Source organism: Theobroma cacao, chromosome 8 (genome assembly GCF_000208745.1).
Source record: "Theobroma cacao cultivar B97-61/B2 chromosome 8, Criollo_cocoa_genome_V2, whole genome shotgun sequence".
In the NCBI taxonomy this organism is placed as follows: Eukaryota; Viridiplantae; Streptophyta; class Magnoliopsida; order Malvales; family Malvaceae; genus Theobroma; species Theobroma cacao.
This window is the reverse complement of record NC_030857.1, coordinates 4,263,295-4,388,191: the sequence shown is the minus strand read 5'-3', so window position 1 is coordinate 4,388,191 and position 124,897 is coordinate 4,263,295. Positions and strand designations below refer to the sequence as shown.

Sequence of the window (124,897 nt, the reverse complement as noted above, 5' to 3'; positions counted from 1 at the left end):
CCCCCTTTTTTTTTTTTTTTTTCTTTCTTTCTTTCTTTTTGCTCATTCTTTAAATTTTTATTTCCATATCTTTTGGCTTTCTTTTAGTATGAGTTCTATATAATGTCTCTGGCAACCCTACCTTTTGATGGGATGCTTTGGGAATGCTTTTTCTTGTGTCTTTGAAAAGGCTGATAACAATGTGGAGTGAGAGGGGAAAGGGGGAGCTTTGCTTATTTTGATTTGATGCATCTGTGTTGCATGTTGGCCTATCATGAAGAAAAGGGTACCCTACTTATATTGTAAAGGTTGTATGTGATTGGATTTGTTTGAATGTTTGGTGATGCCTTTTAAGACGGACCCCCTGCTCTTTACTTATTGTCAAGTGTTTGCCTGCCTATGTTGAGATTCGAGGGTCATGGAACCCTATACATTGTTTATGGAATCAAGGCCAATTTCTATTTTGATTACAATCTGATGGAACCTCTCTTTTTTTTTTTTGTTCCCTTTTTTGCTTGCACTGAGCTACAGTTTCTCCATGTCATATTCCAGTTTCATTGCTGATAATGTAGGGATATATATTAAGGCTTATCCATTGATGTTACCTCTATGACCAATGACTCAAACCAATAATTCGATTGTTGATCGATATGTTTTAGATAACTGTGAAGCCACGGTTGCTATATGTTTTAGCTTGGAATAGCCCTTCAGTATTTTCCTGGCTTCCCTTTGTGCACATCTGTCTAAACCTGAAAAGATCTTTTCTCCTTGACTATTTTTGGGTAAAATTTCTAACGATAAAAGTTGCAACAGCACTGTTTGAACTTTGAAACCAATCCAGGGTAGCCCAATTCTGCTTCATTGTTTTCTTTAGACAGTAAATAAGAACAGAAAACAAAAAAGAGTCCTTTTCCTAGTCGGATGATTTGACCAAAACCAGAGATCTGGGGAGATTAGGCTGGCGCTTCTGCATATGGTGGACTGTGGGTGAACCTGTGAACGATTTGTTTTTTCCTCAGCAACCAATGGCTTTTGGGGTTCAAAACTGACAAACAAGTACTTGGTACTTTTCTCTGATCTAACATCAAATCGCAATGAGTTCAAAAATTTTAGTCATTTTGGCTTATATACAGAGTTTCACTCGTCCTGTCATCCACAATCTCCAGTCTTATCATGCATCAACATTATACAGTTTTGTTGAACCAAAGGGTATTTGAATACGCCAAAAATACATGAAACAAAGCATGTGCAATTGTGCTTTTGGGTATCTGGCATATTTTCCAGTGTTGATTTGCTAGTAAATTTCGCAATGCTAATGAATTGGAATACGGTGCTTGGAGTTAAGAGTGTACCGTGTACATATAACCCCACAGCATTATTCCTACAACTGTTCTTTTAAGCTGGCTAAAGAAACTATGCATGCCTTGATGTAATGATATCTAGCTTTATTCAAGAAGGGTTAATCTATATCCCAATTTTTCCAGCACCTCTGGCTATCACCTAAATATGTTAAGTTCTTCTTTTATTTAATTTTTTACCGGTAGAGAACCATTTTTTGTTTAATTTACCTTGTTCTCCTCCCCACTTCCTTCAGCATTAGCATTTCCCATAATCAAATTGCTTTAGGCGGCTAATATTGCCTGCTTTGGAGCACCTTTCCCCTAAATTGAGTCATTCTTTTATGGTATAAGAAAGCAACACTTGCACAAGCATCCTGTTTACCTAAAATATTGTCATCAGCAAAGAGAGGTTAAGATCCTCAAATTGATAATTATCAATCACCAAATCTATGATTTTTTAAAATTGGATTGTGGAATGGTGAAGAGAGTAAAGAAATCATTGTCACGCTTAAAGTAGAAATGTAAATAGATTGCAAGAGAGAGTAAAGGAATTTTGGCATGTATTTCTTTGAAAAAATTGGTCTGCCAATACAAACGATTAAGGACCCTTTATACAGAAGGAAGTCCTTACATGGAATGGTTTCAGATCCTCTAAAAGCCTCTTGGATCTCAAATCTCTCTAGGAACTCTCTGAAATTATTGAACATGATATTTACAATTGGGAGTTTTCAGCACCCCTAAGGTCTAGAAGATTCCAATCCTCTCCTGCACATTGACGACCCTTAACCTAGAAGCTTCTAGAGACTACTGTTGTCTAGCTGCCTGGGGACAACTTTGTTTTACTTTCAAGTTCATTAGAGTTTAACAATCAATAATACACGTAAAAGCTACTTCACTTACTGGCTTCACCTGCAACAATTTAAGCCATTCCTAGATTCATCAGCTAAAGAACAGGCGCAAGTGTTACGAACCCCACACTTCTGAGCTGCCAGAAAAGGTGAAAAACAAATTCTAAATGATGCCAATCAATGTCTTTTGGAACCTTGGCATGTCTCTTGCCTGCATAAGCAAATTGTTACTCTTGTAAATATGGTGAAATTTGGTACAGTTGGAACGAGTTTTTGGCATGAGTTACGCCTTCAGAAAACTTTAAAAGCACAACAAGGTAATGCGTCATAAATCAAATTAGAATGTCCGTACAAATCTCTTCAATTCCAAGTAATGCTTTAGTGAAAGAATATGTAAGAGCGTGCTTACAAAAGGTTGACATGTCTTGCAGCAGTATAAGCGACCTCCCTAAAAAAAATTTGCTGGCCTTTCGACTTTACTGTGCAATAAAATTTTCATCATCCAATGATGCTACTGCTGTGTGACCAAGTGATTAAACAAAACAAGGGGCAAAAACAAAGTACAAGATGACAATTTGGACAAACATGTCAAAAAAAAAAAATCAAGTATCTAGATTGCCCTGATCTCAGTTTGAGCCTACAGGAATCAACTTTAAAGCGGCAGCAATTGGCATCCCAAGGAATCCAAGGAAGACACTGGCAAACCACTGCTGCAAAGTGAGAGGGCAAGTGCTTGCAAAGGTACCAAGGAACTCTACAATTACAATTTGGAAGATGATGGTGCAACTTAGCACAGCAACAAAAACATGGTTCTTCAGTATGCCTCTAAGAACATTTATCTTCTCCATATCTCTGGAGCTAATTTCATTGAAAACCTGAAGAAGAAGACAGCATCCATTGGTGTAAATCAGGCAACTGAAGCAGATATAAAATTAGACAAGTAGAGAAAGCTAAATTAAGGAGAACTAGCTCAGTCAAATCTATGGATAATTTTATTTCAGAACAATGTCACTCACATTCAATTAAGTGGCTTGAATTCCATAAATATTGAAAGTTCTAACAAATTTAAAGTGAATCAAAGTCACTCATGTACATTATCCATCATCACCGATTTGACTTGAGCTTCTATTATTTAGTTAGTAATGTACTCGATCATGTGTATTTCAAAGGTATATCAAATAAAGCAGAGAGCCCTGGAACACATTCTTCTCTACATGAGCACTAGTGAATCTAGAAAGGACCGTCCAATTAGATGAAAGTATCTTAAAATATTTGAAGAGTACTGATACAGTCAAATATGGCAATGATTTTGACATTACCTGACAAAAGACAAATGAGTTGAAAATAAGTGTGTTCAATATCAACTCAGAGTCTGGGCCGTCAAGATGAAAAGCTGCCTTTCCTCTTGTCTGAAGATACCATATAATCACAAACTGATATATGGACTGCCCTAAAATATTCCTCCACATTACATTACTGATGAAGTTTCCCTTCCTACCAACTGGTAATCTCTTCATCAAGTCATTGTTAGGAGGCTCTGTAGCTAATGCAAGTGCCCCTAACGTATCCATGATCATGTTAACCCATAGAAGTTGAACAGCAGTGAGCGGAGCATTTCCTGAGAAATGATAAATCATATCAAATCTCAAAACAATAGAGGGAAAGGCATTATTGCCAAATTCATGCAAAAGAAGTGATAAATCCATATCAAAGTGACAACAGCAGGGTCTCTTACCTGTTAAACAGGCTGAAGAAAAGTTGACAATTAGGGCAACCACATTGACTGTCAGCTGAAACTGAACAAATTTTTGGATATTTATATAAACTGAACGCCCCCATTTAGCCACAGTCACAATTGTGGAAAAGTTATCATCCAGGATTATGACATCAGCACTTTCTTTGGCCACCTGTGGATTGTAAATACACTTTTAAGCATATGAAATGCCTTTTTAAGTGGCTAAGAAGATTTCAGAACAGTGGCAAAAAACACAAAACTACAATAAGAGGGGAAATAGTGGATGGGCTGTGCAACAGTACGCAACAATATATATATATATATATGTATATACGTATGTATGTGTATATATATATGTATGTATATATATATATATACATATATGTGTATATGTATGTATGTATATCTAATTTTGCCACTAGTAAGATATATTTGGAAGTTAAAAACTTTTCTGAAAGAAAACTGAAGGAACAGCATTTAGGATATACCTCAGTCCCAGCAATGCCCATTGCAAGCCCAATATCAGCTTCATGAAGTGCTGGAGCATCATTTGTACCATCTCCAGTCACAGCAACTACTTCTCCAAATGTGGTTCGTAGGTGTTTCACAAGAGTGTGTTTATCCATAGGTGAAGATCGAGCCATTACCTGCAAAGTTTTGAAATAGTTGTGCAAAAGTTCTCTCTTATTATGAGGAGCATCTAAAAGGCAAACTCATATAAGAGTAATAAAGTCAGTTATTACTGTCCGAGACTTCTAATGGTGCACCAAAATATGTGATAAGAGATTGACCTTACTGCCACAAAACAATCCCACTTTTGATTGTTTCATCAAGCACTACCATATCATCTTACAATTAACCTTAAATAAACAAAGATTATAAGATTATTTTCCCCAAAAATGTAGTATTTTAAGATCTAAACATAATTAATTAATTTGAAACCCAGGGTTAAGAATTCATATTAGGGTTTACACAAAAAGTAGTCATAGGTACTGACTACTGAGTATGCATGACAACCTAATGAATGGACTTTCTCAAGAGCTGCACAGTAGCAGATGCAATTTTTGATCTCTTTGAGGATGAAATGTAAACTAAATTCAACTAATATCCAGTGGCTATGAAGAAACAGCTTCATCAAGATTTGTTGTGTTGTCCAAAAATAGTGTAAGGAAATAAAGGAATGCACCTGCATTTTTGGAATTAGTTCATGCAACTCCTCCTCAGATTTCTCCCTGAATTCTGGGCCTTCAATTGCTATACCATTGTCAGTCAAAATTCCAATTTCCCTTGCAATAGCCTTAGCAGTGTTTATATTGTCTCCTGTGACCATCCGCACAGTAATACCAGCTGACCTGCATATGGCCACAGACTCCTTAACACCAGGGCGTACTGGATCTTTAATGCCAACAATGCCTATGCAAGTGTACCCTTTAAGGGGAAGAGCACTGTCAACAGAAAATTCAGTTCCAATATCCATGTAAGCAAGGCATAAAGTTCGAAGTGCTTCACTGGCAAATAGTTCAATTATATTCTTTAGATGATTGGTGGATCGTTCATCCAGGGGAACAACATCACCATTTGAGTCTATTACTTTGTCACATGCAGCTAAGATTATTTCAGAAGCACCTTTAGAGTGCACTCGGAAACCTCCTTCAGGAAGCTCTATAACTACACCCATTCTCTTCTTTGCAGAGTTGAAAGGCTCGACTTTCACAATTGTCGATGCTTGTCGTTCAGCTTGGAAATCTCCACCAAGCAATAATGCAAATTCTAAAAGAGCAGTTTCTGTTGGTGTCCCCAGTATCTCAATTTTGTTTTCTTTGCTATTAACAACTTCTCCCCCAGTGTTATTGAATATTGACTGAAGTAGAATTTTCACAGCAGATTCAGGAACTGCAGATCTAAAATTATAACTCTTATTGGAGCTGCTCACTTCCTTGATTTCTTCACAAATGCATGTTTTCACAACAGTCATGTGGTTACTAGTTAGTGTGCCTGTTTTATCACTGCATATATTTGTAGAAGATCCCATTGTCTCACAAGCAGCCAGATGGCGGACAAGTGCCTTGTCTTTCATCATCTTCTTCATGGCAAAAGCAAGGCTTAATGTCACAGCCAAAGGTAGTCCCTCAGGAACAGCAACCACAACAATTGTAACAGCAATAGCAAAAAATTCCAACATTTCCATAGCGTCATCTCCAGACCAAATCCAATGTGTACCTTCCTGTATCTTACGGCTAAACAATCCTTGAACCAGAACAGCAAATGTCACAATAGCAAAATACAAACCTATTTTCCCAATAATTGTTGCAACTCCATTCAGTTTAACCTGCAATGGGGTCTCATCATCTCCACCTTCACTAAGAGTAGCCATCAGTTTACCCCATTGGGTCCTCATCCCAACAGTAGTTATAAGCATCTTGCATGATCCATCCTGCACTTTGGTTCCAGAGAGGAGAAAAGGATTTGCTGCATTCACATTAACCGGTTCGCACTCCCCAGTCAAACAAGATTCATTTATCAAAACTGAAAACCCCGAAATGAAGAGTCCGTCAGCTGGGACCTGATCACCAATGGCAAGATGAACAAGATCACCAGGAAGCAGATCAAATATTGATACTTTCTGCCTCAGGCCATCTCTGGTAACCTGAACCATAATTTTTTTCTTCTCCTTGTCTAAATCTCTGAACTGCAAAGATTGTTTATAATCACTTGTGGCAGTAACAAACACAACAAGAAGAATACTCAAAACGATTCCAAGACCATCATAGGCACCCTTTGGCCATCCTTCCACCGTAATGCCGACAGCCAGAGAGACAAAGGCACATATAGCAAGTATCATGAGGGTTGTATCTTGAAGGGCTTCCCACACAAAAACCCAGAAACCTCGAGCAGGGGTTTCAGTAAATTTATTAATTCCATAAATGCGTTTCCTTTCATTTATAATATGCTCAGAAGTATGAATACCATTAATGATAGATGTAGAGAGCATGGCTGCAATATTCTCAACCCCACCATGAATTTTCAACTTCTTCACATCACGGCCTTCAACAATAGATCCCAACTCATCAGCACAAATCTGGAAACCTGCTGCTTTAACGTCTTCAGGTGCATCATAGTCACTAGACAAGTTTAAACCTGTTGGCAAATTAGGGGAATCAACACATAAAGGCAACACTGAGCAGATCCTCAAACCTTGACATGTAGCAGACTAAGAGATTCTTACCATGGATAAACTGAAGAGCAGCTTGTGAAACCAAAACTGCAACCCTAAATTTCTCCTATAACATAAAAGGCGAAAAATAAAAAAGAAAGAACATCAAAATCAGAATATGAAGAGAAATTGTTTTTTTAAGTCCAATAAAGTCCTGTTCTCTTTATGGTTTATAGCAATTGTAGTTCAAGTAGATCTTGTATTTCAAGAAGACAGTTCATTGTCATAAATTTTTATTTTTCAAGGTGAAAGAAATGATTCTGCATCAAAATTTTGCACAAAACGGGCACAGGCTTAAATACTATCAGAACACAACCTTCCAATTATACTTTAAAGTAACAAATTTAGTAATGACTTAAGACCATAGAACAAATTATCTAGCTTTCACCTACCAGGGCACTAATTTTCGCAAAAAACTTGAGATTCAGGTTAATAGACCTCAAATTCTGGCTGAAAATCACAATGCCAATGATTTACAAAGCCATACTTCAAATAGTGCATACATCCAAAGTAGCAAGCTTTCAACAAGACTTTGAGTATTGGAATGTCCACTAGGCAGCTATAGATCAGTTGATCTAAACCTAATTAGATTTAAATTCTACATCTCTGGCAACATGAGCAATCCAGGGGAACAAAGTGAGAGATTTGATCTATATTAATAATTAATTTAATCTTATGGGGAAAGATTAAAAGATATAATATCAAACCAGATGTTTATGGCTTCTTTAGATAGGAAAAGTAAAGGACTGAATAGATCAGAAAAGGAAATCTCGTTCTAACGCTTGGTCCAAAAATAATTTAAATTTGTTTAGTTAAGCAAAGCTCAGTTTCATTTAATTCTACTAAGCTTCCTCAGGAAGCAACCAAAACAAACTATAAGCATATTTCCAAAAATAATTTTTTTTTAAAAAAGGAAAGGCTCAATAAAAGATAGAAGAAAACCTGATTGGAGCGACGAATGGCTTCGGCTTCGAATCGTTTGGAGAGATTAGCCGTAAAACGAAACCTTCGCTTACGATTCTTCACGATCCAACAGAGTTTCCTCCATCTTTGCAAAGCTTCTTCCGACGAGTTCTTCGGCTTCACGTCTCCAAAGTTCTCGTTCAAGTAACTCTCCATTTTTTGCTTTCTTGTTTTACTTCTTCTCTTCCAAAAATAGCTTAATCAACAAACGCTAGCTTGTTTTTATTACTTCCTCATCAAAGGAAAGTGCCGAGATTGAAAGAGAAGCTCAGGCAGCATAAAAAATTTATATTCTTCCACCAAATCGGAAGATATATTTGGATTCCTTTAGTATTTGTTCTTCCCTCAACGGCCCTTCAAAAAAGCAATAAGAGAACAAAAGGACCGGAGTTGACAATAATGTTACTTCCAAATGCTTTTCTTTTTGTCTTGGTCTTATTACTCTTCCAAATAGATTTTTATTTTTTCTTCCGTACGCAGAAGTGTAGAGACAGTTTTTGACTGTTAGAACGGGTAAACGAAGGTTAAAAGACTGGTGAATTTGTTGCTATGTTATCGGTTTTACTTGGTTACCGCGTGGAGCGGTAAATAAATTGGTGGGGATTCTGCCCGGGGAATTAATAAACATGGGAATTGATTTCGTGGGAAAACGTGATTCCGCGCTAGGACGCGTTGGGTTTGGTAGCCAATCAGGTGAACAGATTGTCCCTTAATTTTGTTGGGCCCCCACTCCTTAATTTCCTTTCCTCAAAAGATGAAATATATGCGAGGAAAATGTGAAGAAACAGGAGATAAAAGGAACGAGAGAGAGGGAACAAAGAAGAAAGATTAAAGGAAAATGCTAAGAAGAAAATAGAGTAGAGGAAAGTATTTGGTGTACCTACTACCTTTTCTTACACATAAAATTGAATGTTGTTGTAAGTGAGAGAAAATTACCAGAAACCAAAACTAGCTACTAGTAGTATTTAATTGTTACAAAAAGGACTATCTTATTTGTAACTTCAACCATTTCTTTCCTACCACTACGATAAAAAGCCCATAAGTTTTGAGCGGGGATCAATTGGGTTGGTTTATTTACTTGGAAATTTATTATGTAGACTTTCATCGTTTTTATTATTACGATAAAAAATCAAAACGAAAATTTGATTATAACTTTTTTAAAATTGTAAAATTTTAATTCATAACAATCGTTTTAACGATGTGAAATGAGTAAATTTGATTTCAGTTTAGATTTTATAATTATAAGTAAATTATGTCAAAATGTTATAATAATTTTGATAAAACTAAGATCGTTAGAGCCAAACTCTCTTAAAATGGAGGGTTATGAAGACTTGAGATTTGAGAAGTATTAAATAATTTAAGACCGAGTGGGTTAAAAAACGGGGGATGAATGGGAGTTGCAATGAAATAAAAGGTTTCTTTTTTAAGTAATGGGACAACATAAGGGTCAATAGAAAATTATAAGATCACATGCAACTAGAAAAGAGGAGGCTAAAAAAGAGTTGTATTGTTAGAAGCAAAGTCCATCATTGTCAGATGTATTAGTTATTTTCAACTAGTAGATTGATTCGATTTACGTAATTTAACTAAATGTATTCATGCATTTAATAGGTCAACCTGCGAAATATAATTTCTTTTGACACTAAAATTTGGACCTTACGTTTCTTCTTTTACTTCTTTACCTTGTAAACTTGGAAAGGACCAGAAGAAACAATTAATAATGGAGTATCGAAATGTGCAGCAAGGAATTGACCAATGAGGATGGAGGACCATTATTTGCTGATTATTGGTGTCCACTCATGAATCACCCAAGTGTTTAGTGGGTAACATGTTATGCCAGGGTTCTTCAGCCTGGAGGATGAGCCGCTGGCTTCGCCTTGCATATTTTCCCATAACCACAATTGCCAAGCTTGAATATGGGCTGCATTTTGATGTTCATCCTTATCTGTGGACCAATGGGTCTGTACTAGTTTCTCCCATGTGGCAACTTTCTGAGTGACTGGGTTAGTTTAGCCTACAGATTGTAATCCATGGTTGTTGTAGCATGATCTCACCCACAGGGACAGGGAAAAGGTTATTACCTGTAAAAACATGTAGATGCAACACTGTCCCTGATAAATAATGAATTGTTGTGGAATGTGAATCTTGTGGTTAGCAATCGAATGCAGGGACAGTAGAAAGTTGTTGATACATGGAATTGGCCGAGGGACAGAAAGCTTAATTACGATTAAGGTCTCGGGTATCTGCATAATGAGGAGGAAGATGAGTCAAGAAATAACTCATTCTTTACTTGCAGACACATTAAAGCTATTTAGGGAACAATTCGATCAACAGGCTTCACAGACAAAAAAAAAAAAGAACTTAAAAAGAAAGATTTGGCAGCAGAACTTGCTTGAGGCTCCTAAGAGGAAAATCTTTGGCATCAATACTTGGTGTACTTTGGTTTGGTTTGGTTTGGTTTGTTTATCACACTTGGGGAGGAAAGAAATAGTTTAACTTCCACTAGTAAATCACTCTCAGATGCTACAGTTTTTTTTTTATCAATCTAAAGATTCAACAGTCTGTCAAATGTCCTTGCTAAGCCACCTAATAGGAGCTTATATAGAAAGTTGGAGCAGTATAGTTATGCATTTTGGTTCATTAAAGTGTCTGTTGTATTCTACTTTCTATCTTTTGTGGTTATGCTCGTTAGGCAGTACTGGTTTTATGCTAATGGGCAATTGGGCTTAAATGATCAGACAAGTCTTCTAATTTGGTTGTAGAGTTGGGAGAAAACAGCCCATATCATACAACTGCGGGCCCATATCATACAACTGCGGGCCCTATCCAGGTTCGGTTTTGTTTCCAGTCAGCCCCTGGCCGAAAGTTATCAAATGCCTGACTATTTATATAACTGAGAAAAGCTACCAATGCATTGTTTCTTCCCTTGTTCTGTGACTTGTGTCATTTTATATAACTTTTTTCTTCCATAGTAGCAGTACTAGTAATTAGAAAGAAATCAACCGACCCAGAAAAGGACAGGCAAAGAAAGCTAATGCATAAAAAAAATGAATATTAAAAGACAAAAGTGGTTTTTTAAAGGACAAAGTCGTAGGAGAATCAAATAGGACCATGTTTTATGGTGTTGGTGCTAGTGTGCTGGAGTCAGAGCAGAGCAAAGAAAGAAAGAAACGAGAATCAGATAGAAAATTTCAACGACCACTTTGACAGGCATAGAAACAAGATGAGAAGTAGTTGTTGATACTTTTTAGCATCATGTATCGGATAGAACAGTAACAGAAGAGAAAGTAGACTGCCAGACCTATAATGGAAACCCCACCAAAATCCTCAGAATCTCAGAACAAAAGAACTATATATGTATGTGGAGTTGAGCCCATGGACGACGCGTGCAACCGCAGTCCAATCACCCATCCCTCCTCGTGTCCCCTTATCCTTTCTTTTTTACTTAGTATGTTTTTTTGAAAATCCTTAGTCTGCACTCATAAAAAGATAGGAAATGTAATCATTTCCTATCATAAGAAGAGCATCAAAAGAAGAATTGCAAAGCAGAAAATCCCTCCCTTGTTCCTCAACCTTTCTATCATCATAAAACCCTTCTCATGAATATGAACAAAAACAACCAAGAGCCCAAAACCAGAATTTATGCATTTTTACATAGCTCCAACTGGCTGTTAGCAAGTTTTTCCTTATATTAATACCCCATATCAAAACAAAATCTAACTTAGCCACAAGAATTGCAACTAATATGCACACACCCCGCCACCCCACCTTCACCTGAAAAGTGAACAAATCTAAAAGTTAAGCACCTGTTATGAAAGAAAAATGAAATTGATAAAGATAATAATATGTCCCAACTGCCAGGGGAAAAAAAGGCTTATAAGCTAAAGCCATGATAAAGGCCACATGATGGCAAGAAAAATGTCTTGATCGAAAGAATTCCAAGCTTATAGGAAACTCTAGCTAGTTTCCCAAGGATGATTTAAAAGAAGGGGGAGGGGGCATGAACTGTAATCATTACAGAAATCATCAGAATCAAGTTTCTAATAATTTCGAGGAAAATTCTAGTGGTTTTACATTAATTATGTATGGTGGAAAGCACCAAAGATTTTGAAGGAAGTAGGACATGAAATCAACCCACCTTATCCAACTAGGTACACATATCAAATCTAATTACGAGTCAGCGCATCATCTGGGAGCCACAGGCGTGGCATCTACACGCATGCCAGAAAAGTGAAAACTCAGACTACATTCACATATCTTTAATCTCCATCTTTTTCTAATTATAAGCAGTAAATATGATCCATCATTGGTAATGGTAACAGGACTAAAGAGAGACAGACTTGGTTGATTAAAAAGAAAAGAAGGTTAAAAGAAAGTGAATGATTATGTCGAAAGTTTGTTCTTTAACAATAATCTAGTCGGCAATGATAAAAGAAAATGAAACCCAAGTATCCAACTCTCTCTTTCTTCCACAGATGGGAATCCAATAATTATATATAAGGCTAATTATAATTTTTTTTAACAATAATTAGAGTAGTAATACAAAATATGGGTTAACTGATCTCTTCAGTACATAAATAGAGCATGTACACCAATATGGGATGAAAGTTTAAAGGACAAAAACACTGGTTCTGATTCTCTAAGAGGTTGGATTACACTGTGTTCCTTTTTGTTATGTGGCTTAGCTATTAGACCAAAGTACATTTGATGTACACCTTTTAACTCTCTGTTTTTCCCATTAAGCATAATCTAAAGAGGAGAAGAATATATGGGTTATGCAAGTATTAGATTTAGATGAGGTTGACATTTCAACTTGAGTCTACATTCTGTGCAGAATCTGCCAATACCAGTAGTGATTAGACATAACATAAAATTAGTTAATTTCAAAGTCCAATTTCTTTCTGTTAAATTATCCTGTTTCTGTTAACTTATCCTGTCCACAGAGCCCTAGTTTACTAGGACCAGAACTTGTGTTTTGTTTGACTTTTAAGGTTTCATGGAAAATGCTTACCTAAATCTGAATGAATGTTATTTGCCCATCTGTCATTCAAAAAGAAAGTTGAAGCTATTCCATTCTCTCTCATCTATCCCATTCTTTACCTAGACAAGGTCGAATATGGGTAGATGTGAGACTACAAAGTTAAAGAAAAGAAGAATATAAAGTTTAGATAAGATAAGCCCTGTGACTCATCAAACCAATTAAAGACTCCAAGCAAACTTGCCTCCACAAGGTTGTACGAAACGAAACCATACCCAAACCACGTATATTCTCTATCTCTCTATCTTAGTGTCATTTTTCACGATATGCCAGCGTTGGGCCGCAGGGGGGGGCGCCCCAGATCCCCATAACTTATCTGCTAACTCATCTGCAAACTTTAAATCTCGTGTCCTCACATGCCCTTTAATTGTTTGATGGAAATTTCGGAGCCTACTAGCTCAGCTTCGCCTGCCTAAGGTGACAAGCAAATTAGCTGAGTTCACCCTGTTTGATGCTAAACTTGTCTGCTCATCTGCTCATGGATGTCATTTCCTGGTCCCAATCCTTAAGTTCTGTCATTAAATTTCCACCAAACAATAGGGAAAAACAAGAAAGTGTAAACGGAGAGCAATGCTTAGTCCAGTCAATTACAATCTACGGCTTCGGACAAATTGAAATATCATATTATTTTTATATATCACATTACATTTGCATGCTTATATCACTCATATCATAAACCATGGCAAACCGTGTAAAAGCAAAAACTGGCAAGAATTCACTGTATTGGAGATTAATTATGTCCTCGAGTCTTTCTGGTCCTTATTTTAAGATAATACCATTAACGAACTAGTATGCCAATAAAAATAAATGAGGAAGATGTATACAGAAGTGACAAGTGAGATGTGGGAGTGTATGTATAATTGTTCATTGAATTATCGATCTAGACGATGGTCGTGTGCGCCACGTGGGTAGAAAACTTGCTACATATTGATGATATTCTTATAGCAATCGAGTGCTTCAGTGCTTGTAATGATGCCCTCTTTTTCTCGCTTTTCGTGGAAGCACCACCAGTGGGGAAGACCCTGAAGTATGGTAATTGGCTAGCGATTTGTCTTTGTAAAGATGAAGTTAGTGATTACAGCAAGCTTGTGGTACTATTGCAGTTAATTTGGCAAAAGTAGTAGTACAATTGTGGAAAGAGAGAAGAAAAAGCAGCTTCTTATGCTTGCGAAGGCCAATCTTTGTCAAAGAGGATTAAATTTTCTAAAAAGATGCACAGAAAAATGTAGGGTGGTCAATTCAGTGGCCAATGGGTTGGATGCGGCAACAAGAAAAAAATGGACCATATGCACCATATCTTTTAGGTGAAGGCTACCCCCATTGAATCAGATTCCAGCGTGACCCTACAGGGCCTCTGCTCATTTACCATGTGTAACATTCATACCCAACACAATCTCAGCAATTTCCATGACACAATCTAATCAGTGGTAAGAATAATATTTCTGTTTTGATTCTAACATTGCTTTCCCTTGCATTGCATGGAGCCACTGCTTGTTTGTTGTGCATGTTGTCTTTCTCTCTTCTGGCTTCAATTGTCATTTCTTATCATCACCGATAACGTCAGCAAGCAAATGCAGGATGCAGCCATTAGCTTCATAACAATAACAAAACAAAACACAGCAGACTAGAGGTGAAAGAAACATACATGCAGCATATCTACACCTCCTGCTTCAATTCTCATCTTTTATCATCCCCAATAACGTCAGCATGCAACTGCAGGCTGCAGCCACTTGCACCATAATAATCACAAAACATAACTGATTAATAGCGAGAAATATAGCAGATCTAAACTGGAAAAAAAGTACTCATTAACCTTGCTGAAGATAAATAGACAAATTATACTTAACATTGTTATTTTGGTCAGGGCTGCCATCCTACTATTCCTGCCATTGCCATTTGGCCTATGTACTGAAGATAAAGGGAGTCAAGTTTAAGTCTTTCTATGAAATTGTTATCATTGGTCATTGCTACCCTTCTACGGCAAAATCCAATTTTCTCAGGACCACTGGAATAATAGATCCCAGATAACCCTGCTTCTAGAAATTAATCTACTGATTCTTTTTTCCTTATCTTCTACAGAGAATAAGGGACTGAGTTTGACATGCACCATCTCTATCAGGCATGTCACTTCTATAGTTTTAATCCGGAGGCCTGAAAACAGCTAGACATTAAAAACTTTCTAGAAAATACTTTATTATTGGTTGAATTTATAGGCATGTGGGAGATAATGTTGCATGCCTTTTTTTGGTAAAAAAGGAAAAACGATATTTGCTCGCAAAACAATTCTTGGTTTAGCTCTAACTCCCACCACTGACAATGTGCTGTTATACAGGATGTAGACCAATTTTAAAAAATGGGACACGAGAAAAGCCAAATAGGGCGGCAAAACCCTGTGCCGATAAGGTATGGCAGAATCCTGCTATAATTGGTCCAAAAATTGTGTCCCACGGCCCAAGCTCAACAAGTTTTTGGTGCTCCAGTTCAAAGTTTGGAATGAAGTGAGTGGTCCTGCTGGTACGGGTGCACAAGGGAACTAACACGCGACAGTTAGATAAAACTTAAAAGTGGAAGTTTGAATGCAGATTCACGTTTTTAATTTCACTTGAGGTTGTTGCCTATTGCATCATCATTCACGAATTTCAACTATTTTTCTCCCCCAAATGATTCATACCAACCGTTAAAAATAAACTCCCTTGATTGAGGGGAACCTTTTGGTCTTCGAAATCTCCTTTCAAGGCTATGCATCCAGTCACTTATCCTACAACAAGAAATATCGGCAAAAGTCTAGAGATCAAAACATGACGGGAGACAAGGAGAACAAAAAATTGACAGAAGCAAGTGAGAGGTGCCGCTAGTCTAACAGCTATCCATAGCATTAGCATACAAGTCAATGGCTGTCCAGAGAGAACTCGCAGTCCTACAGTTTTGACCTCCTTCACACAACATAATATTGGAGTTAGATTGCATGCCCCAAATTCACCTAGATAAAACCATCACTATCAAAGTCAATAACTTGCCACAATCAATACCGTTTTAGTAAGTAAAGAACGAAAGATCCTTCTTCAAACCAATATAAATATCAGTCCAAATCTGCAATAGACTGGTAGCAACTAACCTACCCCAACCAAACACATTTCTAGTAAGTATTATTTTTAAGCACTTCCCTTCTCTCCAAGTATTCTCCAGAACAAGCCCTTATGGGAAACTTCCTTTTAGAAGCTTTGAATGTCCGAATAGATGGTTCCGGCGAGAAATTTCTGGTGCTTGCTCACGGGTTTGGCACGGACCAATCAGCCTGGCAACGCATTGTCCCGCTTTTCACACCTTATTATCGTGTAATTCTATACGACCTCGTCTGTGCTGGAAGTGTCAACCCTGATTACTTCGATTTTAGAAGGTACACAACTCTTGATGCCTACGTTGATGACTTGCTTAACATTCTTGATGCTCTTGGCGTTGATCGTTGCGCTTACGTTGGTCACTCTGTCTCCGCTATGATTGGTACCTTAGCTTCCATTCGCCGCCCTGAACTCTTCAGCAAACTCATCCTTATCGGCGCTTCTCCCAGGTAAAAGAACAGAAGAAGAAGAAGAAGAAGAGGAATTATTTTTTGTGCATAAGTTTGCTTTAATGATGAAATAAAGTTAAATTGAAAATGAAATTTGTGGGTTCCAGGTTTCTTAATGACAACGATTACCATGGAGGGTTCGAGCAAGGTGAAATTGAGAAGGTTTTTTCTGCAATGGAAGCGAATTATGAAGCCTGGGTCAACGGGTTCGCCCCACTGGCCGTGGGGGCTGATGTGCCAACAGCGGTTCGAGAATTCAGCCGAACCCTTTTTAACATGAGGCCGGACATATCACTATTCGTTTGCAGGACCGTATTCAACAGTGATCTGAGAGGGGTACTTGGCCTGGTCAGAGTACCATGTTGCGTGGTTCAGACAGCCAGGGACGTCTCGGTTCCAGCTTCGGTCGCGGAATATTTAAGGACTCATCTAGGGGGACGAACCACGATCGAGATTCTGAAGACGGAAGGCCATTTGCCTCATTTGAGCGCACCAGCGTTGCTGGCTCAAGTGCTCAGGCGAGCCCTTGCACGGTGAGTTTTGCTAGGGGTGGGGTCCAGGGAAAGATGTGTAATAAGCAAGGGGATGTCGACACCTGTCGAATAACTTGTGGACAATAGGGTCCTTGGACTCATGAGGATAATATTATGATGATCTTTTTTTTTTCGAAAAGGGATAAAATACCCACGTGATTGTCACGTGAGGACGTGAAGTTTTTGGCTTTCTCTTCTTCGTTTGCTTGTGTGTTTTTCGACTTGATTAGTATTTTGTGTTGCAATTTGACGTAGCCTTTCTTTTTCTTTATTCCGACGAGTGAAGAAGAAATGAAAATGTTCACAGCGTTGATAGCACTTTCTGGGCACCTCCAATTTTGCAAGTCTTTATTAGTTTTTGTAGAAGAAATATTGTGGCATGTAGGAGTGGGAGAGTACCTTCGGCCTTTGGTTTGGCGTCTGGTTGCTAGCCTGCTAGCTAGGATCTAAACCTGAACATGACCCATCAATATGATGGCCTTCTCCGGAGATTCTGTGTCCCCAGCAATGTTCTTTAAGAATTCCAAGCCGTCCTTTACGTTTACGCTTTCCAGTTGTCATTTCACTTGCTTTAGCGATTTGTGCTAAGATTTTGCCATTCTTCAGTACTTACTATAACACCCAGCTGGCACGTACAGGAAAAATATGTGCAATGCTGGGCTATAACACTCAATTTTCCATCTCGATATTTATTTACTGCAACAACTTGAACTTGATATTTTAATGCTTAGGATGACAAAAGAGAATCTAAAAGTGATTTGAACAATAATGAAATCATAAAATTAAAGCAATTATATTACAGGGATGCTTTTATATATGTTCCTTCCTGCTTTGGAACAAAAAGATACAGCAAAATAAAGTATAAAGAGGAGGGAGAGAGATTAGGGAAGAAAACAAGAGGATATATAGAGTCATAGAGAATACAAAAGGACAATTATCTTCTCTTGCTTCAACAAGCTTTAATGATTGCTTCTTCGCCTCTTATCCATACAAAAATTGTGCAAGTTTTCGTATCAAAGAGAAGCAGAATCAGAATATCAGAATATCAAAGCGTCAAGTTAAAGATCAAGCTTAATTTTTGGAATAACTACTGTTATAGGTTCTCTTCAGCCACTGCTAAAAGCCATAAAGAAGAGAATAGAGATTCTCTTGATTTTTTTTTTTGGTAGTACAAAGAAGAATATTACTGTTCGAACTTATGATTTTCCAGTTTTCAGCCAAGTCTCCATCCCACTCAACCCTATAAATCCAAGGTTGAATGATCACATCCTGAACTTCGTACTGCATCTTCTAATGGGTTTATAAGCAAAAGTTATTTGGAATTTTGCTTTATTATTACTTTGTATTAGAAAAGCTACGGAAAACAGAAACAAGAGACGCAGGGAAACGTCCAAGAGTTTTCCTTGGCTACGAATTTGTGCATGTACGGATGTACCGACAGTTGGAAAAAACATACTTAGAGGGCTAAACGTCAATACGCAACAACCACTCGCAAATAATTCAATCCAATTAGTAATCAGCCAGTCATTCATTCACATTTTCAACGAGTAGAGCTTAACCATGGAATTTGTTGAACATAAAAGTATTCTACATCCATTAGCCTGAAACTTAAAGGTGTCTCTTTGAGTCTTCAAATCGGTATGGAACTTTCCAACTTATTTACCTCACTATAATCCAAGTTTACAGCAACTGCTGACAGTGAAGTTCATTCATCACCTTGCACTCATGCACCGCCATGTATGAGGCGGATGAATGCTAGCTACGTATCTCCTTCGTCAAGGGATGGATGGAGTATGTCCGTTACCCTCAGCAAAGTCAGCAGCATGTGGAGAAAGATGCCTGACAGTATTAATTGCCTATACAACCAGTTTCTCTCCATTTACCAGGCTCTCTACAGTTTGGTCAAAAAGAGTTATTTTAAAAAGCCTGATTTTCTCACAGCCGACCGATGGGAGTCTCTTCAATGTCCCCGTCTGTCCATTTATGTACCCACATTTTTCTTTTGAATACATGAATTTTAGAATATTGCTCGTTCAAAAAAAGAAAGAAGAAAAAGAAAAACCAACAAACAGCCAGGGATGTCAGAACAGACAAATATATAGACAATATGTAAAACTAGGAACAAGTATGTAATGTTGTAACATAAAAAGCCAGGAAGAATGCATGGTTTTTAAGCATACACACGACAGGTCTTTTGCAGTACAGAGGCAAGAAAGCTAGTTGTGAGGAGTAATACTACATCCACAAAAAATTGAAAGATCTCAATTAAAAACTGATCCAGAATTAGGCTGGGAATTTGGAACATAGCCCTTCATGTTACTTCTCTTCTGTTTTTTTGGCACTGAAAAAGGGCCAAGGGGTTATGAAATCTCAGCCTTGCATAGGTTTGCCTGTTTGGGCGCTCTGGAGGCTGGGGCCAGGGTCCTGAAATTTAAAATCTTGGGTTTTGTGTAAATGATGTAAATATGTCCTGGCCTCATGGGCTGTGGAAGTGGCACCAAAATATCCAGCACGGCCGTAGAACTGCAATACTTCGCTCAAAGTAATTTGTCCTATGCTTCTGAGTTCTTTTTTTTTTTTTTTTGAAAAGCCTATGTTTCTGAGTCCTGTGATCAGATTTTTTTTTTCCATGGGGGGGAGTCAATTTTCCATCAAATCTGTATTGAATCGGTTCAAGTCGAAAGAAAGAGAAATGATTTCAACATGAGATTTTTTTTAGTCATAATTTTAAAATAAGTCTTCCACAATAAGAAAAAAATTTTATTTTTTTATTTGAAACAATTAAATCATCAAACTATTATGTTGTATCATTTCAATTTAATTCAACTAAAAAATGTTAATATTCTTTATTAGTTCTTCTAAAATGAGATCCTAATGGCATTGATAATGAGACAATTAAATACGGATAAAATTTAATGCCGTTGCAATTATTATTAGACAATGAAATAAAATAATTATTTTATACTTTTTATAAATTTAATTAATTAAACTTAAAAAAAAAAACCTAAAACAAAAAACCCACTAGATTCTTGGGGAAAAAATGAGAAAAATCACATTGTCACTCCCCTCATTCTTCAATCTCCTTTCCCTTATTAGACTGTCACCGTTGCTAGCGACTCCTGGGCTTTATACCGTCAGATATTTGGTTCCATCACCATCCCCCTTGCTCCCATCCGTGACCCTCCCCCCTGTTATTTCTCCATCACTTCTTTCCCTTCCCACTACGATTCCCCAACTACCATGCTTTGTAACTTAATAGATTATTTCAAATATCAAAGTGCATCCTTTTATCTAAATCTTATCACTCAGAAAATAATTACTTCAAGACATGTTTTGTTTGATAATTTTGTATTGAAAAGTGAATTGTCATGAATGAACTTCACGACACATTGCCATGTGCTGAGTAAAGCATTTAGTCTTTAATTAGGCAAAAGACTTTTCCCAACCTTAATGGCTAGCCAGTACACTCATCACTTCCTCTTTCTACTCTAATCAATACTAACACCAATTTGTCTGCAACATCTTCTGGCTAGCGCATAGATACTTACTGTGCCTATCCCAATTTGTGTAACAAAATCCTGTACCAACTCCCCTCTCCATCACATACTCTAACTGTAGCTCCACAAGTGGTCGATTCGTGTACGAGCAATCTTTCACTCCCTCCTCCGGCTCAAGTATCCTCCTCATCTCAAACTTTAAATTCGAAATCGTCCTATATTTAATCTGTTCCATGAGAACACACCAAATGGTAACCAAATCAGATATTAATATTTTTAAACCTAAATAGATTAACATGGTTAGTAAACATCCCTGACCCTTGACTATTGAACCTATCTACATTACTAATGCAATTAAAGATCTTCGGTAGAAATAAGCAATGTTGACACTTAAGAACTTGGTATTATTATTTGATGAGATTAGGGTGAGTGTTTTTGTTATTTGAATTTAGTATTATTGTGTGTTTTTGCTATTTTGTTTATATTAAAAAATGTAAAAAAATTCATATGTCTTGAATTTTAAGTTTTGAAAAAATTAATTTGGATCAAAAAGAAAAGATGGGATTTCGATGAATGAATATAGATAATCATGTTGGAGGGTTTTGGGTTTTGAAATTTTTAAATGAATAGTATTTTTCATGCAATTGAGCTTAAATGACACTAAATAGCAATTTGATGGCTTGATTATATGAATTTAAATGACACAAAATAATAGACTGATGGCTCGGTTGTCATAAATAAAAAAGTAAGCATTTAAACGATAATTTTAATATAGTTCAAGAATGTATATAAGACGTAATTACAAATTAATTTATGTTTAGCTATGTTACATTCTGATGGTTGGTTGATTGAAGATTATTGAAATTCAAGATGGCAATTATCAAAAAGCAAGGCATAAATAAATGCTATCTAGACTTTTCAAATGATGGACCCAACACAAACTGTCATTCATTCTCTCGGGTTATACCAAGTGGAGTAGTTTTTGCTCTACCAAAGCAAACAGGATTTTCATCACAGGAACATGCTTTGTCTAATCACAATTTTTCAACTAACATATTTGATTATTTTATTTAAAAATTCGTGATTAAAAACTTTCTTAAGTGACATATAAGGATTCGAGTGATGGCAAGTGGCCCCCTAACCAGATGTACCTATAATTCAGATTAATTAGAAAGGTCCAAGTGCAGAGTCTCGTACCCGACTAATAATTGAGTAGGGTGTGATTGAGCGAACAACACATCTTAACTTGGCCTTGGTCCCTTGGACCCCCAAATAAATGCATCTTACCATATTCATGCTTTTTCCGAAAAGAAAAGAAAGATAGTTATGTTCTTTTAAGGCCACATGGAAAATCTTCCAAACTAAATTGAACCGATAAGCAGCAATCAAGTGGAGCATGTTCAATCATTCTTCGGGACTGAGTCATTAAAGAACTCCGAGGTCGTAAGATGAGGTTCGATGGCTAGAGTAGTCAGATCGAAGAAACTCTTTGGTTTCGATTTTTTTTTTCTTTGCTGGCTCTTCAGCCAAATTGAATTTGCTTAATTATAGCAAGAGATGGCTTACTTTAAACAATCAAAATTGGTTTAAAGGTTACAGCTGTAACCTTTTAATGGAGAATTTGGATTTTGAGATGAAGTATCCCTTCTCTCTTTTCCCTTTTGAATTATGTACCCAAAAAATAATGGTAATTTGGCAACTAATTCTGTAAGTCACGGCATTCATCCAGGTCCAGGGCCATGTTAATCTGCAGCAATGTTATGGTCATAGGCTTGTCCTAATAGCAGGCAGGCACCGGTTCATGCGAGAATTTTGGATGGTTAGAGCTATGTGTGCACGAAGTACACAGAAAAAAAAACAGAACGTGTAATGGCAATCGAAGTGTACGGATAAAAGCTTCAATTCAGTAAGTAGTTTTAAAGTTATAAGTCTTATTCACTTTTTTTTTTTCTAATCGGGGGAGGGATGATTTAAAGTTATGAGTTTTATTTATTTTTTTTATAATTGAAGAAAGAGATTTAAATTTTATTTTTTAAGTAAAAAATAATGTATCAATCAATTAATTAAATGTTTGGGTGCAAAGTCTTATTCATTTTGAAAGATTTTATTTTCATAAAATACGAAATATTATGTCATGATATAAAAATATTTATATATTTCGAATTTTATATAATAAAAAAATCAGTTAGAAGTGCTGAGAATGTTAACACTGTGCATTACAATTTACGAGTCCGATATCACAAAAATTCTGTAACTGGGTTGGTCTAGTTTGACGGTTTTGTTCGGTTGCTAATGATTTTGCCTCGAAACCAAGATAGCGTGCCAAAGCGTAGCAACATGCAAGGATTGAAGATGTTGCATGAGCAAAGCTTTGTCAGTTGCCAACATTTGAGGAGGCCTTTGACCTTGCTTGGCGCTGATTGGGATTGCATTCATGGGCCATGCGTCACTCAGACCGACCTGGTCTATTCTCTCTCCCAGGTATTTGATTCAACGGACTAACCACCCACTACTAGAAAGAGTCCAGGCTGTTTTGAGTATAATGTTATTGGGGGAAAAAGAAGATCAGTGAGAAATTACCTTAAATTTGCAAGACTCTGCTCACTCCCCATCTGCTAATTTTCAAACCAGCAATTAGATTTCTCAAGAGAGATGATTAAATCTAAACAAACTTATCCTTAAAGTCACCTTCCAACTTCCTCCATCTCTTTCTCTCCACAACAGTTATGATGTCAACATCAATAGAAAGAAAAGTTTGAGTCTTTCGTGGAAAAAACGAAGATTGCTAAATTTAGTGGGTGCATTTCATTTTATATTTCCATTGATTAAGTATGGGGTGAGGGAAAAAAGAAACAACAATTCATTCCAAACAATTCCAAATAATTCTAAAGAGAAAGTGAAGGAGGGACCAGCCAGATATTCGATCTCGTCTTATCATGATCTTTTTAAATAGCCCCCCACCAGACAACAATTGGACTACTGAGCAAAAAACAGTAGTAGAAGATTTCATAAACCAAACAGTCATTAGGCCGTCCAAAACTGGGACCAAGGGATGGAACCTACCGGTTGTGGTGAAATTCTGACAGGTGGCAGATGATAAGATATTTCGAAGAAGATGAACGGCAATGATGAACGTGGGTACCTCTTTCTTTCGTCCTGATGCACGGGTTCCTCGTGGACTTTTTTAAAAAACTAAACAATATAAAATAATTAAAGTATTCATTAACCAAAGAAAGGCCAACCAAAGGTAACACTAAAACAAAGCAGCGATACTTCCATACCACATTCGTTTATTTCACTTTAATCATTTCTTAAACGCATCATCAAAAAGAAGATACAAAAGAACCAAGGCAAAGTATATATGATAACATACTAAGCTGCAGTTGAACTGTCAAGAAACAATATATATATATTATATCTTTTTTTCTTTATAAAATAAGCCAAAAGGGCAAACCAAAACCCGAAAATCAAGTAGCTCAAGCTCTCACATCACTTAATCACAAGAACGATTTTACATAAGATATTTACATTTCCTATTTTTTTTGTTTTTTCATTTCTCTCTTCTTTTTTAAAATCTATTGGAGTGTTTCTCTTTTTTTTTTTGAATTTTTTTATTACAATCGCCATGTTGTAGGGACAGTTTTACACTGACACATTTGAGGGCCTGGCAGCGGCGTTGCCGGATCTTGGTTGCCGTAGAAGCTCTATCAGTGTCTCTGCCTGTCCAAATAATGACAAACAAAACGACAAATAAATCACTCCTCCCATTAGACAAAATAATACAAAACAGAGAAATTTCCATCAAACAAATGCTAAAGCAACCAACTGAAGTTGAATAGACGGGAAAAAAAAAACTTAGGAAAAGACAGTTTTAGCCTAATTCAGTGTCCAATGACAGTGCGTTGCGCGTTCCAAGACGGAGTCATTTTGTTGGCTAATTGGCTTCTTTTCTGTTTTTCAATAACCAAAGTAGAAGGGAGGGATTTTTGACTGACGTGGCAAAACTATGTACACTTCTACTGTTCTTGCACTAAAACCGCCATAAAAACTGGCGACATTTTTCAAAATGGACATGCCACGTCAGCCAACGATGACTCACTGACCGGATTTTACTCTCTCGGCGAAACTTGATACTAGTAACAACTTACCTTTTGCTTGGCGCGATTGGTGCCTGACTGCGACAAAGCCACTAGGGGAGGAATCGCTCCTTCGCGGGCCACCATAGTACGGTATACCAGACTGTCCTCGCAAATCTGTAATAAGATCGCTACGGCTATTTCCTTTTGCCTTTGTGATCCAACTTCAATGATTTCCACTAAAACGGGAATCCCTCCTTCTTCAACTAATGCCGTTCTGGCTTCCGGTACTGATACCAACACGCTCAAAACGAACGCTGACTTGTCAACCATGTTTGACGCGAAATCAGCCATTAATTCCACCAGTGGTTTCATGATCCCCGCTTCAACGGCCTTGATCTTGTTATCTCTAACCGTACATAACGAATACAAAGCCGTTGATGCGTCCTTTTTCCCGCGAAATCCTCCGTTTTCGAGAAGATTAACTAATAGTGGAATTGCTCCTGAACGTCCGATGGCGACCTTGTTTTCTTCTATCTGAGAAAGCCGAAGCAAAGCACAAGCCGCGTTTTCTTTAGTCGTTGAAGTTCCCGTTCTCAAAGCTCTAACGAGTGGCTTAATAGCTCCCGATGAAGCTATAAGTTCTTTGTTCTCATCGCACAACGAGAGATTCAAAATCGCCGTCACGCCGTTTTCCTGAAGATAAGGATCAGATGACGAGATTAACGAAATCAACGGCTTAATCGCGCCCGCTTTAGCGATGTTGATTCGATTCTCCGGCTTGTTCTTAGCCAAAAGTCTAAGCTCCAAAGCCGCTTGCTTTTGCTCGTCAATCGAACAGGACTCGAGATCCGATACCAGTTGCCGTATCAACTCATCGGAATTCTCCGAATTAGCACATGCGAGTAATAACCGCCGACTCTGAGACGACGCCGTTGGAAACTCCCCGGATCTGTCGCTGTTACAATCACTGAAAGCTGAAGAATTATCATTGATACTCAAATCATTAAAGCTCCTCCCCATATACGTGTAATTCACTGCATTCTCAGTATCCATAGCTAAATCAAAACGCTGTCACTGCATCAAAATCCCACCGGTGATTGATCCAAGATCACGATTTAGGACGTGTTTTGAAATCGGGTTTACCGGATCCGCAAGTGAGCTTACTCGGGTTGTTTGAGGAGGGCTCAAAAATAGAGAGAGAGAGGAGGATAGGGGAGAATATAACCGGAGAGACCAAGCAAGCTACACCTGGACCCTTGCAGCGGGTTTTGGGATGACACGTGCGCGATTTTGACCGTACCAAAATCCTAAGTCTGGTTGAGCACGTGCGAATGGTCTCCCTCTTTAAGCGCGTGCATGGAAGGTTGGCTATTCGATAAAGGGTTTTTATCGAAGACGAAGTCTCTCGCCTTTTTCCCTCTCTTTCTCTTTCATCAACGAAAACCCCGATTTTGAAAGTTTAACTGATGGAGATAACATGGACAATGGAGCAAGATTTCAGTACTGTAACAAAGGTACGTTTCGGTACTCTCGTTTCTTCAAATAATGCCACGTTAGCCACCTAATCCCCTATTCCCTTTACTTTCTTTTTTCCTCTCTTGGGGCCCCGCACCAGTGCCGACCTGGTTTCACATGTTCTGATCAATCATAAGGTATCAGTACAGATCAGGCCACGCCCTGCTCCTTTTAATCACGAAAATCAGACTGATGGTGTTGTTGGTTATAATTCCTTTCTTTTCTTTTTGTCGGTAGATTAAATTTAATTTCTTTCCAAAACACCACTAATACTATGATTTTCGAGGAATAAAATATTTGGAGTTTCAATAGTTTTTATTTTTAAATTTCAAAACATTTACTTTTTCCTTTCATTTTTAACAAGACAAGACAATTTAAACTTCGAGGCGATAACTGTGTCTATGTTACTCTCGGGGAAAACAGAATTTATTCGAAAATTTTAATGATTATCACTGGCAATATCAGAGGAGAATCAGAATTATTGATGCTTTATGTGGTTTTTGCCTTTTTGGTCAACTGCTACCACTTAACTGTAAGTGTTTCTCATACTAGAAATAGTAATTATTATTATATCGTTGATAATTTCTTCTATGATTTTGCAAAGAGAAGCACCACATGCATTTGCATCATTAATTATGCTTTCAACTTCCAAATGGGAAGAAAATTTATACAACTTGCATGGTAAGCGACCCTGGCTTGGTGGTTTTAAATTTTTGGGTCCATGTTTACGGCCCAAGCTTAGGCTACGTCACCGTTCTAGTGAAAATGATTAGAAGCCGCGGGTTGAGATCAATTCCCTTTTTTTTTCCTTCATATCATCATGTATGTACATCATGAATTCAATGTTCAGTTCTGTATCTTCTATAAAAAAATGAGGGAAAAACAATTTTGAGTGGAATGATGTGACAATTTATGCAGATTATAATAAGGTAACAACATTCGGATTGTTGACTTGGAAATCCAATAGTGAATTGGTGATGGTGGCTGCTATCTGACCAAGTATAAAGAAAAAACTAATTTGGCTGCTAAGGACAAATCAATCAAAATTATCTTCTTTTTTATTATATAGATGACTTTAAAAGGTTGGAATATATTTTGAAGTGTCAAACCTTTACTTATTAGATTGGAATTTACAATATATTCTTTATTTTTTAGTAAAATAAGATTGATATTGTCAAAAGCAAGAATTTTCTACCTCTATCATTTAGATGATTAAATTCTCACGTGATATACCAAGTTGCAAGTTTAGTTCGAGTTCATGGTTTGTAGACTAATATTATTGCAGAATAAAGGAGTGCGTTGCGTTCATTCTAAGCCTCAGCTTACGTTTTTTTTTTTTTTTTTTCAAAATTTCAAATTGAATAGTTTTTTGTTTAATGATTAAGAAAAGCAGGCAACTCTCTTCTAGTGACCCATGGAGTTAAACAAGTAGTTAGTTCATACTATAGAATTAGTAATGGACACTTGGACAAAACCAAGGACTCACGTCCCTATCACTAGAAATTCTGAATTCATTCCTATAGGTGGGTTAGGGAAACTTAAAATATATATAGAGAGAAACTCTCAGGGGTTGTTTGCTGCATTCCTATTAGTGGGTTATGGAAGGTAGCTTTTCACCTTTCTATTTGGAGCAGGATTATTCTATTTGGTTCGTTGGAGCCATTGATGGGAACAAATATTTGAGGTGATACATATAATCCACTCATTCAACAAAGGTAAAATGTTAGTACATTCTTTTGCTTATATTCTAAACTTGACAGGTACTATTGACATCAGACAGCATTAGAGTAACATGGAACCTAATCCTAGTGCGTAAATATCTGGTTTTAAGATTTTAAATATCTGCAACTTAATTGGTCCATAGTCCTTTGATAGTTAAAGGCTTAAAAGCATTACCTGCCGTGTAAACTAATCAAATTTATTGCAATCAAGTGCATAATCTGAAAGCTCAATTGGCTGTTAATTAATTACGGCTTGCCCCACATTTCAAACCGATCAAGTCCTTCAATAAACAAATATTTCAGTCAACACTGCTGATTCTTTCTTTGAATAATTGGTTGGGTACGAACCAATCATGAAAGTGAAAGAAAATGCCTATAGTCTTTGCTAGACAGTCTCAGACAGTCTTGTGCTATCCTCAGTCTTTAAATTTTTTTATGGGAATTGATTACTTGAATCAGTCTTCGCATTGTAAAAAAACCTAAAGAAGGGGGAAAAGGGTGCATGTATTGAGCACAAAAAGGAAAGTTGGACAGCATTGACCTATTTCCAATTTGCTTATTTCTCCCAACAACTTGGTGGTCGCATAGCTATATCTAGAGATCTCACCACTAATCTTGGAGGCTGCTTGGCCATATCGAAGAGAACATCAGAAGAACGTAAGAAAACTACTCGACAAACTAGACTTAAATGTTGTGATAGCGCTTTTGCAATTAAATGATGTGGAATTGAACAGGGAAAAGTAATAAGCTACTCGGCAACGCGGTTTGCATAATATTCTTCCTAGTTTAGTCACCAATGGGATTTTGGTCTAAGGTGGAATACTTCAAAATTAACCATAAAAGTCTGCCTCCCCACAAAATGGCAACTCGTTTGCATGAAAATTCTTGGAGTAAGACTTTTCTTCGTATTCCTTTCAACAACATTCTGGAGTCGACTGCAACATGGGTCAATCATAGCTTTTGCTTTTGCTTGTGCTTGTGAGTGATGAAATTTCTTTAACTGCCAAATTCCGGCAAAAAATTTATGCAGCCCTTAGATGGTAAGAGCTTTTATCTATTGAAAAAACAGTGTCCAAATGATCAATTTTTTTTCTTTTTTAATTTATGCAAATCCTTCATACCTATTGAGTATAAACTATAAATGAAACTTACACCAGTAGCAGAAAAAAAAAAACCACAAGACAAAGAAAAGAAGCAAATACAGGTGACAAAATCAAATTCACCTTTGTAAAACATGCTTAATTATAGATTAAATTTACTCGAACTGACAGCAGATATCTAAAATTATAAATGACGCTAAATTATACTCATTTTTCTCATTTATATATAAGGTGTCTTTGCATAAGGGTTACACAAAATGAGGGACAATGAAAAAACATATATATTTGTGGTATCTTGAGGTGAAAAATAAATCATAATCATCTTCTAGTGTTAAAATAAAAGTTGTATTAACAAAAAAAAATCAATATTCGTAAGTGGTATGAAGATTTTTAATTATGAATTAGTGTTTTGATAGCTCTTAGTACCTAAATAAAACTTGTTTTTACTTGACAAAAAATGTGGAGTTATTACTACATTAACGCTTTGATGCTATGACACTTCCCCAATATTTCTTATGTTGAAAAATCACCCAATCGTTTTAAATTAATATCAAAAAATTGTTTAGCCCAATTTGTTTTGGATCCATTGAATTTGCATAATTGTTAACCTAACTAGGCTGATAGCCCAACAGTCAATACCATTACTTAATCTCATTTGTTGTGGGCTACTTATATGGGCCGGTAGCTCAATCCTCCTTAAACTTGAGAGTTTTAACTTTTCCAAACGGCAACGTTTTTGTAGTGACCGAATTTCGTTTTGCGGGTTACCCGTTGGATTGATGATCTACCATGCAGCAAAATTTTCGGAGCGATGTCGTTTTTATCCCCTGTCCCTAAAATCCGAACGCCTTAATCCGTCCTTGCATTGCAAGAAATTTCGTTATTTTATATTTTTAAACATTTATTTTAAAATTCATTTCAACGACCTAAAACCCCAAAACCAAAATAGGGTTTATGTTACCCCACTGCCAAACTTCAAGCAAGTGTAAAACCTCTGTCTCCATCTTCCCCAAACCCCCCATCGTTGCTCTCGCTTCGAAGTTCAAACATGAGCAAAGGACCAGGACTCTTCTCTGATTTCGGCAAACAGGCCAAAGGTAAATTCACCTTTCTTCTCACCCTATACCGATTTGGGTAGCTTTTTAAACAATCACGGTTTATGTATCCATTTCGATTCTTCCTTTTGCCAGATTTACTCAACAAAGACTATACCTCCGACCAGAAATTCACCATTTCTAGCACCAGCTACACTGGAGTGGTACCGATAATGATCTCTTTCTTCTTTTATCTGCTTCTTTTTTTTTTTTTTAAATTGTAGCTGTAATTAATGCGGTTATATGCTTTTGATAGATCTGGTTGTCTCATTTTCTATGATGGTTATTGTGCTTTTAAAATTTATTTTGATTGACTGTATTTTGTTTATATTCTGATTGTTTTACTCAATTTGTTTTTTGTTTTGTGGATTTGAAGTCTTGGATTTGTTGCATTGTTGTGTCATTTTGTTTGTTGAATGTATTAGAGCACATAAGACTGGCTACAGGGTAACTAGTTTTTCAATTTGTGGTTGCTCAGTGGCTTCATTATATTAATTTGGCGTTGTGTTTTACATTACTATTTTTCTGGTTTTAAAAGGACTAAACTAAGTTAATATTAGAACCCCTACTCTGTTTTTTGCACCTTCTTACATGATTTTTTAGGATAGAATTTTGGTGTGTGTTGGGGGTGTGGGGCAAGAAATAATGAAGTGTTGTCCTAGAATTTGAAGAACATTTTGTCATGATTCTAACTAGTTGTCTGAATAAATTTTTCTCATTGACTTGATTGAGTACATAGAACAAAGAGGGCTGGAGGTCACTTGATATTACTTGTCTTGACCTTTTGCCAGAAAGGACTTTTTTAGGTAATTCTCACTAATATGGAATTGAGGCTTTGTTACTTAAAGCTGAGTTGTATCTTTGACTCGGAAAAATTAGTTTGATTTACTGTTGCTTTGAAATTGTTATTTCCTTCTCTTTGTGTTATACACTTTCCAGTTATCTTTTTGTGTCAGAGATCAAGAATTTTCTTCTCTCTGTAGTTAGTTTTTTTCACTGCCTGGTTGGTTCTGCCCTGCAGGCTAGCCAAATAGGTCTATCTTACTCCATGCCTTGAGTAATTGAGCTTGTTTTGGATTTACTGGTTTTCAAGTTCTATCTTCTACTTCTTCGGGTGCTTTGTCATTCTGTATTGTAGCAAACATTTATGTGATCTCTTTATCTTCAGGCGGTTGCATCAAATCTCGTGAATAAGGGAGGTCTCTCCTCTGGGGATGTTGCTGCGCAATACAAGCACAAGAATGCTGTAGTTGATGTCAAGCTTGACACAGAGTCAAATGTTGTTGCGAACCCTATTTTCATTTTGGAAATCTGAATTCAGTTTAACTTCTTGCTAATATTCGTTTATGTGTTGAGCAGATCTTGACAACCTTCACTGTCACAGATTTACTTCCATCTGCAAAAACTGTGGCTTCATTTAAACTGCCTGATTTTAACTCTGGAAAGGTACTGACTTACTTATCTTGTAAGCTTGAATAATAAATGTAGCCATAAAGATTTTTGACACTATAATCTTTCTTTTGCAGTTAGAGGTTCAGTATTTCCATGAACATGCAGCTCTGACTACAGCTGTTGGGCTGAAGAAATCCCCAGCTGTTGATTTTTCTTCAACCATTGGTACTCCCAGCATTGCTTTTGGTGCAGAGGCAAGCTACATCACATCTCCTGGTGAATTTACAAAGTATACGGCTGGAGTAAACATTATAAAGCCAGATTCCAATGCTTCAGTAATCCTGTAAGCTTTACAGCTTTCATTAGCTGTTTATTTAGTCACATCTTGACAGCAATTTACTTCCATTGCATAGTCAAGTAGAATAAAAGATTGAATATAGCAGTTAATGAAATTGATGCTATATACTTTTTTTTTAAAAAAATGAGATTGATGCTATATGAAAACCTTTATTTTATAAATATCAAACGAATTAAAGATATTATGTTGTGCATTGCAGCAAAACATCAAAACAAAACCAAATAATGGCAATTGGCTTTCCTGTTTTCCTACTATAAGGCATTCTATTTAGATGGCTGCCAGAAATGCCGTAATCAGTGGTTGTCCTTTCCTTTTCTTGCAGGGCTGACAAAGGAGACTCCCTAAGGGTGTCATATTTGCATCATCTAAATCAGCTGAATGGTGGAGCTGTGGTAGGTGAAATGGTGAGAAAGTTCTCCACTAATGAAAACACATTAACTGTGGGATGTTCGTATAATGTTGATCCACACACAGTGGTGAAGGCAAAGCTCAACAACCATGGCAATCTTGGTGCTCTTGTGCAGCATGAGCTCAGACCAAAGTCCTTCCTTACGATATCTGGGGCCTTTGACACAAAGGCCTTGGAGAAGACTCCCAAGTTTGGTTTGGCTCTCTCTCTAAAGCCTTGAACAGGTATATTGACTTCATGATAGAAATGAAGGATGTGGCTGATTTTCTTTCTTGTCACTTTCACATGGGCATTTTGATATTGATTGATACCTTTAAGAAAGTGTTCACTTTTGTTGATTGTTCAAAGTCTTTGATTATTACTCTTTTAATAAATTTTTACTCAAAATTTAGTGGCTATGCCTCTTGTTTAGAATATCTTTCAATGTGGCATATGATTTAATTATTTTTCCTTTCTGATTGAGTATCTAGTGAGATCCACGCCTGAGCCCTGCAAATTTTGTATAGGGGCTGTAATATCTGAAACCTAGTTTTGGAGATGAATCTGTAAGCCTTGCTTGTGAGTGCGGAGGTGAGGGTCTGATCTACTAATATAAAGTTAGGTACATTAGTTTGATATAGATATTTTGGTCTGTTCCACTATTTGTTCTAATAAATATTGGTCCAATTTTAGCATCTTATCTTATCAATGTATTTGAAGAGTCATCCATGATCTAACCCCTAATTGGTTGCAAGTAGCATAACTCAAGGATTGATACCTCTGGACTGATAAATGATAATCCATGAAACAACTGACCAAGTGGTCCAAAGCCCAAAGGCAAAGCAGAAATTGCGCTTGAATTTTTATTGTATTTCTTTTTTGGTTGACAATAATTACTACTGGTTTCTGTTTGGTAAGCTAATCTCCAACTTGCATTCTAACTTAAAGCGTGAAAGATGGATCTCTTCATTGTTCAGTAAATAGTGGAACTTGGATTTATTTAATGTTTCATGCACTTGAGTGGCTAGTCAATTCTTGCGTTTGTTATAACATGGATAACGACAGAATCTTTTGTAAGTTTCTTTTTGCAAATTAATGACACTGATTTTATTTAGGTAATATCTCGTTGATATTATTATTATTATTGTTTGTCAAAAAATTAAAATAAATAATAAAAAATATCAACTAAACGAAACTTTAGGTTTTTATGACGGTTCTACCCAGTCTCGCGTCGTGGGATTGCTTGCTACCTAAAATTCAAGTGGAATGAGGCTGCTCAAGAAATCATAGACTTACATGCTTCAGCTTTGAAGTTTAGGGCTCTAGAAATCTCAACATTCGACTGTTTTAAGGCAGAAGTTTCCGTAGAATCAAACTGGTAGGCTTTATTAGGAAATGCAATTTCTATTTGAAATCTCAGATGGAAAAAATCCGACTCCCAATATACAAAAGCAAGGGGAAAGGCATGGTTGTCCTATGTGTAAGCGGCCGTTTATCCTTGTCTTTCCTCATGCCAAGAATCTTCTTTTGAATCTGAATCGGGTTTCCATAGTCCATTCTTACACAATAAATTTCAAAGTATTATTGGTGTTTTATTGACTTGTATTTTTTCCCCACTTGTGTTTATCTTGTCATTTTTGCATGTTCACGAGGTCAAATAAATTAACAATTGACCTTAAGCATCTACTGGCTACTCATTAGAATATAGAGGGGGAAAAAAAGGGCCACAATCAGTGGTTCCAACGCCTGCTCTGCGTTCTGAAGGGTCTTTGTCTCCATTTGCCATTTTCCTTGGCAGAATGAGAAAAAAAAAAAAAAACAGAACAAATATTAAAGGGTTTCAACGCAATAATATAACTCATATGGTTACGTAGCATCTACAGGAGAAATGGCAACGAGTGCTCGAAGGGGGACGATAGATCCAATAATATGTATTATTATACCACATAGTTTTCTCCGAAAATGCAATAACTCAATCTCGCTGCTCAAAGCCTCAAACACAAACATAACGCACGACGCTAACTAGGTTTGACAAACAGAACAAGAGAAACATCAATTGAAATAGTAGATAGGGGAAAAATACGCAACTTTTTGGTTTTTGGGATTCAATGAGAGCAAGAAAAACAGACACTGAGACATGATAACAAGTAACTCAAGCCAAAGTATATAACTCTGGAACAAAAGAGAACCACCTGAAGCCACAGCTCCACTTGTCTGGCACTGAAGGACACTTGGGTATCCAATGCCAAGTCCTCCTTGAAACCTTGAAATACAAAATCTCCGGCCATGTGTGGCAGCAAACGCAGATCATACCCTGATGCCAAAAGCAATAAACATGCTCGTAGTTGTGGTAACAGACAGACATAAATTTCCTACACATCAATTCTGGCAATCTCTCCACTTCCTCCCAGTTCCCTTCATTACCCAATTCCCACAATCTCATGCTCCTTGAAATTCCATTCCTTCCAATTCCTCCGACCAAATACAACTTCCCTTCATCAGTATCACTCACCAGCCTCACAAATGTAAGCTCCCCTGGCATTTCAGTGTTGAGTCTCTCCCAGTTTCCATTTTCCAAATCAAAGCACACTACAGAAAACGGTTCTGGGGTAGTAAAATACAAAGACCCATTGAAGGGTGCGCCTTCCTGATGGAAATTGTCGATGAGGATCGTTTGGAAACCCTCATATTTTCTCCAAGCATGAACCTTTGAGTCATACACAAAAGCGCAACTGGAAGAGAATTTAGAGCAAAGCATAAATATTTTATATCCATCTGGCGTGGAAACCAAGGTGAGCAGCTCAAAAGCAAAAGGGAAGAAAGGGAATTGAATAACTCTGGATGATTTGGCCAATAGATTGCAAACAAGGAAAGAACATGAATTTGGGAGAGAGAAGCAGAACAGTCCATTAGATGTTGAAAGAAGATTGAACTGAGCCGCGCAAGGCGGCAAGAAAGAGAAGGAAAGTGCTAAGTTGCGCCAAGTCCCAAGGATAGTGTCATAGAGAGGAAAATGACTATAGCACTGGGGATGAGAAAGCAACAGAAAAGATGAGAAAGCAGAACCAGAGGAGTGTTTGGAAATAAAAGAAGGAGAGAACACAAGAGACTTGAAATGCTTACAAGTTGACCTCAAATTCAAGAACGTTTTAAGAGGCAAAAAGAAGAGTATGTGCTCGAGAAGTTCCGGTGGTAGCTTGCTCCAGATTCCAGGATCCATCTCTGTTGAGCTTGTTGGAGACTTCAAGCTGTTTGCAATCATGGGTTGTTCTCCAATCTTCAGAGGAGACTTTAAGCTGCTTGGTGTCGTGTGGTGGTCTTTAAGCTGAAACTTGTGTTAATTAAGATTAAGAAGAAAGTGAAGGAAAAAAAGAAAGAAAAGAAAAGTGTTTAGTAAAGGTCTTCTACCGCTGCCCTAACTATTCAACCCAATCTTCAATCGAAAATATGTGATAAAATAGAAAGAGAAAGACTAGAAGATATAAGCAGTAATAGCAGTGAGTCTCCATTGACTTGTCGATGGCTGTGTTAACACGCTGGAATACGGAAAGATAATGTTTAAAAAATTGACTAATGATATTAGTTTGCGTTTGGGTTGTAATCATTAATCGCCTGTCAGCCCAGGTTGTATTTATTATATTTAAGCAAGTGGTGGAGATGGGGGGCCTGGAGATACTACTTGGTACTCGCCTTTCTTAATTTTAGGACCGGCTCTGCTTCTGTTTTTGTCAACTGTTATGGTGTTCCATATCTAAAAGAAATTTTCTAACCCAAAAAATGGGGGAAAAAAAAAGATCTAAAGAAGTTTTCAATGCTTTCATTCATGTGGGGTATGCTTAACACTGCTACCACTAAGTTAAGGATCAAACAAGAGAAAATATAAGGGAGAATTTAAGACAGAAAATTTGGGAAATAGGCTTTTTTTTAGTTAATAAGTCTACATGCTGCTGGTCGACTTCACTCTTTTCCTCTAGAAAAAGAAAGGAAAGAAGAACACTTATTCATGCTTGTGTTTTCCTTATGATTCGTGCCAATTTACCTTTTTGATATGTTTTGACTCCTAATGATCTACCTACATTCCTGCAATTCTGATATCTACAAAGGAAATAGAAAACACCCGGTAAGAAAATAGGAAAAAGAGGTTGTGATATCCATGAGCCGCTCCAATTTATGCATACCTTTGCAACTGCTGCTCAGATGCTTTCTTAAGTGCAGGTGCATCATTGACACCATCACCAGTTATGGCAACCCAATAAAAATTAGTATTTTTACAAATTATTGGAAGAATAACAGCATTGGGAAAACTTAATAGAGGGGAAATTTAGTATAACAAGCAAATCAAATAACTTCAAATACACACAGAAAACACATGTGAAATATAAGAACAATTAAACTTAAGAAAGCATCCTGCAAGAACCCAGTTTATCCACCAGCAGCCATATTTTTAAGATAGATCTCTTTAAAATTAAAGATGAAGCCAAAACAGTTTAAGATGTTAGTTCCCATTCTCTTGTTCCCTAGCTCTCCATATATATAAGTTCTCTTATACGAGTTTAAATACTTCATCAGACACAAACCCTCCTGACACTACACGTGGAACCAATAAGTGATGGGATGAATGGTAGCTGTTCTTGTAGTTCCACTCTCTCTAAGAATAAAATTTTACTTTAAATTTTGTTGATGCATGGCTGACTTTGCTGCAGCCACGGCAGAAAAGCTACAGCCATCGCAAGCCAATTTACTTGGTTCAAGAGTTCCTTTAGTCTTCTGCAGATTACTTGTTTCATGAAAGCCCCACCCTATGTCGGCAGTATTGTTTCTTATCTTGTTAAAGCTTAATTTTGTTGACTTTCCTGCATTGAATTGAGGTATATTTGCTGCATTTGGAATCAAGTTTGTTTGTTTATGCCTGTTGAAGTCACCATTCAGCTCAGGCCTTACTCCCCTGCTGTGTGTGCTTCTGCTTTTCTTGTCTTTTGGTATATGACCATACTTTTCATAAAAATGTTGCATCATATAGTGATATGCTTAGGTTTCACAATTGCTTGCAAGATTGATGCAGCCTGGTCGGCCTAATTTCCGGCTTAGTTGTTTGCTTCTGCAGTCTAGGATTGTATAACTTAGAATTAAGGTTTTCTGACATCTTTCGATCGTTGTATTAAGTCCCCATATATCGTTATGTCAGATTGTATTTCTTTAATGTCTGGATAGGTAAGATATTTTGTCAAGCATGTGAATTATTGGTGGCAATGCACCAGAGATGGTGAGAGTATGTGAAGACTTTGTGCACTGCCTGCCTACTGAAGCTTGTATCAGTTTCTGTTTTTACTTCAGTTTCATTTGCTCTTGTTTTTCCTGCAAACTTTGGCATTGTTAATTAAGCTGATTACACTTGCAAAAAGGTTTGTTTTTAGATTGCAAATAGCTTGTTCGGTTTTGTATTTCATTGCAGCCCTGTCTGAGCCTTCTGTTGCAGTACATTGAGCTGCCTTGAGCCATTTGGATTGTAACAACAAGTCCAACAAAGTCAGACTTTCTTATCATCAATGTTAAACTGCAAACTAGTAGTGTTTTGGTCCATGAACGAACAGCTTTGGAGGATTTGAATATGGATAGAGTTTCAATCTTCGTTTCTCTTTCCCCTCAAATTTCTTGATAAAGTTGTTATTCACATTCCAACATAGAAGAGAGATCCATATATTGATGATAGAATGAAGTATTGGTACTGTAAAACTATTGCATTATAAGGTTTTGAATTTGCTCTCCAGGATACTCTACAAACATCAAATGCTAAGACAATACAGTAAACAACTACATAACCATTTGACTTGTTCTGCCAATATCCTCAAGGTTCCCATGGCAGCTAATTTGGTGAATAGATAATAGCAATGTCAATAGCGATAATAGAAAAAAAATCTAATGATATTGCAAATTTATGACCAGGATACTTTGTTTTAGAAACCTATTATTTTTGTTAAAACACAGAATAAAAAAAAATTAAAAATAATGAAATGATTTCAAAATATGTATCAATGTTGTTTTATTTACCCTTATTAATAGTGTACAAAAACGTCACATGCAATGAACCCCGAGATACAATGAAATTCAATAATATAGTATAGAAGAAATCAAGAGGATATTGACAAAGGAAGGAGAAATTATTGATATAAATGTTTGTTTCCAACACACATGTAGAGACATTTTTGTTGATAATTAAAAATAAATTAAAAACAAATATAATATATTATTTAATTGCCATGTGCTTTTATAATAAATTATTAATTTAATTAATTTTCAAAATCAACCAAAGCTTAGAAAGCTTAATTATGGCCCAATTTGCACTTTAACCCAATTTAATCCAATTATTAAAGAGTTATTCTCCTCAAGAAATCTTTCTTCTTCTTTTTTTTCCAATACTGTTAAAAATATTCAACAACTTCATTCTAATTTTGTTGAATGTTTCCTTACAAAATAAAAATAATTCTAATTAATCTTTTGCTAAAAGTGGACAAACTACTACCCTTACACTAATGTCAGAATTCTTTAAACATATTTGCTTCAGACATGTTCACAAACCAACAACTATAAATAAATATAACACCATTTATATATTTAATATTCGTTTGAAAATATCAAAACAATTTTTACTTTTCTTTTACTCTTTTTTCTTAGATTTAAGATATCTTTTAAAAAAAATTTGTGATTTCAAATTATTAAAAAATAAAAACTATTAATATATATATATATAAAGAGAGAGAGAGCTACAATGTAAATAGGGCATAGTAATTGAAGCCTTGTCATCTAATAATTCCAAGAAGGATTAAGAATAGATGCCGTACACTTCACAATATAAGAACCGATCCATCTTCTTCACTATCTTTCTTCATTAGGTCAGCCATGATTCCCTTTGAAGCTGAATTTTGTCCTGAAGCTGTAGTAAGGTGGTACCATGAAGGATCAACTCCAGGTATGAAGAGCTCACGTCAACTTTCCTTGAAAGCTAAGAAACATCTTTCTGCCATGGGATGGAGCTTTTGGTACGCACCCAAGAATGGAAGACATGAACTGCGTTACAAATCACCTAATGGAAAAGTTTACTATTCGCTTAAAACAGCTTGTAAGAGTTGTATAAATGGAGATGGAAGAAAAGAAGAGATTAGGGTTAGGGTTAGGGCTACGGCTCAAGACTTGGAACCCAAGAAACCAAGAAAAAGGAAGAGCTTGAGCCAGGAATATCAACTATCAGGAGAACTTGTTCAACCCAACCCACCAAAAAGAGGCAAGAAACTGAAAAAACAGGAGAAATCTAGAGAAAATCAAACTAATCCTCGTGTGCAACGATCAAGTAAAAGAGTGAGAGAGGGTCCACTTCCTCATTCGTCTCATCACCAACCTAGAACCATTCTCTCTTGGTTGATAGATAACAACGGGGTTTCGCCACTGGCAAAAGTGTATTACCGCAACAAGGCAGGGGATCCATTGATGAAAGGGCGGATAACTCGTGACGGGATCCAATGTGACTGTTGTTTCAGGGTTTTTGGTCTCACCGCCTTTGAGGCACATGCTGGTAGTAACAACCATAGGCCAGCTGCTAATATAATGTTGGACGATGGCAGTGGCAGGTCTCTTTCTAATTGTCAAAGGCAAGTTCGTGATTCAATGATCAAGGGTTCCAAAGCACAGAGCCCTCAAACTGTGAAGGGCAATTCATATGAACATGAGAACGATGGCCTTTGCTCTGTTTGTTGCTATGGAGGTGAATTGATTTGCTGCGATCGATGCCCTTCTGCATTCCATGTCAATTGCCTTGGCCTGAAGGAAGTTCCAGATGGCGACTGGTTTTGTCCATCCTGCTGTTGTGGAATTTGTGGCATTGGACATTTGAGTGATGATAGTTTTCTTACTTGTCAACAATGTGAGCGTAAATTTCATGTTGGCTGCCCAAGGAAGAAGCAATCAAGTGACTTGAAGAATGATCAAACGGGGAAAAATCAGTTTTGTAGCCATAGCTGTGGACAAGTATTTTCTGGCCTTCAAAAGCTTACAGGAAAACCAATTCCAGTCGGCAACAATCTGACGTGGACATTATTGAAGTCTGTGGGGTGCTTTGATAGTGATACTGATCACGCTCTTGGCGTCGAGGCTTCTGCAGAGAATCACAGTAAGTTGAGTGTTGCACTTGACGTGATGCATGAGTGTTTTGAGCCTAGTAAAGATGTTTACACCGGGAGAGATCTCGTTGAAGATGTGATTTTCAGCAGAGGATCAAAGCTGAAACGAGTGAATTTCAAAGGATTCTATACGGTGATTCTGGAGGAAAATGATGAATTGGTTACTGTGGCTACTGTGAGGGTATATGGGGACAGGGTGGCGGAGATGCCCCTCGTTGCTACCAGGTTCAGTCACCGTCGCCGTGGTATGTGTCGAGTCTTGGTGGACGAACTTGAAAAGAATCTGATGAAATTTGGGGTGGAAAAGCTGGTTTTACCTGCAGTGCCCGCTATGGTAGACACATGGACTAAGAACTTTGGGTTTTCCCAGATGACAGATGAGGAGAGATCAAAGCTTTTGCAGTATACTTTCCTAGATTTTCAGGGTACCATAATGTGCCAAAAACTTTTAAAGACATTGAAGGATTTGTGATAGACTGATTTAATTATTTTCCTGTATTCTGTGCTTTCATATGGTACCAGTATCGTTCCATGTACCTATAAGCTACATATATAAAATATTGATGTAGTTGTTGTCGTTAATGCTACTGGAAAACAATGAATCCGTAAAAGCAGTACCTTGGGAGGTTAAGCCTTCATCAAGTCAGAGTCCTTTTTGAAGTTGGCTATGCTGCCATATCAGATTGTTTTTGTGCTGAGTTGGATTTGTTTCTGTGTGTTGCTTGCTGTGTTAGCTCTTACCAGCACATGATCACTTATCTGCAGTGTTTTAGCTTTCCAGACATTTGATGAATGTTAATACTTGGTAGAAGACTCTTTTGCATCTGTTTGAGGAGTAGTGCTGTCTGCAGGAGTGGTTCATGCTTTTGTGGTCAGCCTAGCTTGGTTTTCTGGTTCATTTCATATCTCTGCAGCATTGGTAGTTCATTGCCTTGTTTTGACTTTTCTGCTATTTTTGACTTTTAGCCTAAAGTCTCATACTTTGTTAAGTTCAATGTAATTCTTTATGCTTAATTAGCAAAGATATATGTTAACAATGTGAATTATTGGAGACAATGCACCAGAGACAGTGGGAGCAGTTGAAGACTTTTGTTAACTGCCTTGGCTATATAAACTTGTAACAGATTGAAAACAATAGCAATATGTCAAGAAGACTATGGAACCAAACTGTAACTAGCATTCCGCCACAATGGCGGCAAAATTATCACCAGCGAAAACCATATCTGAAGCACTAAAAGGATAAAGATGGTGAGAATGAAGCAAAAATTAAATTAAAGGACAACTCTTTTTTTTTTCTCAGCCAATAAAGTGAATTTCATTAATAACTGCTCTAAGCAGTGAGAAGGCAATATGACCTGCCAAAGGAGTACAATACAGAGGCACCCAACAAACCAGCGTACAAAATTCATCAATACCAGATTCACCAGTACAAACACAAAAAGCTGGTATGGGCACGTAATCGCATTTAATAGGCTAACTCGAAGGGCAACTCTTCTAGTAACATCTAAGAGAAGAGGTACCAGATTTCATAAGAATCAGTACATGGTGGCTTTGAACGATCATGTCGTCGAGGGATGAGGATTTATGTTGAGTTGTGGGACATTGAGGAGAAGTGGGAGTCCTGATGATGATTGTTGGTTTCTTTGCACAACAGGGGGCTACGGTGGGTACAAAATGCTATGATGGTCGTCTAAGGGTTCAAAAGCTGAACGGGTGGCTGTTGAAACCCCGTGAGGTTGGTTTGAGACTTTCCTCTGGGCCTGAGCAGTGAAGGCTGGGTTTTGTCTTCTGGTTCTGATGTGCAGTTTGCTTGTTCTATGAATCTGACAGAAAGACACTTGAGGCTCACTGGGATATATTTGGTTAACCAGGGAGCTTCTGTTTGTGAATTCTAGGATCATGGTTCTGTTTTTTCACCAGTTTAGTGGGTACTCTGTCAGTTTTTGTTTTGTTTCTTTGGCTATACACAGCTCACTGCCTGCTAGGGCCTGTCCTACATGATCTGGCTGTTCTTCTACCTAAATGAGGTAGTTTTTGTACTCGTTCTTCAAGCAATGAAATCACTTTGAAAGGCTTTCAAAAAAAAAAAAGTTTAACAGCATTGGGAAAACTTAATAGAGGGGAAAGAATAATACGCAAATCAAAAAACTTCACATACACACACAGAAAGCACATATGTGAAATATAAGAACAATTAAACTTAAGAAAGCATCCTGCAAGAACCCTGTTTATCCACCAGCAGCCATATTCTTAAGATAGATCTCTTTACAACTAAAGGTAAAGCCAAAACAGTTTAAGATGTCAGTGCCCTAGCTCATCATATATATAAGTTTTGTTATACCAATTTAAATTACTTCATCAGACAAATCCTCCTGATACTACATGTGGAACCAATAATTGATGAGATGAATGATAGTTGTTCTTGTAGTTCCACTCTCTCTAAGTATGAAATTTTACTTTAAATTTTGTTGATGCATGGCTGACTTGCTGCTGACACAGCAAAACAGCTACAGCCATCGCAAGCTAATTTACTTGGTTCAAGAGTTCCTTTAGTCTTCTGCAGATTACTTGTTTCATGAAAGCCCCACTCTATGTCGGCAGTATTGTTTCTTATCTTGTTAAAGCTTAATTTTGTTGACTTTCCTGCATCGAATTGAGGTATATTTGCTGCATTTGGAATCAAGTTTGTTTGTTTATGCCTGTTGAAGTCACCATTCAACTCAGGCCTTACTCCCCTGCTGTGTGAGCTTTTGCTTTTCTTGTCTTTTGGTATATGACCATACTTTGCAGCAAATGTTGCATCAGATAGTGATATGATTAGGTGCACATTGCTTGCAAGATTGGTGCAGTCTGGTCAGCCTAATTTCCGGCTTAGTTGTTTGCCTCTGCAGTCTAGGATTGTATAACTTAGAATTAAGGTTTTCTGATATTTTTTGATCGTTGTATCAAGGCCCCATACAATGTAATGTCAGCTTGTATAGCTTTAATGCCTGGATAGCTAAGATATTTGTCAAGCATGTGAATTATTGATGGCAATGCACCAGAGATGGTGAGAGTATGTGAAGACTTTGTGCACTGCCTGTCAATTGAAGCTTGTATCAGTTCTGATTTTACTTCAGCTTCATTTGCTCTTGTTTTTCCTGCAAACTTTGGCATTGTTAATTAAGCTGATCACACTTGCAAAAAGCTTTGTTTTTAGATTGCGAATAGCTTGTTCGGTTTTGTATTTCATTGCAGCCCTGTCTGAGCCTTCTGTCGCAGCACATTGAGCTGCCCTGAGCCATTTGGATTGTAACTGCAAACTAGTGGTGTTTTGGTCCATGAACGAACAGCTTTTGAGGATTTGAATATGGAGAGAGTTTCAATCTTCGTTTCTCTTTCCCCTCAAATTTCTTGATAAAGTTGTTATTTACATTCCAACATAGAAGAGAGATCCACATATTGATGATTGAATGAAGTATTGGTAATGTAAAACTTAAAGTGATGTGGTCATACAATTGCATTATAAGGTTTTGAATTTGCTCTCCACGATACTATACAAAGATCAATATTCCTGACTGATGCTAAGACAATACTGTCAACAACTACATAACCATTTGACTTCTCTCAATACCCTCAAGGTTCTCATGGCAGCTAATATGGTGAATAAAAGAACAGCAATGTCGATAGCGATAGAAAATAATGTGAATGATATTGCAAATTTATGACCAGGATACTTTAATTTAGAAACCGACTACTCCTGTTAGAACAAGATTAGAAAAAACAAACAACAATAAAATGGTTTCAAGACATATATAATGCCGTTTTACTGGGTTTATACTAATAGTGTGTAAAAAGGTTACAAACGATAAATTTTGAAAATACAATTAAATTTAGTGATTGATTACGCTTTACATTGACAAAATCAATCCATTGCGCATTCACCGATGTATGGTAAGATTATAAAAATTTTATTGATTTTTCTACAATAAAATAGTATAGAAAAAATTTAGAAAATATTGAGAATGGAAGAAGGAATTATTTAAAGTTGTTTCTATGTGGTCTTCATAACCACTTTCCTTTAAGAACATAAATTTTTGCTTTCAACGTATACTTCGTACAAACATTTAAGTTAGTAATTAAAAATAAATATAATTTATTATTTAATTATAGAAATAAAAATAAAATATTATTTAATTAACTACATGTATTAATTATATATACTATTAATTTAATTAATTTTTCAAATCACTGAAGACAAAGTCTAACCATGCTCTAATTTACACTTTAAGTCGCTTTAGTCCAATTATTAAGAATTTATTCTCCTCCTTATTGGAAGAATTTTTTTTTCCTTTCCAATGCAAAATTTTTTTCGCATATTATTATTGAAAATGTCGAACAACTTCACTTTGATTTTGCAAATTTGGTTTGGCTGCATAAGGTTTGTTTGAGGTGAAGTTTTTCTTATTGGCGTTTCCTTGTACAAGGAGTGAGTCCTCTAATCCTTTTAACTGGTAAAAGCAAATGGTTCTCTGTTATTGAATCAATGAAAAAAGAGTTTCAATTTAAGAGAACATTCTCTTTTTGCATTTTTTTTCTGATAAATTTAATAATTATGTCTTATTTTAATATTCAATTTGTTGAATATTTCTTATAAAATAACAATACTTGCGACTAATATTCACAACATAGTCATATTACAAAATAAAAATTATATTATATATATATATATATAATACCATTTATATGATGAAATTTAATATTCGTTTGAAGATTTAAACAATTTTATTTTTCTTTTACTCTTTTTTCTTAATTTTTAGATATTTAAAAAAATTATGATTTCAAATTATTAAAAATTAAAATATTCTTTAATTGGTATATATAAATAAATAAATAAATAAAAGAAAATTACAAGGTAAATAGATCACGATAATTCATTCCTTGTTACCTAATGATTCTCTAATCCTAAAATCTATAGGATTAGGCATAGATACCTACTTATACCGAAAATTTTTTCACAAAGCAACAATGGTCTTCACCTTCTTCTTTCATTCGGTCAGCCATGATTTTCTTCGAAGCTGAATTTTGCCCTGAAGCTGTATTAAGGTGGTACCGTGAAAGATCAACTCGACATATGAAAAACTCACATCAAATTTCGTTGAAAGCTAAAAAACATCTTTCTGCCATGGGATGGAGCTTTTGGTACGCACCCAACAACGGAAGACGTGAACTGCGTTATCAATCACCTGATGGAAAAGTTTACTATTCGCTTAAAACAGCTTGTAAAAGTCAAATCGATGGAGGAGGAGGACAAGAAGAGATTAGGGTTAAGGTTCAAGACTTAGAACCCAAGCAACCAAGAAAAAGGAAGAGTTTGAGCCAGGAAAAGCAACCATTGGGTGAACTTGTTCAACCCAATCCACCAAAAAGAGGCAAGAAACTGAAAAAACAAAAGAAACCGAGAAAAAATCAAACTAATCCTCATGTGCAACGATCAAGTAAAAGAGTGAGAGAGGGTCCACTTCCTAGTTCCTCTCATCGCCAACCTAGAAACATTCTCTCTTGGTTGATAGATAACAACGCCGTTTCGCCACTGGCAAAAGTGTATTACCGCAACAAGGCAGGGGATCCATTGATGAAAGGGCGGATAACTCGTGACGGGATCCAATGTGACTGTTGCTTCAGGGTTTTTGGTCTCACCGCCTTTGAGGCACATGCTGGTAGTAACAACCATAGGCCAGCTGCTAATATAATGTTGGACGATGGCAGTGGCAGTTCTCTTTCTGATTGTCAAAGGCAAGTTCGTGATTCAATGATCAAGAGTTCCAAAGCACAGAGCCCTCAAACTGTGAAGGGCAATTCATATGAATATGAGAACGATGGCCTTTGCTCTGCTTGTTGCTATGGAGGTGAATTGATTTGCTGCGATCGATGCCCTTCTGCATTCCATGTCAATTGCCTTGGCCTGAAGGAAGTTCCAGATGGCGACTGGTTTTGTCCATCCTGCTGTTGTGGAATTTGTGGCATTGGACATTTGAGTGATGATAGTTTTCTTACTTGTCAACAATGTGAGCGTAAATTTCATGTTGGCTGCCCAAGGAAGAAGCAATCAAGTGACTTGAAGAATGATCAAACGGGGAAAAATCAGTTTTGTAGCCATAGCTGTGGACAAGTATTTTCTGGCCTTCAAAAGCTTACAGGAAAACCAATTCCAGTCGGCAACAATCTGACGTGGACATTATTGAAGTCTGCGGGGTGCTCTGATGGTGATACTGAACACACTCATGGCGTCGAGGCTTCTGCAGAGAATCACAGTAAGTTGAGTGTTGCACTTGAGGTGATGCATGAGTGTTTTGAGCCTACTAAAGATGTTTACACTGGGAGAGATCTCGTTGAAGATGTGATTTTCAGCAGAGGGTCAAAGCTGAAACGAGTGAATTTCAAAGGATTCTATACGGTGATTCTGGAGGAAAATGATGATTTGGTTACTGTGGCTACTGTGAGGGTATATGGGGACAGGGTGGCGGAGATGCCCCTCGTTGCTACCAGGTTCAGTCACCGTCGTCGTGGTATGTGTCGAGTTTTGGTGGATGAACTTGAAAAGAATCTTATGAAATTCGGGGTGGAGAAGCTGGTTTTACCTGCATTGCCTGCTACGGTCGACACATGGACTAAGAACTTTGGGTTTTCCCAGATAACAGATGAGGAGAGATCAAAGCTTTTACAATATACTTTCCTAGATTTTCAGGGTACCATAATGTGCCAAAAGCTCTTAAAGACAGAGAAGGATTTGTGATTGACTGATAAATCATATTCTTGTATTCTGTATTTTTCAGAGGGTACCAATATCGTTCCTTGTACTTATTTGCTACCTCTATAAAATATTTATGTAATTATTCTCGTTAATGCTACTATATGAATATTAATTACCTGATTGTACATTATTCTTGCTGTTGCTCCTTAATTTAACTCACCCTCAATAGGAATCTCAATGTTGTTGAGGACAATTAATGATCTTGGTAAGAGGAGATCGATGAGGATAACTTAGAAATAGTTTCAGGTCTTCATTGTTAAGATCTTGCTTCAGTTTAGAGAAATACTGAGCTTTTATAATGAACTTAAATTATTACTATGTTTTGCCCATTGCGAAAGGTATGAATACATTCTTTTTTTTTTTTGGAAAGTTGGTCTGAATACCTTCCTTGATTGGCCTTTTGTTATTACACCCTTGGGAGACCACCATGCACTAGTCATTTGCTTCCAACGCAAAGGCTTAATTATCAGTGCCTATGTCTGGGGGAAGTATTGCATGGATCGTTAAGGTAGGTTCTTTTGTCTGAGTAATTTTGGTGGCAAAGCTTATCAGCTTATCTGAAATGGTGGGCTGCAGATAGATTTTGTATGGTTGTATGTCGGGAGAAAGCTTGCATTGCATTTTGAGTTTATTCATTAACAACGATAATCAGTAGTTTTGAGGATATCCAATCTCATTTACTATTTTGATGAGCAAGGATGTGGATTAAGGGCTGCTTATGAGGTTAATTACATAGGACCAAGGATGGCTACTTCCATAACTCAAGAAATCAAAATCAAGAGAAGATAAGAAGCAGAATGCAGGAACCTGCAGCAGTGATACAGATCTGATTTTAAGCCTAGACGTGAACTTCATATATCTCAGTTCTCTTCCAATGATACATAGTATAAAGAGGTTTAAGGTCAGAATCCAGCTTAACAAATAACAACTAGGGGTCAAATATACATAATATCCTATTAAAAAAAGAACGACAGAAAATTATTCGTTGAATGTAAATTCTTATATACATAATATCCTATTAAAGAACAACAGACAATAAAACGGTAAAAATGATTGACAAGAAGCAAATATAAATGTGGATATACACATACATCTAATATATACAAGTGGAAGAAAAAGCTATTGATGGCATGGGATATCTTGAACAAATTGATGTGGTAGCAGATTCTAATCACTCCAATTATCCTGATCTTTAGTGTGTCCTTCATCCTGCATTTTCAATGGCAACTAATTAAGGTACTGTTCATCAACAGCTTGATGTATTTAGCACTTGCTTGTAGACAAAACCAAATGAGATGCAGTCAAAGGAAACGAAAATGAATCTTCAACTTAGAACAAGTACCATGTCATCAGAAATCGATTTGTGTGGAGACCAGACAAGAATTTGTCTATCACTGCCGCCTGTGTATAATTCCTGCAAAAGTGAACAATTCAGACTAAAGGTAGGTGACAGGTCAAGAATTTTAGCAAAAGCAGTCTTCTACATAAAATCTAGTTAGATTGCTTGGTTTTATCTTTAAATTATGGGAATGAAAATCAATAGCCTTATTTTTAGTAAGCCATTTATTAGATGCAATTGGATTGGTCCTATAATGACTTCATAGAATTATTTCAGCTGTTGCACTTCAAAGGTACGTTCATTTATTTACAAGACAGAGACGGAACGAACATGTACATCCAAAATAGCACTTTACAGTATGAAAGTCATTACATATTTTATGTCTCTGACCTACAAATATATAATCAATAGGCGGAGATGTCATGGCTCGCCCATGTCTTGTCCATAACTATAATTAAGCAGCCTCAGAAAAAATGTAAGGCGTTTAGGTTCATACCTGATCCTGTGAACTAAACCAACAACAGTTCACAGATTCATAGTGGCCACGAAATGCAAGGGACATTTTACCAGACCAAACATCAAATGCCTACAAAATTGAAGAGATGTTTAAGGTGTAAACGTTGCCAGAATGAGATGATTATAAATGTGAACTATACTCACAGAAAACCATAGACAATGATAACATAGAAAGAATATTTACTTTCACGACTGTCATGCATGGGACAAAAACATGAGCTGAATCCTGAGATATGGCTAACTGAATTGCCTTGCTTGTCTGTAGGCGGACCATTTCGAAGTTTACAAGTGTATTGTAGCCAGATTCAAGATCCCACAACTTTATTCTTGAATCAGAGCCTGAAAATCAAAATACAAAGAGATTGAAAGAGAGAGAAAGAGAGAAGGATCATCACAGTGTAATTTGAAAAGATGATTAGCTAAATATACTGTATGAGGAAAAAAAAAACTTTCGCAAAAATTAAGAAAATATCAGCCAAGGTCAAAACAAGAAGGTTAAATTAATATTAATTTCACTTATAGTTTACTACGGAATCACAGTGGACTATATAAAACCAACTTAGCAGTCAAACGGATGTCACTAAGCCTTGAACCAATTAATATTGCAGTAGTTACTAATTTCCCACTCGCAAGTTTGCAGCATCACTTACAGGGTATGCATCCATTATCTTAATCAATTTTCTGCATATGCATACAAGTAGTCATATAATGGCAACTTGTAACAATTATTTAGAAGCTACCTGACTTGACTACCATAGGTTCCCCAATAACACATATTGAACACCAATCAACTACTATGAACCAGCTTTAGCAAAAATTAATTGCATAGGAAATGGTCAAAACTCAACCTGCACTTAGAAGGTACATGCCATCTTCAGTTACTTTCAAACCAGTTACAGCACCATAATGAGCAGTGGCACGATCCTGAATGGACAGCATCCCTGGATGTACTCTTTGTCTCGCAGAACCCTTAGCTGGCATTCGACCAATGGTTGACTGCTTTATGCCATGCCCATTAGCATATTTCTTTTGTGGTGCTCGTGATTTTACCAATGAGCTTGGGCCAGCTGAAGTCAACTTTGAGACTGAAACCTGGGAGGGTACCAAGAAAAGAAAAATAAATTCATGAGATAAGAGGAAGAGTTTTACATCATAAAATAAATATCAAGCAACTACATCTAATTCTTGTCATGAAGAGCTATTTAAGAAAAAGAGTTAGAGGACCAAAAGAAAGAGCAGGTAGGACTAAAAAACCCACAAAACTATATATAATATTGGGGGGGAAAGGTTTCTGTTCCTGGTACCAGGACAATGGTTATACAATATTGTCAATCTCTTCTTAAACTTATCTATCCTGCCATAAACATTCACATAGAACAAAGAAACATAAAGATTATCCCTGATACATGGATCAGGAAGGTCTTACAGCAGAACAGTCCAGCAAAAGGTTTACTAGGATTGTGATTATTCTCAGTATCCATTAAAGAAGGGTGGGATTAAAAAGATCGGTTCTACATGATTTGGACAAAGGAAAGACTACTTCTACAACTATCTGCAATAAATTCTAAATATTAAGAGCAAAAGGAAAGTTGTGATCTTGAAACCAGTTTGCAATATTAAGAACAGTAATCAAGACGGAAGTAATTTTGATACAATAAAATAAGCTTATAACAAGCATACCTTGTTTGCAGCAGAACGACCCAAGACAGGTGGACGTCTTCCAAGCTGGGACTGGGACTGATCCAAAACAAGAAAACATCCAGCACGTCTAATGTCCCAAAATCGAATTGCACCATCACACCCACCTGTTATCAAGACCCACTCACTGGAAGTAGACCATTCCGCAGTCATTATGCCATCTGCCACCATGAAAATCACACAATACTTATCATTTTGTGTTAACAGTTTCAACATTACACTTTTTTTTAAAAAAAAAAAAAACAGTTTCAACATTACAATTTGTGTGCCAAGAGTGAAAAGTGAGAATAGAACAGAATCAAAACAGTAGCATCCCAGGCTCTATGAGGTCATGGTTCAATAATGAAAATGATAAACCCCTATTTCAGTCAAGGGGAAGAGATATTTTCTACTGTGCAGAAATTTCCAAAGAGTGGTATTTGAAATGTAAGCATAACCCCCCCCCCCTCCCCCACGCCAAAAATGAAAACACACTAATATTTGTTGTCCATGGCAGCCAACTGCAGTTAGAAAGAAGAGTTCATACTTTTAAGCTGCAGGGACCAAAATATAAGTCAGACTAAAAGAAGAGGTCTCTGGTTGCAGCGCTGGTCCAAAATCAGGATAAGCTGCTACATATGCATAACAATATGACATCATAGTCCTGCAGCCAAAGAACCTAGACGTTAGACAACTTTTTGTCTAACTCCAGCTAAGACAAGAATATATTGATCGCCATGGACCTCAAAAGCAAGGCTCAGATTGGAGAAGTTTTTCTTTTATTTCATCAATTCACCATAATTGCTGGTACATTATAGAACATGGAAGCCAGATGTCACATGCAGCATATCTCAGACAACCCATAAAAAATCTGTACCCTTAGTTTCATAAAAATTTTATAGAATGTAAAGTATGAGTAAAAGTTCCTCATGAAAACTTTTAATACCAATAAGTACCAATCAGTTAGGAGCAAAGAAAAAAAAGGAAGGAAATAATTCCATCAAACTTTCAGCATACCACGGTGGCCAGACAAAGTGTGAGCAAATGCCCCCGAAGAAATATCGCAAAGGCGAACTTGCACATCTTCGGTTCCAGCAGCAATCAACATGTGAGATGTTGCCAATGTAGACATCGCAGTCCTATAAACCTTTCCAGGCATTTTAAAACTCATCACCACCTACAACATAAACATAACAAAAAATTCAGATTTAAAAACAAAAAACAACAAAAACACACCCCGAATTCCTTCCCACAATCCAAACATAGCAAAGCAAGCAAAATACCTGCGTCGTATTGGTATCCCAAACCTTAATACAATGATCATAAGAACCCGTAACGAATAGTCCCGTGTCAACAGGATACCAAATGGCCGAGGAAATGGCATATTTATGTCCCTTTTCGTGTTGCTTATCTACCGAAAACAAACATTTGTGTTTGGCAATTAAACCATTTCCCTCATAATTAGTAGCCTTTTGAACATCATAAACAGCAGCTGATGCATCAGATGCACCGGATAACAAATATCTTCCCTCAGTCAAATCCACCTATGTACATGATAATCCAAACGCAGCCATAAGTTTCAATGAAAATTAGATTTTATAATCTTAAAGCAACTGAAAGCAGGTAATTGTAGGAATTGTGTACCTGAAGGGAGTTGATGGAGCCTCTGTGAGGAGAAACGATGTCTTTGTGATTGGAAAGTTGGAGATTGGAAATCCGGTTGGATTTGATCCGACTTGAAAATGAATTCGGGCGGATTTTACCCGCTTCTCTATCTCCGATTTCCTTCCACATTCTCCTAGCATCTCTTCGGCCTCAACTTCAAAAAATTTTCTCTGTTTTTCTTTGTTTTGCTCTTTCCCCGTCACAGCCTTTCTCAGTTTCAACTTGAACGTTGCTTTCAAATATAAAAAGGCATAAACCCCAAGGTAGACTACTTCGATGTTTGGCAGTTACCTTCCGTCCCTTCCAGTTTCTGACTTTTCTCACTCTCAGTCCATTTGTTCCTAGAGCTTCTTCATCAACAGGATGATCTATACAGGGGGCAGCCCACATCTTTCATTGATGGGCTTGTTGGATGGGTTTTTGGGCCATGGCTAATGGGTTTAGACTCTTGGGTTTCACCCTGGAGACCTCTAACGTTGGACCATCAACGATGTGACTATGAGCCCAAAAAAGATCATGTCCAAAACGTAGGAACAGTAATAAGTTCAGCTAATATGCTTTTATAGTTAATTTGACAAGCAGTGCCAGAAAATCCTAATAAAATATTGTTTATAACATTAAAATTAAATGAGGTGAGGATTTAGATGAAAATTTTAGGCTTCTTCGTTTCCGTTAATGATGATTTTTTATCATACCAAAACTAACATGCATACAATTTTTTTAAAAAAGCACTAGCTAGTAATAACAAGAAAGGAAAACCTTTGAATAATTCAATGTAGTACACTTCAATTAATGCCTACTGATGTATAAGAAATGATCCATGCAGAAATATGCTTCACGTGGATTGAATTAGGTCATTAGCTGTCTAGCTGTGCATTGAATTCCTGATAGAGGAAGGACAAACTTTTAATCCCTGTTGTGACTTTGAATTTGCTGCTTAACAGAAACTCCAAGATTGTTTTTGCCAGCAGTACTGAATGTCAAGCCAATCGATTTGTTCCGATGTCCCCTTCAATTTCTTTAAATATCAATTTCCATGGAGTCAAGTCAATGGAGAGGATAGGGAGCTTCAAGTCAGAAAATAATGGAGGTTCTATTTATTCATTAGAACTCTACCAACCTTACTTAACTATATCTGGGAAGAAAATGGAAATCCAGCAATAGTTTTAGGTGGTGGAAGGGGGGAAGAGTGGAACTCCTAACCTAGCTGCAAAAAAAGAGGAAGGAGGTCTGAGCTCAGCGTGTCAGAGACTATTTTTTTTTTCTTTGGTTAAAAAAGGTAAGACAACAGCCCTTTGCTTGCCTTTCTTTCCTTCTGGTACTCAACAGCTTACCATAGAATCCGAGACAAGAAGAAAGAAAAGGGTACTCTATCACGTGATATCTTTTTCTCTTTGCACAGTAAAGTAGTAGTACTTCCTTTGGCCTCTCTGCATGGCCTGTCGCCTTTCATTTCCCCGAACCCTGTAAGTTCCTTTGGTTCATCATCCAACCATGTTTTGGACCTTTTCTGGTTTCTTCCTTAAAAAGAAACACGTAAAATTATGACAATGTGCCACAAGGACATTGATTGCTTTCGTATTACTAGCATCGGTTTGTGAAATATCTGCAAGGATAATACCTTCCATGCCAAGCTAATTGTCATATCAGTAAGGATGTGAAAGTGAAATTAACAGCAACTGATCAATTGATCAGATGGCTTAGAATTTTAGAGTGATGAAGAGACTCTTCACATACATTGTTAAGATATGAAAGTGTTCCTGTGATGTTAATCAGGAATTTGTAAACAACAATTAATTATGGTTTTAATTAAACATCCGGTGGCAATGGAACTAAGTACCTAATTTGATAGTATAATTGTTCTGTGGAACTTAACTTTTGCTGAGATATGTAGCTTGTAAATCGAAACACAATCTATTATTGTTGGGAGAAAATGAGTCAAGAGATGGTATCATCATTAGTCTCGGACCATATATTTTGGATGAACACTTACCTCTCGCATGCAATAGTGCAGATGGGTTTTGCTTAGAATTCAAGTTCTCATCATCACGACTGCCTGATAGGCTACGTGTGGACTCCTTTTCCTCATTTGGCAACCAGTCCTTGTACTACTAACCTCCATCTGTTTAGTAGGTATTATGACAAAAGATTATTCCATAATCACATCCAACCATCTAAGTTTCAAAGATGAAATCAATTATTGAGCTCCCTAATTAAAACCAATTGAAATTGATGAGAAACGGGTTCTTTCTGTTGAGTCAGGTGAACCATATCAAATGGGAATTCATTGACTTTTGAGGAGACATTGGAGGGTTGAATGAGTGAAATTCTGGCAGGTACCTTTATTTTATTTTCAAAGCTAATGGATTAAAAAGCTAAAGGGAGCATAAAAAGCAGACATAAATCCGCTAATTATGTTGCATTATGTCTGGATCTTTCGGTTCTGGCTCGATTCTTCTTGAGCACTGTGCACGTGCGACCGTCATTAGAATTTACAAGCAAAAAAAAGGAAGGAAATCAGTCAAGAAAGCTTCCTTATAATGATGTTACCATGATGTACTGTTCCCTTTTATTTTACGATTAAACCTTGTCAAAGATCCATCTTTGTCCATTGGGAAACATAAATGTTTATCTTAAGCAATATTAAATTAGAGAAAATGGACTTGATTTCTGTTCCTATCTGTAAAATATGCAGCTTTGAATTCACTTTGTGTTTTTTCCTTTTTCAAATTATGAATTAAGTATCTCTTGAAGCACAACCACTAGTGCAAAGGAAGACCCCCCATTTTACATGTGCATGATGCAATTTATGGGGAAACTGATTCTTTAACCCCCACTTTCTTTAGTCACTTCACACAAAATCGTGATGGGAATATTCAAAATGCCAGTTGGAATCACAAAATTGAATGGAAGGAAGGCCAAGTCTGCCAAGTTCTCAGCCCCCTCTCTGGCAATGTCATACTTTGAATTCAAAGTTGATTATGGCTCTTCAACGACTGGGTGCCTAATTTTAAAATGCATATTGAAATGCACCTTTTCTTTTGTTCCACTTTCTCCTTCCAACTCCTCTATCTTTAATGAGGAGCATAGCATGATGGAGAGGATAAGATACTAATCATCCTATCTCATGTTTGATGTACGCTTAAAAGGAGTATTGGATTACAGATAGGGTGAATCATCTTCTTCATATAAGATGACTCAATCCTATCAAAATATCATGGATTATTTTTAATTTTATGGATTGGCATAATTTTTTTATATTTTTTATTTTATTTCTAAAACTTACATTTTTCAAAATGATTTTAAATTAATTTAAAATGACGAGTGCCATTGCTTAATTAGTTAATCAAAATATCATTTTTTTTTCTTTTCCTCCCTCAGCATTGCTCGTCCATCATATTTTTCACAACAGCAATTTGGAGCCACTCTCTGCCATAGTCCGCAATTGAGGAATTATTATAAATTTAAACCATATAAATTTTCGACAAACAAAATTGAATCATACTTATAACAATAAAAATATATAAATAAAAGCATATTTACTAAAAATGATATAAAATAAATTTCATCTTTATCTTACTTGTAATTTTTACACACACCAAATATAAATATAAAGGAAAATGATATTATCTAATCCAATCACTTTCCTCTATCTTATTTTATCTTATCCTCTTGCATACCAAACTTACCCCATAAACTTTGGTTTTTTTCTATTTTTTGGTTGAAGTTTTCATTTTAGCCTTCTCTACCTGATGTACAATAGCATTAAGTTATTAGGAAAAATTATGTCCTCAACCATAGGGGTAAAGACTAGTAAGTCTTATGGATTAAATATCTTCCAAGCTAGTAATAGTATAAATTTCGAATAAAAATTGCGGGAAATTTGAAGAGCAAATATATATATATTTTTTAATTCCGAGGTGTGACAATCCAATAATTGTTTGGTCCATGAATCTATTATCTCCCTAAATTTTGGCAATAAATGTAGGGAACCCAATTCAACGTAGTAGCCGAAATTCTGGTGTTAGGGGAGGGGAGGGGAGGGCAGTTTGGGAATGGAACGGTGGCGTCTAAATCAAAAAGAGAAGGGGGCGGGGGTTGGTTGGGAAATTTCCGAAACCGATTGGTGTTGAAAAAAAAGAGAAAAACTAGGGAAAATTTTTAAATCCAAAAGGCCAAAAAAAGCGACAGAGAAAGAAAGAATCTATGTGTATATCTGTTAACCTCCTGCCCCTGCAAACCACCTTTGCCATTGACCCCATACTTCCACTTCACACATGCAGAAAAACTCTTTTGTATTATTAAATTAAGCAAAACAAGAAATGCCCATCTCTCAATCAGATCTCTAAAACCACTTCATTATTTGGTTTTTAAGTATTTGGTTTCAGTTGTTACCAACTTACCATCTTTTTTTTTTAAGAGAGAAAGAAATATGATGAAATGAAACAAACCCAGAAAGCAGAGAAACAAGAGTTTTTCTGAGAAGTAGCTTTCAATGGCGTAAACGACTACTGCCAGGGTCACGGTTTGCTTTTTTTTTTCTTTTAAGATTTTGGTAAGTCCAAAGCTCTGCACTCTTCTTTCGTATCGCCCTTTTCATTTCCTGTGAACTTTGTTCTTGTTCTCTTTAAATACGCCTTGTCTTCTTGTTATTGGTGTTTTGTATAACTTACTCTTTGTCCCCCTCCTCGCCCCCCCGCCCGCGAACATATTTGCCTCCTTTTCATTTTTCTTTCTTTTGAGCTCAATCATTTTTATGAGGGATTTGTTGCTGTAATCGGTACTTGTTTGTGGATTTTCATTTCTGTTTTCTTATCTTGTAAACTGTTTCATATGTAGTAAAAGTTCAACTGCAATTCCATCATTTTTTTTTTTTGCAAAACAGTCAAAATGTGATGCTTCATTTTCATTTTTTTTTTCCAGGTTTTGAGTTTTGACATTGGAATTGTAGGCTGTTGTTTCTTTGGAGAAGATGTTGTGTGCTTGTTCAGGTGAACAATTCAAGTTTGAAGACGCTCCGCAGTCGCCGGAATCTTTGGCGACCAGGGACTTCTCGGCCAGTGGACTCTCATCTCGCACTGGAGACTGGGAATCAAAACTTGAGGATGTCCAAGTGGATGAAGTTGAATCCACTCTCAAAGAAGCCCTTTCCTTAAACTATGAGGTGGATTTTTTTCCAAACCAATCTATTCATTTATTGATAATTTGCAAGCTAATTAGTTTTGTTTTTGAATAAATTTCCAGGAAGCAAGGGCTTTGTTGGGGAGGCTAGAGTATCAAAGAGGGAATTTTGATGCTGCGCTTCAGGTTTTTCAGGGTATTGACGTTAAAGGTTTGACGCCTAGGATGACTAGGGCTATTGTTGAGAGAACCAGGCAACGGAAACCGCGGTCCAAAGGTGACATTATCCCTCCTAGTGTGATGTCGATGCATTCAGTGAGCTTACTTCTAGAAGCAATTTTATTGAAAGCAAAATCATTGGAGGAGCTTGGGCATTTTAGAGGTATTTCCATTTTCTCCCTGCTGGGAACTCATAATGGGTTTGCTTCATAATTGACAAGATGTTGTTTTTTGGTTTTGCTTAATTTAGTTTTAAAGGTAGCTGATCTTATAAATTTCTGAACCCTTTAAGGATATGTCTGGATCAAGATGGACCGGCTTTATGGTATAGTTTGCATTGTTTGACTAAAATGATTGTACTATGAAACTTGAAGTATTGGATGGTTCAAATATATTGAATTTTCAAGTTTTCTTATTGAAGATGAAGGATTTTGTAAGTAGGATTGCATTCGGTGGATGGTTCTGTTTTACTTTTAATTCTGTTATTAAATGAGGTTTGAATGTTTCTGATACTTTTTCATTCATCAGAGGCTGCGAAGGAGTGCAAAATAATTTTGGATGTAGTTGAGGCAGCACTACCTAATGGAATGCGTGAGGGTATTGGTGAAGATTGCAAGTTGCAGGAGATGTTTCACAAAGCATTAGAGTTGCTCCCTAATCTATGGATAAAGGCAGGTTTACTAGATGAAGCTGTAACCGCATATCGCCGGGCTTTAGTTAAGCCATGGAATTTGGATCCCCAGAGGTTAGCAAGTGTACAAAAAGACTTAGCTGCCACATTACTTTATGGTGGTGTTGAAACAAAGCTCCCTCCTCACTTACAGGTATGGGGTTCAACCACCCCTAATGGTAATACAGAGGAAGCAATTCTTCTCCTTCTAGTACTTGTGCAAAAAGTGGCATTTGGAGAAATAAAGTGGGATGCAGAAATTATTGATCATCTGACTTTCGCTCTCTCAGTTTCTGGGCAGTTTGAATTATTAGCAGGTTATTTGGAGCAGGCCCTTCCGGGTATCTATGAAAGAGCTGAGAGGTGGTACCTTCTTGCTCTTTCTTATGCTGCTGCTGGTCAGGATGAGGTAGCATTGAACTTATTAAAGAAGGTTGCTGGCCAGTCAGAAGCAAAGCACAAACCTCATGTCCCTGCTTTACTCTTTGGTGCAAAGTTATCTTCTCAAGATCTGAAGCATGCTCACTATGGAATAACTTTTGCCCGTAATGTGATTGATTTGGCAGATCAAGTGAATGAACATTTCAAGGGTCAAGCCCATAAGTTCCTTGGTGTTTGCTATGGGAATGCTGCTAGAATTTCCATATCAGATTCTGAAAGAGCTCTCCTTCAGAAAGAATCTTTGACCTCTCTTAACACTGCTGCTCTCAACATAAAGGAAGATCCAGAAGTGTTGTTTAACCTCAGTTTGGAAAATGCAGTTCAGAGGAATTTGGATGTGGCCTTTGACAATGCAATGATGTACTCTAACATGGTTACAGAAAACTCAGGAAGAGGTTGGAGGCTATTAGCACTAATACTTTCTGGAGACAAGCGGTTCAAAGATGCGGAAACCATACTTGACTTTGCTTTGGATGAAGCTGGGAGGTTGGATCAGTTAGAGCTTCTTAGGTTAAAAGCTGTGCTTCAGATTGCTCAGGAACGGCCCAAGCAAGCAATTGAAACTTACCGAATCTTGCTATCTCTGATTCAAGCTCAAAGAGAACCTCATTCTAATAGCACTGTTCATGCAAAAAGTTCTGATTCTGAGGTATGAGTTCTTTGGATTTAAACAGCAGCATGAATCTACATCACAATATCTTATGCATTTGCAATGAAGCTGATATTTAGGCTTTGGATTATGCTTATTATTAACTTAAAATACTTGCTCATTTTAGATCTTGTTTCAGCCAGATAAGTTCATAGCTTTCTGTTATTTCTCAAGCTAAGAGAAAAAAAGAAATCCTACATTTGGGGAAAGAGAAAGGCAAGGTGTTTCTCATCCTCTTCATATCTTATGTCTCTGACAGAGTGAAGCGGAAAAAAATATGGAAATGGCTGCCTGGCAAGATCTAGCTACTATTTATACCAAATTTGGATCATGGGCTGATGCAGAAATATGTCTAAACAAAGCCAAGTCAATTGAATTTTATTCACCCAAAAGTTGGCATACAACAGGTAGAAATCCCATCAATCACTGCGTGCTTGTTATAAAGCCAATAATGCACTTCCCTTCTAATTTCCAAGCTGTTTCCGCAGGGTTGTTATTTGAAGCCCAATCACTTTATAGAGAGGCCCTGGTATCCTTCTCAGTTTCACTGTCAATGGAACCAGACTATGTGCCCAGCATTGTCTCAACTGCGGCAGTACTTATAAACCTTGGCAGCCAATCACTCCCAATTGCAAGAAGCTTTTTAATGAATGCTTTAAGGTTAGATCCCACGAATCACGATGCATGGATGAACCTCGGATTGATTGCAAAAATGGAAGGCTCGTTACAACAAGCAGCAGACTTTTTTCAAGCTGCTTATGAGCTGAAGCTATCAGCTCCTGTTGAAGCCTTTACATGATGGTGGAATTTGATTAGTCAGGACTTAGCAGGCAATTTCTAGAATATGGTTTATCCATTCATCTATTGAAAGGTCAGCGTTTTTCAGCTGGTTCGCGTTGAATTATGAAAGTCAATTTTGCTGCTTCTACTCACCGTTGTTCAGCAATGATGTCCCACTAATATGTACAGCAAGCTCCTACTTTGTAGCTTCGTTTTTTTTTTCCTGTTTATATCAAAATTCTTACTTTAAGTCACAGGTTTTCCTCCAATACTATTTTAATTCATAAGAAGCTGACTACCTGGCCGCAAGCTGTTATTTTATTTTATTTTTTTAGAGGAGCAATGGAGAGATAATCAGCTACAAATTCTTTTTCCACAGTAATTGTTATAATTTTATGCAGTTCGAAGCTTAACAGTCACAGGCAAAGGGTGTTGTTTCAATCAGCATAGATTGTAATATTACTCTTGCCTTTGTGGTTTGAATTTTGAGTTCCTATAAGGTGATTAAATTTAGTGTCAATTTTGATTTGTCTTACAAAAATTGAATAGCAGAAGATTTAATTTAGAAATCCCAGCACCCAAATTTGACTGCATTATTTAACCAACATGCACGCTTTTTCTACTATATTAATAACAGACATGAAATCAGAAAAACTAGGCATATAAAAAGCTACCTGCAGAGAAATTAGAGAGGAGAGGGGTGGGGGGTTTGTACAGGAAATCAAGAAACTATGAATTGTCCAGGCTGAGGCTGTACAGAAAAAAGAAAAACATCAGACCACAGTTTCCACTTCATCTTGGATTTCTCATACATTACACTCGAAAGAAAAAAAAAAGAATTTGATTATCGTTGCATTTGTAGTACATCACTTGTTTCAGAACAAGAGGAACCAGCTATGTGGGAACTACAGTTGAATCTGATTTTATTCCTGCATGACAGAAAATAATTAGTTTGCAAAGTGCAGAATTAAGTAAACTTGATTCCTGCATGACAGTTGAAATTGTCTCAAACTCTCCTGCATAAAGCTACAAATGGTATCTGATGTAATATTATACATCAGAAAACATGAGTTTAAGATGCCATGATCACATGATAGAAAATCCATTCTAATGTACTAAATTCTTGATGGTGATATGCATAATATTACCAAAGTGGAAATCATGATATACATATGCAAGAAAACCAACTGATTTAAGAAATGCTAAAACATTGATGGCAAATCTCACAACAAAATGGTTAATTAAAAACAAGTAAGTAGAAAGATTTACCAATTTATACATGATCAGTTTTGGCTGAACAGAGACTAAGCAAGACTTCAACCCACCTGCCACTGCAACAAATCACCAACAAAAAGGTTAAATTTGTATATCGTTACTGAACTGTAAAAGGCATGGAAATTATCCCTAAGAGAATGAAACTACTATCAGAGTGCTAGGGGCAGCATTGCATGAGATTGTAGGACAAGGGTATCCAAGAGGAAAGATCATGCCTCAATAAGATGGAGTGAAACTCCCAATCTTCCCAATCTTCCCCATCCACCCTCCCTCCCCCCTTTATTAGGCAAAGGCAAGCAGATTTGTTTTTAACAAAAACCAAAACCCTACTAGAATTAAAACCATCCTAGTTGAAACTACATGAGCATATTAGTTAAGAACCTTTAAAACAGGTTCGCCTTTATTAGAATTTTCAGATTGCTTTGCAGCCGCTTGTATCTGTGCACGCGCAGCCCTTCCTGCAGCTGACTGTTCAAACAGCTCTTGCCTGAAATTTTGATCAATAATTGAAATGTTAAAAAAGATGCCATAAATAAACCATCACAAAGCCTCCAAATACTCTTATCTTGCTTCTCTCTCTTTGACATCAATGATCAAACCAGAGGATTAATCCAGGTTCTTTCACAACTACACAAGCTTCCCACACAAATTACAGAGCATAAAATTAGATGAAATTACTTTGCTGCTAGATATTCATATCACAATTTCAATAAGGATTAAAACTAACTTTCATTCCTCCAAAACATAATTGCAAGCCCTAAATTTTCTGCGGGGAATTTCACTGTTCTGATCAAAAATTAAAAAACCAAGCAAATTTCGACAACAAAAGGATCAATCTTAGATTGCAAAGCCTAGAAACAGAAACTTGTGAAGAGTTTAAGGAAAATAAACTGTTAGAAACCCATATTTTTCATATGCTAATATTAAGCTAAATTGCTGATACGCCAAAATACTAACAGAAGCAACCGAATATGTAAAGAAAAGAAAAGGTGAATTGTAAACGAAAGGATTGGCTGAGAAATTGAAAAGGGGATTAAATACCTTTTCTGAGCAGCCTCGGCGGCTTTGGCACGAGCTTCGGCAGAGGCCAATCGGTCTTGCTCCTTTCGCTCTTCTTTGTTTCCTCCGCCGAAGCAAGGGAAGCACCCCATAGTTTTTTCTCTACCCTATCCCTCTCTTCCCTTTTCTCTCTCCTTCGAGTTTTGACTTCAGGTTGCCCGTTACTTTATAAATTGCGGTCCCAAGTACTTCTTAAGCTCCACTCTTTGCCAATGGAAAATTGCCACGTCATAATAGAGGACTCCGCGGTCTTTTTACATGAGCCTTGCCGTTATTCGGTGGAATTTGGTTAGTATTTTCTTAAACTGTCTGTTTCCTTCTTCTTTCCTCGAAACAAAGCCTTTGGACGTCATCGTTTTAGCTGATATTTTCCCCTTCAAACCCTAACAAAAAGGATTTTCAGACGAAGTTCGAAACTTGGAAGATTATAAGAAACGGTAAAAATGCGACCGTTAGAGACACTGCCGCCAACGGAAACCCTAGAAATCGAGAACGGTCTGTCACTTGCTCCGCGCGTGAAACTCAATCTCACAATCCATCCTTCCCTCCCTTCCATTTCGAAGCCCATTGACGAATGGCAGCTAAAGCGAGCCCTAATAGATTTTCTCAAGACCTCACTCTCGGTCTCCGTCACCGTCCCCGAAGAAGACCTCCAAATCAGACGGCTCAAAGACCTCAAGAAGCGGAAGCGCGACGAGCCGGTCGCCCACGGCGCGCTCTTCATTCGTGACCTCGGGTTTTTGAATAGTAGGAAGAAGGGTGAAGAGAGTGAAAAGGAAGAAGAGGATGTGAAGGAATTGGAAAAGAAGTTTTTGGATTGGAGAAGGTATGTAGCGGAGAACATGGACGGGATTGAGCTTAATCTTGAAGGAGTTAAGTATAATCTTAGTGTTGAAATTCCAGCTTCGGATGACTTTGATAGAATGAGGAAAGACTGGGAGGAGTTATATGCTTTTGGAAATCGAGGTTTGTAGCAAGCTTTTTAGTTTAAGACTTTTAACTTTTTTTTTTTTAAGTTGAATTTTGATTTGTAGGTTATTCGAAGGGAGGAAGGCAAGAACCTGATACAATTGTGTTGAGAGGGGTTCCATCGCGGTGGTTCGCGGAGCCAAGAGTTTCATCCAAGCCGTCGATGTTGGTGACGCATACTATTTTTTCAGCATTTGGGAAGATAAGGTAAATCCTTTTTTTTTTTTTTCTTTTTCTTTAGTTGCTTTGTTTGTTTTGCAGTTTATTGAATTCTAGTAATTATGTGAAGCCTTAGTTGTTGAATGTGTGGAAACTCTATGGTGCCAATGAATAAATGTAGTTTTCCTGATGTTTTTCGAAGGATGCGAAAGTTTGAAACTTACTGCCACCATAGTTAATCGCATGAGCTAGATGAAAAGTATCAGAATACATGTACATGATATCAGGAGAGTCATTGATGTTTGGATTTCATTGCTTATTGTTGTCATTGTGGTCATTTATTTTTTTACTCTATTTTGTATTTAGGAGAGTCATTGGCATTAGATGCTTATAACATTTCTCTTACATATGAAGACTGATAAATACAATATGAATTTGTGATAGACTAATACCATGTTCCTTTATTGTAATACTTTTTTCATATGGCTCCAGTATCGTACCATGCACTTATTGCTACATGTAGAATATATTATGTTTGTTCTTGTTAATGCTACTATATGAATATTAAACCTGATTTTACATTATTCTTGCTGTTGCTCCTTTAACCCTCAATAGGAATCTTAATGTTGCTGAGGACGATGATTTCAGTAAGGGGACAGATGAGGATGACTTAGACATAGTTTCAGGTCTTCACTGTAAGATCGTGGTTCAGTTTGAGAAATACCGGGATTTCTATAATGCACTTAAGGTGCTATGTGGTCGCTCATTACAAAAGGTATGAGTTCAGTCCTTGATTTCCCTTTTATGATTATACCTTGGGAGTATTTTGCTCCTGAGCCTTGCAAACCATGGCTTTAGTTGTGTCTATGCTGTGGATTCAATGGCACACCACCACTAGTCCTTTTGTTTCCACACAAGAGCTTATCAGTGTTTAAAGTCTGAAATGGGAAAAAGCAAGTATTGCATGGTTGATACTTGACTGTGCTCATCATTTTGGTGTTGTCAAATGTGATATCAAAGATGATACTTTTTTTGAGTTATTCAGTAGCATGGCTAAATCTAAATGCTTTAGATTGGGGTGAAGTTTCAATTGTATTAAAAATTTTTATTATTTAACAACTATAATCAGTAGTTGCTGATATCCAATCTGTTTCACTATTGATCAGCAAGGATCTCGATTAAGTGCTGATTATGAGGTAAAATGGGACAAGGATGGCTTTTTCCGGAACTCAAGAAGTCAAAATCAAGAGAGGAGCAGCCGGATGCAGGAACCTGCAGCAGTAAGATACAAAACTGAAGCTCCCAGACGTGAACCTCATATATCTCAGTTCACTACCAATGATACACGCAGAAAGAGGTTTAAGGTCAGTAGTCATTTTAACCAATAATAAATTTGGGGTTAAATAGGTTTTCTTATATATTTTTTTTCAAATCTTCTATCTCTCATCAATACTGGTTGTTAAGTTGGTTGACTCCATCTGTAGCAGTTATTCGTTTATGTAGATTGTGATCCTCTTTTCTCCTTTGAATGCAGGAATAGAGATACGGCTGCACGTTTTAAAAGATTTATGTAGATTGATCTACGAGGACAGAATTGCTCCTAAATGATGGATGGATTTTTGCGTTTACATTTTGATATCCTTAAAGATTTATGTTTATATTCCCATGAAGTGATGCAATGTGGGAAGCTTGTGCATGGCTCCGCCCTCCTTACCTCTCCTTATTCTTTTTTTTTTTTTTTGTTCTTTTTGAGATGATGCTAGAGTTCAGCACATCTTGTACAGACAATTGGTAATTTGATGCTTTAACCATCATTACGGCCTCATAAATGTACTGAACGGCATGTCATGGACAAAGCATTTATGGATTTACTGCCCCAAAATTGAGACTGAATGGGTTCTTTTGTTTAACCTTTTCGGAATTTGTTTTTGTTATTATTCTTATTTGCACTAAATCTTAAGTTATCGTACTAGAAAAAGAGTTCTAAGGTTTTGGGTTAAACACTAAAGATTTGGATATCCGTGGCTTGGGTTAGAACTGATTGTATGTATTAAAGGTTTTCTGACTTTGGGTGGATTTGGGCTTGGACTTTGAAACCCTTGGGTGAATTTAAGCTAGAGCTGATTTGACTTTGGGGTGGATTTTGGTAGAACTTATTCAAGTTTCAACTGCTCAAATCCGATAACCCATAAATTTATAAATGGGCCGGCAGCTCCACGTGTAAGTCTTTATATCTAAAATATTAAAGCAAGTTATATCGATTGGTTGTTATCTATCTAGATCAAAGCAAGAATCACATGAAGATGCTCCGCACCATTCACAAGATATTTGACTTTAAAATATTCAAAATCAACATTTGGAATTTCCCATAATCAAAGTTTCATGTCCAAGAAATTTTCATCAAGCAACCTGAATTAGAATTTCTCTCTAATACTAGTTCAACTTTATAAACAAGAATTTACACTGTAGAACAGGTCCAAGACCGATTGAATTCTGAATTCTTCAAGCCAACCCCGAAACACAACAACAAGAAATGGAATTTACATTTAATGACACAAGATCAAAAAGAAAAATCAAAAGAATTAAAAAGCAAGAAGAAGAAGAAGAAGATCAGATAATCTTCTTGATCAGCTTTTCCGATGGTGATCACGTACCGGAGATGATTTGTTACTCTTTGGAGGAGAAAATCCTTCACTTACCAACTTGTTTGCACTCGACTTTGTGCCATAACCTTTCTTCTTCAATGATCTTCTAACATTGCTGGAACTCTCTCCTTGAATTGTAGGAACTATGTACCACCCAATACAAGTAAATAATATTGTAACTGATCTTCCGAAAAACACCAACAGCAACAAAATCAAGACTACAAATGCTGGTAAATAATAAGAAGGCCGTCTCCACTTTTGCAACTCCATATTCCATGAAGAGCTCTTTTTATTCTTCTTCTTCTTCTCAGTCTTTTCACTAACCGCTTGCAATCTTGATATCTTCTTGATTACTTCTTTCCCTTCATCTAAGGTTTCGATTGGATGCTTATCCAAGACTTCTGAGTCCATATTCGTTCCAGGCTGACCCTTGGCATCAACAGGTTTCATTATTTTCTCTTCTTCTCTTTTGTCCTTGAGCTTTACCACAATCGGGACACAATCTGCCGAGTTCTTGTACGTAAATCGAACAAACGATATGTCTTGTGAACCTGTCTGTGAGTAGATCTTTTGCCTCTTCTCTTCAAGTTCAGCTAAGAGTGCAGAAAACTTGTCAAGGCCACGGTTCGAGTAAGGGTTCTTGTTATCCTTGTGATTGTTCTTACAAAAACCGTTTCTTCTTGATTTTCTTGGTGTAGAATTCGGGCTGCTCCAAAACTGATCATCATCATCTTCTTCTTGATGATTGACAGTGCCGCCGCAGATAAAAGGCTGAAACATCTGAAGGTGGGTTATGGGGGAAGTTCTGGTTCAAGACTTTGGGTTTGGTTTGTTTTCGATTGAGACATAGGGAAGGGAGAGCCACAGGACTTAATAAAAAGAGTCTTGTGACAAGTCTAGATCCAAACCAACTTAGTCAAATTTAATGATTTGAAAAAACAAAACAAAGAAATCCCTCCGAGTAATAGAAGTTTCCTCATGGATTTCGATATCGTTTGACTTTTCCCAGGGAATGATGAAAATAATAATTGTAGTCTTGGAGAGGGGGTAAGTATGCTGCTCTATGACAAGTTTATTCTTTCTAGACTATGAATGAATGTGTAGAAAAAGTTTGCCGTATTGAATAATCTATAAAGGGCTAACTTTTTAAACATAACTATTGCTTGGAGCTGAGGGCTTGAAATGGTATTGGATTAATATTGACTTACAATCAAAAGAATGATGCAATAATGGTGGAGTTATTATAATCATTTATACTGTAATTATTAGGTAAATACTTTCTAGATGAAACACCCAAGAATTAGTTGACAGTTGAAAACGATGTGGATTAGTTGGCTAGGTGAAAATGTGGACATGGGAATCATCCGGCTGGCATCTGGATTCAGCTGTCCTTCACATGATCTGCATCTGTAGATTTGCTATTCTCAGTAAATCTTAGACTGCTAGTTTTTCAGACAATTACCTGGTTTCATTTAAGTGATCTTTATTCTTCTTGGATTGTTTAATAATCCTCAAGTTGGAAACAAGAATAATTAAGGAGAATATCACTTTAAATCTTACTTATTCTATTTTATTATATAAAATATATAGCATTATACCCGGAGTTTAAGGTTCTCGTTTGAATTCCGCCTCACCTATGCAGAGCTTGTCGATCAAACCAAAACTTTCAACATGTTTAAAACCTTAACCATGAAAGTCACATTCCATTGTTTATCTGGAGGCTCCTCTCCCTTTTCAGAAGTAAATAAACATATTCTCGGCTTATTCTTATGTCATTTGTTAATTTTCCTGTGTTTGATTTGTATGAGTACAAAGGAGGAAAACACGTGCTATATTTATCCTTCAATCGCTAAGGATTTCAGCAAATTCAGGGGGAAAATATCTGAAGGAGGAGCCCTTGAAAGAAGAGTCAAAACAAGAACAAAATTTTTGATGAATTGATGGTTCCTTAAGCGGGGTTGACTAGACAACATTTCTTCAAATTTATCATACAATTAGAAAAAAAAATTTTGTATCATACTTAGGGAAATGCATAATAAATTTGAAAAATAATTGATAAAGCCCAGAGACAAAACCCTAGCTTATCCCTAACATGCACTGGAGGTTCCAATTTGTTATACCCTACACATAGTTGCTGACACATGTGACATGTCTGTTTCATTACAAGGCAAAGTGAAACTACTAACGCAATGGCAAAGCAAGGTGTTTCTCCAATTGCTGGAAGACCAGAGAAGAATAGAAATGAAACCCAATATCTATCCAAAAACAATGACTTCCTCCTTAAATATATGGCTTTGGATTTTTCCATGACGAAGAGGTCCAAATTTCTTGAGGGAAACGAGTTTCCATACGCTTGTAGTTATCATCATACACATGGTCGAAACCATTGCTTTGAAACGTCGTAAAGAGAATATTCTGGGCAATGCACGTGCAAAAATCCAAATCGAACATAAACTCGTACGGGCTTACTTTTGTTGACTTTGGTTTTTATCACTCCGAATATGTAGTCTGACTATGTCTAAACACCCCGTTTGGAAGATCCTTTAAACTTCTAAAACACTGGGAAAAGGGTATGAAATCAAACGAAGATAATGGTAGAAACATTCGTTTATTGCAGGAGAGACAAGCTCTCCACGAGCCACCATTCCCTCTAATTGAAGTTTCTTAATTTTAATAGCCTTAGAAAGGGCACCTTCTTGTAAAGTTTTTCTTCTTCATTTCTTTTAAATATATATATATTTTTGATTATACAAAATTGAAGTACAGGGGTATGATGCAAAATTTAAAATGGGATTTTTAAACAACAGGGGACAAAAAAGAAACAAGAGAGTAATTGTCATTGCTGTATATCCTGTTGATCCACTATCTTAATTTTGTCAGACCACAAGACCTACAATAAGAAAATCAAAGGCCATATAAACTAGGGATTTAACAAGCTTGAATGCATAAAAAGCACATATAGACATGAACAAACTTGGGAACGCATATACAAGGAAGCAACTAGCGGACCCGTAGGCAATTAGGCACACACCATTCTCTCACCAAAAAGCACTCTCAATCATCATCATCAAAATTTTCATCATCCTTCATGTACTTCTCTTGCACCGCTGCAGCTGTGAACTGATTCGTTAAGAGAAACTTACGAAACCATCAATAAATTGAAACATTAAAAACTATGGTAGAGTAGGATAATCAAAGATCAAGGAAAATGTAAAGTCAAGCCAGAAATTTCTGCAGTATGGCATAATTGCTCTTAAGCACTTCACAACGCATGTTAGCTATACTTTCTGATGCTACATGGATAAGAGCATCCATGTAGACAAAAGGATATCTGTAATAATCCCAATCAACTTGTCGTACTGCAATCTTGCTGAATTCAACTGCACTGGCATCCATACCAGCAAATATGTATCCATTGCTCCTGTCAATAAGCTTCACAAGATTCCCAACACTCTCCTTATCCTGAAAGGAGAATGTGCTTAACAGAAAATCTACATAAAACTATAAAACACAGAAAACAAGAATGATGTAACACAAGAAAGCTGCAGTTACTGGCATGCCTGAATATCTAAGGTTGTGAAATTGACAATACTAAAGTCTTCGATTACGTCGCAGAGCTCCTTTGTAAGTTTTCTGCAAGAAGAATTTAGATGATTAAGAAGAGCTCTAAAATTAAAAGGAAGCTAAGATTTAGGGTGAATATAATAAAAGCAACTAGCCTGATTATGAACTGTCAACCAAACAAGACTTCATGGCAAGAAATTAGGGTTACATCACATAGTCGCATTTCAATGTCAGCCTTTGAAAATTCCAACTTTTATGCAATATTATCTCCTCAATGCTATAAATATAAGCATCAAAATGCAAAATTGAGGATAAGTTTATGAATCCCAGTCCAGATCAACACATGAAGGACTTCATCCAAAACCAAAGAAGTTTAAACTCGTAATCAAAAACCTCTTAACATTTAAACTTATCAACAAAGGAAATTTAATGTCTCATGCATGGTTAAAAATACAAAAATAACAAGTCTGCCATAACAAACCTATACTTAGCAGAGCGGGGATCCTGATCAAGATGGTGCTGCAAATATGATAAATCTTGCACATCTGTGTAGAAATCCAGATTGAAAGCTGCAACACATCAAGACAAGATGATTAGCCATGACTCCAACCACTTTGAGGCTTGAAACATAATTGACACTAAAACTCACCCAGCTTTCCATAGCTCTCAATTAGGTCAATTTTAGACAAGACATTGATGTGTGGAAGCTCCAAATGCAACATGGTAGATAAAGAGAGAAGCAGAGCACTAACATACTTCCCAGGGTCACTGCAGAGGTGGGCATCAACTAAATGTACAGCAGTCAACTGCATAAAATAAATAACTCAACTCAGATTCTACAATCATAACATCAAAATAATGAGCTGAAGTCGCCTTTAGGTCACATGCTACTAAGAGAAACGACAGGACCATACCCTAAGATTTAACTTTTTAATGAGCTTCATGACAACATTCTTGGCATTTGAGTGAAGAAAAAATAGTTCAACCTGGCCGGGAAAATCGAATAGAAGATAGTGATCTGCAAATTATAAAATCCATTAAAAATATAACTGTGATAAGCACAAAAACTTACTAATCCCTGCATAACAACAGGTGCAGTAAAGAAATAGAGAAATATATCAACCAATAACTTCACTATACCTACGTTAGAGTACACTAGACATCAGATAGTTTCTTGCCCAAAACAAGATGTCAATTATCTTGTTACACAAGGATAAAAATGCACATGGTAGTCCAATATAGAAACTCTAATCATTAAAGCATTAATATGTCATTAGTGGTTAATGCCTTCTACATGTTCCTATTGTTAGTTTCCTAGAGAAATGAAACCTGCAAACACAGATATGCACAAACTTGACTGTTCAGTCATGCTTGGGGCCCTTTATCAAAGACAAGCTCAAATTGTTCTGCATGCATCGACACCCATAAGCCATTCCTTGAGAAAGCTGTATGGTCTTTATAACTAGATTCATGCTATGCTATTCATCAAACAAAATCAAGATATGGTCCAAACTATTAAGAAGAAGAAGAGGCAGAAGAAACCAACCTTTCAAAAGAGGTTCCAGTCTAGACTGCAACCAGTCAATATTCTTCTCTAAATAATCCATACAATAGACAAGACCTGGTTGTACACAAAAAAATACATTAGATACCATCGGGCCATCAAATCTGAACTAGAATCATAATGAGTAAAAACACAATCCATTCACTTCCAATTAATTCTGTATCCCACAACAAACCATCAAATACTGCAGAGTCATTAAGATCATTAGGGAAATATTAACAGAACCAGCATCTACAATTCTGATCCACAGAAATTCTCTTGGCTGATCAACAGAGAATCTATAAAAGGCAGGACAAATAAATTAAAACATCAACCCCTTCTAGGGATGCCACATGCCTTGATTTACTCATTTTATGATTTATCTGATAGGAATTTCCGAATCCTTTTGATACAGTAGTAGACCAAAAGAAAGCAGTAAACAAGAGAAAAAAAAGGGTGCACCTCCATTAGGCCCCAGAGAATGCTCTGTCATCACATCACTAAGTTTTATGAGATCCTCAATATTAATAGCACACTCATAACTATATTCATGTCAAGGGAATTTCAGGTCAACCAAACTTGTAGGACAAAGAAAACAACATTATAAATAACTCCCAATTTGAAGGATACGGTAACATATCATTGGCTGGATCCAAATTGATTACAGCAACCTTTCTGCATGAACAATGGCATGGGAATAGTCAACTTCTGGCACATATAATAATCTATCTAACATGTGTGCATGCTCAAATGAAGAAACTAAAAGCGAGAAATAGAAACAACCTTCCAATAAGTTTGAGGAACTGAGACATGCCATTGCAGTAAGTAGTCTTTCCTGATCCAGGTGGACCAATCACCACTTGCCCAAAAACCATCCTATTTCTCTCTTTATATATTAATATTGGTGTTGGAAATTTTTCCAACTCAAGAGTGCCTGCAAGAAGAGGTAGCTGGTTTCAGCAATGCAAACCAGGAAGTTGCAAAACCCAATTTGTGTCTGGAACGAAACAAATATACAGAATCATCGTTCTTAAACTTAACGTGTGTTGAAAAAACTTGTAGCAAACACATTTCCAAAGGGTTTTCTCTGCTCACTTTCTAAAGGGTAAATCTTTCCAATATATCTAAATTGGAATCCAATGAACAGTTGGATAAAAACCAAACAATTTTATCGGCTTCCCTAAAACACCAAATTGCTTGCTCCAACCAAACATGCTCTAAAAGAAATCAAGGAATTTTCATTTTTACCTGGTCCAGATGGTTGTTGAAGGTTGTCACTTTCGTGTAGACGTCAAGACAGAGAATTTCCAAGTTAAAAGTTGCTTCTTTTGCGACAAGTTACAGTTGAGGGTTTTGGGTTTAACCATTTGACACTGAAGCAGACGAAGAGATTAGAACGTTCCAGACATGAGAACACCAATTGGGGCAATAAAAAATTTATTCCACACCTCCAAATGAAGGAAGAATGGGGCGCCCCTCGAATCGAACTTGGGACCTCTCGCACCGAAAGCGGGAGGGAGAGAAAGCGGGCCGGATCAACTCAGACCCAACCTTTAGTTTGGTTGAGGCATGGACAACCACAATTTTTTGAAAATGAGAGAGTTGGCCCGGCCTTCATATATAAATTTTCAAATTCAATTATTATATTTAGTTACTTTTTTACTGATATGTGTCTATTTTGATTAGTAAAATTGTTTAATTAATTATTAAACATAATTTCAATCTCAAAAAATTTATTAAACATAAGTTAAAAAATATAATGAAAATGAAAATTTAATTAATTAAATTGAATAATTCATAAAAATTTAATTAATTAAATTGAATAATTCATAAAACTGTAAGTAATAATTCTTTGAAAATTTTTTTAAGTGAATGAGGGAATATATATACTTTCTATTAAATAAAATATTTAAAAAAATTATTTTTTTAAAATAAAAAAATTTGTGATCCCGAAAGTAACCAGACAAATTTTCTAGTTATAATCATAGTGAGGTGGTCCAAGCGGTAGTTTTGGCACATGGTTTACTGTAGAGTGCATGATTACACGCTGTAATGCTCAGTTGCTAACCGGCACATGCACATGAAACTTTTGGAAATTTTCTTTTTGGTCTTTTGGTTCAAGGAGACAGGAATACTAGCTTCTAAAGCTTTTCTATCTCATAAAGTTGTAGTTTCTGAGAATTGTTGCCACTGCTTGTTCAAAATACTAGATTGAAAAGCTTGAATTTCTGGATTGGTTAACTATATTTCTTTTAGTAATTTCAATAGTTTCTCATATTCAACTTGTCATTTAACATGTTCTGTTTGGTCCTTGTTTAGATAGCTGGATGGATTCAACAGCATCGAGCATTCCCGCTGACTATAACATGGCCCAAGAGTCGAAGTGCTTGTGATCAGTCACCACCCATCCTCTCCAGTGTTCGGAATCCTTCAACCGGGATCCCACCAGTTGCAGCAACCCCTAGACCGACGGCCCAGGCTGCACCAGCAACCACAGCAAATGACCCAGCTGATGCCACTACCCATCTCCCATCAGATGCTTCAAACCCACCTAAAGGCAAATTGGGATGTGCAACTTCCATGGTATGGGGCCATCTTACCAAGTTGCCTTGTAATGACATTGCTGACCAAAAAGCCTCTTGCGGTTATTGTGGTAAAGTAATTGAAGTGTCCTAGTACAAGTTCCCTAACTTTGAACAACATTAACAATAATCCGAAGACCCTAAGTTTTAGAGCTATATCATCTGGGACGAGGGAGGAAATACTACGGTTCATCACTTGTTACTTGGAAATTTGACCTAGAAGCTTGTAGAAAATATTGTGCTAAGATGATCATTCTGGATGAGTTGTCTTTTAGGGTGGTACAGCATGAGGGATTTCATGACTTTTGTGGCATTACGCAGCCTCGATTCCAAGTTCCTTCGAGGTTCACTATTGCTAAGAATTGCTATGACATTTTTTTGAGTGAGAAAGAAAAGTTTTTCATGTACTTGAAAAGATCAAAGCTAAGAGTTTGCCTCAGTACTGCTATTTGGAATTCTAGGCAAAATCTTAGTCATTTCATTGATCAAGAATGGATAACATAAACGGATCTTGAATTTCAGTCCAATTCCTAATCATTTCAGTGATGTGATTGTAAAACGCATTGCTTGAATGGAAAGAAGATAAAGTTCTCACTATCACAGTAGATAAGCAAGATCTAATGACATTGGTAGCCAAAATGTGAGTGAAAAAAAAGACTTTAGAATTGGAAGGGTAGTGTTTGAAAGAGTGAACATTTACATATGAGGTGTTGTGCAAACATTTTTAGTCTTACTGTAAAAGAGGGTTCGAAAGATTTAGATGATTCAATCTTTCGAATCCGGTCTGCTGTGAGGTATGTGAGGGCATCCCCTGCAAAGTTGCAAAGCTTTAAGATTGTGTGTAGCAAGAAAAATAAGAGTAAAAGCCTCGTTTGTCTAGATGTTGAAACTAGGTGCAATTCAAGTTACTTGATATTGGAAGCTACGTTGAAGTTTCGAAAAGCTTTTGATAGGTTAGAGAACCAGATGACAAATATAAAGCCGAGCTTAGGGCAGCAATAAATAGGGGTTTGTCTACTGAAGAGGATTGGGATTTTGTTCGTGGATTCATGACTTTTTTGCAAACCTTCTATGAGTCCACTTTGCGCGTCTCTGGTTCTTTGTATGTCACTAGCAAAAACTACTTTCATGCTGTGTTTGGTGTTAGGATGCATATTAAATGCATTGTTTGAGCATTATGCTTCAATCGTCGGTAGTTCTAATGAAGAAACGAGTTCTAGTTCCCAAGCAACAATGAAGGAGGAGGAGACTGAGGATGCTGGTGATGTAGTAGTGAATGCCTTGTCAAAATACAAAAGAAGGGCAGAATCACAATGCAAAGAGGGGAAATCAGAATTGGAAAGGTACTTAAGAGGATAAACATGAGCCAGATGATAAGAACTTTGACATATTGAATTGGTGGAAGATAAATGGTTTAAGATGCATAAGCCATTGCTGTGTCTAATGTAGCCTCTGAATCTGCTTTAAGCACCGGAGGGCGTATCCTTAATCCATTTCGTATCTCTTTGACTCCAAAAATGGTAGAGGCCCATACATGCACACAGAATTGGCCAAAATCTGCATCTATGCTGGTTGAGAATGAGGAGTAATTAGATGTTTGGGAAGGCATTGAAACCGAAAAGTATTTTTAACTTAACTTGGGGTGTTTATGCTGCTGTTTTGCTCTTTATCTCAAGTATTTGGGAATAATTTTAGCCCAAATTACTATTTAATTGGGCAGCAAATTAGGCGAGATGTTATTTCTGAGTGGGCCATTGGGGCATGAGGGAAAGCTGTAAAGACATTGATTGATTTTCAATTAATATAATTGTTCCTTTTTTTTTTGGTTTCATTTTCATCATTGTCAAGGGTTACCTTACGACTCCCATCATTTCAGTCTGATGTGCCATTAGCCTTATTACATGCAACAGAACTTTGTGCCTCTTCTGGTAACTCTCATCTCTCATCATGGCTAGCTGCTGACAATGCAGTAAATTTCCCTGTCTTGTTTGAAGAATTCTTTAAACTATCCCAATGCTTACAAATGAAGAAAATATAGAGAAACTGTCTTTTGAGGTTAAAGCAGGACTGGACAGCTGGTTATATAGGATGGAGTGTGCTGGCATTTCAAAGCCGTGGGGGTCCCCTAACTCTTGAAGCAAAAGATGCTGTACTGGAGCAATAGAAGCTTACTTCTTTACCATTTGTCTATCCATTTTTATACCCCTTTTCTTTTTCCCTTCATTATACAGATTCAAGCTTGAGTATCAGATACCACTATGTCTGTCATGGCTTATTTATTGTTTTTTAAAATCTTTTTCCATATATTTAGAGAGTTAATCTATGCTTTAGCCTGCAACAGGAGGTCAAGCAGAGCAGTTAGCAACGGTTTTCATTTTTTTAATCAATTGTGAGATTTGGTATGAGAAATAAAGGACCATAGATGGGGAAATCAAATTAATTGCAAGACATCAGCTGTTATGGTCCCCTCCTCCATTTTGAAAAGAAAAAAAATCATTTTAGAAGTAATCGCATGGTCCCCAATATTGCTGCAGAACAGATACTCTTGGGGAGATTGATATTGATATTGGTGGGAGAAATAGGCCAAAACTGATTTTGAAAGCCAGCAAATAAGGCTCCCATCTTGCTTTGATGTCTGGGTGAATTAAGGCAAAAGCAGCTCCATAATGCAAGCCTAAGATTGAAACAATTGCTGACAGGACAACTCCCCTTTTGAAGGCTTCACCTAAAGCAAGACAGTGGTGGCTTACATCACTCGGTAATTTGGACCACTCACAGAGATTCCAACCATATTCATTATTTCAAACACATCAATAATGTAGCTTTCAATTCAATAAGCATATTTAAGCAACTGTTACCTGTACAAGTAGATTACTAAAAGAAAATTCAAAAATTAATTTGAGGAACAGAGAGGGATAGAAAAATATCTTGAGACAAGGGTAGTTAGGTGCGTCAAGGTTGGACAAAAATGATTGGCAACAGACACTTTAATTATACAATTACTCCTTTTGGTCTCCGCAATCCATTGTAACCCCATTTCTCCATCCTCCCTTTACTTATCTTCTCTTCTTTTCTCATTCCCATTAGTCTTTCTGAAAAATTAAAAAAAAAAAAACTCAGAGAAAGGAGAGGATATAACACATTCAATTGCTAATTATTTGGTGAGGTGAGAGCTGAAACAATGGCATTTGCAGGAACAACCCAGAAATGCATGGCCTGTGACAAGACTGTCTATCTGGTTGATAAGTTAACTGCCGATAACCGGGTGTATCACAAGGCCTGTTTCAGGTGCCATCACTGCAAAGGAACTCTCAAGGTAAGTATATTAATGCAGTGCTAATGACATTTTGCTTTTGTTAGTAATTCCTACCTGCGGCAATTCTTTGCTGCAAAAGTCATAATCTTAGATAACTGTATAGGTGATATTTGCTCCAAGTTTTACTTCTTTCAGGCCTTGATAAATGTGTCCGGTGTCCTGAATTACTGAATCAGCATAACTTCTTTTGGAAACAAAAATGGAAACGAAGCCAGACCTGGATTGATGTATTAAACTATAGATCAGACAGAATCATAAACTCATATTGTGTATACGAATACCTTATGCCGCAAAGCATCCTGGAGCTCCTAGATTCTACCCTATTGTTTTTTCTTTCAGCTTACATGACTTCAGTTTTCATCTGTTCCGATCTGAGGCCTGCTGCATAGTTTAGGAATATACCTTTCCATCTTTTAATGATGTTACACCTTCATTTCCGTATCCCAATTTGTTTGTTGAAGACTGAGAAGTAGTACTTTACACAATTATTTTTTCAATTAAAAATCATATTGACAGGTGCATCTCATTTGCAGCTTGGCAACTACAATTCCTTCGAAGGAGTTTTGTACTGCAGGCCTCATTTCGATCAACTTTTCAAAAGAACTGGCAGTCTTGACAAAAGCTTCGAAGGTGCAACTGTCAAATTTTCAAATAGAGTCCAACATAATCAGAATTTCATTTTTTTTGGACAGATCTAGCTAACTTTCAACTTCAATTTCAATTTTCTTTCTAGGTACACCAAAAATTGCAAAGCCTGAGAAACAAGCTGATGCTGAGGTAATTTCATTGAAAGCTTGAAGCCTCTATAATTGCTTATATTATGGGTTAAATATGAGTTCCCATATTTATGATCAATCATGATTATGAGCTCCTTTGAACAGAAACCTGCTGCAACTAAAGCGTCAGGCATGTTTGCTGGAACCCGAGATAAATGTGTTGGCTGTAAGAATACTGTGTATCCAACTGAGAGGGTAAGAATTTGCTACAATATGCCCGTTTTCCTGTTTGAGCAAAATAACAATGAGTAGATTCTTCAGTCTATTTCTGTTTTCTATTTTCACATTTTGCTTTTATACTTCAAACCTCAAAAGTAGTAGCAGTCACAGAGGTGGCACACCAAGCATTAACTATAAAAATGTGTTTTCTTCTGTTAAAAGGTTACGGTGAATGGAACTCCCTACCACAAGAGTTGTTTCAAATGCACACATGGAGGATGTGTGATCAGTCCATCCAATTATGTTGCACATGAAGGTCGACTTTACTGCAAACACCACCATGGTCAACTCATCAAGGAAAAAGGGAACTTAAGCCAGCTTGAGGGCGAGCGTGAGAAGGAGAGAGTTAATGCAACAGAAGTTGCCGCTGAATTTTAATCTGTGTCATAAATGTTTGGTTTTTTCTTCATGTATCTTGTGTTCTTTTTCCTTTTTCCCCTGTTTCTGTCTGGTTCACATCGCCTGCATTCTCAGTCCAATGGCTTTATGATTAGAAGACATAAATTTCTTGATATATCTAATGGAACTGTTGGCTTTTGTTTGCTATATTCGAATGTTTTGTGCAGCATCTTACCGTCAAATGAGATGCCGAGACCTATTTGAGTCTCAGTATATACTTTGTAGTTTGTGAATTCTTGTTATTATTCCTATTAATCTTAAGAATTACGACTGTTCTTCCAAAACAGAGGAGACTCTCTGTCAGGATCCATGGTATGTTTCCTCAACTTCGGGCCCTCCAGAGTTTTTAAGTATAAAGTAAAACTGCGATGCATGAACTCTCTCAACTTGTGCTTGGGAGAATAGTCTAATGAATGATGGCACAAAGTGATCTCAACTTATTCAATGAAGGGTTAAAGCAAGAGAAGGAGAAGGGCAGTGGCGGTGGGGGAACAAAAATTTTCAAGCCCGTTGCCTTATAATCCCAGCTACGCGTGCTTAAATAAACTTTCATGGCCTCATTATTGCTAGATGTTCTCAAGCTCAAACAAAGGGAATAAAAATGGATAAGGATTTGGGGTTTCAGAGGCACGAGGGAATCAAAGCATCACACCGCTACAAAGATGTAATTATTATTCAACAAATAATGTGAATTGCCAGCACAAGCGTGACACCAAGTTAGAAATCAATCTGTACATAAATGATCACCCATGATGTAAACTATCGTTATAACAAATTCATTGAATCAAGAAGAAAACCATCGTGGCTGATATGGTTCAAGTCTATAATAAAATGGTCCTGAAGAAACCCAAATCCAAATGTTCCATTCCTGTACTGCCAAATCCTTCCTTCTCCACGCTGGAGACCAGTAGATCCTACCAAGCCTGGAACTGTTAAATTGTAGCTTGAGTTGATATGCAGAATATGGGATACCATCTCAATGCCTGTCACAGCATGTTGACTATGAACTCGATCCTCAGCTGCAAGTGGCTTAAGATGTATGCGATCATCATAGATATGTTCTTCCTCTAGAGAAAATGGTGACTCCATGAACATTGGTTCTGATGTCCAAAACACTGGAGGAGCATAGGAGGAGGACAAATCCCCAACCCTCTGGCAGATTATGCCCCCAATTTCATCATATTTAACAAGATAAAAATCCAAGTTCATGTCACCAGAAACTCCCTGCAATTATAAGCTTGAAGAGAGTCAAAACTGAGCTGTAAGAAAGAAAACCTATGCATCCACCACCATCCAACATTGACATGTTGGAAAATATTTATCAAGCACTTCAGTTAAAACACAAAATGTTTTTTTGTTGCAAAAACAGTGGCCTGTGAGAAATCTAAAATTAAGCCAGTGAAATGCATTTGTAAATCATATTAACCAAGTGCAATTCCAAACCAAATTGGACCAACTGTTACACACAGGATTTCAAGGGAGTGCCTCCAATCTCTCATTATATGCTGAATTCATAACTTGGATGATATCCACAAAATGATGTTTATCAACAACATGCATGTTCCTACTGCTGTCCAAACCTTGAACAAACCATAAACATCAGACAACTAACTACTCATCCAGACAATTCATTTCCATATTGGTCCTTAGGGAAGCATTGCCTTGTAAGAATGTCACACAAATTCCACAATGTATATACTCAAAACAAATGCCACAAATGTTGAAAGAAAGTCAGAAAAAAGAAGGATGGATCAATGTGTAATATGACAGCATGAACTAAAAACTTGCATTAACTAAAATGTAAATGTTCAAGTCTGAAGCAAACCTTTCCCAAAAAATATTGAAAGGCAGCTTTACAAGCATTCCTATTTTCCTACTAATTCTACAAGTCACTCAATAACTTCAATTCCACTGCCCTAAAGCTCAAATCCCTACACATATACATGAAAAAGAAAAGAAAACTACTTCATTAGTCAACAACAATATATTTACAAACAGATATTTTGAACCTCTGACGACAAAAGAGACAATTCAGAAAGCGGGGAATTTTTACAACACCTTCCAAAGACCCTGCAAGGGCTTATCTGCAGTAGGCAAGCAATCAACAACTTTAAGAAAATGCTCAGGCTCCCATTTCCGCCTCGCTTGCCTTTCCTTCTCCTTCTTCCTCGGCCTCCTCGACGCTCTATCCCCACCCGGACTCGTCCTATTCGCGAAATGTGTATACATTTCCGATACCAACCGGTCCGGTAAGCTCCCGGGGGTCCCACTTTCAGCTCCTACAACAATAACTTCCTCACTGTCTTCTATCAAATTCGTTGAACTTGAACTCCTCCTAAACCCATCTTTATTTTTACTTCTATGCCAAAAGGTTGAATTTTCTTCAACTATAAAATGATCGTTACCCATGAAATTGACATTGACTGGAACAAGATTTTGGTCCAAACAGACAAATTCCAACCAACTATCGAAATTCCCGTATGGAATCTCAGTTTGCCCTTCTAGATCGAGAAAATTTACGATTTGACCGTCTGGGGATATCCCCATCCACAAAAACGGGGCTTTCGTGACATGATAGGTGCTGTTTTTGGAAGGACAAACCCTAGAACCGGAAAGGAACGATGGACCCCACTCGAAAATGATCAACCGCGGACATTGACCGGAGAAGTCAGGTCGACTGCAAAGGCGCCAGAAGCCGATAAGATTCTCCCACTCGGTTAGGGTCCTGTAAAGGTGCTTGTAGGTGATATTGCCGCCGCCCCATTTCTTGATCTGGGTCTTGGAGCCCCACCGGCGTTGGCACATAGCGAACCAGAGCTTAGCGTCGTTTCGAAAGAGCGAAACGAAGCGTTTAGAGGTGCAAGCGAAATTGGCGATCTCCGATGGGGACAGGAAGGAGAGAATGCAAAGCTGGATGTCTTCTGGGAATTCAGAGAAGGAGAAGGAAGAGTCAGTTGGGTCCTCGGGATTAGCCATAATAGGTTCTTTTTTCAGTTCTGGGAGAACTTTGTTTTGACGGGAAATCTTATGGCTGTACTTGTCTCAGCTTGAGACGAGAGTTTGGTAGTTAAAAGAGGTGTGGGGTTCGGTAGATTCTTGGAGAAGAGGGAATGAATCGTTTGTCAAAGAGTTGTAACAGGCTTCCACGGAAGTGTTCCGTCTGAAATTTTGCTGAGGAAATAAACATTGCTTAAACGTTCGGTAGTAGATTTCCGTGCGGTGCAAGATTACTTTTGGTTGGGCTTCTGAAAGTTTGGGCCTCTCAAAACTGAAAAGAGTTCAATATGGATAGAACGAAGAAAACTAGTTCTACAAAAAATTGAATGTTAAATAAATTTGTTCTCTTTAGTAGTTAGTAAAAGGACTAAGTAATAGTAACAATAGCAAAAAGCTTTATCTCATCATAACGGAAGCTATGAAGTTGTCTTCTTTTCTAAATTCCATATCTTGTTTAATTATCAACTTTTATATTCAAAGATAGGTTCCACTTGACCATATTCTTCTATAAAATTCAGTGTACATTTGCATTGCATCAGTAAATTACATCTGTATTATAAAAAAGGAAGCAATCCTAATTAGGTGTTTCACCTCCTCAACTCAAGCTTTTTAACATGATAACAGTTTTAAGGTTGGAAAAACCATAAGGTAGAAAGCATTCAATGATTCATACATCGATGGAATTTGATCTGGATCGCCTTGGATTCCTGAACTCTCCCTCCACAGAAACCGAGTTCCTCCCAGGAACTCTATTATTGGAATCTCGGCGCTTCAGCCTCCCATTGCCCGTTGGATCAGTTCCATTAAAAACCTGAGCCAGCAATCTTTCCAAGGATTCAGGACTAACATAAGATTTTACAGGCAACAAGCTTGAGTGTGCGTTCAAGAATTCACTGTAAACAGGAACCACCAGCTTCACTGTTGCTTCCCTTATTTGAGCTCTCAAATCAGCATCAGGAATGTTGTAACCCCCTCTGTGCCTTCGTGAGATCTCATCAAAACAAGTGAAAAATGCTTCCATTTTACCTCTTGCAAGAGCTCCCGTTCCCCTGCTGTCATTGTCTTGCTCAATCAGATCTTCCTTCTCTAACAACCTTACTAAAGGGTCCCACGCTTGCCTTTGATACATGTAAGCTGACTCCTCAGCAACCGTCTTGTATTTCTGTTTCATGTATTGATCTCCTAAAAGCTTCCCAAGTTCTGTATTTCTGCTTCTCATGTAAATGTACCAGTAGGTGTTCATGACAAATATGTGGGTGAGAATTTTGTCTTTGTAACGTGAACTTTTAGATTCGATGTTTCTCTGAAGAGCTTCCATGATGTTAGAGATGGCATCCTGGAGTAAATTTTCATCAGTTTCAGATTTTGATAAGATACCAGCTTTCCAGACTTGTTCTGTCCGAAAAACTTTAGCCATGTATGCACTGTACGTCTCCGTGGTCAGGTGCTTAAGGTAATTGAGAGCATATCTCACTAGTTTTGGGACTGAACCATCTTGCGGTGGAGGGAAACCATCGGAAGTGCCTTCAATTTGGAGGCCAAACTCCCAAAATACTTTGCTTGAAGCATGCACGAGTAGCTTTTCAAGTTCCCTAAAACGTATACAAATATCAGCTCCTGATTCACCTTCAAAAATCTCTGAAAATTCGACTTTCAGCTTCTCTAAGGAGTCGAACATTTCTAAGAGCTTGAACAATTTCTGTGGTTCTTTGTTACTCCTTGCAACGCCTTCCCCAAATCGGAAAAAAACGGCCATGATTTTATCTGCAATCTTAACAAAGCACTCTAGCCACACAAGCACTTCCGGAAGTCCTCCCAAAACTTGTTTGCAAAGTTTTTTTTCTGATACAAACACTGTTTTAAGTGCGAGTTCAAAATGCTGGATCCAGAGAGAAATTGCTGTCTCCAGGCTCTCCCACTCCATTTCATCAATTTCTTCCGGAGTGTATGTTCTTAAGTAATCAGGGTTTAATCGCATCAACGCTTTTGCTGCTCTTCTGTATCTTACCTGTTGAACAACTAAAAGAGTCTCAATTTGTAGGATCTAACAATAAAATTGTCTACCAAGCACAGAATCTCAAGGATAACTTTTTGTCCTAGATCATACTTGCACTAAACTCTATCCATAATCCCAATAAGATTCCAGTTAGTAGCTCCATCTCTGTTTATAGTTTCTGTTTTCCTAATTCAGTTTCTAGCTTGTACCAATCCGTTTGATAATATGTAAAACTCCTAGAAAATTAGAGTAAACTCCTCTCTGTTTGAATCATTTTCTTTAGTACCGTTTAGTTTTTGGCTTTTTTTTCCCTGATACGGCTTAGAGCAGCACATATTCTTGAAAAGAATTAACGTTAGTTCTATAACTTCCTACTGATTCTAACAAAATTTTGGAGGTCTAATTGGAAATTTGGTTGGCTGTGCTAGTTATAATCTACCGGATAAAAAAATCTAAAACTATTTCATCACTTCTTGGAGAAACTACTGTCTTGTAGTTCTAACATCGGGAAAAGTACTAAAATTTATAGAGAAAACTTTGAAAGCAAGAAGCCTACCTTAACGAAGATATCAATACAGATATCCATACAATCATTGGCAGCCAGGGTTTCTGCAATTCGCCTGACAACTTGGATCTCCATGTCCGTGCCAAGGTCAGAAACCACCGTCTGATCAGCTTCTTTATCTGCTTGTTGCTCCCCTATATTTTGATGCTTCATTTTCTGTAACATAATCTCGAATTCGTCCTGCAGGTTTAGTAAAGCCTCATCAAGCAACCCATCAAACCTCATGTCATCAACTTCAGATTCATATAAAGCTTTCACTGTGATTAAAGTCTCCTTCAATCTCTGTGTTCGATATTGATCCGCGGCTTTTGTCCTGCTCAAGAATTCCACCACCTCTTGAAGCTTCTGAATCATCGGTTCACCGTCTCGACTGATTAAGTTAATGGCCGCATTAAGCTGATCAACACATTCAACATATTTGAGCAGCTTTTTAAGCCTCTTTCTCGGGTTTTTCTCAGTGGATAGTTTGTTGGAGAGTTCAATAAGCTTGTTCTGGAGAGATTCAGAGAGCTTGAAACTATGGAGGAGAGCAAGAGCCGGAGAGACAGCTCTATTGATTCTGGTCTCGAGAGCCTTAGCAGCCATAGCCAAGGACTGCAAAGGAGCTACTCTTTTGGCAGCTGTTGAAAGACTTTCATCTATAAAATCAAAATTCCTCTCCATCTCTTCCAGGCTTTTTTCCATTTGAACTGATGATTGCAGGAGTGTTCTCAAATCCGAACACGCGAATTCCAGCTTGAAAAGCGTTGAATCCTCTTCGTTAGCTGCCATTGATCTTGTCCTTCACGAACTGGCAGGCTAGCACAATGCACTGACAAGAAGAGCAGAGAGAGCAAATTGCAAGATCGAAGACGCGTGCAAGCTTTTCTAAACTCTAATAAACTAATGAAGAGGACAAAGTTGAGATGGCAAAACAGGACGAGAAAAGGGTAAATCACGAAGACTCCATCTCGATACATACCAAGAACAAATGGCATTCGCTTATTCGAAGCGGACAAACGTGCAAGCGAAAATCTAAGAATGTTCGGCCGGTGTGCTTGGAATCAGTCCAGACTCTAAATCGAAAGGCATAATTGGGTTTTTACCCTTTTTTTAAATCAAAGCACGCACATAATGGGCTTACGTGAAGCCCGATATTTCAACGAACTCCACTCGACAGAGAGTGTGGCCCAATTGCCCGAATCCAAAATACAAAGCGCGAAACTTCCAGTTAGTTCTCGTTTGTCAGCGTTTAACGACTTTATAAACCTCTAACAGTCTATAATCAATGAAAGGAAGAACTAAAACAAGAAAAAATTTGGCGGGTTTAGTGCAACAGGTTGGTCGGGATCTAATTGGAGCTCATTGTCCTGCTCTAGTTTCTCGGAAAAGATGCTGGTCTTCAGATGCTTTGATGGAACTGGGGGTGAAGCCTGGTGAGGTTGGCATGGTCTCTGGGATACCCGAACAGCACCTAAAACGAAGGGTATACCTCTTTGGCTTTTGAATATTTAACTTTTGATAAGAAAATCTTGCAGAATGCCTGCATGTTATAGAGTAATTTTTGATTCCCTGTTACTGAAGTGCTTTCCTTTGGAGACCAGGTCATCTATTAACTATATGTTATTTCCTTTTATGCATGCCAGGTTCTAATTTACTCGCCTGCTCGAACTGCATCACAGCAGGGCTCAGGGAAAGTTGGAAAATGGAAGATCAATTTTTTATCAACACAGAAGTAATTTACCAATTACCCTTACTATGTTTCCATTCTTGTATACTTATTGGGAATCAAAGTCTTTCTACCATTAACAAATTACTTGAACATTTACCTACCTTCTATTTTCTTGTTCTTCTTAAAACTAGGCAATCTTTTTCTGGTACATGTTGCTACGCTTAATTTATTCTCTGTCACTTCCAGGGCCACTGATACTATCAATTTCCATTTTGAGAATATATCAAATTTATCTCAAAGCCAGGAACATAGTAGACTTTAGTGACAGCACATTATGACCAATAATATAAGGAAGTTTTGTGATGTTTGTAGTTTCCTTTATCATTATGAAAATTCTCCTTTCATAAGAAAAAAAGAATGATAATATAGGAATTTTCAATCTATTGTTGTGGTCAGAACTAAGAAGAAATATTATAACATGCGTGTATCTTTTGTGATCAATCTTATAACATTTCTGCATTCCGCTGTGACAATAGAAACATTGACATTAGTTTGATGACATCGAGTAGTCATTTCCTTCCATTGACATTTTCTTTAGGTGGGAAAATCCGTTGAATGGGTTGGACATCAACAGGAGATCCGTATGCCAATGTTGGTGAGGCTGGACTTGAATTTGATAGTGAAGAAGCTGCAAAAGCATTCGCTGAGAAATATGGCTGGGAATATGAAGTATGTGCCTGCCTTGGGGTTTTTAGTTGTTCTGTGCAGGCATCACTGGATGAATCTGAGAACATTTGTTCATTTTCCATCCTACTTTTCAATCATGGCAAAGTAGAGAATACAATCCACGAATTAACAAACAACTGCATCATTCTCCCTTTCTGTTTCCTTTTTTTGAAGTTTCTCATAATAAAATTCAACCTGTTAAATACCCTGCTTGTTACATTTGGTAGTCTCAACCGCATATTTTCTACCGAATCTACACTTGTCTAACCTAGCAAGAGGAAGCTGCCAAATAGTAAAAGTCTTAAACCAAATGCCATGAATAAATTGGTTGAATCATACACCCTTCTGCACGCATTATAGACAGAGCAGTTATTACTTTCAAGTTAAGGAAGTCAGCTGCCTGTCAAATCCTAAAGTAGTGCCTTCGATCTATATTTCTCCAAAACACTTAACTTCACACAGACAAGTTTATTGGAATTATAGTGATTTTAGATGTCATAACTACGTTTTCGTTTGTGTAATCTTTGACGTATCATATTTCCCTACAGGTCAAGAAACGACATACACCTCTTCTCAAGGTTTTGACTCTCTTTACTTTCTTTTATTTGCCTGTTACCATTTTATTTTCAATGACAAGCTAAAATATTTCCTGGTCGTTGAAGCCCGGATATTTGGTTTGAGGGACATTTTCACTGAACTCTATATTGGACAGAGGACTCTTTTCTTCTTCTTTTTACCCCATATTTCTGGCTAATTAACTTGTATGAAAACAGGACAAAGTGCCATAGTATCTAGGATGCTTCTGCCTTCTGCTCTCATCGTTAAACCCATGCAGTTTTCAATGCCTTCCCCCTTCACAGATAAAGGAAACTAGGATTTACTAGGAATGTTTATGAGAATCATTTCTTATGCTATGTACATTTTTCAAGGAATTATTACATGGGAGATTGGTGTTTTTCATTGTTGTGATTCCAGGTTAAGTCATATGCAGACAATTTCAAATGGAAGGGCCCACCAAATGGTGAAGATGATTACCCGGTGAGGATATGACTTGTCAGAGCTTTATCATAGTACTTACTTTATATTGTACTTCGCTTCTGGTACATCATACGCGTAATGGAAAGAGTGATAAAGAAACTAAAGAGCAAATTATGAATTGCCAGATAATAGAAGCTTACATTTCTACGATATAATTTTTTTTTTTTTGCTTTGAAATGATATACAGTAACAGGCAAACAGCAGAACTATTTTTAAGTAAAGATTATCAATTCTGCCAATATTTTTCCTATTTGACTATTTCTAACCTCTTTCTTGGGGCCGCTACAACAAGTTGCAAGCATCCAGACACAAAGTTTAAGAAGTAAATGGAGTAAACTTGGCATATATAGCTACACAAAATATGCTGACAAAAACTACTATACTACACTATACTTGATACTTATATATATATCATCTATGCATATACTACTAGCTAAAGTGCATTTTGTAGTAAAGAGCTGTGTACATTTCAAATTTCAAACGTTGCAGCTCGAGTGAGTTGCTTCCCTGTTGTGGGTATGGAACCTCCATGTGAAGAGGTAGTCCTTTGACTGACATGATAATCTGATCACATCGCAGAAGGCATTGATTGAGCTTTTCTTCCCATCACTTCCCCAATCAATCCTCACCCAGCATGAAAACCGGTTTGATGTAACTGGCACCCTCGAATCAGATAGATGAAGCATCACTTCCCCACAGATTCTCTTGCATGAGTTGCCTCCTGCTCTTCCTTCAACTGTTACCATAGAATCCAGCCATGGACACTCTGGTTGACCCACCATCTCTTTGTAAGCAGAATTTGCCAGTCTAACTTTGTTGTTTGAGTCAGATATCACTGCCGGCAAGGCCTCGGACTCGACCTCTTCTTCAACTTCCTCTGATTTCTTTGGAACTTGCATTGGTGGGGTTAGGCTTGGGTCCTCACTGATGCATCCAACACTGATGCTGGAACCCACTGGTCGAATTGGCTGAGGTGCTATAACGCCGCTGGTGACAGGACCTTGGAGCTGCTTCAACAGATCCTTCTCCTCTGGAATTTCAGCCACTGTGTTCAAATCTATCACTTTTTCTCCTCCACAAGGCTCCATGCAATTGAGTGCAGGTAATGTTGCCTTGTTGGCAGCAATCGGACCCGAGGGAGGACATGGAAGAAGAGGAAGCGTCACCAAACTTGCTGGTGGTGCACAAGAAATCTCCAAGCCTCCACCAGTGTTTACAAAGTTAGGAACAGAAAGCTGAGGAATCCCATGAGAAAAACCTTGCAAAGAGAGGTTTTTAGCAGGGGATGTTACCGGACTGGGTGAAGAAAGCCCTAGGACATGGGTCCTTGCTCTCTTGAGTGTTGGTGGTGATAAAGCAGCTCTACCTCTCTTCCTAGTCCTAGTAGGCCTAGCCTGCAGCTGAGGCCACAAATTCCTCAGATAAGGAGACTGCCTGATCTTCTGAGACATAGCTGAGTTCTCATTCAAGGAGTTTGCAGGCACCTCAGGTTTCGGAGCTATAGGCCTGTACCTGGACATAATTTCAGCTGTTTTAGCTGTGGTGGAGTAAGGATTCAACGTCTTAATCATAGCGCCTTCTTCCTCTCACTTTCTCACCCAAAATTGAACCGAATGTTGAAGTGTAAGACCTCTAACAAAGAGTATGTGTCTCGAGTACTCTGTGAGACAGAGGAGAAGAAGATAGATTATGAAGTGAAGAGGTGTGATAGGCTTTTGAGGGGAAGGGGGGAAGGGGGCGGTGGTTTTAAAGAGCAGAAATCAGCCAATGAGTGCAAGGCAACATGAAACAAGGAGGCAGGAGACGTAGACATTTGGATATTGTATGATGGGTACGTGTTTGAGGGGCTTAGAGATACGGACAAGTGGGATTTTGCAGTAGCGAGTGGGTCCATGCACGCTAACACATCATACTTTAACCAAAAACTCTAGGATACAAACAAATCAATAGGAGGAAATAGAAAAGTTTTGACAAGCGAGCCTTGAATTTGATCCCCACTCAACTTGAACCGCTCTTACACCAATCAAAAGCTCCCTCTGGTTACAACGCGTGTGGCGTTGGCGGCCATGCGTGGCTACACCTATCAGGATTGGTTTGGTCGTTTTTTGTCCTTGGCCTTTCCATATTACGACACTACCCCCTTTTGCATCCGGTCGGTTAATTCTGGAGTTCGCCCACGTGTCCGCTGGTCGTAGTCTATTGCATGCAACGGATGAGTTAGAGTCTGATTGGAGGGGTGAACATTGGGAGGTTAAACTTTCACTACTGCAAGAAGGCAGAGGGGTCCAGGTGGCTGACTGTTCAAGAGTTTTGATAAAACGTGGTCTTTGCCTTGTAAAGCGTGCTCTCTTTATTGTTTCTTTTGCCGTTAACGGTGCTTTTGGCGCTTGCCACGTCAAGAGGTTTGAGCTCCCTGAGAGGTCCAGCAGTGGAGATGGTATCAAGTTCCTCTCGAGCTGCTAGTGATCAGACCCGAAAGTGACAGCTTTTCTTGGTTGTCAAGTAAAGAATGCGTTTTAAGGTTCTTCATTCTGAATTTCAAAATTGGAGGAGGGAGCTTTTGCGGAAAGTGGAAACCAAATGTTCTACCAAAATGAAAATTGAAGCTTGAAGCTATTGGAACAACTTCGAGGTGTTATTATAGTATAGTACTAAATTTACATTAAATATAATGATAGATAATTAAACTGATGATTTTTAATTTGTTGAATAAAAATATTATTTTATATAAAAGTTTTAAATGTGGTTTAAGAGAGGTGTCGATAAAATTCAAATTTTATTGGTCTAAGAAAACAATAAATTTTATATTTGATATTATTATGTTTTTTTATACATTATCAATGAATAAAAGATTATCACCTCATTAATGAATAAGTTTAAAATTTTAAATACCTTTGTAAATAAATAACAAAAATTTAGAAGATATAAGACTTAATATAATTCGACTTTGCTCCACTAATAATAAACTATCATTATCGACTTCCGATCCTTTACCATCGACCACAGCATCTCAATCTTTTTTCCTACCAAACTACAAGACCAAAGACAAAGACCACACCCAACCATCAAGCCAAGATCTCTTTAATTCTAAAGTTGTCTCCAATTTCCCAATAACCTTAATTCACACCAAAAAAAAATGAATTTCATTTCATTGAATCCAAATCCATCAAGCAAGTTTGTTAAAAAAAAAAAACCTGAGTATGAGTGTTTTCGCTCTTCAGAGGGGTGTGATGAGTTTGTAAATACCGATTGGATGGGATCAATTGTTTTATTTTATATTTTAATTACTTGAGAAAAATTTCATTCATGGGGGCATACCCTTCAAAGGAAATTGTACTCACACCTCTCCTATAAGGTGAAAATTGGTTGTTTGGAGTACAGAATCCTTTTCATTTATTGTCAAACACTATCTTATGATGCACATATTTAGCCCTTGATTCCAGCAAAATTCTTGATAATTCCATGATCACCTGCCTAATTCCAATGATCACGTGAAAATTATACTTAATTAATGAGAAAATCAGCAACTTATCAATATATATTCGCTAGCATTAGTTAACACATATGGTGCCATCAAGCTCTTGCAACAAATTAATTTTCTTTTTTGGTTTTTGAAAATGCCTAACATAATTTTGCGGTATCGAATCTTTTGAGGTTAACTTAAATATACTTTTATTAACTTCAAACAAAATTAACAATTCATAAATTTTGAAACAATTAAGGCTTTGTCACTAACATTTAGTTATTCATGGGTAACTAATAATTATTACAAAGCATTAGATTAAAAAAAATGAATTCCAGTGGTTTATTCTTATAAAGCAACGTATCCTCTAAGCATGTCCAATTTTATTTGAGACGACATGGTAGAGCTGCACCTAGAATTGATCTGTCTGATTTACTCCTCAAAACATCGATCCAAAATGAAGCAGCAGCAAAGAGCAGCAAGGCTGCAAAACACAAAAATTTTTGTAAATTTTTGTAAAAATAGATTAAAAATATTAATGCACTATTACGAAAAAAATAAAAACAAAAAAAAATTTGCATGAAGTTACTTTAGACAAGTAACATTAACAGTGAGAGAGAGATTCACCATCCTTCCAAGCAGCCAACAGCTACAACCTCCTCCTGTTGCTGCTGCTGTTGTTGTTGTGGAGGGCCGGAGGGCGCCTGATTGTAAATTATAGTCTGAGGCTGGGCTTGAGGTTGAGGTGCAGCTTGGGGGTAGCCTACGGGAGGATAACTTGGTGGAGTTGACGCCGGTGGTGAAACATAAATCGGAGGAGGATGGCCTGGCTGTGGCTGACAATAAGCCTGTGCTGGTGGAGGATAATAAAGAGCTTGACTATTTGTATTTTGATCCTGGGGTGAGTGATAACCTGATTTTCCACACCCAAAAGGTAAAAAAAATTTATCTTAAGCATGCATGAAACCAGAACTTGAATTGAAATAAATGTTAAACATTGATAAACCTTGAGGTGGAGGTGGCGGAGAAGCGTAGGCGTAATTCACTGGTGCGGGCTGGTGGTTTTGAGAATACTCATGCTCATCATCGCTGCTACTATCAGAACGATTCATTTTGTTATTTAAAAAAAAATAATTCTCAAACTGAATATGATGGAACTGTGAGGGTTAATACAAATGCATGCAAGGATTTGAAGTTTAAATAGGAAAGGGGAGTGGAGGATGAACGTGTGCAGTTTCAAGGAAAGTCTAATTAGGCCTTATTCTTTGAGGCTTCTTGTATTGATAAAAGTGGCAACAATTTGATCAATTCTAGCGTTTTTCGCAAACCACTTTTAGAAAAACAATAATTACCATCCGTAATCTCCATCTTATAAGCTTGCCAATCAAATAACAGGAGTATGTACTTGATAAATGAATTTAATATTTACTAGGAGCGTAGCTCAAGGAATCAATATTGAAGAAAAATAAAAATGAAATCTGGACTTAATTAGATCTGATGGAAATTTGAATGGAATAATAATTTTTTTTTGTTAAAATATAGAGTCAATTTTATACTTTGAAATTCGAATTATCGAAGGAAATTAAAACATAATCATATTGATTTTTTTATAGTAAAAAATAAATCAGAAAAAATTATGCGGCCCACAGCCTTAAAAAGTTATAGAAATGGGCCAAGTTCTCCTGATTTGGGCTTCTGTAATAAGTCTAAAAGATGAATAAGTGGAAGACCCGATTGGAGGGACCTGACTTGTCCCGAATATCACCTTTCCCGGATTATGTCCTCGTGCATGGGCCCCACTACTCTTTTTAGTCCCTAACTACAGTGGCAACTCCGTAATTCATGACAAATTCGACGCCATTTTATCTTCCCAAAATCGCCAGTTAAAAGGTGTACCTGAAAGTGTCGCTGGTCGGTCCTCTGATTCATTTCTTTTCCTTTCTCAGCAAGGAATGAAATCAAAATACTTTTCGTTTAATTTATCTTTGTTTATGATTTATATAACTATGGCTTAAATTTCTGTTTCTCTTCTCTGTTGTGATTATTTCTTTTTTCTTCAATGGAGGAGTCTGAGAAAATCAACGGAAAGAAAAAGTTGCCTTCCGTTCCTTCAAATTACGTTACTCTCCTTCAATTGCAGGAAAGATGGATCAAAGAGCAAGAGCGAAAGCAGAAGGAAAAGGAAGAAAAAGATGAACCGCGACAAGAACAAGAAGAAAAGGAAAAACAAGTTGAAGAGCGAGTTAATGACGAGGTAGATGGAAGAGAAAACCGTAAAAATGGGCATTTTCGTCGACGTAATCGGGAGAATGGGAAGCGTGTTGCCGAAGGGAAGTCCAAGGAAGCGGAAATCGCGGTAGGTTTTGCGGTTAAGGAAAGTGAGGACGTCGAGAAGGAGAAGAAAGGCGAGCAATTGAAGGTCAGGAAGAAGAAGAAAGGGAAAAGCAAGAAAAAGGACAAGAAGAAACAGAAAGCTGGAGCAGAGAATATGGAGGAGGGAGTGGTGGGACCTGCTGTGAACCCGCCGTTGCCTGCGACTGTGGAGAATGTTAAGCGGGAGGAGGAGGTGATTGGAGAAGAAGTCCACGCACCGAGGCAAGCGAGTGTTGAGGCGAGGACAGAATGCAAACCGAGGATTATAACTAGAACGGAGGATCGGACGATGGAGATTGGACGGAAATTTAGAGCAATGTCAATGAAAGGTGAGATTATGACGGGGGATCATAGTAGATACGGGAGCCAGAATACAAATTTCAATCACCGTGGGGGCAATAGGGAGCTGAATAGGAGTCATTATGGGAAATTTACTAGGAGTAGAGAGCGGAATCAGAGAAATGAAGGGATGGTTTGGGTCAAGAAAGGGGAAGTTAGTGATGGAAATGTCGGTGGAATTTAAAGCGCGAGTTGCTCGTCCAAGGATTTAAGTTGATGGGATTTGATTTGGTAATTACTGATGAAACCTTCTGTCTTTAAATGCGAAATTCTGTCATACATTGCTTTGATTTTCAAAACTGAAATTTCGATTGAAATTGAATAGTTAAAACAATTACTAGTATATAATTTACTGAGCATCTTGGCGAGTGGAAGCATTAATTTAATACTGCTTTGAATATTTTAAATTGTGATGTTGGAGTTTAATGATATTATTAAAGTAGCACTAGGCCTTTTAAAAAGGAGGGGAGGTGGAGGGGGTGTGAACTGTGAAGTAGATGATTGAGAAACAATGAATAATGATTGGCTGTGATGAAAGATTATATAACCTATGCAATGGTTTGCTAATGTGTGGCACTCAGCTGACGTAAAATCTGCTGAGGGCTTTGCTTTGCAACCTTTGTATAGCACTAATTTCCCATATTTTAGGTAATTGAATGATGTCTAAAATGAGGGATCAACCGACGCCACCATTCTTTGTCTCCCTGTAAAAGATACTGGGGTTACCGCAAAGGATTATGTGGATTATGGGTTCTTCAGTCATTTAGGGCTGGAAAGCAAATGGCATGACTGGTTAATTGACATGACTGTTTTACTTAAATACGAAAGAGCAATGATATGTGGCGCCTATTGGGAACAAATAAGGTTTGTACCAAGAATATCTCTTTTACTTTTGTAGTGATTATTTCAGCAGACAAATACAAGTTAAGGATCTAAAGGTTTGTGATGAAGAAAGCATTATAGGTTCTGTGTTAGAAATGTTGAGAATCAGTCTGAAAATTGCATTTCTGTAAGCTTGTTTAGTTGTTTCTACTTTTGACATTACAGTATTCATTTGTATTTTTCAATGTTAAACAAAGCACCTCTTTTTTCCAGATCCTTCCCTTGTTTCAAAACTTGTGGGTAACATAGATGCACCTTTGACCCAAGGCAAGGGACTTAATTCTATGACTGTTAAAGTTGAACTGTTTTTACATGTTCCCATTAGTTATTCTGCAGTGTTCAGATTAGTTATTCTTATCAGTTGTCTTGCATTCTCTGCTTTGCTCTTTAACATCCTTCCTGCATATGCTTTTCAAACTAACTCGGTATCAGGCCTTACTAAATTTGAGAGCATTTCCAACACCATCAACCACTAAATGTGGCTATAGAATGTTGTTCTTAAGTTATGATCAACAGACATGATATCTTAAGTGCACATAACACGGCATAGATTCTGCAAATTAAGCCATCCAAGTCAAAAAGAGGATTTAGAAGCTTTTGACAGAGTTGATTAAAATTATCAGGTGCATTATAGATTCATGACTTTTAGGATGTTTCAGCAATTCCATCATGTGAAGAATACACAACTGTGCTAATTAAGGTAATAAATGTGTAACTGCAATAAATTTAGATGATTTGAAGATCAAATTTCATGCTTGCCGAACATATTTACCTACTTTGATATATCGTGGTGTAGAAAATGGAAATTTCCATCACCTAGTTTGTAGAAGTTGCTCTACTTTTTTTTGTTCCAACACATAAGATTTGCGCATGTGTAAGAAGGGTTGTTGATTGTGGATGGCTTTTTAAGGGGAAACCGTGCAGGAGATGTTGGTTATTTAGCAGCTACTGTGAACCAATGGATTTGTTGAACCTTCTTTTTCCAAAACAATAGCTACTTGAGAGTTTTGATAGGAGCTATTTTGTTTCGTGAAAGAACAACATTGGAGCTACTTTAGAGTTTGATAGGAGATGAGCTTTCAGTGATGGAAAACTTCAGTTGACGGTAAGAACTGAAGCTTTAGCATGCAAATCATCTCTAAAGCAGCAAAGCCATCCTCCCTCTTGGTATTCACTGCATTGTTTTTTGAAATCGACAAATACATGTTTTCATCAGTTGCAGATATAGGAAAGGGTTTCCCGCACCCAAATTCTTTTTCCCCACAAATCAATGATACATATGAGATTTCTCTAAGCTTTTGTTTGTAGAGCTTGCCACCATAACTTGATAATGGTCAATGCTTTCCTCTTATTTGTCATTCCCCCAAGTCCAAAGATGATGAGTGGATTGAACACAATTATTCATCTTTTGAACAGAGCTGATATAAGTTAATTTGATTCTAATTTCCGAACTACGTTAGACTAGAATTTTGGAATTGAAAAAATGGAAGTGGAAAAGTTTGTCTGCAGATTTGCTGGAAGCAAGCTGAGATTGGAATGAATGCACTCCTTGCACTTGCTTTTAGATGCAACTAGAAAAGGCCTATATATATATATATTGTCCTTTTAATAACATTATTTAGAATTTCGTATCTTTGTGGCATTTTATGCTGAACTTGTTTTTGTAATAAATTACCTGTCTTGTTTGTAATCAAAACTATTGAAGTTATGTGAAGAAGTGTAGCTTTGATAATTTAAATCAAAAGAATAAGTAAACAATGGATACCATAGCAATAAAGGAATTAGAAAAAGAAAACAACGGAGGCAGGTCGGGTAATGTTTAAGGTTAGCAAAGTTGAAGAAAAAAAAAATTATTTTGTAAAATAAATCATGTTTATTAAAAGAAAATATAAAATTAACACATGCATTATTATAAGCTTACTAAAGGGGCCTGAAGAAAATTCGACTATTTCACTATTTGGATTGAACACTCTCGATATCAGAAATTGGAGAAATTTTTACGGACTTCGAAGATTTCTTTGCAATTTCCCACAAGATACAGAATCCAAAACAGAGAGCCAAGACAAGGGAATGGGTGAAGCCTAAGGAATAAGAAATAATCGGGACTACCACCAGGAATCCATCTTCTTCTGGACGCTTCAACAGCTTTCCACAATAATCATTTAGCAGCGTCCAGGATATTCGAATCAAAATACAACACAAGATGTATGCGGGAGCAGTAAACCAAACAGGAAATCTTGTTTCTTTGCACTCTGCATTGTCACTACTATATAACTCACTTGGGTAGTTAAACAAAGACGTGAGTGAAGCGCAGCCCATCATACTGACGAGGGGAAGAATCAAACCAACCACAATGCCAAACATAAAATAACTGACCAACACCAACAGAATTTGACCTAGGCTCTCCTTCAAATGCTTCGTATCCATTTTGGGCAGTATCATAAACCACATTGAACCAAATAATATGGAAGCTAGGTAGAACCCAAGTGATAAAAAAATCACTTCATGAAATTTTCTTTCATGCTTCATTTTTTTATCTCAATTAACCTGAAAAAGAAATTATCAGTTATGTGTTTAATAGAATTCGATTTGTTTAATTTTAACATGCAGATTTAGAAGAAATAATATTTGCAACACTAAATGTAAAGCCTGACCTTATAAAATACTTGTCATGACATGCATGTGATGGATAGTATGTTTGCATGCTAGGAAAACCTCGAAAATCGTTAAAAGTCGGTAGTGTACTTATCAGTATAACTAAGTTGAACTAAACTTCGAACTAGATCAAATAGAGAATTTAAGGTGAAATTGAGAATTTTAAAGTCCTAGAATGACTTAAAATGGTGATTTAGAGTTCGATGATCAAATTGGAGTCAAATTGAAAATTTTGCTATCTAGGGGCAAAATGGTAATTTTACCACTCGAGGACAAAATGAAAATTTTTTTAAAGATTTTGATCATATTTGACTTATTGGAGTATAATTTGAGGTTGAGAAGTGAAAAATTGTAATCTCGATATTTTTCGAAGCATAGGGGTAAAATGATAATTTTATCACCTCAAGGGCAAAATCGTAATTTTCCACCATCATAACACTTGTCCAGCACATGATCTTCCCTTATCCTCATTTTGACCTTTGACTAATTATGTGGTGGAGAATGGAAGCATAATTATTAAAGTATAAAAAAAAGAAAAATAGACTAATAAGCATGTGACATGTGTTAAGTAAAGATATTTTATTATTTTTCATAAAAATTAGCCCATATTTATCCCATTTTCTCTTCATGTGGCTGGCCATAGTAAAAACAAAGAGAGGAAAGGAAAAACACAAAACCTAGGCGGGAAAATTGAAGAAAAAGTGTGGGATTTCAAATAATCAAGCAATCAAAGGTAAAATTTCTTGATTTTGACTTGTGATCTACCTTTCCCATGCATTTCTCCTTATTTTTCATGATTAAATTTCATATTTTCATGGTAAATTCATGGCTGACCAAATCAGTATGGAGAGAGAATGAAGTTGGATTGATTTGATTCTAAGTTATGTTAATGTTTTTAGTTAGTTTAGCATATTTAGAAACAAAACAACTAGAAAAAAATTCATTTTCTCTCATTACTCATAAGAGGCTGAATTTTCTAGGGAGAATATTGAGACTGAAATTGATTATATTTCATGATATTTTGGTGATATTTGATGTTTGGTGAGACTAGAAATTAAATGGAAAATTTTGGTGTGAAAATTTGAATTTTTGCTCAATGTATAGACATGTGTGATTATTGACCCGAGACTAATAAATTGAATCTCATTCATAGTTACTGAGGTAATTTAGGTATAATTGGAGTGTAGAAAGTGAAAAGAATTGATTTGAAGTTAAATTAGAGATTTTAGCTGATTAGACTGAGTATAGTGTGACTTAGGTCGAATATTACATTTAAGCGATTAATCGGACATTTTGCATTCCATATTATGCATTAGTAGTCTAAATTAGTTTAATTTCAATTTAGTACCAATGTGGTGAATTTCTCGATTTTGTATTGCGTCAAGGTGGTGAGTCCTCAGATAAAGGTAAAAGAATTGTACCCGAGGACCAGTAGTCTGAGTATTTCGAAAATCCCCACTCTAGACATTGTGAGTAACTTTACCATTATTTTAATTATCTAAAGTATGTTTTTATTCGGTGTTGGTGAATTTTATGACAATGAGTTCAAATGGTAAATTTTTATGTTTTGTAAACAAAATATGTTTAAATGAAAAGACTTTATAAATTATCTTGAAACGAAATAACGATTTTGAAAATAAAGTAATTGGAGACCACTAGTATATTGTAAATTTATGATTGAAAATTGATGGCTTATGTTATATTGTTATTGTGTTGGCATGACTGGTTGGGCTGTGTTTTATGAATTGTATGAATTGTTTTATTTTAACCTTACAGGTTGGGTAGTATTATATTAGCCCTGTCATACTGTTAAAATTTTATTATATGGTGGGTTTAGCTTGTTGTAGTGGGCGGATTCTGTGGACTAGCCTATTAGAGGGGCATGGAATCCGGATATAAATATGTATCTCGGTCGGAGAGGCGCGTATGGTATCTTCTGAGGTATGGTTAGAGTCTACATCACGTCGAACCACCTCGTGACAATGAATTCCGCTAATGCTAAGGAACGACTGTGTTTTTCAAATTAAAAATATGTTTTCATGTATACGAAATTTTTACAGTCTTGACAGACTCGGTAAGATGCCTCGGTCAAGGTATCCTCGAGAATGATTTTGGCAGGAGCTAAGTTTTTTTTTTAAAATACTCATAAGCCATGTTGACTTATTAAATGAAATGAATACTTATGTTATGAAAAACTTATTTGGATGAAATGTTTTAATAGTTTCTTTTTACTCGGACTTTAGATCTTTTGAATGATATTTGTTTACTCACTGAGATTTTATAATCTCACCACCCTCCTTTCCTTCCATTTCAAGTTCAGATTAGACTGTAGATAGCTGATCTCATCGAGGACTACCGTTGGGTTTGCATTCTTCAAACTGTAAGTTTATAGTTCTTTTTACTTTTGTTTATTCGGGAGCCCACTTATTATTGTAAATTAAATTAAATACTTTAACTTACTGTATTACAATATGTATGAATTTATTTAACTTTTACGCTACAAAAATTATTTATGAATAACTCTAAAAATATTGTTTTATAAAAAAATAAAATATTTTACTTAACATTTCTTTTATTTTCTTATTATATCCAAATAATCGAAATTTCGTTTTAAATGAAGATTTTAGACTTTAAAACTCACTTTTGATTATGAATTATATGTTTTGTACTCGTATATTATATTTTAATCAGTTTCGAAATTTTTAAAGAAAAATGACTAAAATACCCCTGTGAGACGAAAATTATTATTTTATTTGTTTTGAATTAGAAACAGCTTAAAATCTTCTAGAATATGATTTTCGGCAACGGTTACTCACGGGAGAAATGAGATACTGATATTAAGCCTTGTGAAGTCCCGATTGGCATTCCGAAAAATGAGTGTCTATCGGGATACCGCGACGGTTGTCACGAACTCGAAGGGAGTACCGGGTCGTGACACTAAATAAGTAATTACTATTTCAAATCATTCACAAGAGTAGATAATCATAATACCATATTTATTTTGGGATGATTAGAAAGAACAAAACAATCATAAAATCATGTTGAATTAACTTGCATATCTTAATCATTGTTTTGCGTAAAAAAATTTCTAATAGAAGAAAGTTGAATCAAAGTAATAAGAAAAATACCTGGTAACTAGAAAAACACAATCACGGTTAACAAAATTGCCGATCACTGCTGAAACCACCACTTCTCCATTTTCCGCTTGATGGGGAGCTAAATAATGACTGCAACTATGGAAGTGGTCAGCGACTCTTTTGGGTAAATATATAATTTTAAATCTATTTTATTATCCGTCAAAAATTATACAAATAACAATTGAACTTAAGATGTAAAATCGTAACAATTAATTGCGTTAGTTTTTTCTCAATCTTTTCCATGATATTGATGTTCCAAAACAAATCTTTTTAAAAAGTACCAAGTCAAAGAATTTTAGTTTGATTTGATATTTAAGTGTACTTGGAGAATTGGTCAGCAGCTCCAACTTTTTGGTTTTTAATTTTTTGGACAAATATTACAAAATGATACTACTAATAATTGGATTAATTACATTAATTTCAATTGAATCATTTTCACTTGTATAAATATTTATTTAAATTTAAATTTATCTGAATTCTAAGATATATTATTATTATGTCAATTTAAAAAATCATACAAATCTGTACAGTGTTATAAATTTTAATTGACCACGTGTTGGTCACGTGTCCCAGCACTTTTGCAGTTTTTTTATAGAAATTAATTTAAAGCCATTGTTTTTTCTTATAATTAAGGTATAGCCAACAACTCTATTTTTTAAAGATTAAGGTATAACCTTCAATCCAACACAATGAGTGAAAAGAAAAAAGCTTCAGTGCCTCTAAAAGGCTAATAGGCTAAGTGAGTGCCGGAGGTTTACAAGATGGATCAGCAAAAGATAAAGGAAGTCAAAGCACAATAATTGATACAATGAGAAGTTATAAAAGCGTGAGAGGAATTTGATGATTTTGAGGAATGATTTTCATTCTTTACTCAATGAATGTTTTTCAGAGTCTTATTACATGTGAAATCCAGTTTGAACTTCAATTTATAGCATGGATGTCATTGGGAGCCATTGAGTCAAATCTTTTCACTTAGATATTAATAGTTTTGTCTCTTGAGTTTCATAAGTATTAAGACTTACATGGCGTGTATCAATATTTTTAAATTAAAATACTTTTTGTTGAAACTGTATCAATACTTTTTGTGTAAGTATCGATATTTGGATTTTGACTTTTGATTATAGATTCACGAGTAGCAAATATATCGAGACTTTGAGAGATGATTTCTGCTTTAAATGTATCAATACTCTTTGTTTAAGTATCGATATTGTGACTTTGACTTTTGACTATGGACTCACGAGTAGTAAAGGTATCAAAACTTTGAAAGATGGCATCAATACTTGATGCATGATACGAATGATGTATCGATGCTTACTTGCTCGATATCAATGCTTTCGAGATAGAATGATTTCTGTTTTAAATGTATCAATATTTTTTTGCTAGGCAATCGATACTTTCAAATCAAAATGGTTTCTGTCTTAAATGTATCAATAATGGTTTATGTTTTAAATGTATTGATACTTTCTCAACATGTATCGAAACTTATACTTTGAAAATATTATTTTTTCACTATTTTTTCAAATAATTTTATTCAAATAATTAATCATTTTTGTTTTAAATATATGGATATTTTCTTGAAATGTATCAATATTTATATAATTTTTTAGCTGTTTTGTCAAATAAGTTGGTCCAAATACTTACCACGATTAGCAACTTTGCAGATCACTAATGAAACCACTTGTTTTCTATTTTTTTCGCTTGATAGCAATTGTGGAATTAACAACAACTTCATTTTTTTACTTGAACAAATATATAGCTTTGAATCCATTTTATTATCCCGTTAAAAGAAATATACTAATAACAGTTGGATTTCAGATATAGAATCATGACCATTAATTGCAGTAATTTTAACACTTATTTATCTAAAACATGGTCCAAAACAAGTGCTTTAAAAAAGTAGCATTAATTTTAACTCTTATTTATCTAAATCGATGTTCCAAAATAAGTGTTTAAAAAAGTACTAAGTCAAAAGAATTATAATATGATTTGATATTCGAGTGTACTCAAGGGAATGCTTACCATGTTAATTCAATCAAGGCCATATGAAATTACCTTAGTTTAGAAAGTTGAGCACTCAAAACCTGTCCATTCCACATAATCTTTTCTGAACGTGATCCACACAGGGTCAATTATGAGCGAATTCATTCTCATTTAAATTTTTTAGTAAATTTTTCAACCAAAATCGCTACATTTCATTTTGAGCAAAATTTTTCGGATATCATAACTCATAAATTTTTTTAAATAAAGCAAAACAGTACAAACCAAAATTAAAGGAATATCTCTTTTTCAAATCAATTGTTGTAAAAAAGATACTAAAAAAATTGTAATTAAGTAGCAAATCTTTTGGATTAGAACTTTGCGGCTTCCCAAAACTTGATTTCGTCTTGGATAACATCACTTGTGATTAGAACAAAAAAACTAAAAATTTTTATCCATATTTTTATTTTTGAATTTTTGTTTTTTATTTTACTTTTATGAAAAGATAACCAAAATTTTTTTATTTTTTATTTTTTTCTTTTTGCAATTAAAAATGAATGCAAAATAAAGATCAAATAAAAAAACAAAAGTATTATCCAAAAGGGGCCTAAAAGATAAAAATCAAAGTTCAATCCGAATTTCATTTAGTTGAAACTTATATCACTTCAACTCCAATTTTTTTTAAAAAAAAATTGCCAAGATAATCAAGTGTCCAACTTTAATAAGATTTGCTCTTTCGAAACATCAATGGTCAAAAGCTTCAACTAGTGAGTACAAGAAATATTATCTCAATACATATACATTAAGATATAATAACAAAAATTTATCCCCAGACACAATCGAAAATTTGCTTTCTATTAGTGTCATAAACTTCAAGATCATGCTTCCACCATTCAAACATATCTATAACAATAAAGAAAAATAAATAAGAATTAAAACTTAAATCTAGAAATCTTAGATATCAGTTCAATGTCTAAATTTATAAATCATGAAATTAAAAAAAATAACGTGCTCCTTCTCCTCTCTCGCACTTTTGGAGCACAGGCCAAAACAAAATCTAAACAAGCCCACTTCCAGAGTTATTGTCAAATATAAAATGTACACCATTCTCCCTTGATTCTAGCAAAATTCTTGCTTAATTCAACAAACCTTAGAAAAAGATCTTGTAGTCCATTGCCATATCTTTATCTTCATTAAAATTGATGACTGGATTGAACACAATCATTTATCTTTCAACAAGAGTTCTTATAAGTTAATATGACCTTATCAATTTCCAAATTTATCTTTTTTAAAAAAAAAAAAAAAAACCCTATTCTGTCTTAGATTACATTTTTCAAATAAAAATTGTTTAACCTTTAATATCATGAGTTATTAATTGTTAAAAAAGCAAAATCAAAATAAAAACTTTTGATTGGAAAAAGAGAGAAACGAGGAAGCAAAAAATAATAGTGAAGATACCGGATATTATTCTTAAAGTAACAAATCATGTTTCCTAAAAGAATATAGAAAATAACACAAATGCACTGGAAAAGGGAGTGACCCACTAGAGAGGTTTCAAGAGCTTAACTTTCTCCAAGCTCCATTCCTTTGCCAATACCTTTCACGATTTGGGTTGAACGTTCTCAATATCTGAAATTGGAAAAATCTTTGCAGTGTTTACGGATTTCTTTCCAATTTCAATATTTGAAATTGGAGAAATTTTTACAGCCTCTAAAGATTTCTTTCCATTTTCAGATATTGAAATTGGAGAAATCTTTGTAGTGTCTAAGGATTTCTTCCTAATTTCATTCTTTTGAGCATCAAAAACGGTACAGGATCCAAAATAAAAAACCAAGACAAGGGAATAGGTGAAGCCTAAGGTATACAAAGCAAGCTGGACAAACGCCAGGAATGCATTTTCTTCTGGATGCTTCAAAAGCTTTCCACAATAATCATTTAGCAGCTTCCAGGGTATTGGAACCAAGATCCAACATAAGATGCATGCAGATGCAGTAAACCAAGTTGGAAATCTAGTTTCTTTGCACTCTGCATTATCACTACTATTTAACTCACTTTCAGGCGGCATCGGGTAGTTAAAAAAAAACGACAGTGAAACAAGGCCAGTTGCAATGATCAAAGGAAGAAACAAACCGATGACAATGCCAACCATTAAATTACTAGCCAACAACATCAGAATTTTAGATTGGTTCTCTTTCGGATGCTTCGCGTCCATTTCGAGCTGTAATATTGTCAACCATATTCTACCAGAGACTACGGAAAATACGTGGAACAGAAGTGCTAAAAAAATATTTTCACTTCCTTTTCCTTGCTTCATTTCTTTCTCAATTAACCTGAAAAAAAAAATACCAGTAAAAATATATTTGATGTGTTCAATAGAATTGGATTTGTTTAATTTTAACATAGACATATTTGCAGCACTAAATAAGAAATCACTTTTTCAAATCATTCAGAATATTAGATAACTCATAATATCATATCTATTTTTGGATGATTAAAAGGAACATCAAAAGAATCATAAAAATTATTTTGCATAGAAATATTCTAATGGAAGTAAATTAAATCAAAACAAAAAAAAATACCCTGGTAAAGAGGAAAACACAGGCAAAGTTGCAAATCAGTGTTGAAATCACCTCTTCTCTATTTTTTGCAAATCACTGTTGAAATCACCTCTTCTGTATTTTCCGCTTGATCCGCTTGATGTGGAGCTAACTTATGACTGCAATTATGGAATTGGTAAGCAACTCCAAATCATTTTTGGATAAATATATAGCTTTAAATCCATTTTATTATCCCTTTAAAAATGATACTAACAGCAGTTAGATTTAAGATAGGGAATCTTAACCGTTAATTGCATTAACTTTAAGTCAATTTTATCTACTTTTACAGATATTTATCTAAAAAAATGTTCAATCTTTTTCCACCTATATAGATATTTATCTATGTTCCAAAACAAGTGCTTTAATAAAGTACCAAGTCAAAAGAATTCTGGTTTGATTTGATATTTGAGTGTACTTGGAGATTATGTCCACCGTCCATTACTTGAGACGGTAATTTCAATTCAATCAATGCCATATGAAATTACCTTGGTTCGGAAGTTAAGCAGTCAAAATCGTCCATTCTAGATAGTATAATCTATCTTCAGGGATGATCAATTATGAAAGAGTCTATTCTCATTTAAATCTCTTAATAACTTTTCCACCAAGATTGCTACATCTCATTTTGAGCCAAATATGAGTAAAATTCTTTCAGTATCATGACTTACATTTTCTTAAATCAAGCCCAACAGTACAAACCAAAATTATAAAAGGAATATCTCTTTTTCAACTCAATTGCTGTAAAAAAGATACTAAATAAAATGTAATTAAGCAGCCAAACTTTTGGGTTAGAATTTTACAACTTCCCAGAACTTTATCACTTCATTTCATAAGGGAAGGTCTTCCCCAAACAGAACAGATGAGATTCTGTGCCTATAGGTTTCAATGTGAAACCTACTGGCCTAAAATCATCATCCCTGGTGTATACAAAAGTTCTTCATCTTTTGTCATTCCCCCGAGTGCAATTCTTCATTTCCAATTATTCTTTAAAGATCATGAGTGGATTGAACACAATTATTCATCTTTTGAACAAAACTAATACAAGTTAATTAGGTTCTAATTTCCTAACAACATGTTTAGTTTGCGAATTAGATAGGAATTGAACCAAATAGCTATTTTGTGAAAACAGAATGAAGTAATAATAGAATAAAATAATTATTACATAATTTGGTAAGATAAAAAAATATGGTAAGAATAGTTATTTTGACTTATTACTGTATTTGATTGGTAAAAATAAAATTAGAATAAGAATAGAGGATATAAAGACAAAAATGTCATTTATTATATATGATTATTTTTTTTATTTTATTCTTTGAATATTAATAATTTATAATTTATTTAAAATATTAATAATTGATCATTTAAATATTAATATTTTATTAATAAGTTAATCATTTAACATTATAAAATACTATTATTTTATTTACAATTTAAAAGCTATTATGATTATTTTTTATTTTATTTTTTAAATATCAATTATTTATAATTTCTTTAAAATACTAATAATTGATAATTTAAATATTAATACTTTATTTATAATTTAAATGTTATTATGATTATTTGTTTTTATTTTTTAAATATGAATAATTCATAATATATTTAAAATATTTAATAATTTATAATTTAAATATTAATATTTTATGTATAATTTAATTATTAATATTTAAAAATATTAATATGAGTAGGGTTGTAAATTTCTAAACTTATGAGTGGTAATTTAGTCTTAACAATTTTTGAAGACGTGGAATTGCTAATACCAAGAGGCTTGGGTGTAGATTGAGGAATAGGTCGAATGGGAGAATTGTTTTTCCTTACTACTAAAATTTTCAAATAGAAATTTGATTGAAATGCATGAACTTTCTTTGTACTGGTTTCTTACGTTTCTTTATGGAAATCGGTAATTTTGTATCAATGGAAGCGGATGCATGAAGCAAATGAGATTGGAATGAATGCACTACTTGCTCTTGCTTTATGCAACTAGAAAAGAGTTTTTTTTTTTTTTGTCCTTTTAGTAATATTATTCAGAATTTCGTATACTTACAAATTTTATACTGTATTTATTATGTCAAATATGCAATTCCATTAATAAAAGTTTAGCTTTATAAGTTAAATCGAAAGAATAAGCAATGGATACTATATCATTAGGAGATAGGTCTGAAAGTTAAGGAAAAAGAAAATTATTCTTTAAAGTAAATCATGTTTATTAAAAGAAGATAGAAAATTAACACATGCATTATAAAATTATTCAATTAAGTTTGATCTTTTCATGATTTAGAGCCTGTTTGGCCTGACTTTTTTCTTACTTAAAAACTATTATGAAACTCTTATGAAAAATAATAACTTTTAAAATTAAATTAAAGTTATTTGGTAAATTTTTTTTATAAGTTCTTTTCTATAAGTTATAATTTTTGTTAAAATTATCATAGAAGGTATTTTTTTTAAGAGAGTAATATTGTAATTATTTTTAACAAATGAGGATATTTTTGGAACAAAAATAAAAATTTTCTTGTATTTTTAAAAGAAGAGAAGAAAAAGCTCCTCCTTAGAGCTTTTTTTTAAGCTCTTTTTTAAAAAATTTTATTCTTAAAAAAAATTATTTTTTTAAGAACTTATCAAAAGATTATATTTGACTTGATTTTTACTTTTAAGAAGTAAATAAGTTGAAAAAAAGCTAAGCCAAATATGCACTTAAATTGAAAGTTCTCAATATCTGAAATTGGAGAAATCTTTAATTTTTTTCCAATTTTCTCAAAGGTACAGAATCCAAAAAAGAGAACCAGGACAAGGGAATGGGTGGAGGCTAAGGAATAAGAAGCAATCTGGACAAACACCATGTATACATCTTCTTCTGGACCCTTCAAAAGCTTTCCACAATAATCATTTAGCAGCGTCCAGGGCATTCGAACCAAAACACAACACAAGATGTACGCAGGAGCAGTAAACCAAACTGGAAATCTTGTTTCTTTGCAATCAACATTGTCCTTACTATTTAACTCACTTCCAGGCAACTGGTTGTTAATGAAAAACAACAGTGAACCGCAGCCCACCACAGTGACGAGGGGAAGAATCAGACCGAACTCAATGCCAAACATAAAATTACTGACCAACACCAACAGAGTTTGAGATTGGCTCTCTTTGGGATGCTAACAGCATCAACCACATTACACCAAATTGTATGGAAAACATGTAGAACCCAAGTGATAAAAAAATCGCTTCACAGAAATTCTTTTCCATGCTTCATTTTTTATCTCAATTAACCTGAAAAAAGAAATTGTCAGTTATGTGTTTAATAGAATTGAATCTATTTAATTTTAACATGTAAATTTAGAAGAATTAAGGAATATTTGCAACACCAAATGAGTAATTACTATTTCAAATCATTCACAATATTAGATAATCATAATACCATATTTATTTTGGGAAGATTAGAAGGAACAAACATGTTGAATTAACTTACATATCCTAATCATTATTTTGCGTAAAAAAATTTCTAATAAAAGTAAATTGAACCAAAGCAAAAAAAAAAAACCTGGCTATGAGAAAAACATACTAAATCACGATTGACAAAGTTGCATATCACTGTTGAAACCACCCCTTCTCCGTTTTCCCCTTGATGTGGAGCTAACTTATGACTGCAATTATGGAATTGGTCAACAACTCCAACTTCTTTTTTGGATAAATATATAATTTTAAATCTATTTTATTATCCATTAAAAAATGATAATGATAACAATTGAATTTAAGGTGTAGAATTGTAGCCAGTAAGAGATAGGACTGGTAATGTTTACGGTTAACAAAACTGAGGAAAATGAAAATTATTCTTGAAAGTAAATCATGTTTATTAAAAGAAGATATATAGAAAATTAACACTGTATTAAAACTAAACAGTTGCAAGAAAGTTCCATCATTTCACGATTTGGATTGAACACTCTCAATATCTGAAATTGAAGATTTCTCCTCAATTTTTTCATAGGTACAAAATCCAAAACCGAGAGCCAAGACAAGGAGATGAGTGAAGCCTAAGCTATAAAAAGCAATTTGGACAAACACCAGGAATCCATCATCTATTGGATCCTTCAAAAGCTTTTCACAATAATCATTTAGCAGCGTCCAGGATATTCGAACCAAAATACAACACAAGATGTATGCAGGAGCAGTAAACCAAACTGGAAATCTAGTTTTTTTGCATTCTGCATTGTCACTACTAGGCAACTGGTAGTTAATGAAAAACGACAGTGAACCGCAGCCCATCAGAGTGAGGAGGGGAAGAATCAAACCGAAGTGAAAGCCAAATATCAAATTACTGACCAACACCATCAGAGTTTGAGATTGGTTCTCTTTCGGATGCTTCGCGTCCATTTTGATCTTTAACATCATCAACCACATTACACCAAATTGTATGGAACATATGTAGAACCCAAACGAGAAAGAAATCGCTTCACGAAATTTTTTTCCATGTTTCATTTTTTATTTCAGTTAACCTGCAAAAAGAATTTATCAGTTATGTGTTTGTTTAATTCTAACATGCAAATTTAGAAGAAGCAATATTTGCAACACTAAATAAGTAATTATTATTTCAAATCATTCATAATAATAGATAATCATAATACCATATTTATTTTGGGATGATTAGAAAGAACAAAAGAATTATAAAATCATGTTGAATTAACTTGCATATCTTAATCATCATTTTGTGTAAAAAAATTTCTAATAAAAGTAAATTGAATCAAAGAAAAAAAAAAAAACCTGGTGACGAGAAACACACTAAATCCCAGTTAACAAAGTTGCCGATCACTGTTGAAACCACCCCTTCTCTATTTTCCCCTTGATGTGGAGCTAACTTATGACTGCAATTATGGACTTGGTCAACAACTCCAACTTCTCTTTTGGATAAATATATAATTTTAAATCTATTTTATTATCCATTCAAAAATGATAATGATAATAATTGGATTTAAGAGGTAGAATTGTAGCCATTAATTACATTAATTTTAACTTAATCTTTTCCATGATATTGATGCTTCAAAACATATGTTTTTAAAAAGTACCAAGTCAAAAAAATTTTAGTTTGATTTGATATTTGAGTGTACTCCGAGAACCGGTCAGCAATTTTCAAATTTTTTTATTTTGTTTAAATATCAAAATATGATACTAATAATAATTGAATTAATTGCATTAATTTCAATTCAATCTTTTTCACTTGTACAAATAATTATTTAAATTTAAATTTATCAGGATTCTAAGATATATTATTATCTAAACGTGATACAAATGTGTACAGTAGTACTTAATTTAATAATTTTAATTAACCACGCGCTAGTCACGTGTCCCCGCTCTTTTGCGACCCGCATATAAATGCAAACATCAAACAGGCTGTTCTTTAAAGTTCTCCATATTCTGGGTATTTGTCTCGGCACTCCTGCATTTTGGAATCCTGCTTTCCATCTTCTCTTCTTTAATATTCTTTTGATAAGCTGCTTGCCCATCGACCACGTAGCTTCAACCTGTTTCCTGATCAACAAATTTCTGTTCTCAAAAGTCCCCGTCAGAAAGGGATTTTTTTTTTTAATGGCAAGAGAATTTCATAAATTGCTTAGTTTACAACGGTGCCATTACAAAGCAAAGAATAAAACATTTGAATATTTAAAGGATGAAGATGATGAACAGGGGAGAGAATAGTCGAGAGAGAAGAATACTATTTCCTCAAAAAACGGCTTCTGCACAGTATTTCCTTTCAACAACCATTATAGATGCTGTTCAAAGAGAGAGAATATGTAAAAGAAATAGCAAACCAGATGAAGCCATCTGGCATTACAAAGACCGAGGGTGCTGGAATGAAAGATTCCCTGTCACAATGACTGATACACTACCTATACGACACAGTTTCACTATGCAAAGTAGCTAAATTTTGACTTTTAATCAACATAAAATAAACAGTAAAAAAACAAATATTTCTGTTCCTTTTGAACTTCAAGCCCTTGAAATCACAATTACCTCTTCCTCTGCAGTAGCTTCGTTGCATATCAAAAAACCATCAATATTCAACACACTTCCTTGGTGTTTGAACTACAAATCCCCAATTCAGATCTTAGAAACATGAACGGATTATTACTTAGACTTTTAGTAAAGATATCTGCTAGCTACAGTATAGTGCCACAGTGCTGAATATCAACTTCTTCATCTTTCACAACCTCTCGGATTACATGAAACTTCACTTTGATGTGTTTTATCCTACCATACTGCACAAGGTTTTTAGCAATTGAAATAGCAGATTTGTTGTCAATGTATAGCAGTGTACCCTTCTCATAGTTATATCGCAGATCATGGAAGACTTTTCTCAGTTAAATCACATGATTTGTAGCAGTAGCAATAGTAATATATTCTGCTTCTACAGAAGATTGAGCCACCACCTCCTGCTTTTTTGAATTCCAATTAAAAACTGCACTACCAAGTGAAAAACAATAACCAAAAGTGCCTTTAGAGTCATCAAGACTTCCTGCCCAGTCAGTATCACAATATCCCATAATAATAGAGTTTTTCTTCTTCTCAAACTTCAAGCCTAAATCTATTATTCCTTTAATGTACCTCAATACTCTCTTAGCTGCTGCAAAGTGAGTTTGTGAGGGACTTTGCATAAATCGAGATAGTAAACTAGCAGAGAACATGATATTTGGTCTTGAAGCAGTTAAATAAAGTAGACTTCCAATGATGCTTCTGTACATTGAACTTCCTGCCCTTGAGGTACCATCATCCTTGGTTAATCTACAGTTTGAAGCTAAAGGAGTTTCCACAACTTTACATTTCTCCACGTGAAACTTATTCAGAATTTCATTTGCATATTTACTTTGATGTATGCAAATATAATCTGACCTTTGAATGAATTGTAATCCCAAAAAATAGTGCATCTCTCCCAAGACAGTCATTTCAAATTCTTTCATCAACTTGTTCTTAAAAACACTTAAGAAACTAACATCCGAACCGGTAAACAATAAATCATCAACATATAGGGAGATAATTAATTTGACAGAGATAGCCATTCAAAAAAGTTGATTTCACATTAAGATGCCAGATATTCCAACCTTCTTAAGCAGCCAATGCAACCAACAACCTTATTGTGTCATGTCTCGCGATTGATGCAAAAGTCTTTTAATAGTCCACACCATAAATCTAAGAATACCTTTTTACCACCAGTCTTGCCTTGTACTTGTTCACTGTTCCAGCAGCATTAACCTTTGTTTCAAAAATCCACTTTGTTCCAATTACATGCTGATCTATTGGTTTATCCACCAATAACCAAGTACCATTCTTCTCAACCATCAGCATTTGTTGCTCCATTGTCTGCACCCATCTTTTGTCTGTTGCAGCTTCTGCATAACTAATAAGTTCACACACTGCCATATTACACCTGGCATAAATATCTTGCAATGACCTAGTACCCCTCACAGCAAGACTTTCATCTTCAATATCCACTTCTGCATCATCTTCTCTCAATAACAACTCTTGCACCAAGTTTTGAAAATTCAAGGAATCAACAATTGACTTCTCCCAATTCCAGTAAGAATACTCATCAAATTTGATATCTCTACTAATAAAAATCTTCTGAGTCTTCACATTATACAGTTTATATCCTTTCAAGACCTCACTGTATCCAATATGAATGGCCACAATACTTTTTTCATCCAACTTAGTCCTACTTTGATCAAGAACCTTTGATAACAAATGCTCCTAAGTACTCTTAAATGAGTTATTGAAGATTTGTACCCAAACCATACCTCAAATGGTGTTACTCCTGTCAAAGTTATTCTCTATGTCAAATTCAAAATATAGTTTGCTGTATTCACAGCTTCTGCCCCAAAGTGTTTGGGTAGGTGCTTCTGAAATAACAAACATCTTGCCATCTCTATTAGAGTTCCGTTTTTCCTCTCAGAAACTCCATTCTGTTGAGGGCTATATGCAACAATCAGTTGATAAGTGATGGCAAACTCAAACAAAAAATTTTCAAACTCCCTAGCAGTGTATTCCTTATCGTTGTCACTTCTGAGAACCTGTATACTCACATTTGCTTGATTTTCTACCAAGTTCTTGAACTTAACAAAATTAGATAAAGTTTCTGACTTGAGCTTAAGAAAGTAAATCCAGCAATACTTGGTTAGATCATCAGAGGTATTATATGCCTTCCCAAGATATTAATCAATGACTTCAAAGGGAGAAATCTACCCCAATAAAATACAAGTTCATAGGCAACAATATTTACACAAACAACACAGACAAATGTCATAACGAAACCGAGCTTACAACAGAAATCAGAAAGACAGCAACATCAAACAACCAATCGCTTCTAAGCTTACAACAGAAGAGGAAATCAGAGTTTCCCTAACAAAAGCTCAATCCAGTCAGAGAGGATCCATGAACCAATAATTGGGAAGGGAGAGAGAACATCAGCAATAAAATCCAACACCTAGGAAAATTGACAAGCATTAAAAGAGGGATGAGAAGTACCCTTGCCTGATGACCCCAGCTTTGGCAAACCCGTCAGCTAGATGGTTGGCTTCTCTGCTAATATAGGTGAAGGTGACCAGCTTAATGTCTACTTTGAGGACCTCAATGTTATTGTAAATATTCTTTATGCGCCAAGAAGCGAAGCTAAGGTTCAGAACCCAGCTAATAGCGTTCTTAGAATCATTTTCGACAATGAGAGAATTGGAAGTCCATGGTGACGAGCAGAACAGACAAAGGCCTTCTTTGATAGCAAGGAACTCGACATAGTTGGAGCCCTCTATGCCTCTGGGGGAGGGGAAGACTCACATAACGAAACCTTCATCATCTCTAATAGCACCTTCTATTCCAGTAAGGCCTGGTTTACCGAAGGCAGAACCGTAGATGTTAAGCTTATAGGAACTTAGAGGGACCTTTTCCATTCAGATCAATACTTTAACTTCCTTATTTTACGAGTGATTTTGCTTGGTTCTAGAACAAAGTGAGAAGCACATATATGGTTCATAGGCCACTTTCCTTTGTGGAAAAGAAAAGCATTTTCTAAATGCCGGAAAGGAGTCGAAAAGGGTATTATTAGCCACCGAATAATTTTTTCTTTTTGAGCCTTCTTTTTGAAAGATTTCTTTTTGAAAGATTTCTTTTTGTTACTTTTACTGCCCAGAATCTTCTCCTCAATATCTAAATAATGCCTCCTATTTCTTGTCATTTTTCATCGGCTGCTACTCTGCCTTCTTGAGATTTAAAATCACTCTCCATTTTTCCACTATTTACAACCATGGCTGGATTGTCTAATTGGGTTTTAAAAACACCCAAACAAATCGAACCCAACTCTCCCTTATCACTGTTTTCTTTAATGTGGTCCACTAGCCCACTCACTTGCTGGCCCGATAGTCCCTCCTCCACTCTTTTTGGGCCTTGCCCGAGGTTCTCTCCTTGCCCACCCACATCATCTCTTGGTTTTGTGGGCTTCCACAATCTTTGTTAAGCTTCCGCCTCTTACCTTTCTTTTTCACCACTTTAGTCACCTGCTGCCAACGTGTATCAAACAAAATTAGGATGATTGGAAGCATCTAAGTCCCAAAGTTTAACGGAAATAGATATCTCATATTAGTAAAAGATGGAAAAGAAAGGTGAAATCATCCTATGCATCATATTCCCACTCTCAAAAGCAATTTTATTGTTGTATGGGGTGTGGACAATGAAAGGACATCAGTAAGCTCCAAACATAGATCCGCAATGGTGACTAAGTTCTCTATTTGTTTAAGGTCAAAGATTTCTTGAATTGCTTTCATAAGTGTATTAATATGCGAGTTTGAGAATCTGATCACTAGACTTAAAATAGTCATTATCAATCTTTTTTGACTAAATGTGATCGATTAATTACCCATTTAAGTTTATTTATTTAAAATATTACATTAAACATAACTTAAGTTCATTTTAAAAAATAATCTCTTATCTACAAAATAATTTTAAAATTGAGGAGCCCGGTTACACCCAAAAAAAATGAGGACTTGCGGCATCCATTCAAAAAATGATACCAATCAATCATGTGCCATCTCTTCCTTTGTATAATTTTTTGTATTCTTTTATTACTATTATTATTATTTCTCACAAGATGATTGGAAATATTTTAAATTTGAAATTTTCTAAATTTTTGGATGAAGTAGTTCGCCCAAGAGCGACCCTTAGTCTAATCCGCTACAAGCCTCGCCTCCGACGCAGATGCGCCTTTCTTTTGGGCTCCGCCTCCTTTTCCCAACTAATGGGATGCAGTTTCCTCCTCTTCTTTTTTTTTTTTCTCCTCTTTTTACTTTTGTTTCCTTTGTTACGTGTAAATTTCATGCGGAAAGGACAAAATAACCGTGCACACTGCACTGTACCCTACCTCTCCTCTCTCCTGCTGCAGTGTACCCGCTGAAAAAATGAGCAACATTTTTTACGGTGCCCTAGCCGCATAGTAGCAGCTGAAAGGAGAAAAGAAAGAAAGAAAGAAAGGTACCAGCTGAAAGGAGAAGAAAAAGAGAGAAAGAAAGGAAAAGAAAAAAAAAAAGAGAAAAAGAAAGTAGAAGAAAAATGACGACTACTGGGTTGAATTTTTATGAAGCTAGTGTTTATGCCGCCGATGTTATTCACACTTGTAATGCTCGTGTTATTGCCACTCGTCAATATTGTTCCGCTCGTTTTGCTTCTTGTCGTCAGTACTGTTCCGCTCTTTTTGCTTCTTTTCGTCAATATTGTTCCGGTGTTATTAACACTGGTAACGCTCGTTTTATTGCTCCTGCTCGTCAATATTGTTCCGGTCTTTCTGCTTCTTACTGTCAACATTGTGCCGATGTTTGTTGTTCTTGGGTACAGCATCTGAACCGGTTTTAATAGTCTGTTTGTTTTATTTAACTCTCTCTTTTAAATATTTTAATGTTTTTAAAATATATATCTGACAGGCGAACAGAAACCTAGGAAATTTGTTTACAGCCGTGTTGCTGGGTCTGGAAGTTATCTCTTTCGTCTTCGATATTTGGTCTGCACATTGGGAAGGTGCAGCCCCTATCTCGTTTACAATATCATTAATCCTCTTTTTAATTATAACTGAGAAAATCTATATCCGTTATGGTCATATTAACTGTACAGAACTTACATTGGAAGAAACATTACAAATAGTCATATGCGGTGTACTTGTGTTAATCTCTTACGCTCAAATGGGTGCAAAATGGTTTTATCAGAAACGCTTAAATATCCCACTCTCTGCTATATCTTTGACGGTAAGCGTGACAATAGCAGTTTTTCAGTTTATGAACCAAAGGAAGAAACCATCCCGCCTGAAATGTCAAGACCAAATTTATAACTTGGCTGACCTTCACTCACAGACCATGCCTGCTGCCGATGATGAGTCTAGACAGATCCCAGTTTTAGTGTGTGGTTGTACACAACAAGTTTGAAGTGTTTTAGCATTATTTTGTCTTCAGTTAATTAAGGACCATTTGGAGGGTGTTTATTTTGTTTTGTGCTAGTTTAACTCCATTAACTCTGTTTGTATGGGAGATTTTAATTCATTTTTCTTGTTATAAACTTTAAACATATTCTCATTTGTTTTTCATCCGCTAATTATGGAAATCAGATTTCTTTTTAGTAATATTCTTTAGGATGCGGTATCCTTGTAGCATTTCATTTATGTTGAAGTTGTTTTTATAATAAATTAACTGTCTCGTGAAGAATGACACTATAAAAGTAATGTCAAATATGCAATTCCACTAATAGAAGTGTATGCAATTCTGTTAAGAAAAAAAAAAGCAGAAAGGACAAATATATAATCAAAATAGGAACTTTTTGATTCGAAAATGAGAAACGAGGGGGCAAGGAACAGTAGCGAGGAAAAAATAAATATTCTTATAGCGGCAATTTTACTAAAGAAGATACTGTAGAACTATATATATATGTAGCTTGCATTCCTCCGTTAACCAGCAGAAACACACTAGATAAGAAGAGTATATCACATTCATGGCATACTAGACATTTCAAAAGCCTACCAAAGTCCCTAAGCAAGCACCTCCCTAAGCAAGCACCGGTGTCTGCCAATACGCTGTCTAAGACTTGGGTTGGACAGACTCAATATCCGAAAGGCGAGATACTTCCGCAGCCTTTGTGGATGCTTCACCGATTCCCCATGCATCGATACCAAACGTACGAGGCGAGAAAGCCAGAGTCAAGAAATTCATTATATATATATATATACTAAAAGCTTTCCCCAATCATAATTTAGCATCTTCCAGGATATTGGAACCATGATCCACCACAAGATGCATGCGGGGCAGAAAAAGCAAAACTGGAAGTTTATTAGTTTCTTTGCACTCGGCATTGTCACCATTATCCAAGTCTTTTGAAGTCCTCCACGGGTAGCTAAAGAATTAAGAAATATGAAACGGAACCCACACCCAACACAACGGCCGTGGGAAGAAAATCCGTTCTGATAGCTACTATGGTAAGCCAATATTAGCAAATTGGTATAAACCATCCTTGAAAGTCTCTTTCATACCTCCATTTTATCTCAGTTAACCTAGGGAAAATATTGTATATATTCTAGATGTTTAACATATGGAAAGTTGAATTTATTTAATTTTAAGTTTGTGCGCTATTTAAGAAGTAATCACTTTCTTAAATTAATATCCAGAATACTAAATAATCATTTCCCTATTCAATCGTAATACTATCACCTAATTGGATGATTTAAAATAGCAAAACCATAAATGATGAAACGTATGATGCTCTATTAACTTGTATTTGTGTGTGTATATATATATATATGGAGAGAGAAAGAGAGAGATAAAGGCTCTATAATATAAGATGAACATTATATGCATTTACGTATAGGAAGATGCATTTTGAAATGTAAAAAGCTTATACATTAATTTAAAAAAATAAAAAAAATACTTAATGTTTACTCAACAAAAGGTGAAAATTTTTGGGAAAATGAGGAGGGGGACCAATTATATGATTAAGAAAATCCATAAACTATATTATAAAGATCAAGTTAAAGTTCTGAGAAATTAATTAGCAAAGGGATAATCCTCATAACTTTGATGATTTTTTTATACAATCTACGTCTCAATTCTCATTAATTCAACTATCCATGTAAATATTCATTGGAATTGAAGTTTAACATGCATAATTAGTTAATGTAAATCAATGATTCTAGCACTTTAACCTGATAAACTAATAAATTATTAAAGAGTTATGCTAAGGCACAAGAATTAAATCAACAAACAGCTAGAAGTACAAGTGTACAAAAGTCTGTTAAAATCAATTTAATTTATAAAATTTAATTAGTTCGGTTAAGAGACTCAGTTAATTCAATTAAAAAAATTTAATTGATTAACGGAATTATCTAATTTTAAAATGAAAGAAAAATAAATAGTGAATTATTTACTGTCTAAGGTTCTATGCTTAATTTCATCCAATGAGCAGTCTCTAATGAATCTGTACATGCCATAAGTGAACATGTTGATATTATATGAGACAGTAAAAAGGCTTGCTTATAACTAAAAAAAAATTATGGTTTTAAAGAAGCTGACATCTCAAGAACAAGAGCTATTTTTTTTCCAAAAAAAAAAAAGAATAGGAGCTATTTTTGGCTGTTGAAATAAAATTTCTTTAATTATCCAAAAAGGCCATTTTTTATTTGACAGAGTTTCTGAGCACTATATGTTCATAGCAGGTCTTTAATCTATTTGAAGTGTAACATGAAATTAAGATTCTTCTTGCTAGATATTTTTATGCAAATTCTGAGAAGCAATCTTGGTATTTTTTTATTTATGCATTTGGGAGATCGCCACTGCGAATGATTAGAATAGAAATAATCTAATGATTTATATCAAATAATATTTTTTATGAATTATGTCAATGTTATTTGTCATAATTAATTTCTTTGTAAATGTAAAATTATCTTTGCGAGTTGGATTTTGCTAATGACATAGAAAATTTTAACAGATTATCAGAGCCAAGGGAGCCTTACAAAATCTATGAACGAATGGGCTGAAGCCTGAAGCTATGGACTAAGGGACTGATGGGCTGAAGCCTGAAGCTATGGACTAAGGGACTGATGGGCTGAAGCTACACAGATAATGGGCCTCATTTTGATTCATAATATCATATTCACTTTTGGATGATTAAAAGTAAGAAAAGTAATCATTAAACCATGCTGCATTTGCATGTCTTAAAAATTATTTTGCACAAAAAAAACTGTGAAGGAAATAAATTAAATTAAAACAAAGGAAACATGTCTGGTAAGGAGGAAAACACACTAATTCATCAAATTAAATTTTTTAATTTTGAACTTTACAAGTAGAATTAAAATATTGTCACATATTCTTTGATTTATCACATTAATTTTTTAATTTTTTTGGTTATACTTTAAGGGTGTATGTGACAACCCTCACTAGTAGAATTTAAGAACTCTATCAACAATTTATTGGATATTTTTCTTAATTTATTTGACTTTACAAATTTTCTCAAGTCCAAATTTGAATTTAATCTTTTACTATCTCAATTTGGTAATTTTGGTCATTTAAAAACAATTGATAATAATTTTAAGATTTTTCTTTTACTTTAAATGATGTGGCATTTTAGTGAACGATCTGACATGCTAAAGTGGATTACTTTTTTTAATTACTTAACAAGTATCAATCTAAAAAAAAATCATATTTTATTTTTATAAATTTAAAAAAATAAAATTTTTAGTTTTTTTACTAAAAAAACTTCTATTCATATTAACATCGACCACCCGATAAAAGAAAATTTAAGTTAACATATCACATTACCAATAAAATAGTCACATGATCAAATTTAAACCAAAATGTTTAATGTCATTATTAATCATTTTTAAATTACTTTTAATAAAGGTAATTAAAAAGATTAAATTCGTGAAAACAGGATTGAGGCCTGAATCAGCATACCAAAATCTACTTTGATGGCTCTCCATCCTCAACCCCCGTTGACATATGGGACGTGAAAATATGTCATTCCTAAAGGCCATAGACAAATTGTAATGAAATATTATTATTTAATCTATTAGCTAGCTTAATGTTAAAATAAACCCAATAATAATAAAAGTTGATTTTTTTTCCCGAGGGTAAGGCCAACAATCATTTCCACTAAGAGAAAAAGTCTTCTCTTCTTTTTGATAAAGTCCACATCCAAAGTCAAATTTTTTATTACAATATTCTTAAACACTATTTATCAACTAAGTTAAATATTGACAACAATAAAAATTGAAAAGTCAAAGTTGACCTCAAGTGAAATATATATGATAGGAACCAATTGAAAGCAATTTTCCAAATGGAAATAGGCCATATTATGGGTACGTACAAACGCAAGTAGCATTATGGGGGATAAAGTCATAAGAATGCGCTGTCAAAACAAATACTTAGGGCTCATTTTTCAATTATTATACTAGTATATAATAGTAGCAGTGATGCGAGTATCTTTTCTGCTTTGTTAAGGCATAACAACCAAAATCCAAATGGGGCCAACCTCGGTGAAATATATTACTATGGCACGGAGGAAATCTTTTGATCAATCAGAAAAACAATGTAGTGGAACAGTATGCACAATCAAGGGTCGTCAGCAGATCAAAACCTACTCTGATGAAAATTGTTTATGGTGGCATTTAGCCATTTTTCGGCCCCGCTGGTCTCTATAATGACTTGTTTGTAAGTTCTGAATAGTAACATATACACCGACTGAAAGCTGGACTTCAATCCCAAAAACATGGCGAGTTGTACCCGCCTTGCCTACTCAATTCTCACCACAAGTTGCACCTTTCTTGCACTATGTGAAACCGTTTTCTGCCCCAGATTCAGTGGGCTCAGAGATGCTATTCTGGATCCTTTCTCTCCTGCTCCACTGTAAAGGTAAAGATCGCAAACTCCTACGAAAGTCAAAATTTTTGCCTTCTTTCTCAATTTTATTTATGCATGAGTTGACGATTACCTTTTGTAACAGTAGTCAAATCTGGAGGAGAAAAGTTTCAGAATTAAGACTTTTTCTTTAGAAATAATTAAGTTGCATTGATTTAAAATGCAGTTCCTATTATATATTATGTTATTATCTTAGTCACATGATTTGATCAATACTAAGTTGAGTGTATTGCATAATGAGCTTGAAAAATTAGAACGGCTCATTATTTCGATAGAGTTTACATTTGGAAAAAAAGCTCAAATTGATCAAGTTCAGAAGTGATCCATTATTAATTTATTGTCTTTTTCTATCTGTTTTTCAATAAAAAGATTGGGGGAACTAGAGAGTAGGAGTGGTAGGAGGAGGAAGAATCATATTAACATGACGATAAAGCATGTCAGTTTGAAACCGACCAGGCTATGGGGAGCTTCTTTAATCTCTATGGTATGGACGGTCAGTATGAGAATGACGTTTAATTTTTGTAAAGTTTAGGTCCACTCAAAATGGTTTTTACCATTTTGTTTCATAGCTTGCATTATTGGGATCATGAAGACTTTGAAGCTTTGCATGCTCACGATGGGATTTCTTTTCTTATTTTTTAGTGACAACGACTACGAATTGAAACATCTCTTTTAACTCTATTATTATGCTTATCGTGAATCAAATCCATATCCCAATATGTCAACAAAACAGTCTCCGGAGACATTTACCAGTTAAAGCTTTATGCACCTTTTCTCCTGCAGGAGCAAAGAGACATTACAAAAAAAAATTTCAACAATCGTACAGTAGGCTTTGTAGGCATGCACATCAAGATTTTCAACATATCAGTACAAATTAGTTTGGAGGATATAATATCATACTGCTAAACAGAAAGGCAATGATCCAACTGTTGTAATATAAAAATATATATTGATAGACAGCCCTCATCCATTTCACAATCATTCGTGCAAACCAAATTAAATATGACACAGACGTATGCTTTAATGGGATTCATGTGCGGCTTTTTTTTTGGCGAACCTGTTTCTTTCATTTTTCTTTGGAGACAAAAGGCAATGAAAGAAGATTTGACTTCTCGTTTTATTTTGATGGGGATACTTGAGTTTGTTCCCTCTAGCAATGAAAGAGATAGAAAGTGATTAGGGCCTAAGGGGTGTCTTCTCCAAGGGGAAGGAGAATCTTGGGGAGGGTTTGAAATTTTATGAGAGAAGAAGGGGGTGGTGTTGCCGTAATCATTAAGCAGCAACTGGCAATGCTTTGACTCTTCCACCGTAGGGGACCCTGTTGGCAAATCCCAAGCTGTCTGCAGAGCCCATACTGTAATGAATCTATACCCTTGAATATTCGGATGGTGGTGATGGCTTACTTACTACTAGTTCTAGACAGAATGTAATCCAGGGTGATAATTGAAGTTCACAATGTGAACAGGTCTTTTCCAAGATTATAGTTAATTAGATATTTTCTCAACTAATTTGTTTATAAATTGGATGAGACCCTAGCTAAACCTTCAATTCAAAGCTATTAAACGTCTAAATGCGACTGACAACCCATTGTTTTAGAGTCCAAATAATCAAGGTCTAGAAACAAGGTAGCCATTAAAATTTTACAAAAACAGAATTAATATAACTAACCAGGTTTTGGTTGCGCTACACGTTTAATGATTAATTGATAATCATGAAGTAAAATGAGAACCGTTCTGAATCATACAAGAGAAAAATAAAAAAGGTTGTGAATTAAAGCGTGCAAGAAAACCAGAGAACCAAATGCCAAGTTGATTTCTTTACGCATAGATTACGAACTCATGGACTGGCAAAGGGCCACAAACTACCAAAGGCCATGTGCACATGAGTTTAATGTCTGGGACCATTTTGATCCAGAAGAAGATCCTACAGCGGACCCATGATCTTTTCCATGGCAATTTATAATCATTGTTTCTTAAATCAAGCATCGGCTTTTGGCCTAATTTAAGGGCCACTGATTTCTGTCATTTGTTTTAATAGTCTGAGCTCTTACAACAAATTTCTGCCTCTCAGTTCCCTTGAAAAAGCTTTTAAAAAGCTGAATCTCGGTTCTTTATATCAATGTCTTGCAGCTTCTGATTCAATGTATACAGTTTTCTTGGGGGGGGGGGGGGTGAAAGGGCAGCCTAGCTATTTGGTCTGCCGTGTATAGTTTATTAAACCAATGCGCGAATCATATAGAAGGAAATCTAAGCTGCTTTTACAAAGTAATGAGATCAGCGGAAATTATTGTCTCAGATAATAAAATAAACTTCGGATAAGAACTATGCTATGCCGTACGTGGTTTAGGAGTCTGATATCAGTGTATCATTTTGCATCAGTGGCAACCATGAGGATTCAACATTATCAGTAGGGCCCATGAACAGCTATTTTGAATGTACTAGGGTGGATTTTCTACCTTAAAACCGGGGAAGATATTGTTCTTAAACAACATCTGAAATATATTCAGTTCCTCATCACTTACGTGCTCGGGTCAGGTTTTATTACATCATTGTGGGTTTTTCCCAATCATACCACTACTGGTTCACCATCGTGCCGATGATTACGCAAATTGGCTTTGATCTAATGTTCTGAAAAAGCTGATAACAAGCTTTTGATGTGATGGCCAGGTACACAACCTTGGTCGTTTAGAAGTTTTAAGTTCAGGGTTCAATGATCTATCAGCAGAAGTTGGGAAATCATAGTCAAGTGAATTATATTATATAGTCAATCACACCAAGTTCAAATGTCGAACACCAAAGAAGACCAAAGTCTTCTCAATCTTTAAAGACCGAGTCTCCAAAGTTAGAGCATTCAGAATTTCTGTACGAAATAGTCAAAGACTTCAGGGTGGAGTGATTAAAGCCCCCATGTGAATTAAAACAGGGTGTACAGGGAAAAGTCGAATTTCTGGTGTGCACTCATCAAATACCAGGCATCAATAGTTCTTTACTTCCTTTTCTTTCTTTTTTTTTTTTTGTTTGTTTTTCCCAATCACCTTTGAGATAGAAGTCTCTCTCAAATGAAGTCTAACGTTGCAAAAGATTACAGCTAGCCATTTGCATAAATCATAGTCTTTACAGTCCACCGAAGAAGGCTTTGCATTTGCTGCTTTTGCATACCTCTAAAAAGAATTTACCTTTCGGAATACATATTCTTGAGGTGCCGGATATTTTGCAATGATCTAACAGTTATGGGGTCACTCAGGACCCCACCATTTAATGCATTCCAACCTCTAACTTTAGATTCCAACGGTGGCACAGGAAATTATAATATGCATAGATAAACAATCTGTTGTAAAGAGAGAAAAAGGAAATCGGTTTACAATAATGTCCCGGTTACTACCATAATGAGTCTGCAACAACTCAGCAAAGGGACATGTATGTATGTATGTACGTCCTTTTCTCATTTGGTGTGTGTGGCTAAAGAAATTTTGAAGCATCTTCTTAAAGTTTTGAATAAAAAGGTGTCATTTAGCCTATTTAGTTTCATCAGAATCTTATATGTTCAACAGTTAAAGTAATCGCTTCTTTTTCTGACATTCGCTATTTGCTTCTCGATCAATAATCTCATCCCAACTTTAAATGATGATTATTTACGATTATAGTTAGTGAAGATGAATTATTTTTGCAGTTTAGAACAAAAAAGGGTCCC

At 36.0% G+C, this 124,897-nt stretch overlaps 19 protein-coding genes and 1 pseudogene across 22 annotated transcripts; 9 read left to right on the top strand and 11 right to left on the bottom strand.

The window, feature by feature from the left end:
• On the bottom strand, positions 2,496 to 8,484 carry LOC18591987 (calcium-transporting ATPase 1, chloroplastic). The gene is made up of 7 exons (XM_007018448.2): positions 8,059 to 8,484; positions 7,129 to 7,183; positions 5,089 to 7,040; positions 4,391 to 4,549; positions 3,903 to 4,074; positions 3,487 to 3,785; positions 2,496 to 3,042 (listed from the first exon to the last, which is right to left on the bottom strand). The coding sequence occupies exons 1-7, from the start codon at positions 8,233 to 8,235 to the stop codon at positions 2,794 to 2,796; spliced, it is 3,063 nt and encodes a 1,020-aa protein (XP_007018510.2). The 5' UTR covers positions 8,236 to 8,484; the 3' UTR covers positions 2,496 to 2,793.
• On the top strand, positions 15,988 to 17,489 carry LOC18591986 (strigolactone esterase D14). The gene is made up of 2 exons (XM_007018447.2): positions 15,988 to 16,685; positions 16,793 to 17,489. The coding sequence occupies exons 1-2, from the start codon at positions 16,315 to 16,317 to the stop codon at positions 17,220 to 17,222; spliced, it is 801 nt and encodes a 266-aa protein (XP_007018509.2). The 5' UTR covers positions 15,988 to 16,314; the 3' UTR covers positions 17,223 to 17,489.
• Positions 24,099 to 26,595, bottom strand: LOC18591984 (U-box domain-containing protein 4). The gene is made up of 2 exons (XM_007018445.2): positions 24,864 to 26,595; positions 24,099 to 24,435 (listed from the first exon to the last, which is right to left on the bottom strand). Exons 1-2 carry the CDS (start codon positions 25,845 to 25,847, stop codon positions 24,358 to 24,360), a joined length of 1,062 nt encoding a protein of 353 aa, XP_007018507.2. The 5' UTR covers positions 25,848 to 26,595; the 3' UTR covers positions 24,099 to 24,357.
• LOC18591979 (mitochondrial outer membrane protein porin 2) lies at positions 29,512 to 32,799 on the top strand. Its single transcript, XM_007018437.2, has 6 exons — positions 29,512 to 30,227; positions 30,321 to 30,388; positions 31,393 to 31,503; positions 31,584 to 31,670; positions 31,751 to 31,959; positions 32,297 to 32,799. The coding sequence occupies exons 1-6, from the start codon at positions 30,179 to 30,181 to the stop codon at positions 32,601 to 32,603; spliced, it is 831 nt and encodes a 276-aa protein (XP_007018499.1). The 5' UTR covers positions 29,512 to 30,178; the 3' UTR covers positions 32,604 to 32,799.
• LOC18591978 (F-box/kelch-repeat protein At5g43190) lies at positions 34,279 to 35,873 on the bottom strand. Its single transcript, XM_007018436.2, has one exon. The coding sequence runs from the start codon at positions 35,622 to 35,624 to the stop codon at positions 34,515 to 34,517; it is 1,110 nt and encodes a 369-aa protein (XP_007018498.2). The 5' UTR covers positions 35,625 to 35,873; the 3' UTR covers positions 34,279 to 34,514.
• LOC18591977 (increased DNA methylation 1) lies at positions 39,260 to 41,005 on the top strand. Its single transcript, XM_018125477.1, has one exon. It carries the CDS (start codon positions 39,260 to 39,262, stop codon positions 41,003 to 41,005), a length of 1,746 nt encoding a protein of 581 aa, XP_017980966.1.
• On the top strand, positions 45,575 to 47,308 carry LOC18591976 (increased DNA methylation 1). Its single transcript, XM_018125476.1, has one exon. The coding sequence runs from the start codon at positions 45,575 to 45,577 to the stop codon at positions 47,306 to 47,308; it is 1,734 nt and encodes a 577-aa protein (XP_017980965.1).
• LOC18591975 (DNA excision repair protein ERCC-8) lies at positions 48,154 to 52,866 on the bottom strand. Its single transcript, XM_007018430.2, has 9 exons — positions 52,503 to 52,866; positions 52,142 to 52,402; positions 51,876 to 52,035; positions 50,862 to 51,040; positions 50,030 to 50,273; positions 49,366 to 49,520; positions 49,162 to 49,251; positions 48,669 to 48,740; positions 48,154 to 48,535 (listed from the first exon to the last, which is right to left on the bottom strand). Exons 1-9 carry the CDS (start codon positions 52,650 to 52,652, stop codon positions 48,494 to 48,496), a joined length of 1,353 nt encoding a protein of 450 aa, XP_007018492.2. The 5' UTR covers positions 52,653 to 52,866; the 3' UTR covers positions 48,154 to 48,493.
• LOC18591974 (tetratricopeptide repeat protein 7B) lies at positions 56,707 to 60,779 on the top strand. 2 transcript variants are annotated; one of them, XM_007018429.2, is made up of 6 exons: positions 56,707 to 57,078; positions 57,447 to 57,687; positions 57,768 to 58,026; positions 58,392 to 59,623; positions 59,883 to 60,030; positions 60,112 to 60,507. In XM_007018429.2, exons 2-6 carry the CDS (start codon positions 57,496 to 57,498, stop codon positions 60,420 to 60,422), a joined length of 2,142 nt encoding a protein of 713 aa, XP_007018491.2. In that variant the 5' UTR covers positions 56,707 to 57,078; positions 57,447 to 57,495; the 3' UTR covers positions 60,423 to 60,507. The 2 variants fall into 2 exon arrangements, with proteins under 2 accessions (XP_007018491.2, XP_017981428.1); XM_018125939.1 differs by lacking the exon at positions 56,707 to 57,078 and having other exon boundaries at positions 57,496 to 57,687; positions 60,112 to 60,779.
• Positions 60,965 to 62,901, bottom strand: LOC18591973. Its single transcript, XM_007018428.2, has 4 exons — positions 62,720 to 62,901; positions 62,060 to 62,165; positions 61,673 to 61,734; positions 60,965 to 61,332 (listed from the first exon to the last, which is right to left on the bottom strand). Exons 1-3 carry the CDS (start codon positions 62,827 to 62,829, stop codon positions 61,720 to 61,722), a joined length of 231 nt encoding a protein of 76 aa, XP_007018490.2. The 5' UTR covers positions 62,830 to 62,901; the 3' UTR covers positions 60,965 to 61,332; positions 61,673 to 61,719.
• On the top strand, positions 63,046 to 65,777 carry LOC18591972 (A-kinase anchor protein 17A). The gene is made up of 5 exons (XM_007018423.2): positions 63,046 to 63,703; positions 63,772 to 63,913; positions 64,481 to 64,640; positions 65,032 to 65,229; positions 65,400 to 65,777. The coding sequence occupies exons 1-5, from the start codon at positions 63,181 to 63,183 to the stop codon at positions 65,403 to 65,405; spliced, it is 1,029 nt and encodes a 342-aa protein (XP_007018485.2). The 5' UTR covers positions 63,046 to 63,180; the 3' UTR covers positions 65,406 to 65,777.
• Positions 66,276 to 67,433, bottom strand: LOC18591971. The gene has a single exon (XM_007018422.2). It carries the CDS (start codon positions 67,288 to 67,290, stop codon positions 66,493 to 66,495), a length of 798 nt encoding a protein of 265 aa, XP_007018484.2. The 5' UTR covers positions 67,291 to 67,433; the 3' UTR covers positions 66,276 to 66,492.
• Positions 69,320 to 73,184, bottom strand: LOC18591970 (GPN-loop GTPase 2). Of its 3 annotated transcripts, XM_007018419.2 has the most exons (12): positions 72,866 to 73,184; positions 72,401 to 72,551; positions 72,248 to 72,292; positions 72,080 to 72,159; positions 71,621 to 71,695; positions 70,989 to 71,092; positions 70,724 to 70,880; positions 70,556 to 70,643; positions 70,071 to 70,143; positions 69,842 to 69,972; positions 69,542 to 69,625; positions 69,320 to 69,400 (listed from the first exon to the last, which is right to left on the bottom strand). In XM_007018419.2, exons 2-11 carry the CDS (start codon positions 72,490 to 72,492, stop codon positions 69,565 to 69,567), a joined length of 906 nt encoding a protein of 301 aa, XP_007018481.2. In that variant the 5' UTR covers positions 72,493 to 72,551; positions 72,866 to 73,184; the 3' UTR covers positions 69,320 to 69,400; positions 69,542 to 69,564. The 3 variants fall into 3 exon arrangements, with proteins under 3 accessions (XP_007018481.2, XP_017980801.1, XP_007018482.2); XM_018125312.1 differs by having other exon boundaries at positions 69,320 to 69,625; positions 72,401 to 72,614; XM_007018420.2 differs by having other exon boundaries at positions 69,320 to 69,625.
• On the top strand, positions 77,113 to 79,124 carry LOC18591968 (LIM domain-containing protein WLIM1). The gene is made up of 5 exons (XM_007018417.2): positions 77,113 to 77,515; positions 78,049 to 78,145; positions 78,249 to 78,292; positions 78,397 to 78,486; positions 78,673 to 79,124. Exons 1-5 carry the CDS (start codon positions 77,381 to 77,383, stop codon positions 78,886 to 78,888), a joined length of 582 nt encoding a protein of 193 aa, XP_007018479.2. The 5' UTR covers positions 77,113 to 77,380; the 3' UTR covers positions 78,889 to 79,124.
• LOC18591967 (F-box protein At3g12350) lies at positions 79,545 to 82,159 on the bottom strand. Its single transcript, XM_007018416.2, has 2 exons — positions 80,968 to 82,159; positions 79,545 to 80,133 (listed from the first exon to the last, which is right to left on the bottom strand). The coding sequence occupies exons 1-2, from the start codon at positions 81,883 to 81,885 to the stop codon at positions 79,675 to 79,677; spliced, it is 1,377 nt and encodes a 458-aa protein (XP_007018478.2). The 5' UTR covers positions 81,886 to 82,159; the 3' UTR covers positions 79,545 to 79,674.
• On the bottom strand, positions 82,413 to 85,484 carry LOC18591966 (exocyst complex component EXO70A1). The gene is made up of 2 exons (XM_007018415.2): positions 84,459 to 85,484; positions 82,413 to 83,914 (listed from the first exon to the last, which is right to left on the bottom strand). The coding sequence occupies exons 1-2, from the start codon at positions 85,236 to 85,238 to the stop codon at positions 82,574 to 82,576; spliced, it is 2,121 nt and encodes a 706-aa protein (XP_007018477.2). The 5' UTR covers positions 85,239 to 85,484; the 3' UTR covers positions 82,413 to 82,573.
• LOC18591965 lies at positions 85,735 to 87,905 on the top strand (annotated as a pseudogene).
• Positions 87,971 to 89,630, bottom strand: LOC18591964. The gene has a single exon (XM_007018413.2). The coding sequence runs from the start codon at positions 89,451 to 89,453 to the stop codon at positions 88,359 to 88,361; it is 1,095 nt and encodes a 364-aa protein (XP_007018475.1). The 5' UTR covers positions 89,454 to 89,630; the 3' UTR covers positions 87,971 to 88,358.
• On the bottom strand, positions 91,732 to 92,747 carry LOC18591963 (cysteine-rich and transmembrane domain-containing protein A). The gene is made up of 3 exons (XM_007018412.2): positions 92,352 to 92,747; positions 91,973 to 92,258; positions 91,732 to 91,829 (listed from the first exon to the last, which is right to left on the bottom strand). Exons 1-3 carry the CDS (start codon positions 92,455 to 92,457, stop codon positions 91,778 to 91,780), a joined length of 444 nt encoding a protein of 147 aa, XP_007018474.2. The 5' UTR covers positions 92,458 to 92,747; the 3' UTR covers positions 91,732 to 91,777.
• LOC18591962 (vicilin-like seed storage protein At2g18540) lies at positions 93,244 to 94,455 on the top strand. The gene has a single exon (XM_018125331.1). It carries the CDS (start codon positions 93,405 to 93,407, stop codon positions 94,239 to 94,241), a length of 837 nt encoding a protein of 278 aa, XP_017980820.1. The 5' UTR covers positions 93,244 to 93,404; the 3' UTR covers positions 94,242 to 94,455.

Excerpts from the sequence above, each read along its gene's own strand:
- LOC18591978 (XM_007018436.2), bottom strand. The coding sequence starts at position 35,624 with ATGATTGCAAACAGCTTGAAGTCTCCAACAAGCTCAACAGAGATGGAT.
- LOC18591968 (XM_007018417.2), top strand. The coding sequence starts at position 77,381 with ATGGCATTTGCAGGAACAACCCAGAAATGCATGGCCTGTGACAAGACT. Across the intron at positions 77,516-78,048 it reads ACTGCAAAGGAACTCTCAAG|CTTGGCAACTACAATTCCTT; the intron begins GTAAGTATATTA and ends TCTCATTTGCAG. Across the intron at positions 78,146-78,248 it reads TCTTGACAAAAGCTTCGAAG|GTACACCAAAAATTGCAAAG; the intron begins GTGCAACTGTCA and ends TTTTCTTTCTAG.
- LOC18591977 (XM_018125477.1), top strand. The coding sequence starts at position 39,260 with ATGATTCCCTTTGAAGCTGAATTTTGTCCTGAAGCTGTAGTAAGGTGG.
- LOC18591975 (XM_007018430.2), bottom strand. The coding sequence starts at position 52,652 with ATGTGGAAGGAAATCGGAGATAGAGAAGCGGGTAAAATCCGCCCGAAT. Across the intron at positions 51,041-51,875 it reads CACTTTGTCTGGCCACCGTG|ATGGCATAATGACTGCGGAA; the intron begins GTATGCTGAAAG and ends TCATGGTGGCAG. Across the intron at positions 49,252-49,365 it reads CATGCATGACAGTCGTGAAA|GCATTTGATGTTTGGTCTGG; the intron begins GTAAATATTCTT and ends TCAATTTTGTAG.
- LOC18591970 (XM_018125312.1), bottom strand. The coding sequence starts at position 72,492 with ATGGTTTTTGGGCAAGTGGTGATTGGTCCACCTGGATCAGGAAAGACT. Across the intron at positions 72,160-72,247 it reads CCAGCCAATGATATGTTACC|TTATGAGTGTGCTATTAATA; the intron begins GTATCCTTCAAA and ends ACATGAATATAG. Across the intron at positions 71,093-71,620 it reads ACTGGAACCTCTTTTGAAAG|ATCACTATCTTCTATTCGAT; the intron begins GTTGGTTTCTTC and ends TATAATTTGCAG.
- LOC18591963 (XM_007018412.2), bottom strand. The coding sequence starts at position 92,457 with ATGAATCGTTCTGATAGTAGCAGCGATGATGAGCATGAGTATTCTCAA. Across the intron at positions 92,259-92,351 it reads TCCGCCACCTCCACCTCAAG|GTTATCACTCACCCCAGGAT; the intron begins GTTTATCAATGT and ends GTGGAAAATCAG. Across the intron at positions 91,830-91,972 it reads GTTGGCTGCTTGGAAGGATG|CCTTGCTGCTCTTTGCTGCT; the intron begins GTGAATCTCTCT and ends TGTGTTTTGCAG.
- LOC18591973 (XM_007018428.2), bottom strand. The coding sequence starts at position 62,829 with ATGGGGTGCTTCCCTTGCTTCGGCGGAGGAAACAAAGAAGAGCGAAAG. Across the intron at positions 62,166-62,719 it reads GCCGAGGCTGCTCAGAAAAG|GCAAGAGCTGTTTGAACAGT; the intron begins GTATTTAATCCC and ends TCAAAATTTCAG.
- LOC18591964 (XM_007018413.2), bottom strand. The coding sequence starts at position 89,453 with ATGATTAAGACGTTGAATCCTTACTCCACCACAGCTAAAACAGCTGAA.
- LOC18591984 (XM_007018445.2), bottom strand. The coding sequence starts at position 25,847 with ATGGATACTGAGAATGCAGTGAATTACACGTATATGGGGAGGAGCTTT. Across the intron at positions 24,436-24,863 it reads CCAATCGCGCCAAGCAAAAG|GCAGAGACACTGATAGAGCT; the intron begins GTAAGTTGTTAC and ends TTATTTGGACAG.
- LOC18591962 (XM_018125331.1), top strand. The coding sequence starts at position 93,405 with ATGGAGGAGTCTGAGAAAATCAACGGAAAGAAAAAGTTGCCTTCCGTT.
- LOC18591974 (XM_018125939.1), top strand. The coding sequence starts at position 57,496 with ATGTTGTGTGCTTGTTCAGGTGAACAATTCAAGTTTGAAGACGCTCCG. Across the intron at positions 57,688-57,767 it reads CCCTTTCCTTAAACTATGAG|GAAGCAAGGGCTTTGTTGGG; the intron begins GTGGATTTTTTT and ends ATAAATTTCCAG. Across the intron at positions 58,027-58,391 it reads GGAGCTTGGGCATTTTAGAG|AGGCTGCGAAGGAGTGCAAA; the intron begins GTATTTCCATTT and ends TTCATTCATCAG.
- LOC18591976 (XM_018125476.1), top strand. The coding sequence starts at position 45,575 with ATGATTTTCTTCGAAGCTGAATTTTGCCCTGAAGCTGTATTAAGGTGG.
- LOC18591986 (XM_007018447.2), top strand. The coding sequence starts at position 16,315 with ATGGGAAACTTCCTTTTAGAAGCTTTGAATGTCCGAATAGATGGTTCC. Across the intron at positions 16,686-16,792 it reads CTTATCGGCGCTTCTCCCAG|GTTTCTTAATGACAACGATT; the intron begins GTAAAAGAACAG and ends TGTGGGTTCCAG.
- LOC18591979 (XM_007018437.2), top strand. The coding sequence starts at position 30,179 with ATGAGCAAAGGACCAGGACTCTTCTCTGATTTCGGCAAACAGGCCAAA. Across the intron at positions 30,228-30,320 it reads TTTCGGCAAACAGGCCAAAG|ATTTACTCAACAAAGACTAT; the intron begins GTAAATTCACCT and ends TCCTTTTGCCAG. Across the intron at positions 30,389-31,392 it reads GCACCAGCTACACTGGAGTG|GCGGTTGCATCAAATCTCGT; the intron begins GTACCGATAATG and ends CTTTATCTTCAG.
- LOC18591972 (XM_007018423.2), top strand. The coding sequence starts at position 63,181 with ATGCGACCGTTAGAGACACTGCCGCCAACGGAAACCCTAGAAATCGAG. Across the intron at positions 63,914-64,480 it reads TCAGCATTTGGGAAGATAAG|GAATCTTAATGTTGCTGAGG; the intron begins GTAAATCCTTTT and ends AACCCTCAATAG. Across the intron at positions 64,641-65,031 it reads GTGGTCGCTCATTACAAAAG|CAAGGATCTCGATTAAGTGC; the intron begins GTATGAGTTCAG and ends ACTATTGATCAG.
- LOC18591967 (XM_007018416.2), bottom strand. The coding sequence starts at position 81,885 with ATGGCTAATCCCGAGGACCCAACTGACTCTTCCTTCTCCTTCTCTGAA. Across the intron at positions 80,134-80,967 it reads CCTTGCAGGGTCTTTGGAAG|GGAGTTTCTGGTGACATGAA; the intron begins GTGTTGTAAAAA and ends TTATAATTGCAG.
- LOC18591971 (XM_007018422.2), bottom strand. The coding sequence starts at position 67,290 with ATGTTTCAGCCTTTTATCTGCGGCGGCACTGTCAATCATCAAGAAGAA.
- LOC18591987 (XM_007018448.2), bottom strand. The coding sequence starts at position 8,235 with ATGGAGAGTTACTTGAACGAGAACTTTGGAGACGTGAAGCCGAAGAAC. Across the intron at positions 4,075-4,390 it reads TGGGCATTGCTGGGACTGAG|GTGGCCAAAGAAAGTGCTGA; the intron begins GTATATCCTAAA and ends TACAATCCACAG. Across the intron at positions 3,043-3,486 it reads ACTCATTTGTCTTTTGTCAG|GTTTTCAATGAAATTAGCTC; the intron begins GTAATGTCAAAA and ends CTTCTTCTTCAG.
- LOC18591966 (XM_007018415.2), bottom strand. The coding sequence starts at position 85,238 with ATGGCAGCTAACGAAGAGGATTCAACGCTTTTCAAGCTGGAATTCGCG. Across the intron at positions 83,915-84,458 it reads GTATTGATATCTTCGTTAAG|GTAAGATACAGAAGAGCAGC; the intron begins GTAGGCTTCTTG and ends GTTGTTCAACAG.